The sequence below is a fragment of the Notolepis coatsorum genome (assembly GCF_963971535.1).
Source record: "Notolepis coatsorum genome assembly, chromosome: 11".
Classification (NCBI taxonomy): domain Eukaryota; kingdom Metazoa; phylum Chordata; class Actinopteri; order Aulopiformes; family Paralepididae; genus Notolepis; species Notolepis coatsorum.
The window spans coordinates 91,650,837-91,795,015 of record NC_140175.1 but is presented as its reverse complement, the minus strand read 5'-3'; the positions used below and the strand labels follow the sequence as shown (position 1 = coordinate 91,795,015).

The following is a 144,179-nucleotide window of genomic DNA, read 5'->3' as shown; positions in this document are numbered from 1 at the left end:
AACACAAAACTGGGCTCTGCGAGGCGGTGGGGGGGGGGGGGGGGGGGGGGGGAGAGATTAGTACAAAATAAAATAGAAAGGGGTTTTGTGGAGTTATCAAACGGAAAACCGAGAATAATGAGCTACCATTATCTGTGGGGTGGTTCAATCGTGGCTCCGATTCTTGCAATATTACACAGCAAAGACAAAAATCTCCCTCCTGTCAAGAATTTCCTGGTAACACTTGTTTTTTCACTTGTTTTAGGAAAAATACGATTTTAAGACACAAGCCAAGTTTAAATGACTTGTTAAGATGGATGATTATTTTCCCACAGTGTAGCAGGATACTCCACATTCCATTTCCTGTATCAACCAGGAAATGTTCCCCTTCCCATCCTTTTCAGAAACATAGCAAATACGCAGAGCGGAATATCAACCAAAGTCATTAAATGATGATTTAAAAAAAATACAAAAAGTTTGGCTTGAACAATGGAAAAAGACCTCCCCCACACTGGAGACATGAAAGGCATCCATCATCTCAACATTTCAACTCACCGTTGAGCCATGACGTGTAAGACTCCGTCCTCATCCGGGACTGAGGCGGAGAATATCTGGAGATAATAGGCTCGGACTGAGGCAGAGAATATCTGGAGATAATGGGCTCGCTGCCTAAGAAGTTATACGCAGTCCCTGAGTACAACTCTCCATCTGTTGAATGAACAGAAACCACAAGGAATATAAACAAAACCGCAATTTATTGTCCAGCCGTCTCATTTAAAGCCCAACTTGCAGGTTAAACCCTACTCTGCAATTATGGGTAGTTTACATCATTGGTATCTAATTTAATTATTTATTTATTTCCATTTGACGCCGGAAATTTCACTCAGAAATGGTTAAAAAGGTCCACGCACGAATAACATGCACGAGCAAATCTAAAAGCTTATCAGACGCTAGCACGGCCGTGACGTCACTTCAGGAAACGTATGCCTTATGCCCGTCCGGGTCATAGTACTACTGGATAATTGGCGCTGGCTAACGTTAGCATTATGTCTACTGTCGTGAACCATTTTAGATCGGGGCATGTAGAGGAGTTTGGGGAACGAGTAAAATCATGTGCAGGTCCTCTTCTCAGACCTGTGTGGCAAAGCACTGCACACGCATCATGCAAGCTACACGTCGCTGCATGTTGATCAATGGTGGCCCACTCGGTGCATCACAGTGGGCTACTATTGTGCTAACAACGTGCCGCGGCGTCCGGCTTGTCGGCCGGCATGAGTGCTCGATTTGGGGTGGTTCTCTCCTCTTTGTGTGCCCCCGTCCTCGGGAGCTTGTGGACGCGACAACAGCGGCGGCCGTAGGGTGTTTGAGCCTGTAGCGTTAGTAAGCTCATAGCTATCGTGTACCACTAGCTTTTACGGGCTCGAGCACCCAACGGCTGCCGCCGTTGTCGCGTCCATGGGCTCCCCGGCAGGGTACCCGTGGGGACGGGGGTGTACAGAGAGGAGAGAACCATTTTGGGGCGGGCGTTCATGCCGGCCAGCAAGCCGGACATCGGGATATGTTGTTAGCACAATAGCTACCAAGCTAAGCTATGTTAGCTTCTAACGGTGTATACACAATATGTACAACGACACAATGATTTACATTATTACAAATATGGTAACGTGGTTGTGGCTTTTACAAATAGTGGTTAGCTTTAGAGATGGATGGCTATGATCACGGAGCAATAGTGTTGTTAGGTGAAACGGATACATTTTCATTCGGCTAGTAGTAGCAAGGCTCTCTGCCTGCAGTGCCTGCCACTAGCTGTGTGTGACTCTCAGAGCCCCCTGGTGAGCCCCCTGGTGCCCTGCACCTCTTGTGACGACATTACACGCGCACGTTATGAACCATTGATTAAAATATCCACGTGCGTGGTGATTGTGTTGGGCAGACAAAATGTTTGATAAAAACGCTAAAACTGGGTCAATTTCAATAAAAACAATTTCCTTCTTCATGAAAGTCACTGTTGGCCTAGTCCACATTGTTTATTGAACAAAAATACAACATGCAAGTTGGCCTTTAATGGCTTTAACCGCCGCCCTGGAGTAAGAAAGAATGTGATTATCATAACTACCTACCTCAAACTATACCTATCCGTAACGCTGTACGATAGCATGTACAATAGTGCTGTATATACCGTACATATATTTATATTTACCACATATATATATATAAATGGTAAACGGTTTTATCCAAAGCGCTTTACAATTTTGTTCCTCACATTCACTCATACATTCACCCACCGATGGTGGAGGCAACCATGCAAGGTGCCAACGTGCTCATCGGGAGCAAATAGGGGTTAAGTGTCTTGCTCAAGGACATTTCGCCACGCTGCCTGGGAGGAGTGGGAATCTAACCGGGAACCTTCCGATTAACTGACATTTGCACTCTGGTTGGATGCCAAACTTCTTTTCGTTGTACTGTACTTGTGCTGTATGATGACAATACATTTTAATCTAATCTAATAATCATGCATTTATACTGCAGGGCTGCCGACCAAAAAGTCTCTTTGTGCAAATTGGTTGAAATGGGGGTGAACTCATTGACAAATACTAATAAAGAGGTCTTGGCTTTTGTTACTTTGTTAGCGAGACGGTTAATCCTACTTCAGTGGAAATCCTCCTCACCCCCTTCTCATGCCCTTTGGATTAAATCTATTCTTAACTGTATTAAACTAGAAAAAATCCGACACACACATCTACAGACAAGTTCTTTTCTATGTGGGCTCCCTTCTTTTCCTATGTTGAGATGATCCACCTTCCCATAGTCCCAGACTGATACTCACTCACACAATACCCTTGGTACACTACTCACCCATCCCTCCCCTTCAAACGTTCTCCTTTGATGCACCAAATCAACACCAGAGTTGGTTGACCTATGAATCGCTGTCAAAGGTATATTTTTTATTTTTTATTATTTAATTAATTTTTACTTTATTATTATTATTATTATTATTATTATTATTATTATTATTATTATTATTATTATTATTATTATTATCATATATTTTTTTTATATATTTCTTATTACCATTACTATAATCTCTCTCTGAAACTGTTTTTTGTTTGTCTGCCTGTCACTTTGTCTTGATGTCTGCTGTTCTTTGTATTCTGTTTTTGTGTTTCAAATAGAACATTTTCAAGTACATATAATTTGTAAATGTTGGTTGCACAGGGAAAAAAAACAATAAACAGACATATTATAAAAATAAAATTAAAAATAAATTAAAAAAAATGGGGGTCAACTCACCCATATATATATATAACTAGATGGTGCAAGGTGGAGTCTCCAGCGTAGTTCACCGGCGGCCATCTTGTCACAGGCAGCACACCCACTCATAACATGAATGTCTATGGTGCATGTACTATTGAAATAACCATAGCTTGCTAAATTTTTTACCGATTTACAAACCGCTTGGTTTAATACAAACATTATTAACGCGGCTATGATTCAGGATGCTTGGACATGTAACATGTTGAAATTATTTTCCTATGAAAGTCCATTATGAGTATGCAGTATAATAACTACATCTCCGACGTTTATAACAAACCAAACCTTTTGAAAATCGGTTGAGAATTTAGCAAGCTATGGTTATTTCAATAGTACATGCACCATAGACATTCATTATATGAGTGGGCGTGCTGCCTGTGGCAAGATGGCCACCATGTGACAACATCGGTCTCCATTGGCCAGCAGCGCGGGTGAGTCATCTCTAGCATTTATATATGTCTATGAACTCACCGACCATGACGGTGGTGAAGCTCTGGGAGGGGTCATAGGAGCACTTCCCTTTGCCGCTCTCGGCTCGGCCCGCCAGCGAGAAGTCTGACAGGGACTGGGAGGAGAGAGGAGAGATTAGGCTACAGAGAGCGAGAGGGAGAGTCAAAGGTGCACTAAGCTAAAACAATTCATTTAGAAACGCCGGAACCGGTTCGGTTTCAACAGGTTGTTCCCGTCAGAAATGCATCTCATACTCGATTACCGCTCTTGAGATTTTGAACCGTCTACTGGACCCGTCCCAGATGAGATTTGACACGTTCACTCACCAAGTAGTCACACTGAGGTTGAAAGGCATGCGTTCCGCAGACATACAGCCGCTCGTTGTCCAGTACTTGGAGAACCCGAATGTAGTTCAGACAGTCCTTCTGGAAACACACATTAACAGTATATGAGTGAATACAGTTACCCAGTAACTGTAACATTGGCAGCTTCAGGAGAAGCGTTGTTGGGTGGTGCCAGGAAACGGATGACTAAAACATAAATACCTCTTTTGATTTTCCTTTAAGAGCGCACATCGTCCTGTCAGCCTCCGCCACTGTCCATTCAACCTACAGGAATGGTGGGGGGGAAAAAATTATATTCCATTGATGAGGTGGAAATGAATCCCATCCTGTGCATGGGCTGTGTGAATATGATCAATACCCTCTATTAGCAGCGGTTCTCAAACTACAGGTCGCGACTCGTGACCCAAAGTGGGGTCGTGGGTAGGTGACAGTGGCAAGTAAAATTTTTAAAATAAAATCTATATCTTGTTTTTTTATGTAAAAAAAAATTCTGTTCTGGCAACATATTTTGTCTAAATATGCCTCATTTTATAAATGTGTATTGATAACATAGTGCTGTAATAAAATGTTCTAATAATATCCATTATCAAGTTCAACAACGTGTACTTTTACTTTGATATTCCTTAATTCCACGTTGAAATTACACGATACATTAAGTGTGGGGTCGCCAAAAAAGAATCCTAAATAAAATGGGGTCGTGATATAAAAAAGTTTGACACCCCCTGCTCTATAGATAAGACAACCCTTTCGCTCCCTTTTCGATAAAATCCTAAGCCGCGTCTTCATACCTTGTTGTTCCTGACCGTGACGTTGTTCTTGCTGAGTTCAAATATGGCGTCTCTGGCTCCGACGTACAGCGCGTCTCTCTCTTCGCTCAGGAGCAGTGTGGAGTAGTTGAAGATCCCTGGCTCGGAGAACTCCAGCAGGTCCAGATCTGTTTGAGGACGACGCCGTTAAGAGCACATCAGATACAAGCCCAACATGACCACCAGCTGAGCCCAGTCAAAACGCTCACTTATCATCAATTGAACCAAACCATTACTGATCAAAGCTTGTATTCATCAAGCTTCAGGGAACTAGATTGAGATCAGTTTCAGGGGGGTGCAAGGGGGCCTTTTCAGCTGCTATGAAGCTAGCTTGATAACTATCAGTTGTGTCCACATGGTCTGCTAGATGAGATAATATGTCCAGAGGACACAGCTTCGTGTGTGTGCAGATCAGCACTGTGGAGCAAGAACCAGGATCCAATGTCTTTCCTGATAAGAGATCATCTCATGTCTTTCTCTACCTCATTACTACTCCAGTCTACGGTTCTGGACCGTTACTAAATATCTCCAGTCATCACGATACCTGGCTGCCGACTCTCTCCGTCTGGCTGCACACCATTAAAAGCGCCTGGGCGAACGGCACGTGCCACTACTCTATACTTGTGCCCCGTTTGTCACTATGCGTTATGATTAATGGACGGACCTGGCGGGGGGAGTTTGCGTTAGGGAGGCCGGCCGGCTGGCTGGCTGGCATGGGAGAATAGGGGGAGGGGTGCCAGGTGCAAGTGGACTCGGGTTGCGGGCGCCCGGGCATAAACACCACAATGATGAAAGCGAATCCCCCCACTGACTGACTGCAGGACCCGGCCGAGAGACCAGAGAGCAGGGCTAACTCCGTTTTGTTCAGGGGGTGAAGTGCTCCTGGTGGTCCCCAGGTCCAGGCTTAAAACAAGGGGTGATCGAGCCTTCCAGGTGACGGCACCAAGGCTCTGGAATGCTCTCCCCCTGGACCTGCGAATTGCCCCCTCTGAGAACTCTTTTAAAAAAACAATTAAAAACACATTTGTTCAGACAGGCTTTTGGTCATGCATAGGCACTTTTTTCTTGTCCTCACTGTTCTATAGTTTTTGTTTTAATTAGTGACTCATGATTTTATCCAAATTCTTTTATTCTACTTTTTCTATCTGGTTTCACTGTTTTTAACTGCTGTTTGTTGTTGTTGTCATTTATTTCTGATTTTGTTTTTATTGTGTTTTTATTTTAAGCTGTAGTGTAAAGCACCCTGTGCATTCGTGCTGTGAAGGGTGCTATATAAATAAAGGTCATTCATTCATTCATCGTGCCGTTTCTCGAAGGTACTTGGTTACCGAAGGCCTATTTATGTCAACGGCAAGCGTACGAAACGGCACTTCCTCCCCGTATTTAAGGGGCATAACTTGAGAACCTGTGGTCGAGGCCCGAGCCGAGATGATGTCGAGGCCCGAGCCGAGATGATGTCGAGGCCCGAGCCGAGATGATGTCGAGGCCCGAGCCGAGAAATAGCGTTTCCGCCAGACTCAAAATGTGAAAAGAGTAATGCTTAGAAACCCCCAATTAACCCTTTCACTGCCGCACTACCAAAACGGTTAACCCTTTCACTGCGACAATACACAGAAGGTTAACCCTTTCACTGCCACACAACAGTCGGTTGTGTGATAGTGAAAGGGTTAAGGAGAGCTCAGCATGTTACTTTTCCATCAAGGGGACTAGCGCAGAATTTCAACATTGAAATGTTGTTATTCCCCATCCAGGGTTCAGTCTATTAGTTCGACCACGGTCTCCTATGATTAGAAAATAAAATTTGGAGTTTGTGCCAAGCCCTAATCTGTGATGTGATACGGCTGTACAAGTGGCTTTTGCATTTTCTTTTGTGCGTGTGTGTGTGGGGGGGGGGGGGGGGGTCAATATACTAAATATTCTGGTTCTCTCTTAGCCCTGCCATAATATAAAGCTCATACTGTATGCAATGCATGTGGAAGTTCAGACAGACATTGTGAAAGTACACAAAACAAGTCAGTGGAGCAGCTCCAGACTGCATTTCCCTTGGCCATGAGAAACACATCTATTAGTTAAAAAGGCCTAATGTGCGGTCCAAATGTGGACGAATAGGCAGCCCCACCACCAAGGGTTAATAACTAAATGAAACATGGCAATGGAGACACATTTCTCTCTTTGAATATGGCTCTTGATACAAGGAAGAACACTAGACAAAAAGGCAGATATTATCAGTTCTTAAAATGGTAATTTCTAGATGTATTGGTTGTAAAACCATTGGGTTATGTTTGTAAACACGCAGTAAAACAGACCTATATTTTGGATTTACGAACGTTTTAAAATACCCACCTTCCATCAAACTTGTCAATAATATATGTTATTGTTGTATTGCATATATATATATATATATATATATATATTCTCCGTCCATGCTCCGTTCTCTCTCTTCCCTACATGTACTCACTTGTCTAAATATTGATTTAATTCAGAAGGCTGACTGAGGGGTCCCTATAGAGTCTAAGGTCTTCACAGTGAAACCTCAAATGAGAAGAGTGACGCCTGATTGGCCGGGACATCTAGTTCCATTATCTTCCTAAAAAGGTCATAGTTGTTTGTTCTCGCTGAGCGGGTGACACGTCAACTCTCGTTCCTTCGGGACAAGGTCGACACAGAAACGCCATAGTGTCCCCGTTATAAAGGTTCTCTGAAACAGACCGTACTAGATTCTAATGTTCTGTTCTGCATTTTATCTTTCCTCTGAGCTTATAATACCTTTTTATAACCAAACTGGCAGACTACTGTATTTCTGATTATTTCAGGAATATTTCTTCAATATATCAAACGTAACCATCCATTTATCCAATCACAAAATGAGTGCTATTCCCCTTTAAAAGAAACTCATGTTGTCTACCAAGCTTTTTAAGGGGATGCTGATGGAAGACGAGATGGACGATAAAGTGAAAGCTTTTAACATCCTTGAGGGGGAAACTAGGTTGCTGTCAACAGCAATATACAGTAATGGCTGGAAGATAAGGTGCATAGGCATATAAGAACACAGGACAGCGTAATAAAAGAAAGATACAATAAAATAATTCTGAAATATTGTATCATAATTTGGGCTGGGAGGTATACCAAATAATATGAAGGTATACCTTCATGCAAAGGAATGGATTTTTACTATATTGTTGTGTGACATATATATAAAAACAATTATATAGGGCTTCCGGTATGAGAGCGGAAGGGTAACACGCATGCGGTGGAGCTCCTGGTCAAAAGAGTGAAAAAACGGATAAAAAAGGACCCGAAAAGTGATTAAAAATGAAAATGCAAACGAGAAGGAAGGAGGAAAAAACAATTGTGAAGGAGAGAGAAATGGAGGACTCACGGGAAGAGGAGAGTTCGATGGAACAGAGCCCCCGAAACGAGACAGAGAAGGGTCAGGCGGAGGAAGGAGGAGGATCGGCTGGGACAAACACGGGAATGCCAGGATGGGCCGTGGTCATGCAGGCCGGGATATTGGAGACCATAACAGCGACGATAAAAATGAACACGGACACGATAAGAAACGATATTGGGAAGTTACGGGAGGAATTGAGGAAGGAACAGGAGGACTTAAGAGGTGAAATGAATACAGAACTCAAAAGGGTGGATGAGAAGATGGCGGAACAGGACAGAAACGTAACCGAGTTACAGACAAGAACGGCGCAAGCGGAGGAATGGAACACAGAGATACACGAGGTATTAACGTGTGCGATTCAACAACAAGAACAGATGGAGACAAAGCTATCGGACATGGAGGGGAGGTCACGGAGAAATAACATCAGAATATGGGGATTGAAAGAAGGAGTCGAAGGGGAATCGGTGACCCAATATGTGGAAAAGCTTATCAAGGAACAACTGGAGGAGACGGGACTGGAAAAAATGGAGATACAGAGGGCCCACAGGGCGTTGGCTCCGAGACCGAACCCGGACAGACCTCCGAGGGCGGTGATTATTAACTTTCTGAGATTTGAGATTAAGGAATTGATACTCAGAACCGCGTGGACCAAGAAGATAGAAATCGAGGGGAAAAGACTGTCGTTTGATCACGATTACTCGACAGCGGTAGCAATAACACGCAGGTCCTACGCGGGACTGAAGAGAATTCTGAAAGAAAACGGAATGAAATTCCAATCACCCATGACCTCGCTAAGGATTCACTGGAAGGAAGGGACGGTGACGTACGCGACGGCACGGGAGGCGGCGGAGGAGATGAGGCGACGGGGGATGCAGATGGCGGAGGACGGAGAAGGAAGGGGAAAGGAGGGCCAGACGCTGAGCCTGCAGCAGAGATTGGAGAAAGCACGCAGATGGACCAGAGTAGGAGATCGAAACCCGGGAGAGGAGGGAGGAGAGAGGAGAAGGCCGAGCGAGGTGAGACATGACAGACCGAAGGCGGAGACAGACGAGGAGGCCAGAGACGGAGAAGGAGGAGGAGGAGAGAGGAGGCGGGAGGAGACGAACGGATGAGTACACGCACAAGAGATTGAAAAAACTATCCAAATAGAGACAAAATATAGAAACTGAAATAACATATACATAAACACACATTCCCAGGTAGAGGCAGGATATAGGAACGAACATAACGTATACATGGACACATAATACACATGCTGATGGAGGAAATAAATGGAAATATAATTAGGTAAAATAGACCGAACACAGAACATATTGAAACAAATACATAGACACACGCTGTGAGCAACACAGTTGGAAGGGATTAAGGGGATAAATGGACATCACATAGAAAATAGAGGGGAGGAAAAGAAAGTAAAAGGGGTACACAGAAGACACCACACACGTGTTTGGGAGGAAGGAGGGACATTGGAACATATGAGCCACACTGAGAGGGACCTAGGAAATGGGGGTCTTTGATCAGAATGAAGGACAGAGCGCTTTTGACCAGGAGCTCGACAGCAATAAAAACAGTAAGAAGGCTGGACAAATATGACGAGCGGTTGGGGGTAAGGGTTTTAAACCCCCAAGCCGTCAGGAGGGGGCCTCTCGCTAGGAGAGCAATTACCCCTCACCCACCAGCAGGGGACAGGGGGGGACACAGGGACCCCCCGAACGCCTTGGGAGCACTTTATGTAAAGTTTATGTTTTTTATTTATGTTAATCATTATATGTATTCGGTGAAGAGAGCGGAGGCTGCAACCGGAGGGGGGAATGACTGTGACATGGGGGGGACTGATAGACGAAAGAAGAAGAAAGATGACAGAGGTTAAAGGTATAAAAATGATGTCGTTAAACATTAATGGAATGAATAATACGATAAAGAGGGGCAAAGTGATGTTGAAGTGTAAAAAAAGTGAGATGGAAGTGATTTTTTTGCAGGAGACACATTTGGTAGCACAGGATCATGAGAAACTGAAGAGATTTGGATATGAAAATGCATACTATAGTTCCTTTAAACGGAACCTGAGGAGAGGAGTAATCACGTTAATCAAAAACAGTCAAATTTGAATTGATCAAGGAAGTAAGAGACAAGGAGGGAAGATTTGTTCTGGTGAAGGGGAAAATGGAGGGCCAAATGGTTACGTTAGTGAATGTTTATGCACCCCCAGAGGGTGAGAGGGATTTATATGAGACCATTTTTGATATGATAGTGATGGAACTAGAAGGGATATTGATATGCGCGGGAGATTTTAATGTAGTACTGAATCACGACCTAGACACCACGAGTACTGGAAAAGGACGGACACAAATCAGTTGATATATGAATATTCAGATGACGGAAATGGGAATTATAGATGTTTGGAGGGGGATGCACGCCATGGACAGGGAATACACACATTACTCACACCCGCACGTGACATATGCGAAAATAGACTACTTTTTGATGACGACGGGGGACAGTTACAGGGTACGGGAGAGCAGAATAGGAGTAGCGGACATATCGGATCACAGTGCCATATATCTGACAGTAGATCTAGAAGGGAGACGGAGGAACACGATCTGGAGACTAAATGTAGGAATATTAAATAACAAGGGGGTGGTGAGTCAGATCAAGGAGGAGATAGCCAGGTATAAGGAAGAAAATGACAACGGGGCGGTAGATCCGAACATTCTATGGGACACACTGAAGGTGGTGATAAGGGGGAAATTGATGGAGAAGACAGCAATGCTGAAGAAGGCCAGAATGGAGACATATCACAATCTGATAGGGAAGCTGAAGAAGCTAGAGGGGAGACACCAGATATCAAAAGAACAGGAAACGCTCAGAGAAATCAAAGAAGTAAAGGCCAGAATAAATAGGGAATTATTGACGGAAATAGAAAAGAAAGCGAGGTTCATGAAACAAACGTACTATGAAGGGGGACCAAAAGCAACCAGACTGTTGGCTAGGAGAATTAGGACGCAACAGAAGTTGAACACGATACACACAATAAGGGATACAAAGACTAATGAAATATTGAGAGACCCAGCTGAAATAGAGAGGACATTTAGAGAATACTATGAGAGACTATACACACAGCCAAAAGCAGCGGGAGAAGAGGAAATAGAAGCATATTTGGAGAAGCTAGAGTTACCATCGATAGGGAAAGAACAGAATGAAGAATTAAATAAAATAATTACGGAACGAGAACTGGAAGAGGCAATTAGTAGAGCTAAAAACAACAAATCTCCGGGGAGCGACGGATTCCCATCGGAATTCTACAAGACATTTAGACCGGAATTAGCACCCATGTTAGGGGCTGCGTTCAGACACACGATGGAAGAGGGCAAAATGCCCCCCTCGTGGAAGGAAGCCATAATCACCACGATACCGAAGGAAGGGAAGGATAGAGAATTATGTAGTAGTTTCAGACCTGTGTCCATACTCAACGTGGATTACAAGATGTATACATCGATAATATCAAAGAGATTTGAGACGTTTATGCCAGACATTATAGATGAAGATCAAACTGGATTTATTAAAGGGAGACAGACACAGGACAACGTGAGAAAGACATTACACATAGTAGAGGAGATACAAAAACAAGGTGGTAGCGCGGTACTGATTAGCCTAGATGCAGAAAAAGCATTCGACAGTGTGAGCTGGACATTTTTATATAAAACATTGATGAGGTTCGGACTGAACGGTAGGGCGATGAAGATGATCAAGGCGCTATATCAAGAACCGACAGCGAGGGTTAAGGTGAATGGCAGCCTGACGGATAGAATCAGATTAGAGAGGGCTACCAGACAGGGGTGTTGTCTCTCACCAACGCTCTTCGCCGTTTTCATAGAACCACTGGCGCAACTGATCAGACAGACCGAGGACATCAAGGGAGTAAGGATAAAGGGAACGGAATATAAACTAGGCCTATTTGCGGACGACGTGATAGTATACATGAGACAACCAGACAAGAGCTTCCCGGCACTGATGGATCTACTGAAGGAATATGGCCACTACTCAGGATACAAACTAAACGTGACAAAGACACAGACCTTAGCATGGAACTATACCCCAACAACGGAAATTAGGGAACAGTACGCTGAGTACGGGATAAGATGGGACATGGACAAGATTAAATACTTAGGGGTGAACATCACAAGAGGGGTGGGGAAACTGTTTGAGGCGAACTATACACAGATAAATCAGAACATCAAGAGAGACTTAGAGAGATGGACAGTAATGCCCTTGGACTTCAATTCAAGAATAGAGGTCATTAAAATGAACATACTATCAAGGTTACTGTACCTGTTCCAGTCACTACCGATACAAATACCACAGAATCAATTCAGGGAGTGGGACAGACTGATATCGAGGTTCATATGGGCGGGGAGAAGACCACGGGTCAGATATAAAACACTACAACTACCAAAGGAAGAGGGAGGGATGGCAGTACCCAGCCTACAAGATTATTATTATTATGCAGCGCAAACTGAGAGCAGTGACGTGCTGGTGTAACGACAAATATGAGGCAAGGTGGAAAGACATTGAAAAAGAAGGGGAGGGATACAAGGTACAAGCTCTGGTGGGAGATAGGGAACTGTTCAAAGAAAAAAAGGGACTGTTAGATCCTTTCACCAAATGCACCTTGACCATATGGAACAGAGTAGTAAAAACACACAAATTAGAGAAGCAGTCAGGGGTTCTGAGATGGATAGCACATGACAAGAGATTCAAACCAGGGAGGCTGGACCATGGATTCAGAAGGTGGGAGAGGGGGGGGGCAACAGCGATATGCAAAATGATAGAGAAGGGGGAAATGCAAACACTAAAAAAATTAAAGGAGAAATTTGGACTAGAAAACAAGGACCACTTCAGATATCTACAGATTAGAGATTACTATAATAAAGAAATAAGAGGGGACAATGAAGAAGAACAGAATGGAATAATTAGGATGATAGTAAGGGCATACGAAGGAGGGAAAGGAAGGGTAATATCAGCACTGTACCGGGCTATAATGACCAGCAAGGGACACACGACCGATTATATAAGGGAGAAATGGGAGAGAGAACTAGAGATAGGAATAACAGGGAAGGAATGGGGGAACATATGCGAGGTGCAACATTCAACAACAGGATCGAGGATATGGAAAGAGTTTGGATGGAAAAACATAATCAGATTCTTTATAACCCCAGAGCTGAAGGGAAAATATGCACCAACACAAAGAGCATGCTGGAGGATGTGTGGGAAGGAGGGGGAAAATCACACGCACATATTCTGGGGATGTCAGAAGCTGAAGGGGTATTGGGAGGAGATAGGGGAGGCAATGATCAGAATATTAGGATACGGGTTACCACAAACAGGACTGGTGCTTTACTTAGGAGACCTGACACACGAGGGAATACAAGGGGGGGACAAATATTTAATAAAGATAATGTTGATAGCGGCCAGAAAAGCAATAACAATACTGTGGTACAAAGAAGACCCACCGACAATAGCACAATGGGTAGGAATAGTGGAGGAGATACAGGATATGGAGAGGATAACACACATGCTGAGGTTACAGGAAGAGAAATTTGGAGAAAGATGGGGAAAGTGGGAGGATTACAAGGGGAACGAAAACGACATCACAGAGGAAGAACCAAATGCATCACAAGAGGGCGAAGGGTAAAGGAGGAAAGAGGTTCAAGGAGGGTCTCTGAACCCATGTCACACACTTTTGACTTAGTTAGTATTTTCTGATTTTATTTTTCATTTTTTGGGGCATTACAATTGTATTACATTTTTTGTACTTTATTATTTATGTCTGTTTAACAATGTTGTATTAATAATCAAGGAAGATGTGGTTTGTAAATGGGTGAATCAAAAGGCAAAGAGAAATTTAGTATAAGAGAAATAGAAAGGGCGAAGGATAAGAGAAGAAGGAAATTCAAGGAGGGTCACTGGACCCATACCATACATATTTGCCTTAGTCAGTATCTAATCCTTTTGAGTAGGTATTAAATTTGTCTATACCTGTTCAAAGGCGGTATACAATCAGTCTTTGTATTAAGTGCCTGGGAAAACAACTGTAGTCGAAACTTATAACCAATAATGCTATTCATGTAACCATTTATGTTCACTGCATTCTTTCATATTGTGTAATGGGATCCATTTTTGTGTACGTGTTGTTTGTCTATAAATGTTAATAAAAAAAAATTATATATATATATATATATATATATATATATATATATATATATATATATATAACATACACACATTTACATTTAGTAATTTAGCTGCATCTACAAGTTCTGTACAACAAGTCATCAGGAAGGGCACAACTCTCAGCTGAGTAACAATGTTCATCAAAGTGTTGAGTGCTACAGTGTAGGTTAGTATTAGGACAAGTGCACGACAGTAAGGTTAGTCAGGGTTCGATTTTCTTTTATATTTCAGATAATGGTTGAAGAAGTGCGTCTTTAGTCGACGGCAATAGATTTATATATAAAACATTAAAACTATACACACTGTATATTTTAAGCAACTCAAAAAGAAATTCCTTGCAGAAGTTTTTTTTTTTTAAATAGCTAAATAAAAAGTTAAAGGAAATAAACCATGTAGAATGATATGGCACCATGACAATTATATTCCAATTTGTGAAGACATCAAAAAAGATGACGGTATGATGTTTTGGCTATAAACATCCCTGGCCCTCCCTCCTTTGTCAAATTTCCCTCTGGATAATAAAAGTATTTCTATTCCATTCTATCCTAATCATATCATTCTCCATTCATATCGTTCGCTCCTCCGGTTACCTTGGTGCTTCCAGGTGGTGCGGGGCAGGATGTGGGGGCCGTGCGTGGAGACCTCCAAGAGGAGCCCCAGGAACACACCCAACACTCCGAACCCCATGTTGGACTCTGCAAGCCTCGAAACACTCAGGTTTCCTCTGTAAGAACAACACACACGCAGAGAAAAGGAACAGAACAGTTTTTACAAAACCTACACGCATTCATGAATCAACATACACACACACCCCGCCCCTGGATTCATGGAAGCTCTGAATCTATGAGTCTATGATGAGTAGACAGTTGCCTTCCTATCCAAGGTTTTGGAAAAGGTAGTTGCCTCCCAGCTCCAGGACCACCTTAAAAATAACACCCTGTTCGAGAAGTTCCAGTCAGGCTTTCGCTCATCCCACAGCACGGAAACAGCTCTGCTCAGGGTGACGAATGACCTGCTAATGACCGCCGACACAGGATCACCATCACTCCTCATCCTCCTCGATCTTGACAGCGGCGTTTGACACTGTGGACCACACCATCCTCCTGGAGCGCCTCCACAACACTGTTGGACTGTCGGACCAGTCCTACCTCTTAGGCAGGACTGAATATGTCTCACTGGGAGGACACAAGTCCAGGCTGCTCGATGTCACCTGTGGTGTTCCGCAGGGGTCGGTTCTTGGTCCCATCCTATTCATCACCTACATGCTCCCCCTCGGTCGTGTCATCGGCAGACATGGAATGTCCTTCCACTGTTATGCCGATGACACACAACTCTACATATGTTGACTGCAAACAAGTCATTGACAAGCGACGGTCGCATTAGACAGCCATAATTTAAGACATAGTTTATGCGTTCGCAAATGCAAGTGCTCCGTCATTGAATAGAGCGGTGGCATTCAACGGGGTAAATACATACGGAGGCGTGGCACATTCAGTATTCAAGTAGAACAGCTAGCTAGCCGTCGTGGACACTCACCTTTCCACAGCAAAACAATAGGCAAGGCACCTTGGTCTAGAAATGCAGGCTTCAATCTATGTTGTTTAGGGGCTGTCTACACGAGCGCTGGGTTTAATGTAACCGTGATTGTATGTGCGCAGTTGCACTGTTCGCCCACACACAACCGGGGTTTTGCTACACTGCAACCGCGGTCTTTGAAAACCGGAGTCCAGGGTGAAGTTTTGTGCACATCCCGGTTACAGTGGGTGCGTGTGGGCATAGCAACCGAGGTTATTCCCAGTGTTTACAGCAGACTGTCTGGGACTGTCACAAACAATAGCAAGTTAGCAACCGAGCGCGGGGTAGAGATTAGAGAGCAGCTACACCAGTGTTTACAGCAGAGCTGTCCCAAGTAGCATTATATTAAATGATTGTAACAAACTTTTGTTTGAAACGTATCGTCTGTGTTGAAGTGTCGTGATCGACTGATGTCTGTTGTCGCATTCCTGACCTGACGCTCAGAGTAAACCTGTAGCTGCAGCTAAACTAAACTCATGTGTTGTCAAGTTATTGTTATAAGGAACCCAGTCCAGACTGCATCCCCTTAACAATTGTTTGTATTGAGCCGTATTGTATTGTACCCATTCTGCAATGTGTTAAATAACGTTTGCATCCATTCATACTATCGTTAACATTAACACATTATTACGTTAGCATGTAAGCTAACAAAATCGCGATGCTAGCCTCAGCTAGCCTCGATGCTAACTATACATAGAGAATGCCATTCACATTAGCATGTAGCTAACAACACCGGAGATCTTTTTGTGAGACTAAACTATCCGCTTTTGGTGGTAAATTGTGTTGATGTTGGTTGTTTCATCAACAAATGAGAGGCAGAACACACAGTGAATGTATCAGTTTGTTTATTGCACTTTCTTTGCTGAAAAATAAATGCTACATTGGCTAAATGGCTAACGCGAGGTATTTAAAGATGGTGACTTTGTTGTTTTTAAGCAGGAAGTGTAGTGAGCGTTCAACCTTTTCTGATTGGTTGAAATGGCCTTCATGTCTGAACAACATCGCCGCCTACTGCTTTGGCATTGTACTACATGCATACGACTTCACTCGGTGCAGGGTTTAAAAAACCAGTCGTGTGGACAGAGTTATATATTTTTTGAATAATTTAAAAAAAACTGTGTCATTAATACCCGTGATCGTGTGGACAGGGCCTTAGTCTATCTGTTCAGTACTGTTTCAGATGCACAATGAGATCTTCTTCTTCTTTTGAATTTCCGGCAGATTAGACGCATCGTGGCCTCCGCACTTCTTTTGATGATCTCTTCTTCTTCTTCTTCTTCTTCTTCTTCTTTCTTAGCGTATTTCTTCCCTCCTCATTTCTTATACTACACTAGTGGTGTTCCATCTTTAGGCCTCTTCAACTCACACTTTCTCCTTCTTCTCTGCTCCTCTTGCCTGTCCAATACTAATACATACACTAACGCTATATCCTCTGGTACAACTCTGAAGCATGCAGAAATGTCAGCACTGCCTCTGTGATCAACTGGTGGTTCTCATTATCCATGCCAAAGAATGATTTAAGAGAGAAGGAAGATACTCCCAGCTCTACCAGACTTTTATAAAAGATTTCCCTCTCTTTCCTATACCTTTCACATTTTAGGAAGACATGCCCGACAGTTTCAGTCTCTCCACATTCACACACCCCATCTGGATGTTTGCCCACAATGAACAAGCTACTGTTCAACCCACAGTGCCCCAGCCTCAGTCTACACATCTTCACCCTATCACTCCTTGACCCATATCCCTCCACCTTGATCTTGACCCGAGGCTGCAGAGAGATGAGATCTTCTGAGAGAATTTTTGAATATATATAGAACACAAATGTTCTAGCATGTTCTTATGACCTCATACTGTGACATCACAAATGTTCTAGAATGTCTATTATTATTACACATGTTTGAGTGTCATTTGAATCATATAAATAATGTTTGGTAAGGCTGTCCCCCAAAGCCTGTTTTTGGGATTCAAACTTCGTCAGTGTTCTTCTAAGGTTATCCTCAAACTAAATCCTCAATTTGAATAAAGTGATTAATCTGATTAAATGAGTCTTTTTTCTTTTATTAAATCAACTTTCCAGCCCCCTGTCAACTGTCAAATGAAGTCAACTGTCAACCTGAATTAACATTCAGTATTCAATATTGTCTGATTCAATATTAACATTCAGTATTCAAGTAGAACAGCTAGCTAGCCATTGTGGACACTCACCTTTCCACAGCAAAACGGTAGGCAAGGCACCTTGGTCTAGAAATGCAGGCTTCAATCTATGTTGTTTAGTCTATCTGTTCAGTACTGTCTCAAGATGCACAATGAGATCTTCTGAGAGAATTGTTGAATATATATAGAACACAAATGTTCTAGCATGTTCTATTGTGACATCACAAATGTTCTAGCATGTTCTAATATGACATCATACTGTGCCATCACAAATGTTCTAGAATGTTCTATTATGACATCATACTGTGACATCACAAATGTTCTAGCATGTTCTATTATGACATCATACTGTGACATCACAAATGTTCTAGAATGTTCTATTATGACATCATACTGTGACATCACAAATGTTCTAGAATGTTCTATTATGACATCATACTGTGACATCACAAATGTTCTAGAATGTTCTATTATGACATCATACTGTGACATCACAAATGTTCTAGCATGTTCTATTATGACATCATACTGTGACATCACAAATGTTCTAGAATGTCTATTATGACATCATACTGTGACATCACAAATGTTCTAGAATGTTGTATTATGACATCATACTGTGACATCACAACGGAACATGTTTGAGGTCCATTTGATAATATAAATAATATTTGGTAAGGCTGTCCCCGAAGCCTGTTTTTGGGATTCAAACTTCGTCAGGGTTCTTCGAACGGACGTTGGAACCTTCGTTTTTAATTAAAAGAATAAATAAAAATTAAAGAAATTATTATATATATTTTTTTTTTATATCCTCAAACTAAATCCTCAATTTGAATAAAGTGATTCAAACTTCGTCAGGGTTTTTCGAACAGACGTTCGAACCTTCGTTTTTAATTAAAAAAATTGAATAAATGTTCTTTTTTTATAAGATCTTTTTTTTTTTTTTTTTATATCGTCAAATTAAATCCTCAATTTGAATAAATTGATTCAAACTTCATCAGGGTTTTTCGAACGGACGCTCGAACCTTCCTTTTTAATAAAACACTCTGATTAACCAAAACACTTAAAAGAAAACTGGATGAATTATTATAATAATATGTGGTTGGCACTTATTTATCGTTGTTATTGTATATAACTGTGGCAATTCTAGAGTTAATACAAGTAAACAAATTTATTCATTGATAACCCAAAAAAAACAGTATCTACTTGAGGAGAGAATGTGTATATCTGTGTTTTAACTTTGTGTACACACTTACCGCCCATAATGGGAGTAGGTATGCGTTACTCATAAATTGTTTCTGCTTGGGGAGAAGTCTTGGTTTTGGGGAGAGTAATACTTAGGGTTTCCAACCTACTCTACTTCTAGAAACAAAACAGTGAACAAAATGTGTATTTTAGCAGCTTTAGGGGCTACAGGTGTGTAGTTCACCAGTTTGATAAGAATCTATTATTTGGGAAACAGAAAATACTCTGTTACACTATAACCACTTGTAGGGCTGGGCGATATGGCCAAAAATGATATCGCGATAACGATAGATAATATATATAATATCATATCACACGATATCCATAATTATCGATATTGTTATAAGTATTATTTTAAACAACAGATGTATGTTTATTTTGCAGCAATTCTTTGTCGTTGGCGCCATCTTTAGTGTTACAGCCCCTCACACTCCAGTTCTCAGGCTGCAGCTGGTTTGAAAGCGAACGTAAACAGGCTTCTCTGCTGGCTGTGGCTCCAGGGGAGTTGAACAGTTCTGGCTCTGCTAGTTTCTTTTCTATCTTTTGGCGCTTTTTTGGTGGACAAACCACCGCACATGTGCACCGTCACTGGAGACTAGCTCTGCTAGCACACATAGCCTACTGTGTACAGACGGTTTCAAACTGTATTTTACATTAGAAAGCAAACAAAATAAAGAGAAAAATAAATCTCAATTTGGTCAGTATTGTCATTTGGACAAGCAAAGCCATTACTTTAAATTGCAGGCAAGAAAGACAAGTCTGTCGATATTCTTTTTTTTTTCAATATTCTTTTTTTTCGATATCGATTATTAAAATATATCGCGATAATTATCGTTATATCGCCCAGCCCTAACCACTTGAATGTGTAAGAGAGAGAGAGAGAGAGAGAGAGAGAAACAGACATGATATAGGCAGACAAATGATCAACCATATATCCTTTGCTATTTTAAGCTTGTTCTGGAAGAAATTACTTTGAGTGTCAACCTTTAGTAAAGTCCTGTCTTTAGTTATCCTAAATAAATCTTATACAATTGATATCTTAATTATAACTTATTAACCTTAGTTGTATAGTGCATAATGAAACGTTTGTCAATCTGTATTGTTCTAGAGAAAGAATGGGCATTCATTCAAGTCAAAGTTAATTTATCATGATGATTCTAAAATGTATATATTTCAGTTGTATATTGGTATAACGAATTTAGATGTTGAATCAACTAAACATATTAACCCAATTACATTATGTATCGTTGTCAATAAGCAAGTTATAGTGCTGTTATCGTTATTTATCGCGAAACCGGACGTGAGATCAAACTACAATTCAAAATGGTCGCTCCTTGTGGAGTCACTACGCCCTCTGTTGTTGTCCGATTCTCTGTAAACCCGGAAGTGTTTAACACTTTGAGTGCCAGCCACGAGAAATCTCGTTAGTTCATGCCATGCGTTGAGTGCCAAGGACGAGAAATCTCGTTATTTAATCGTTATTTCTTTTATTAGCGATTTCCATTAATTTGTCATCAATCTAGCCTCACGTTACCATTGGGACTGTCTCTGAGCTTGAACAGGGAAAATACCGCCCCCTATCATCTCCCGGATGGTAATGCACGCATTGGATTGGACTCAATGAAAATAGATGAGAAAAAAAAAATCCGGAATCCACATTTTACTTCTCAGGCATGTAGGGATGTGCCCGACTAAGGATTTGGATGGTCGACTATGATTGGCCAAAATTTGCCGTTAGTTGACTATTGGTCGACTAAAAAATTTTTAAAAGGTATAATATTTTTAAATATTTAATTTTAATTTTTTATCATTCCATTTGGGCTGTGGGGGGTGCTTAATGTCTGAAGGAGTCGACTGAAGGCTTCTTGTCCTCTGCAAAAGCATGCAATTGGTCCACTGATGGATACATCTTGATATTTGTCTAGTCTAGTGTGTTCATTAGATGGGTGAAATCTTCTTTCAGTGCCTCTGTGCCTGTTTTCGTAGGCAGTTAGCCTCTGGTATGCGTCTTGCCATTAGCCACGCTTCTAGGCCCCTTTTATTTTGGAAAGAATGATAAAAAAATTATATTTTTTTTTTATATATATCCGACTAAGAGGTTGGCCAGTCAACTACGGCTCCTTTCGACCGATTAGTCGACTAATCAACTTATAAGGGTCAGCCCTACAGGCATGTAACCCGAGCCGATCTGACTCATTGTGGTCCCTCAGAACAGCTTAGAATATGTGTTTCGAGTACCCAGCGTTGGATCAATAAACGCGATCGATATTTGGAATGGCAATCAGGAATTGGAATAATCTTTTCGGAGAACATCTGATGTGAGGTAAGGAATCTATTTGACCAGTCTTGGGGTAATCAGAGTTTTTTTCACATATATCTCAACGTGGGCCCTATATGTGTATGTGTATGTGTGTGTGTGTGTGTTGATCAGGAAATAGATAATCGATTTTTCAGCCCGCTTCTCTAGCGTGCATAAGTACACATATATTATCGATAATCTAGCGTTTATTTGAAAACGATTCATAAATAGGCCGAAAAATGACAACGTGTTTTGTGTATTCCACTAAAGGGCGATTCCTGCGGAATCTCTTTTTTTTCTGGAAATTTCCAAAAACAATCGTTTTTCAAAATCTTCGGGGAACCCGAGAGCCGGCAGTGAGGAGCCAGACGACGCAGAGAGAGAGAGAGAGAGAGAGAGAGAGAGAGAGAGAGAGAGAGAGAGAGAGAGGCTGATCGTCACTGACAAACCGGCGGCTGCTGAGGGTGAGCGATGCGGACTCGGTGGATGGATTTCATTACAGCGCTCAACACTGTAGCACTCAAGTCTGAACACTTTGATGAACATTGTTACCCTTCCTGCCAACTTGTCATACAAAACTTGTAAATCGCTTTTGATAAAAGAGTCAGCTAAATGACTAAATGTAAACGTCATGATTATGTAGTAGGTAATTTGACTGATTAGATTCTAGATTGCGATCAGCCTTCATGTTACAAGGCCGCGTGTGTGTATCCCTCCCTCCGCGGCTACTCACCGGGCTCTGCAGGATCATGGACACCCTCTTTCTCTGCTCCATCATGTTGAAGTCCTGCCACAGGTCGGGCGCCATGTTCCTCTCCCTCTGGTACTCTGGGCTGCTCTCGTCCACCCGGTCGAAGTAGCGCTCCTTGTGGGGGGCCGTGGTGGGAGGGGGTACCGTCACCACCCCGGCACCTGAGTCACTGTTCATCCTGCGCTCGTCTCCTGGAGAAAGGGGGGAGGGGTGGTCAAGTTTAGGTTTTTGTTTGTCTTTTGGAGGTAAAGGTTTTGTTTTGTTTTTCATTGGGGGAAGGGGGGGGGGGGTGTTGTGGTTGAAATAGTATCTGAATGATTACAATTTTCACAATACATTGTTTTACGCTAGGCTAGGCTCTGCCTTGCGGCTACCATCAGGGCACGAAATTAACTTTGACTCACCGGCCAGTGGCGGGTAGATGGGAAAATTCTACCCGCCAAGCATATTTCTTACCGGCCAAAAGAAATACAAATTTTTGTCTCACGTGTATACATTTTTTTCAGTACATTTAAAGTAGCTATTACGTTGAAGAATAGACACTTAAAGAGGCCAGAGTTAAATGTGTACTCTCTCTCTCTCTGAAGTGATTCTCGCTATCTGCAAACAGCTCCACTGTCTGTGTGTATACTTAGTAGCCTCCAGATGCAGCCAGGATTCTCCGGCGCTGCAGCTGGACCCTATTGGTATACTGTGCTTTGGTCAAATCACATTCAGCATGCCCTCAGCTCGAATATGCATCGAATCAATGTTATAAGACATTGATATCAGGAGCTATCTGTAGCTACTGCTAGCCGGCTAGATAACGTTAAGACAACGCCTCAGTGAACTATTTAGTTTACTGGGACATATAGAGCTAACGTGAGCTAACGTTGCCTACCGAGCGAACGGCGGTATCATGCACTCGACTATTGCTGGAGCATTTGTTGATATCAGCAGCTATCAGTAGCTAGCCAGCTAGATACCGTTAGACAATGCCTCATGTATTAAACTAAAAGTGAATAGTTGAGTGGGTCATTGTTTAAACAGTAACGTTAGCTCACGGAGGTCCGCACTAGACTAGAGCAGACTGCCCGAGGCAATAAGAGCCTCTGTGTTGATGCGAGCAGAAGCACGGACTGGGACGGATATGACTCGTTGCCACGGGTTTTTTCAAAATAAGAGTATCATATGAACCGAACGTTGCTAACTGCCGGAGGCATTGATATTATGATTGGAGCTGCGCTTGGGGCGGAAATGAGACCTGCACAGGATTTTCAAAATAAGAGTATCGATATGAACTACACGCCAGGTGGCGGGCAGACCTCTCAGTGTCACTCGCCAAACCGAAAATCTGTCCGCCAGTGGCAGGTGGTGGGCTCAAATTTCGTGCCCTGGCTACCATGCATATATTCCCTCCAATAGGCACAATCTATAATCCAAATATAAACAACAGGGTTGCCCCACCACCACCAGCAAATCCAAACACAGTATCGGAGAGACGTGTGATCATAATCTAACTGATTGACAGGTCTCTTAACACAATGGAGCAGACACTTCGATTTCCTGTTTCTGGGGGCGGGGCTGCGTCTATTCGAAACCCAAATGGTGCATGCTTCTGCGTTCCCGTTTTGCGCTCCGATTGGCCACTGCTGTTTCTGGTCGCACCAATCGTGTGACGGCAAGTTCTTTCGCCGGTTAAGCTTAGGCACTCTTTCGAAGTTGGTTAAGGACTTAAGGTTAGAGTTTGTCTTAGAGCAGGGTGATAGAACGCCAGCCCTGATTCCAAACTCTAACCTTAACCAACTTCAAAAGAGTCACCTAAGCTTAACTTAACCAGTAATAAACTAGGCGTTAGGTAGTTTGCTGCTGGTCGAGGGCGGAAATGGGCGCGTCACACGATTGGGCGCACATGTCACATGACCAGAAACGTCAGTGGCCAATCAGGGGGGGGGGGGGGGGGAGAGTTAATGATTTCCAATAGATCAACGTTGATCTCTGTGAAGGCTGTCTGGGTGGATGTGAGGAGGATAAAGTGCTCTCCATCAGTCCGTCAGACCATTAGCTGGCCTAGACCACACAAGAGTCAAGACCTGACTAAGGAGGACACAGACACACTAAAAGCATTAGGAGATTAGTTCACATTTGAACCAATACCGGTACTGGTAACTGGGAATCGATTACCAGTACCCAATGGTACCTTTTTCCGGTCCTTTACTCTCTCTGTAACAAAAATTTTATTTCAGTTGTAAAAACGTATTGTTATAACACACCGCAAGCTAAAACCCCTCCCTACCTCCCTCTCCTAAACCGTTCATACAAACTATTTTTAACATTGCATGATACATTTATTATCTATTATTATTGTGTTTAAATATCAACATTATCTGGCCATCCTCTGTAAATAATATCAAACTCCTCTGACCTCATCTGGTCTTTCCAAAGACCCAAGAGATGGGACAGTAATATGCATATTACACACACACAGAGAAAAGGAGAATGGCTTATAGCGGACTTAATGATTTTAGAATATTTCAACTAATGAAGTTAAATGTTTATTATCATCAACTATCCAGTTAGTTTCCATAGTTTGGCTACTTAAAATCATTGAACGTAGAGAGAGACGTGCTCAGCCCATCACTATTGGAGCTCCACGAAAGCTAAACTTATCTCGCCCAGAGTATTTCTCAGCATTTCCAAGTTTAGCTTAACTGTTTTGGGACCAGCTTAGTTAACGTCAGCAGCTAACGTTAGTTTAGGTTTTTACCGGGACTTGGGCATATAGGAATGGCGAGGATGCAAAGCATGTTAGACACATTGGACCCGTTGCTCGCAGAGTTTTCAATGCACATAGAAGGAGCACAACTCGCGACGCGAGAGGAGTTGTTGAACGCAGGGTTAATCGCTAGAAAATGTAAAAGGTCCGTGCTGGTCTGTGTCTATTATGAAATAAAAATGCGCATCATTTCGAATTCAGATTATTTTCTATCTGGGCGGGTCTTAATCTACCTGCTCTCAAGCAGAGCATGTGAGCAGCGCGCTCGGAGCGGCCGAGAAATCCGCTCTTCGCTCTGGATGGTAGGGCTGACCTTCGAAAACAATTTTGGAATTCAAAGCTTCGGGCGGAGATTCGATTTTATATAAAAAAAAAGATTTTTACATATTTGTTTCACATCTATGTGTAAGATTATAACTGTTTATTGGTTTCCTTAAACTTATACGTGAATGAACAAAAGAAAGTGTAAAAAAAAAAAAAAAAAAAATTATTTGTTTCCCCTTTACGAGTAATACACGATCACTCGAGTATAGCATGCGATCAATCTTTCTGGATTTTTCTTTAAAATGCCCATCCCTAGAGCTGCAGAGCATACCAGGCAGTGTACACATGCCTCTGGCCACTATAGACCACTGCACTTCCGCGTTACATTGAGCTCGTGGGAGAGACAGCGGGGGGAGAAAATGAATGTGGATGAGAGCCTCGACATTAAGTGGTTGTGGCTACGGCTGTGGGGACATGATCCAATAGACTTTTATACACATGAGTCTACTGCACACGGAGAGACCTATCCCAAGGCCGAGTAATAGTCACTTTTCCGCACCTACTCCCGAACTACGCATGCACAGATTGCCCACGGCACGGAGTCTCTGGATTTCTAGGTTTATCAATCTGCGCGTGCAGAGTTCGGGAGTAGATGTGGAAAAGTGACTATAGCTCGGCACTACTACTATAGCAACCTCACAGCCGTAGCTACAACCACTTAATGTCAAGGATCTCATCCACATTCATTCATTTTCTCCACCCGCTCTCTCTCCCATGATTTCAGAATGCCGGTGTTCTGCAAAATCCTACTCCCTGCAGAATTCTACTGCCGAGCGCTCCTGCACTTGCGCACGCATGCGCATGACCCACAAACAATCCCTTTCCACTCGTTTTCAGCTACAAAATTCTGCTGCCGAACGTCTTGTTTGACTTGTTGATGGTGAGCAATATCTTAAAACATATTTGTACATACATAACTTATTACTGTATAAGCATGTAAATATTTGCATGCAATTGGCTTTGCAGCAGAATGTATAAAGCATGTATAAAGTAGATGATAAAATGTCGTACACCAAAATGTGACGATGACGACATCCAGCTGACACGCAGCTGTACCCTGGTCTGTATAGCAATGGAGAACAGGTGGACCGCATATTTGTACATACATAACTTATTACTGTATAAACATCTAGACATTTATGACATACCAGATGTTCAAATTTGAGTACTGTTTGTGATACCAAAAGAGTCCAGAAAAGAGAGTATATATACATTTGACGTAGAAACTGTACATTGGAGGAGGTTGGGTGGGGTGGGGGGGGGGGATTGTACATTGGAGGTGGTTGGGTGGGTGGGGGGGGGGGGAACTGTACAATCAAAACTGTAAATAAATACTGTAAATAAGTTTGAATGTTGATAACTGATAACATGTTGTTCAATGTTTTTTTTGTTCAACATATGCATACAGTATACATGGAGTGTATATAAATAAATCCATGGTTAAAAGCAACAGTTTTGTTCCCTGAATTCTGAGTTTATTTGATAGCGATATATTGGTGTATTGAAATACCTTACCCCAGAAATCTTACATAAAAATGTTATGATAGAGTATAAAAATATGCTCACCATATGCATACAGTATACATGGAGTGAGTAGTGAGGTCATATAAAATGATTCTGTAGTGGGAGCATTCTTTGATAGCGATATATATGTATTAACAATTAGATTAAAAACAACTACTCTGCTGAATTCTGCTGACAGTGCTCCTGTGCTTGCGCACGCATGCGCATGACCCACAATCGTTCACTACAATATTCTGCCACCTTGCTGACGAACGTCTTGTTGAGTCTTGTTGATATATCTTAAACAATATCATCCGAATGTATTTGTAGATGATAAAATGTCGGTACACCTGTTGGAATTCGGAGTGAACTATAGGGTGACGTCACCCAGCTGTCCAAAGATATAGGCGATTCGCGCTACGGCAGCAGTTCTCAGCAGAGTAGTGGAATTTTGCAGACGCGTCTAGCGAGTCGCGCTACGGCAGCAGTTTTCGAGGAGGGAGTACCGTAGCTACAACCACTTAATGTCAAGGATCTCATCCACATTCATTCATTTTCTCCACCCGCTCTCTCTCCCATGATTTCAGAATGCCGGAAGTGTTGCAGTGGTCTATCATCCTTCTCCTCAGCCGCTACTCTTGCCTTAACGCTCTCATCCAGCTTTTCACCTTCACTGCCGGAGCATAAATCTTGTATTTTATGCCACAAGCTAGAAATATATTTATGAGAAATATTCTTCAAAGTCTGTCGTGCCAGCGGCCATCAGGCTCCAGACCATGGACCTGGAGAACTAACGGCTGCAGAACTCAACAACTATTAGGAATGTCTGGCCACTAAGTGTGTCTGATTCTTAACCTGCTACGGACTACAACGTACATCATGTCTGTTAGGGTACCTTGTGTTTACTGCACCTTGTGTTTACTGTTGACTTTTACTATATACTTTTACCTGTACCTACCCCCTCCCTCCCGCTATGATGCCTGAATGCCCCCAAAGGGATCAATAAAGAAATATCTTATCTCATCATCATTCTCCTCATCCGCTACTCTTGTCTAACGCTCTCATCCAGCTTTTCACACTTCTGGAGTGTAAATCTTCCTTTTTTTATGCCACAAGCTAGAAATATATTTGTGAGAAATGTTCTTTGAATGCCCCAGGGGCTGTTTCGAAGTTTGATTAGCATATTATTTAGGCATAATCTGACTATCTTACTGTAGTAACAATATGGTTTGGTCATTTTGTTGCAGCGAATAGGCAGCAGTCACATAACCTTGTGTGGTTCATTACAAGTGATGTATAGATGACTTGAGTTATTTCAAAAGATATGCTACCCCCCCCCCCCCCCCCCCCCCAAAGTTATTACAATCCATCATTAGGTTACCACTGTGTGCTGAAATGCACAAAACAAAAAAAATACATAGTTAGTTTCGTCGCTTACCCTCTTTTTGTAACAATATGGTAGCAAAGGCTGCTTCACGAAAGCGGACTTGAGATGTTCCCTTGTTATTTTCTATCCCCTGCCCTGCTGTTTTCAAAGGGTCTCTCTCTCTCTGCCTGTAGTGGCCGCGACGCTCCGCCCACTGGACTCCTCCGTCATCTCACGCGGCTCTCTTCTTCTTCTTCTTCTTCTTCGTGTGCTTTCCGGCAGACTGGACACCTTTCGGCGTATTGCTGCCTGACAGATTTATCTTCTCACAAATTCTCTTCTCCTTCTACTCTACCGCCATCTACTGGAATCCTTCATCCCCCACACCGTCCAATGGCGTGCAGCTAACACTGCTTCCTCCTGACTGATTCCCCCTCTACATACATGCTTCGCCCCCCCCCGTGGCCTGACTCTGACCTACTCTCTCACTCACACCCCCCTTCTCTAACGCCACTCGATCAGCCACCCTGTTTAACTCCCTCATAACATCCTCCACTGTCAACCCCTTCATCCCCAAGTGTCCCACTGCTGCTAGAACTATCAACCTAGTCCTCTCTGTCCTACTGCTAACCGTCGCTGTTGTATTCACCACTCCTGCCACAAAGGCCACCATATCCAACTTCTCCCTAAACACCCTCTCTTTCTCCGCCTGAACTTCCTCTACCAACCGATGCCCTATCCTAAAACCCTGCCCCCTATCTTGCTTTCCCTGAACCTCCCGCACTATCCTTACTGCCAACTGCCCTTCCCTAAACCCCTGTCCCTTGTCTTGCTGTCCCTGTCCTACCTTCCTAGCTGCCTCCGCATATGAAATTCTACCTTCCCTTCGCACCTGCTGGACCATTACCTCTAGTTTCATCGCCTCACAACCCCAATACGCTACACTATGCTTCCCACCGGCACCACAACTACAACACCTCGGCTCCACTCCCTGTTCACACTCCCCATACTTATGCTCCCCACTACATCTACCACATCTCTGTCCCTTCCTACACCACTTAGCTACATGTCCAAACTCCTGGCACCTGTAACACCTCAACGGATTCGGCACAAACTCCCTAACCCTACATGCCAAATACCCTAAAAATACCACTCTCGGACTAACCTCACCCTCAAACTGAACGACTATCGTCCCTGTCTCCTCCTTCTCTGCCCCTCTCTTCATCCTCTCTACACTCTTAACTTTCCCATTACGTTCGTCACTCCTCAAATCCCCTAACAGCTGATCCATACTAACCTTAATTGGAATTCCACCAATCACCCCCTTGCACCCACCATCCCTTTTCTCCCCTACTATCCCTACTCCACAGACCTTCACTTTTCCAATGCTCTTCATTTCCCTTGCCCTCTCTACCTGCACTACACTTACACACCCTATAAACAAGTTCCCATCCCCCAACACCTTCCCGTACCTTACCTCACCTAACTGCGCTTTAATGAGCTTTGACAGCTGTTTCGGCTCTATATCCCTAACTCCACCTTCTCCCTCAAATCGCACCACTACATTCAACCCTACAAAACCCTTTCCTCTACCCTCATCCTCTGACCCACTCAAGCTATCTCCCCTCTCTTTCTTCCTCTTACTCCCCTTCCCCTCACTTTCCCTACTCTTCTTCCCCACCTCTTTCCACTCCTCTCCCCCACTCTCTTCCCCACTACACTCCATACTGGCCCCACCCGTCCCCTTCCCGTCGTCATGGCCATTCTCATCCCTACCGCTATCTTCCTCGCCCTCCTCACACCATTTACTTCCATCACGATCCTCCCAATACCCTGGATAGCCGTTCACAGGCCGGGGCCACCAATCGATAGGTTTCTGCTGTGTCTGATCCCTCACAGCCACATCCTGCGCCTCCCACCACCGACTACTACCACTCCCACGCAAGTCTTCGCGGCACAGTTCCGACGGACGCAGACGCCGCCACTCGGCGCACCTCTCAAAATCCACCCTCCCACATGAACAAACCGTACTTCTGTCTTCCTCTCCAAACAACAGCCGCCCCCCACGAACCCGCGGCATGGCCTGCTACTCCCTCTCTCCAGTGTCAGTCGTTAGTCACAGCGGAAGACGCAGCTCTCTTCTTCTTCTTTTGATTTTTATTGGCGGTTGGCACAACCTTCTTGGTGCATTACCGCCACCTACTCTAGCTTGATGTATTCTTAACGTCGCAATACCGCCATCTTCCGGAACCCGAGGCTCCTACAATGTCCATTCTGCGTTCACCATCACGGAGTGCAGCTAATGCTGCTTCCTCCTGACTGAGTCTCCCTCTGTGAGACAGGCTTCGCCTCCTGTGGCCTGACTCTGGCCTTCTTGATCACTCACAAGAACCCCCTTCTCTAACTCTCTACTTGCACCCATGTCAACCGACCCCTTCATTCCCATGTGCTGCACTGCCACTTTAACTATTAACTTTATCCTTTCTGTTTTACTGCTAACCAACGCTGTCGCATTTACTACTCCTGCCACAAAGGCCACTACATTCAACTTCTCCCCCCACACCCTCTCTTTCTCCTCCTGTACTACCTCTACTCAAATGCCCTTTTCTAAAACCCTGTTCGCTATCTTGCTTTTTCTGATCCTCCTGCATTACCCTTACTGCCAAATGCCCTTCTCTAAACCCCTGTACCATATCTTGCTCTCCCTGTCCTACCTTCCTAGCTGCCTCTGCATACGATATCCTATCTTCCCTTCTCACCTGCTTCTTCTTCTTTTTGGAGTTTTACGGCGGACGGCCACCAAAATTGGGGCATTTACCGCCACCTACCGACCCGGAGATCGGGCCAGTCTTCCAGTCTCCCCTCTCTAACCCCTAGTCTAACTACCTAACCTACAAACACCTTCCTACAACCACACTGTTCACCATCCCTATCAACCTCCATCTACATTATACTACATATCCCACTCTCTGACTCACGTATATTTCAACTTTCTATCTAACTTCCAACTCTGACCCTTTCCCTCAAACCCTATCATACACCCCCACATTTCTCAAAAAACCCATCACCACCCTCGCCTTATCTCCCCCTCCCCCACTCAGTATTTCCGATATCCCCAACTCCCATCTCCCTCAATCTTCCCTCCATCTCTTTCCTCCGCACCGTATAAGCCCTACACTCCAACAGTACATGCCCCACTGATTCCTCCTCCTCCTCACACCCCTCACAAAGCCCACTCTGATGCTTCCCCACCAGCTTCAGATTTTTATTAAACCCACAGTGCCCCAGCCTCAACCTCATCCACACTATTTCCTCCCTCCTATCTCTCAAACTACCCCCCTCCCGACCCCTAACACTGCGTTGGACCTGAAAGAAGTGACGCCCTTTTACCCCCCCTCCCACCTCTCCTGCCACATCTGAACTGCCCTCTCCCAAATCATCCCCTTCGCCTCAGCCTTACTGACCTGCATTTCCACCGCCCCCTTCCTCAAGGCCCCCTTTGCCAAATCCGCCTCCTCATTTCCCCTCACTCCTACATGCGCCGGGACCCACAAAATTCTCACCTCTTTCCCTCGGCTCACACACCTAGTCACACTCATCAAAACCTCATACAGCAGATCCTGCCGGCTACTGGATCGAAAAGACCTCAGGCTAGCCAACACCGACGCTGAATCACTGCATATCACCACCCTCCCCACCCGAGCCTGCTCCACCCACCTCAGCGCCACCAGCACAGCCACCATCTCAACCGTGTCTCATCATGGCGCCGCAACGAACGGCTGCCTCTCTGATCGCTCCGTCGAGACTGTGCTTTCTTTTGTTAATTTTTATAGTATTAAGAGTTTTATTTGCACCTACTGTTGGTGCATTATACGTGTATGACCGTCAGTCAATCATTGACATTGGATTAAAGAAAACTTACCGATTGGATTGCTCTCTGGATCGGATTGCCGAACAACAACAATGGCCAGCGGAGATCCTTTGTTGTGGCCATGGCCAAAGCCAGGAGACGCCACGACGAAGAGGGAAGAGAGCCGGAGTCCGGAACAGACTGAGGTCCAAACGACACAGAACCACATTGCCCAGCATATTGTTGGCCAATGTGCAATCGATAGGGAATAAACTGGACGACATCAGAGCACGGATCCAATTCCAGAGGGACATTCGGGATTGTAACGTCCTCTGTTTCACAGAAACTTGGCTGAGTCCAGATGTCCCGAATCACGCAATAGAACCGGCAGACCACTTCTTCGTCCTCCGCAAGGACCGGACGGCAGAAGAGTCACTAAAGAAGAAAGGAGGCGGCATTGCCTTCATGATAAACAAGGAGTGGTGCGATGTAGGCAATGCAAAGGAACTGTCTAACCACTGCTCCCCAGACCTGGAGTTTATCACGATAAAATGTCGACCCTTCTTCCTCCCAAGAGAGTTAATGTCCATCATCCTCATCGGAGTGTACATTCCACCACACGCGAACACTGGGGTCGCACTTTCAAAACTTCACGACGAGGTAAACAAACTCCAGACAGCTAATGTTGACGCTGCCATTTTGGTTCTGGGTGATTTCAACAGCGCGCGTCTTAAAAAGGTGTTGCCGAATTTCTATCAGCATGTGACCTGTCCCACCAGAGGCGAGAACATATTAGACCATGTATACTCGCAATTTAAGAATGGGTACAAGTCACAGGCTCTTAGTCCATTCGGTAAGTCCGATCACGCCGCCATATTTCTTTTGCCAAAGTACAAACAAAGTCTCAAGCGAACGCCGGTGGTCTCGCGAGAGGTTAAGCGTTGGGCCGCCCGTGACGTCAGAGGAGTCACTCCAAGCTGCACTTGAATGCACAGACTGGAGTGTATTCCGTGATAACACAGCCAATATTAACGAATACACCGAAACGGTGCTTGACTATGTCTGTACTCTGGTAGAAGAAACAATCCCCTCCACCAAAATTAAAATCTACCCAAATCAAAAGCCCTGGGTAGACAAATCCGTCCGTGAGGCTCTGAAAGTGCGCACATCAGCATACAACACCGGGCTGGTGACAGGCAACATGGAAGAACACAAGATGGCAAGATACAACGTCAGGAGAGCAGTAATAGAGGCAAAACGGCGTTACAGGGATAAAGTTGAACTTCAGTTTGAACAGGCTGACTCTAGAGGCATGTGGCAGGGCCTCAGAACAATGACAGATTACAAAGGCACCCCCCTCAAACTGAACAGTGACATCTCCTTAGCAAATGATCTCAATTCCTTCTATGCGAGGTTTGAGGCTGTGAATAACAACACCAGCCTACAAACCACGGCAATGGGGGGGGGGTCTGCTGATGGAGACTCAGTGTCCAGGGTAACAGAGCATGAGGTGAGACGGATCTTTAAAAAAGTGAATATCAGGAAGGCAGCAGGACCGGACGGCATCCCCGGCCGCGTCCTAAAAGTCTGTGCCGACCAACTGGCCCCGGTATTCACTGACATCTTCAACCTGTCCTTGGAACAGGCTGTCATCCCCACCTGTCTGAAGAAGTCCACCATCATCCCTGTACCCAAAAAATCTACGCCCGCTTGCCTCAACGACTACCGCCCTGTAGCCCTCACCTCCATAGCCATGAAGTGCTTTGAGAAGCTAGTGAAGGGCTACATCTGTTCCTCCCTCCCCATCAACCTGGACCCTCTGCAATTTGCATATCGCCCCAACAGGTCCACGGAGGACGCCATAGCCCATGTGCTGCACACAGCAGCATCACACCTGGACAAGAGGCAGGGGAACTATGTGAGAATGCTGTTCATCGACTACAGCTCAGCATTCAATACCATAGTCCCCTCCAAACTCATAGCCAAGCTCAGGGACCTGGGCTTGAACTATGGCCTCTGCCAGTGGGTCTTGGACTTCCTGACGGGCAGACCCCAGGTGGTAAGAGCCGGCAACTGCACCTCCTCATCCATCACGCTCAACATAGGGGCCCCCCAGGGCTGTGTTCTGAGCCCCCTCCTCTACTCCCTGTACACACATGACTGCGTAGCACAGCGGAACAACAACACCATCATCAAATTTGCTGATGACACAGTAGTGGTGGGCCTGATCTCTGCCAACGACGAAAGGGCCTACCTGGAAGAGGTAGAGAACCTGTCACAGTGGTGTCAGGAGAACTGCCTCTCCCTGAACGTCAGCAAAACAAAAGAGATGATTGTGGACTTCAGGAGGTCGGGGGTCAAGGACTACAGCCCCCTCAGCATCGACGGGGCACCAGTTGAGAGAGTGAACAGTTTCAAGTACCTCGGAGCCCACATATCCGAGGACTTGACATGGACCACACACATTGACAGTGTTGTGAAGAAGGCACGACAACGCCTCTACTTCCTCAGGCGCCTAAGGAAGTTCCAAGTCAGTCAGAAGATCCTTAGGAACTTCTACTCATGTACAATAGAGAGCATCCTGACCGGCAACATCACCTCCTGGTTTGGGAATAGCACTGCACAAGACCGTAGCAGACTACAAAGAGTGACGCGTTCAGCCGAACGCACAATTGGAGGGGGGCTTCCCACCCTCCAGAACATTTACAACAAGCGGTGCAAGGGGAAGGCTAAGAGAATTATTAAGGACTTGAGCCACCCGAACAACTGCCTCTTTGAACTGCTGCGGTCAGGCAAGCGATACCGGAGTCTTAAGGCGAGCACAGAAAGACTCAGAAGAAGCTTCTATCCCCAGGCCATCAGGCTGCTAAACGAACAATAAACACTATGCAACAACCATCAAATGCACACAGCACACACACCCACACGCACACACTCACTCAAACAAACAACACACTGCAGCACCCACTCTCCACACTTTAGATCACACAAACACACTTTACACTTTATATTTATTGATAAAAGATTTGCACTACAACTCGTACACCTACTGTGAATTGTACCTAAATTGCACCTCGTCCCATTTCTGCCTTGCACTATATAGTATTGTATATTAGTACACTGCACAGTATTGTATATTGTATGGTAACTCAGTTACGTCTATTCTGCATCGAACATTGTACATATGTCTAAACTGAACACTGTGACCTCATTTTTTTACTTCTAATTTTACTATGTTATTTTATTTCATACTTATCTTGTCTTGCACAGTCTCTGGAGCGTAACAGTAAGAAGCATTTTGTATAAAAGTATTCTGTACTTCTGTATGACAACTATTAAAGAAACTTGAAACTTGAAACTTGAAACCCAGACCGTTCGTAGTCCTCCGGCTTACCGCCACTCCCCTCCCTGGGACCACCACTCCAAACCCTGTCACCCCAGTCTCCGGATCCTTCGAACCATCTGTATATACAGATCAAATCAAATCAAATTTATTTGTAAGGCCCGACAACACACGTTAATGTCCCCATTACGTCTTCTTTAAACAAGTCAAGAAGAAACATCACAATAAGTCAAGAACAAAACAAGAACACCATAAGGTCCAACAAATTTAAAATAAATGCAAATAAATGAATGAATGCAAGCACTCCCAGACGTACCCCACGCGAAGGTAAGGAAAAACTCACTAAAACCTAACGATAGGGGAAAATGCACCACAGGCAGTGTGGAGGAGAGAAACCTTAGAAGGGCCATTCAAGGGGGGGATCTCCCTTCTTAGATGTCGGTGATAGTAGTGTTGCAGACGGACAGTTGGTAAGCATGCACTCATGTGTGTAGTGAAACACAGATGAGTGCATGCAATAGGAAAAAGGAAACCAGCAGTAAAAACAAAGTACACCTCAATGTGTAACGTTTGGAGAATTGTCTTTTAACGTCTTTTACCACGGGACGACTAGGATTGGGACGGGAGAGTGTGAAGTGTGTGTGTCTGTGTTTGTTTGGGTGTGTGTCTGAGCGTGAGTGTGTTTGTTTGGGTGTGTGTGTGTGTGCCCTCTCCCCACCTGAACCAGCGCCTCCTTCATGTGTGTGTGCCCTCTCCCCACCTGCACCAGTGCCTCCTTCATGTGTGTGTGTGCCCTCTCCCCACCTGCACCAGCGCCTCCTTCATGTGTGTGCCCTCTCCCCACCTGCACCGTGTATACAGCTGTAAAGTCCCCATACAATTCACGCATCAATCCCTCACAAGCACTAACCACCTCCACCCTTTCCCCTGACCTCTTCACTTCCATCATCCTCCAATCCACCTCAAGCCACTCTAACAACCACGGAGCCACGGCTGGATATACCACCGAGGGGCTTATATTAAGACCCCCCACTCCAAACTCCACCGCCACTCCCTGCCCCACCCGGCCAAAATGTTCCTTCTTACCCTTCCCATTCTCCCAGCAATCCCTCAGAACCCCCTTAGTCGGGTGAGAGTCCCCATGTCCCTGCAGACTCACCCAATAATTCGCCATTAACTGCCTTCTCCTAATCTCCAAGGGCATCTCCCCATCGCCACCTGAAGAGCCTGAACTGAAGTGGACTTGAAAGCCCCACTACAGATCCTCAACGCCCGCGCCTGAAGCACATCCAACTTTCTCAAATGCGCCTGGGCCGCTGACCCATACGCCAAGCACCCATAATCTATCATAGACCTAACTAACGCTACATATACTGACCTCAATGCCTCACTACTACTTCCCCAGTCCCTACCAGCCAAACACTTCATTACATTCAACACCTTATTCCCCCTTTCCCCTATCCTCCTCACATGGCCCTGCCACGTGAGATGGGAGTCAAAAACAACCCCTAGGTATTTAAAAGTTGCTACCCTCTCCAGCTCCTGACCATACAACCTAAGCTTGATCCCTTCCTGCACCCTCTTCCTTGTAAAGACCATAGTCTTCGTCTTTTCCACTGAAAATCTACACCCCCAATCTAACCCTCACTGCTCTACACTATCTATTGCTTCCTGAACCTTGCGTACCCCATACTCTACACTCCTCCCCCTCTGCCATAAAGCGCCATCATCCGCAAACAAGGACCTTCCAATCCCCCCCACTACCCCTCCAAATACATCATTTATCATTATTACGTAAAGGAGTGGGCTAATCACACTCCCCTGCGGGGTTCCATTACTAACCTGGACCTGACTTGACAGCACCCCCCCCCCCCCCCCCCCCACACACACACACACACTTTAACCTGAATCTTCCTACCCGAAAGAAAACTCCTCACCCAGTTAAAAACCCTCCCTCCTATCCCCAAAGAATGCAGTTTTATTAATAATAATAATTCTCACCTGCTGGACCTCTACCTCTCGTTTCATCACCTCACAACCCCAATACGCTACACCAGGGATCAGCAACCTTTTTGACATGGAGTGCCTGTTTGAAATATAGTTGTAACTAGTGTGCCTCAACAATATTCCATGCATCGTACATTCTTTTTCTCATAATCAGGTCTTTTTAATGATAATTTTTACATTATTACATCATTATTGTTATTGTTATTATTAACAATATTATTATGATGGTTGTATCAACCCTAAATCTGAGTTGGGGGGGGAATGCAATGCAGACAAACAGCTGCATACAGTGCAACCATTTTACTCACATTTGACCATTCATTTTTGGACACATCACACACCATTGGTGTGTGTACTGTACGTGTGCTGTCATAGCTCCACCTACAGGCCTAATGGAGAACACCAGGATGTGAATGGAGGGTGAATGTGAGGTATATCGTGTAAATAAGTTTTGATTGATCGCAAGACTACACTGTAAAAAAAAATATAATAATAAGTTACCAGAACTTTAAAATAGTGAGTTCAGTTACTGTGCATTAAGGTTTTCAGTTTTCAATCCATAATAAGTTAACAGAAAAATAAGTACACAACCACATTATTTCAACCTAATAAAACTATGTTTATTGTCATTGTTTTAAGAACACAAGTTGACTTGGTAATACTCACATTTTGAGTAAAAAATGGCTTTTAACATGTGCAATGTTCAATGAAATAGAAAAATAAATAATACAATTTGTTGATTAATCCCACTGGTCACAATGGTGACCGTAATAATGTTTTTGTTATAAGGCTCTGCAAATGTTACTGAATGATGTAGCAATGTATTTCCAGCTAAATTGAAATAATAAACAAATAAAGGATCTCAATTAAATATGTGGTAGTAAAAAGAACCTGTGGGAGGATTTCAACAAGATAAATGCGACAACAGTGCAAAATATTTCACTATAATATTTCAAAGCAAAAAAAAAAAAAAGGGAAAAAAAATTATAATTTTCATTTTTTTTCTTTTTTTTTAATGCTGCCCCCTGTGCCTTAGCCCCTTTCGTGACTTTCGGTTTGCAAGCCTGTGGCTTTTGTGACCGGAGTCACTTGCCCACCCGCCCCGATCACCCAGTAGAGAAACGACCAAGCGTCGTCAAGGGGCTCGCGGTGTGTCAAGAATACATCAGATCTGAATTTCAAAGATACCCAGCGTACAATATGGGTCTAACACAGCTTCACGATGGGGTCTGGAAGCTCGGAGTTGCTAATAAACAGTTTAAAACATTGTTACTCGACGAGTGGTATTTACAGACCGAACGTCAATCTCCGCCGTTGGTGTCACAGCGCATGCGCACCATGCCGCGTTCACGTTACTGGGAAGAAGCGGAAGAACCAGTTTCCGACTGGGAAAAACCATTCACGTCAGCCTCCTAGTGGTAATTCCTACTAGGACATATGGGATTCTTTTATAGACCCCATATCTCCCACTTCGCGTCACGAATTGCGGAAGTATGGATGTGGGCGTTTCATCCATAGATATAGTCAAAGCGTGAAGGCTTCCTAGTTGTAGCAACGAGATGTCCTCTGGTTCTTCCGCTTCTTCCCAGTAACGTGAACGCGGCATGGTGCGCATGCGCTGTGACACCAACGGCGGAGATGGACGTTCGGTCTGTAAATACCACTCGTCGAGTAACAATGTTTTAAACTGTTTATTAGCAACTCCGAGCTTCCAGACCCCATCGTGAAGCTGTGTTAGACCCATATTGTACGCTGGGTATCTTTGAAATTCAGATCTGATGTATTCTTGACACACCGCGAGCCCCTTGACGACGCTTGGTCGCTTCGCTACTGGGTGATCGGGGCGGGTGGGCAAGTGACTCCGGTCACAAAAGCCACAGGCTTGCAAACCGAAAGTCACGAAAGGGGCTACCTGTGCCTATGCAAATCGCGTGTCTAGGGTTGCCTACCCCTGCGCTACACTATGCTTCCCACCACAACTACAACACCTCGGCTCCACTCCCTGGTCACATTTCCCATATTCATGCTCCCCACTGTTGCATCTCTGCTCCTTCCTACATGACTTGGCTATAATAATATGTCTGAACTTTTGGCACTTGTAACCATAGATATCTATATATCTATGCTTGTAACACCTCAACGGTTTCAGCACAAACTCCCTAACCATATATACCCTATAAATATCTCTTTTGGACTAACCTCACCTTCAAACTGAATTACTATCGTCTCTGTCTCCTTCTTCTCTGCTCCTCTTGTCATCCTTTCCGCACTCTTAACTTTCCCATTACGTTTGTCACTCATCAAATCTCCTACCAGCTGCTCTATACTAACCTTGATTGGAATTCCAGTAACTACCCCCTTGCAACCACCATCCATTTTCTCCCCTACTCTTACTACTCTATAGATATTAACTTTGCCAATGCTCCTCATTTCCCTTGACAATATATTTGAATATAATTGAATCGATATGTATTTTAAATGTAAGCAGACGCAAGACACACATGAAAGATGTCATGTACTAATGTTACCACTAGAGGACGCCACTTAGCCATAGGTTGCTTCCACAGACCATTTTGTAAGTCTCTCCATTATCTGTTGTTAGTACATACTGCACATTAATAAATATGATTGATCATGAGACTTGTACAACATGAGACATAAGTCTGTATGAGAGAATAATAAAACGGTTTGATTTAATTGTGTGTGTGTGTGTGTGTGTGTGTGTGTGTGTGTGTGTGTGTGTGTGTGTGTGTGTGTGTGTGTGTGTGTGTGTCTGTCTGTATCTAATGGGTATAGTGTTAGTGGACAGACCTTAGCTCCACAAGGCTGCTGCCTGTTGCTATTGGGCTTGTGCAGTGTCCATATCTGAGATAGCTAACATGGCTGTGGCAGAATGGTTCGGTCCCATAGGAACCATTTCCATCAGATGGGATCGCCTATAAGCTGGCTGTTCAACAACAGTGGATGTTAGGCTATTTGGAACAGCTTTGCCAAGTCTGTGTTAATCAGGGGGAGATGGTTTATTATTAAGATCCCCATTAGCTACTACACATGGCAGCGGCTACTCTTCCTGGGGTCCGCACCATGAATTGTAAATGGACTGCATAGTGATTTTATCCAAAGCGGTTTACAACCTATGCCTCACATTCACCCATTCACTCACACATTCACACACAGACACGGCAGAGGCGACCATGCAAGGTGCCAACCTGCTCATCTGGAGCAGTTAGAGGTTAAGTGTCTTGCTCAATTTTTACGAATGGTGAAAAGTTTTCCTTCTGTTGTTGTTGTTGTTGTTGTTGTTGTTGTTGTTGTTGTTGTTGTTGTTGTTGTTCTTTGCTTATGGAATTTTGTGTTTGCTATTGGCTTATCTAAGTTTCTGGTTTATATTTGTTTTCAACATTCTACATTATTAAGTCCTTACTCTGGAGGTCAAAGTTGACTAGCATTCCCAAGCTCACCTCTATGATGTCACTTCCTGCCCACATGGTATATAGCTCCCATTTTTACAAGCTATCACTGCTAGCCTATTAACACTGAAGATGGAACACCTGGGCCCCGTTCCATGTACGTGGTTCAACTAAGTCGATCAACATGTCCATTATCCAGCTTCAGTTAACCCGATGTTCAAAGCCGGGATTTTCCTGTTTCACAAAGGAGGATTCAGTCTCGTTAACTCAAGCCAGACTTGAGAGTCAGGCTCAAGTCAGGCTAGATGCGCGCTCCCGTTTTAGGTGGAAAGCCAGCACGTATCGATGGCAGAGACCCTGATTCTCAACGGCATTGATTGATTAATTGATTTAAGACTTTATTGACAGATTGCAATAGGCTCAATCGCCTCGCCGACAAGTTAAATGCGTTATCTATAGGCTAATTCTAAGTCCCTCATTACCTCAATCAATCAGATTATATTTCTTTAAACTTGCCTGCTGGATTGAATAATCAAATGAGATCTTGCTAGCGAAAATTATTAGTTAACTGTTATACAGAATTACGATACGGCTCTCTTACCCATTGATTGATGTATAGTCAATCTTTTACTTATCTTCTCTGTGGTGTAACGGGTTCTTCTTTTGACTTTCACACGGACGACCGGGGTTCAAGGCCCTAGTCTTTTCCTTCTTTTTGCAATATAGGAATAATTCAATTTGGTGCACGTTGAGAGCTATATAAAGAATGACATCCTCAATGCATGTAGATTTATAATATTTTAACTTAAAACCAGGCTACTTTGGCGTATAATCATTAATATTATATTCAAAAAAATCATATTGGAAACACGGGGATTTGAACCCCGGTCGCTGAATTGGCAGGCATGAGCACTACCGCTGGGCCACTGGGCCAGATGGGATAAATTCATTGTTTATACATTAATGAACGAGAGACCCGTGTTTAGAATATCCGTTGTTTTGAATGAAGTTTATCTCTTTATCCTCATTCATTAATGTGACGTCAACGGCTCATTCAATTTCTCAAATCCGTCAAACAGCGCATCTCATCAGACATCTTAATCCCAGTTACAATTAAAATAACCACATCATGTGTACATCGCACGAGCGAGCGCCACCGTCGCCACGGTATATATAACGTGCATTATTTAGGACAAAGTGAATTTAATATCAGCATTTTGGGTCTATTTTACATTTCAAAAGCCCCCTCTGGAAGAATGGAGCACAAAAACGTAATTCAGAATGGTATAATGCAGATCGTAGACTGTGGGAATAGTTTCAGGAAACGGGGCTGTCACTTCTTTGCGGGGGCGTGGCGATAGTTCAGGCTAACTTGAACTTGAACTCTGCTTTCGACCAGGCTCAAACTTTTGGATATGTTGTCATGGTGATTTGGAAAATCCAGGTACATGAAATCGGAAAGTCAGGCTAACCGAGTTAGCCGGATAACTTTATCCGGCTAACTCGGTTATCCCGGTACATGGAACGGGGCCCTGTTCCGAAACATGTCTGTATTATAGGCTGCCATTAAAAACAATATTTTTTTTTAATCTGAAGAGTGCTGGTCCGGCCTTGGGCTTTTTTCCTCATAATCCTTGGGATTTCAGCACCCAGTGTCAGATACTGAGAGCGCGGTCTACCTTGACTTTAACTAATAGAATGAAAAATTATTTAAAATTATTTTTCTTTTTATTAGTTTAAATCATGTTTGGATCTGTTGTGTTTCACATAGTGGGGTGTTTCTGTGATGTTGTTTCTATTACAAAAGCTATTTGCTGTATTTAATTGGATTATTGTACAGAAACTAATCTTGCCTTTCCACTGCCAGTATAGGAAGACCATTGTACAATCAACAATTATGTCTGTATTTGATTATGGTGACATTCTGTACGTGCGTGCCTCTCCCTCCACCTTGAAACCCAACCCTTGTGGCTCCCTAGAACTGGTAGCACTCATGAGGCTTAAGAGATGAAAGTATGGATCAAGTTGAAAGTCCTATAATTTTAACTGTTTACTATTTTAAAAAAAAATCCCACAATTAACATTAAAAGCCTACTCTCAAGATATCTGTAACAAATTAAAAATATTTCCGAATTTTAACAACTTATATTCGTGTTTGTTTGATACTAAGTCCGTTTTTATTGGAAAAAAAACTGAGAAACGGCCATATTCATCATATATCTATACATTTTAGACACCATATTACAGCGTGTGAAAACTGGACAAAATCCCTGTGAATAAGAATCTGCCATTATAAAAAAGAAAGGTTGACTATTTCGGTCAGAAATAGCGGTCAGAAATAGCCGAGAGGCTAACGTTAGTAAGCACCGGTTATTACTAATCTATTACTAAAAGGTATGTATTGTTTTATAGTGCATGCCTGGTATAATTATTCTGTTTATTTATCGATATATGATGAGAAAATTAGGGAGGAGATATATATATATTTTTTTTTAGACTATTGCGTTTTTATTGCGGTTTTATTGTGTTTTTATTAACATGGAAGTGGATGGGATGAAACTGGACGCCAGGGTATCTCGTGTACCCCTATATTACTAACTTTTAGAGCGTTTCAAATCATAATCTTTTGACATAATGAAAATATATGTAAAATGAAGATATGGTCCAAATTTCATGAAATAATAATAAACACAGACACCGCTGTGCTCACACACACACACACACACACAAAAAGTCAAGAAAGACAGAATCGGTACCAGGGAGCCACAAGGGCTGCGTTTTTATTGCTGGAGACACATTTCAATACCATTGTGTTTTATATGAAAAAGTAGGGTGGCCTTCTTTAACTAAGAGAAGAGATTGATTGATTGAAATTTGTATTAACAGATTACAGAATGGGTACAATACAGTACAGCTCAATACATTCAAATCGTTAAGGGATGCAGACCAGAGAAAGACTTTCATCTTGTTTACATCAGGGTCCCCCATTTTCAATTCATCATATGCATGCATCATAATGCATGATAAATACAGCACATATTGTACTAGGTCACTGGATTACTTAGCTTTTAGATAAACCACATGTAAAAACTGAGCTTGGCAAAACTGGTTTTAAATATTAATGTACAAATGGAATGAAATACAGAAAAGTTAGAACATTTCATTCCCTTAGAAGATTTTGAACTCTGATATTGTTGTAATCACAGCACGGGCTATATACTTCACTCCCCCTCCTTTTCCCCTCACGTTCACCACATGCTCTTCATCCCCCTCTCCATCCACTACAGTACTACACACTCCTCCTCATCCTCTCTTTCTCCAGTCACCCCTCCATTCACCCTTATACGACCAGCATCACTTCACTTCACGTCACCTAGCACAGCTGCACTTCATCCCCCTGATTTGCACGCTGCCAGGCACCTCACTCCTCACAGCTGCATCCTATCCCCCGTTGACGAGGTGCCTACTTCAACTCCAAGACGCTGACTAGAAGTCGTCGTGGTATTAAATACCACTACCCAGGTACGACGTCTCTACCTAAAGCTCTGCTGAAATCTACCCTTTGTATATTGCCTTGCTCTAACTTGTTTTTCCTGTGCCCCAGGACCACCGTTCCTGCCTGGACGTTCCCTGTCCCCGAGGAGGAACACTTGCTCGCTCGCTGCCACAGCTGCAGCCCCAGCAGCCCCAAGACAAGAACAAGGACAAGGACCACTTGCCCGCTCGCTGCCACAGCGGCAGCTGCAAGACAATAACTATAACCCTGTTCTATTCCCCTCCAATTCCTGTGCTACTGTTTTCATTAAAACCCTTGAAACGCTCCAATCTCCTCTCCTGTGTGTATTCTGCAATTGGGCTGTGTTCCAGACCACATTCTCACAGATATTTAGATGTAGCTTGTACTCATTTCCTTTGATATGCATGTTTCCATATCATTATCATGCTGGAGAATTAATGGCTGCAGAACTCGAGAACTATTAGGAATGTCTAACCACTAAGTGTGCCTGACTCTTAACCACCGAAACCTGCACGGATTACAACGTATAATGTATACGTATAGGGTACCTTATGTATACTGCACCTTGTGTATACTGTTTACTTTTACTCTTACTCATAGTATATATTTATTGAGAGTAACATGTAATATAACCGATAGGGCATGCATTTACATTTTGTCATTTAACTGACGCTTTTATCCAAAGCAACTCACAAGTTCTGTACGAGTCAGCAGGAAGGGGACTCTTTCAGCTGAGTAACAATGTTCATCAAAGTGTTGCAGTGTTGAGTGCATAGTAGTAGAGACATATTAGTATATTAGGAAGAGTGCATGATAGTAGCATACAGATCCTCATCTGCACCTTTGTTTACACTGTTTATTTTTCTCATATTTTTATATTCAGAGTTAATTATATTGTTTACACTGTTTATTTTGCTCATTTTATATTGAGATCTAATTTGATTGCCTATATTTATGTCTTTCTACTATTACCCTGCCCATACCTGTACCTCCCCCATGCTGCTATGATGCCCTGAAGGAATATATTATCTTATCTTTTGTTGATGTTTGACTGGATTTGTGTCTAAACTATTTGTTTGTCCAATGTGTTTTTATATGTTTATTGTACAAGTCTCTTGAAAAAGAGATCTCTATCTCAAGGTGCTTACCTGTTAAAATAAAGGACAAATAAAATGTCTATGTAGCGACAATAATAGTGAGAGCGAGACAGGGAGAATATGTCCTGGCTTGATCCGATGGTAAAACCAGGGTACAGAAGATAACAGGACACTAGCATACAGCGCCTGTGGTAATACTTAGGGCATCAAAGGTTTGTCTTGGGTGTGTCAGTAGGTATAGGAGAAAAAATCTTGAGGTAGAGCCCAGGAATTTTGGTGTGCAGGTACTGTATCTCTACCGCAAACCAGGGTACAGGGCATGAAAGTTCCACATAGGGCAATGCAGAGTTCAAAGGTCAAATAACGACTATCATTGTTGTGGTTTGGTGTCCACTCTCTTTTTCTCGTCCATTGGAACGACGGCAAAATGGCTGTCAGAGAACATCTCTAACCTTGAGCATTTTATTCCTCCTCATCCTGTGACCCACCACTGGGTCCCGACTCCCGACCCATAGTATTTGACAACCGCTGGCATAGCATACGGAATAGCATCCTCTGTGCCAGCTCTGTCTCCTGATTAGTACAAAATAGCGCCAGGCTGGTGAGGTGACAGGCCATCTGGCCAAAGGTCCCTTTTCCATTCAAAGCTTCTGAGATCCTATATATTTTGTGTGTTGTGTGGCCTATTTGGCCTGAGCGAATCCTTTAACCCAGTGCGTTAATCCCATACTTTACCAAATCCATCCAAATCTCACCAAATTGAGTTTGTACTACTACTACTACTACTACTACTACTACTACTACTACTACTACTACTACTACTACTACTACTACTACTACTACTACTACTACTACTGCCATTTCACCTTCCAGTGTTTTGAATGTATCTTGGTCTGCCCTGCTAGCATGGATACACCAATAGCTAGGAGCTCTAAATATAACTATTCCACTGGCAAATCTCTTCAGTGTGCTCAGGCGTTCAGATCATATACTCATAAGCTGCACCTCATACTGATACTCTCTCTCTCTCCTTCTCCCTCTTGCTCATTCATAGTTGTGTGTGTGTGTGTATGTGTGTGGGGGGGGGGGGGGGTCACAGACAGATCAGACAGACAGAGACAGAACATTTGGCTGGTACTCTGAACAACAAAGATCTACCTAATTAGCGACAGATCAGCTTGGCTTCAAAATTGCGTTAGGGGACTGGGCTCTGGACAGACATTCCGTGGTCACCTGTTTTCTCTTAGCAGCACATGTCACACAGAGTGAGAGAAGATAAACCCAGCTGCTTTCCATATTCCCTCCAGCCGGAGTACTTAAAGACCCCTTTCAGCCTCAGCCAGCCATTCACTGTTAGCCCTGAAATCACCACAGGTTGGTGGCACTATATGCTAGCTATTGAAGATGGCTTTGAGAAATGTCCTGTTAAATAATGTGATCTTGTAAACTCTTCCTTTGTGGCAAATATATAATATATGTGCATATAATCCGTCTTTATACTTACTTATACATGCATATAACCCATATAACTCTTTATGATAGCAAACAATACTGCTGTATATACCGTATATATATTTATTCTTACTGTCTATCCACATCTGTCTGTACCTACCTGCATACAATCTTTTTTAAATATCTGTAGATACTATATCTATATCTGTACATATCCCTTAATACCTACTCTTACTAGTTACGCTGCTGGCCAGTATCACTTACTACCATAGTGTCTTGTATCACTGTGCGTATACTACAACTCTGTACACACATCTGATTAACACTATTACTCATTTATATATTTTATACCCAGTTTAATCACCTGTACATTGTATATTACTATATTGCACTTTACTGTTACATTTGCACTCTGGTTGGATGCCAAACTTATTTTTGTTTTACTGTACTTGTGCTGTATGGTGAAAATAAATTGTTATGTAATCTAATCTAAAAAAATAAGTAGGAGGTGTTAAGCATGCTCCTACCTGCCCCAGTGCCCAATTAGGTACAGGCTAAACTGGGGTATTTAATGGACTCACCTGGCTCACCGCTGCCCCCAGAGACAAATTGCTCTACACTCAAAGCAGCATCTTTCACCAGCGGCTGCAAACAGTCTGTGACTGAAAGATGGTATTGTGTTCAACCTCCTTCCCAACGGGACTGCCTTGGAAAGCCCCCCCCCCTCCCTCCCTCTGTCCTGCACAGACAAGGGTCCGTCTGTCCAGCCTCCACTGTGTTTTTGATTCACTCCTCCATTAGGGAAATGTTGCACAACCTTTGCCCCGAACAATGACCTTTTAAACCCACTCACCCCACATCTACAAAGAATCCCCTCTGTCCATGTGAGACGTAGCTCATTTTTCCCTACGTGAACCCCAAAGCAAAGTGGCTGAGAGATAATGATGTTGCATTTTGACCGGTTTAAACCTCTACGTTGTTATATATGCTTTAATTAACTTCACTGTTCCATCTCTTGTGATTGGTATATATTTTATGAAATGTTATGAAATTACAATTCGTTGGAACTGGTAAACTGATAAATATTTATTTAAGTAAACTAGCCCATACTGTTTACTTTTACCCAAAAGTACTTTTACTTTCACTGCCACACAACAGCCGGTTAACCCTTTCACTGTGACAATACAGAAGGTTAGCCCTTTACTATCACACAACCAACGGTGATGCTCCATCATCCGCGGAGCTAATGATGCTAATGATGGAGCATCGCCGTCGGTTGTGTGATAGTAAAGGGCTAACCTTCTGTCGTGTGGCAGTGAAAGGATTAATTATATTGTTTACACTGTTTATTATATATTTTTCTCATATTTTTATATTCAGATCTAATTTGATTGCCTATAATATATATTATTTATACAAAATCTAAAAACAAACAAACAAACAAATAAAAATGATAATTGCATGGTAGACATCTTTAAAAACCCTTTCACTGCCACGCTACCAAACGGTTAACCCTTTCACTGCGACGACAATACACAGAAGGTTAACCCTTTCACTGCCACGACAGCCGGTTAACCCTTTCACTGCCACACGACAGAAGGTTACCCCCCTTTACTATCACACTACCTCGACGGGTAAAGGGGTTAACCTTCTGTAGTGTGGCCGTGAAAGGGTTGAATGAATGAATGAATGCAAACAGATTGCAGAATGGGTACAATACAGTACGGTTCAATACACACAATTGTTAAGGGGATGCAGAGCAGAGAAAGACGTTTGTCTTGTTTACATCAGGGTCCCCCATTTTCAATTCATAGTGACATTTATGACATACACAACATACATGACATTTATGGCATAGGGACATACATGACATACAGGTATTTAGTACGGTTATATTTGTGACATATACGATATGCAAATATACAGTACCCATAGATCCTGACAGAGTATATACATATGATGGGGAGGGGACTGTACATTAGGAGGGGGTGGGTGGGTGGGTGGGTGGGTGGGAGAGAAATTTACATACGGTGGGGAGAGAATATATACATATGGTGGGGAGGAGACTGTACATTAGGAGGGGGTGGGTGGGAGAGAAATATACATACGGTGGGGAGAGAATATATACATGCGGTGGGGAGGAGACTGTCTATTAGGAGGGGGTGGGGGTGGGGGGTTTGGACATTTACGGTGGCCAGTTTTGAATTGCAGCCTCCCGTAGGTGCTCTTTAAGAGCGGTTTTGAATGTGGGTAGGGATTCACATTCCTTTACAGCTTTGGGTAGGGCGAAACATGTTTAGTCCCTTGTAACCTTGTTTGAGCCGAATCTGGGTTTAACATGATTTGTTGAGCTTCCTCTGGTGTTGTGGTCGTGGTATTCACTGACCTCTGGGAAGTATTTTGACATGTACATGGGTACCTTAGTCGTATAGTGTATCTTGTAGACCAGGCCCATTGCAAGTTGCTGTACTCTGTCATCTACTCTAAGCCATCCTAGGTTGTCAAAGTGGGCAGGGGTGAGGTGGGTTCTAGGGGTAAGGTCAAGTAGAAGTATGACCAGTTTGTTTTGTGATGTTTGTAATCTTGTTTTTAGCGCCTTTGCTTTGATTGAATTGATTGATTGATTGGGCTAACATACCACTAATTAAAAACCAAAAAGGTGCATGATGACTATTGTGTACCGTTTGATTGAATTGATTGATTGATTGATTGATTGATTGATTGAAAACTTTACAGATTGCAGAATGGGTACAATACAGTAGGCCTACAGCTCAATACACACAATTGTTAAGGGGATGCAGACCAGAGAAAGACTTTCGTCTTGTTTACATCAGGGTCCCCCATTTTCAATTCATCATAAATTAAAGTGCTGAGACTGAGCCCCAGCAGGCGTCATTGCCCCCCCGGAGACTACTACCTAGGGCTGCCTGCGCTCCCACCGTGCACCCTCCCCCGCCCTGCCTATCTCTGTTGATATCACACCGCAGAAAGGTTTGAGTCCCAGCAGCGCTACCCCGCAGCCGCCATACTGAGTGGAGAGAGAGAGAGAGAGAGAGAGAGAGAGAGAGAGAGAGAGAGAGAGAGAGAGAGAGAGAGAGAGAGAGAGAGAGAGAGAGAGAGAGAGAGAGAGAGAGAGAGAGAGAGAGAGAGAGAGAGAGAGAGAGAGAGAGAGAGAGAGAGAGAGAGAGAGAGAGAGAGAGAGAGAGAGAGAGAGAGAGAGAGAGAGAGAGAGAGAGAGAGAGAGAGAGAGAGAGAGAGAGAGAGAGAGAGAGAGAGAGAGAGACTAACTTGTCACGCTCTGCCCTGCTGCTGCACCAAACCACGCTCGTCTCTTTTATTAATAACCGGGTACAACGACGAGGATATTATTTCTCAACGAGTGAGTATCAACCGTTTTTATTTCTCGCCAAGTTTAAGCTCAACGCACCGTTTTACTTCTTGACTTACTATAGAAGCTGGAACTGAGTTAGTTAGTAGTGAGTTGGAAGTTGTGTCGGCGTGCTGCTCCACTAGTCGGGGTCTGCAGACTTCGAGCTGCACTTGTTGTAGCCTCTCTATATAAACAAACACACGTACTACTAACATTATTTTTGACGAGATGTTATTGTATTAAGTTATTATTCTGCGGTTTCGCTGCTAAATAAACTTGCGTTGCTTTTCTACGCGTAATTGCCCGAAAGGTTTCGCGGAGTTAGCTGCAGCAGTATTCCACCGTGAAAGTGCGCCTTCACTCACTGTCACTTCGCAGTCGAGGTTTTTCTTCTTAAAAAACATTCACCGTATAGACCTTTTTAAAGATTAATAAACACCCCAGCTGCACTTTAATTTTTTATAACGCCCGTCTCGCACTCAGAGGTCATTCAGGGGTTTCTACCCTTGGCACGCATAAATCAAGGGCTCTCTTTCACTCCCAACAACAAAAGAGCTTCTTATTGAAATGAGTGAAGAAGATCCACCGTAACCACCGTTTATTTCTACGGGATCGGTTGAAGCACCCAGCAGCTCCATCAAACCGAATGACCGCAGACAACAGGCTCCTCTCACCTGTGTCGTTCTGTGTTTACAGAACAGTCTCTTTTTTAGACTCTTTTTGTATCACAAACTGTAGTGTATTTGCAAATCTGGTATGTCATAAATTTATAGATGTAGGCAGTACTGTCTATCTGCATGTCGTCGTGTATGTCGTGATTATGATGAATTGAAAATGGGGGACCCTGATGTAAACAAGACGAAAGTCTTTATCTGGTCTGCATCCCCTTAACAATTGTGTGTATTGAGCTGCACTGTATTGCACCCATTCTGCAATATGTTAATAAAGTTTTCAATAAATTCAATCAAACGGTACACAATAGCCATCATGCACCTTTTTGGTTTTTAATTAGTGGTATGTTAGCCCTGGTGGCAGTGAGTACAGGCCTGTTGCTGTTTACTGTCTGCATTTTCCAAGGATTTCCTTTTCTTTAGTTTAATGCTTAAACGTTTTAAGTTAGTTCTGGAGCTGTGGGGCAGTCCAGTAGCCTGCAGCTGGGGCTCATCAGTGCACGCCTGCACGGTCATAAAGCGTTCACCTGCGTGCATGTCTGGTCTGGTAGGCAGAATTTGGGGTGCATGCTGGCCGGAGAAGGTTATTGGAATTCTTTGCGTCTCTCCGTTTGCAATCTCTCTGCCTTTTGATTGAACTGTCTGCGTTGCAATAATAAACACATGGGGCCAATGCATTGAAATCAGCTCCACCCCCCCCCTGTTGGCTGTCTTTGCCGACCCTCTCAAGTTACACCGTGCTGTGAATGAATGAATGAATGAAAACTTTATTTAACAGATTGCAGAATGGGTACAATACAGTACGGCTCAATACATACAATTGTTAAGGGGATGCAGACCTGAGAAAGACGTTTGTCTTGTTTCCATCAGGGTCCCCCATTTTCAATTCATATAGACATATATGACATACATGACATACAGATAGTCAGTACTGCTACATCTATACATTTATGACATACCAGATTTGCAAATACAGTACTGTTTGTGATACAGAAGGAGTCAAGAAAAGGGAGTATATACATTTGACGTAGAAACTGTACATTGGAGGTTGGGTGGGGGGGGGTTGGGTACATTGGGATATTGACAACCATACTGGGTAATTTACATTGGAGGTGGTTGGGGGGGGGGGGGGGGGGGGGGCATACTGTATAAACAAGTAACACTGTACATTGAGGGGGGGGGGGAGGAGACACTGTACAAACAAACACAATTGTACATTGAACTATTGACAAAACCATACTAGGTAAATGACTGTACATTGGAGGGGGTTGGAATGATTGGGTTAGGATATTTACAGGGGCCAGTGTTGAATTGCAGTCTCCCGTAGGTGTCCCTTGAGAGAGGTTTTGAAAGTGGGTAGTGATCCACATTCCTTTACAGCTTTGGGTAGGGCGTTCCACATTGATGTGGCATAATTGCGAAACGTGTTTAGTCCCTTATTTGAGCCGAATCTGGGTTTGACATGATTTGTGGAGCTCCCTCTGGTGTTGTGATCGTGGTATTCACTGACCTTTGGGAAGTATTTTGACATGTACATGGGTACCTTGGTCGTGTAGTGTATCTTGTAGACCAGGCCCATTGCAAGTTGTTGTACTCTGTCGTCTACTCTAAGCCATCCTAGGTTGTCGAAGTGGGCAGGGGTGAGGTGGGTTCTAGGAGTAAGGTCAAGCAGTAGTCTGACCAGTTTGTTTTGAGATGTTTGTAATTTTGTTTTTAGCGCCTTTGAGGTGCTTTGGTACCATGAGGTGCAAGCATAGTCGTAGTACCCCTGAATGAGTGCTCCTGCCAGAGTCTTCAGGGTGTTCTTGTTTACCAGAGAGGAGATCCGGTACAAGAATCGAGTTCGTTGGTTGACTTTTTTTATTACATTGGATGCCATTTTGTCACAGGAGAGATTAGCCTCTAGGATGGACCCCAGGTAGGTAATTTCATCTTTCCTTGTGACAATATTGTCACCCACTGTAACTGAGAAGCCGTCGGTCTTGCTGAGTTTGTTATTTGAACCGAAGAGAATGGACTCTGTTTTGCCCATGTGTAATGATAGTTTGTTATCAGCGAGCCATATGCAGATTCTGCCTAGTTCCGAGCTGAGGGTTTTTTCAACCTGTAACTTGTTCTTGTCAGAGACCAGCAGGGCTGAGTCGTCCGCAAACAGGAACAAGTTGCAGTCACAAGCTGACGACATGTCATTTGCATAAATTAGGAACAGTAGCGGTCCTAGTATGCTTCCTTGTGGAACACCACAGCTCACTGTGAGGGGGGGGGATAGGGTACCGTTTACCTCCACCACCTGTTCCCTCCCCTCAAGGTAGGATTGCATCCAGCTCACTGATAGACTATCAAAACCAATTGCTTTTAGCTTGTCAATCAGAATGGAGTGATTGACCGTGTCAAAGGCCTTTTGTAGGTCCAGCATGACCATGCCGCAGTATTTGCCTGCGTCCACCTCTTGTTTGATGTGGTCATTCAAATAGAGAAGGCATGTGTCAGTGGAGTGGGATGTTCTGAAGCCAGATTGGAATTCGTAGATTAGATTTTTTTCCGCTAGGTACTTTTCGACCTGTTCGTAGACTATTTTTTCCATGACTTTCGAGATGGAGGTGAGAATAGAAACAGGGCGGTAGTTGCCTGGGTCTAATTTGCTGCCCTTTTTGTGCAGAGGGGTCACCCTCGCAATTTTGAAGTCCTTGGGGACGTGTCCCTGTTTTATGGAGAGGTTTATTATGTGTGTGATGATTGGTGTGATGGCGGCTGCTGAGTCTCTGAGGAATTTGGAGGGGATGTTGTCATGGCCAGTGGCCTTGTTAGGTTGGAGGGCGCTCAGTTTATTGAGTACCTCATCTGTTGTTACCGTTTCCAGCTTGAAGTCGTCCTTGCGGACCCCTAGGTTTTTGTAGAAAGCTACTATGTGTTCTACCCCATAAAGCCCTGAGTGGGAGGGTAGTTTGTTTACCAGTGTTGTGGCTATGTTTGTGAAGAAAATGTTTAAGTAATTGGCTACATCCAGCTTGTCTGTGATGAGCGTGTTGTCAGTTTTTATGTTTATGTTTGAGAATCTGGTTTTAAGTTTTTTACTGCATCCTAGTTGATTATTGAGTAATTTCCAAAGTGGGAAGCCAAGGGCTATAATGAATCATAAATTGAGATATTGGACTGCATTTGGTCTGAGATCTGATCAAGTTATTTTGCAACAGGGATGTACTGATGATGCCAAGTTTAAAACGGAGCCTATCTGCTATGTTGGATCATTTCTTCTGCTGAAATATCAATGTCAAGAGCTACGTACCATGTCAGAAATGGGCACATAGAAGCATATTAGATCGCTCTAATGAAGAGAAAAATGGATTATATCAATATTTGTTTGTCTTAATGACTTTTAAGCAAAATGAATGGATGCCATCATTACTCGGTGTGTAGGCTGATGCTTAGAGTTCAGACTCAGGATTGATACCAGCAGTGACAAAGTGGTACATAGGATACTTGTTTTGCAGTGTTGGTGTGAGAGGCTGGACACTAGATCACAATAATCTTTTTAGAAATGCTTCAGAGTTCAGACATAGTGAAATGCTTCAGACATGGTGAAATGCTTCAGACATGGTGAAATGCTTCAGACATGGTGAAATGCTTCAGACATGGTCAGACATGGTGAAATGCTTCAGACATGGTGAAATCGGCATGTCACGCATTCTTGAGATGTTTTCCGAGCTTGGGGGGAGCGCGTTTATGAATGTTGTTTTGATGTTTAGCATTCAAGACCATAAATGCATTGATGCAACAGGGTCCGTGCTTGTCTTTCCCTTGCATTAGCAGCGTGGAAGAATTTGGTATTGAGCCATGGGCCGTTAACTATTCAGTATTTTAATAATAACTAACTAACTCATCTAAAGCTATTCCGTCTAGTTTTAAATCTATTCTTCTCCCGCTTCATTAGTAAAACTAACCCCCTGCCCTATTTTGCACAACGTTTCACCGAATGCATAATAATAATATGACTGGCCCATTCTTACGTCCCTTTCCCCTGGGGCCTCGATAAGTAATTATTCTGCCTCATCAAGTTCGACTCCACAGGTCTTGTGCTGGGTCATATGAGAGGCATAGCATGGGTCAGCCACCCGGGCCATGTCAATATGATGGCCGTGCTGCTGACTGGGCCCGGGCCTGAACCACGTCAGCCGGGCCATGTCAATATGATGGCCGTGCTGCTGACTGGGCCCCGGGCCTGAACCACGTCAGCCGGCCCCCACAGGGGACCTGAATAGCTGGACAGAACAGGATATTGCTGTGTGATCATTCACCAGCAGCAGACAAATCATTAAACCACTGGCTGCACGCCACTGAGCTGTTTAGGTATTAGGGTCCGCCATGCCGACTTTCTCTGGAGTTTGTGTGTGTGTGTGTGTGTGTGTGTGTGTGTGTGTGTGTAATTGGTAAATGGACTGCATTTATAAAGTGCTTTTAAAACTTATGCCTCACATTCACCCATTCACACACCAATGGCGGCGGCAAACCATGCAAGGTGCCAACCCGCTCACCGGGAGCAGTTAGGGGGTTAAGTGTCTCGCTCAAGGACACTTCGACAGGCTGCCGGTATGAGCCAGAATTGAACTGGGAACCTTCTGATTACCAGACGACCTTTCTAACTCCCGAGGCACAGTTGCCCCCTATTATTATTATTTATTTTAAAAATTATTATTATTAGTAGTAGTATTAGTATTAGGGTACAGGGTCCCAAAAACAGATGGCACAAAAATTGCCTTGGGAGATACTACATGATGGATTGGATACACAATCATACAACTGGTTTCCCCATGAAGGCTTCTTCAGGTCTGATGTTGTTTGATTCTGTACATCCATACGGCATCTCCTAAGCCATGTTTCATGCCTTCTGTGTTGTCGGGACTGCCTGTAGAGTAGTAGAGCTAATAAATCTAGTGGTTTGTTTTGTTTTATCACTGCTGGCTCCTGTTCGTCCTACTAAATCATCCGGATGTCCTGGCGTTCTACTAATATCTTCCCCCAGGTGCGGTGTGAAGCCACGTTGACGGTGATGCCTTGTGAAGAGATGGGCGTTGTTGGTTGTTAAAAACTAATTTTAATAATCTCTCGAAAGAAAAACACCCTAGTTGGGACAGACGAATCCCGCTGGCGAAGAAAATGTTCCCACTCTGCTAGCAATCTGGTTCCAAAAACAGTAAAAGTTTTAAGACCGATTTAAGCCGCTCAAATGTTTATTACTAGTGTAAAAAAAAAACAGCATTGTATACATGCATACCTGTTAACGGACTATCCAGGGATAATGCACGCACCTAACGCCTACGAACAGAGAGCACAACCGTGTGATTTAAGGTTGAGGTCTGGCTTCTTTTTTCAAATAGATTTGTGTTATGTAAGCATATAGGCCCCCTGCCAACCACTCCTGAGAGGAGAATAGGGAGCAGATGAGAGAGGGAGAGGTACCAGATTATCCGGGTGTTGAGGGAAGCGCTCTGAATACAGTGCTGCCGGTGACCCCACGCAGCAGGACATAAAGCAGCTAAATGTTCCACTTTGACATTGAAGGAGACTGGAACGCCCACCAAGGGGGCGTCTTCAAAGCCATCCTGCACGTCGGGTTATTGCTCGAGAGATGGTGATAGTACCTGTGGGTCGGGTCATACACCGGTGGAAATGATACTCTGGTTGAGGTTTGCGCGACCTATAGTGTATGTAGGCCTACATTTACCCGTATCGTTTCTACACAGGTATGTGATCCCCAGCTGTAAGTACTGCGGTAATAGAAATACTATGGTTGTACAGACGGGGTGTTGTGGGATAAAGTGTGAGGTATGAATATTATAGTATATATACAGTATATGAATATTATTCTGTAATAATTGCACTGTTGATGGTTATGGTTAATGGTATCCCAAGAAAAACAAATAGAAAGTGATATAGGGTATATTCTATATTGTTACCGTTCAAACGGGGAACAAAATTTACTTTTTGGCTTACCAGCCAAGGTGGCTGGTAGATTAAAAAAACTACCAGCCAGGCAGACTTTTTACCAGCCAGAAATTAGAAATAGCTTTTTAGTATATCGCCATGTGTAATTATTATTACTATTATACAGGGCTCTACGCTAACCCTTTTCCCAGGGAGCACATGTGCTCCTAAATTAAAAAAAATATTAGGAGCACACAAAGAAATGTAGGAGCACAGTGAACATGTTTCAAGTAACAGAGTTTATAAACAAACTATTTATTACATGCATATTATACTGTGCGTGTGCATACTAAGGGACAAACATCTGTGCAAATAGCACATACCACCAAAATCACACATTGGCCCATGCCTACTAGACGCAAAGGATATTGGTTGTCAAGCTGCTTTGGAAAATTCTTTATACAATTATTTAATGCATTATAATTTAAACGCTATTGAATAATAGTTATACTATAGCTACTGTCCAGCAATATCTTCCTTTTGAATGAAATAGGTTCAGGAGATGTAGAGAGAGGGACACACGCACACACACACACACACACACACACACACACACACACACACACACACACACACACACACACACACACACAGAGAGAAAGAGATTCTCAGCCCCTCCTTCCCTCACTATGCCTTTGAGCATTCCCACTTCCCAGTGATTAGCGTTAGCAGTAGTTAGCGTTAGCAGGTTAGCTTAGTTGGAGTACTCAGTTAGCAGATAACATTACAGTAGTTAATGTTTTTAGCGCGGCGTGGGTATACAGGACTGGTGAGGATGCAAAGCATGTTAGACAATTGGAACCGCTGCTCACAGAGTTTTCGTTGCACATAGAAGCAGACTCGAGATGAGTTGTTACAGAGCTGGTCCACGCTGCTCCGTGACTATTATGAAATGACAATTGCGCGTTGACACGCCCACTACGCAAGACGATTACTCGCACACTGTGCTCCTAAATGATTTTTCCAGTTCACACAAATCAATTTTTTAGTGGCAAATGCGAGTGAAATGCTCGCACTGTATAGCCTTGATAGAATACTCTAAATATGCTCATATGCCTCCCAATTTCTTTACACGCCAGAGTGGCTTAGTAGCCTCTGTAATTTACCAGCCAAGGAGGAAATCTACACGCCATTGGCGTTTGGCGGGTGGTTATTTTGTTCCCTGCGTTCAAATGCTAAAGACTGTAGGTCTTTATATATCAATGTATGAAATTCAGTCTCCAACATCTGTGTGATCAGAAGTCGTCACAGTATATTGAGGAGGAATGATCTGAATTTGCTATATTAACATAATAGATTAGATGTAAATCCTATTTCGGCTGGTTAGGCATTGCTGGCTTTTAGAGGTTTTCTCCCATTGCTTTACCTTCTGTGGCAGTGTGCCTTTTCTTAAGTACAAAACAAAGAAAAACAAGTTGGAATGGAATTCCTGTTTTTATGGTACTTCCTGTTTTAAGGATGCTAAATGAGCTTTTCTTTTACACACGTGCGTTTTATATTTATTTGTCTTTTTAAGTTTGATGTGCATCTTTCCACATTCATTGGAAGCACATGATTCACATGCTAGATTGAATTACGTCGAAGGCTCTTTGCTTGTTAACGATGACCGTACTGGAGCACACAAACCTGCCTCTTTTTATTCTTAAATCAATAATCGATTCAAATTGGGTGGGGACACGAGAGAGGGAATTCAATCAGGAACTGCTGCGACTGAAAAGGAGCTTTGTGGTGAGCCTTTTGTCCAGAAATGGCGCTTGTTTTTGGAAAAGTCTGGGCTTGTTTCGTTGGACGTCTTGTTTAGGTTTTTCGACCAATGCCTCACCTGTTTTGTCACATTTCTCAGTCGAGGGTTGTGACATGGCGTGGGACGGGGCTGAGCGCTGGCTGGACCAGACGTAAAGCAAAGCACACAAGGTTGAGTGTCCCCCTCGTCAGGCCTTCTGTTCAAACTCACTTATTCCATTACATAAAAAAAGAGGCCGCCTCTTTAAGGACATCAAGGCCTTCTCTTGTCCGTGAGTATGGGTTAATTTGATAAAAGCCTAATGGGCTTGAGAGGACGACCACGTGTGTCCAGGTGCTTTCCCTCGCAGACGGCCACCCTCTCTCTTTACCAATTCAATAAGTAGTCAGCCCTACCTACGAAGAACGTGCTTGTTCAGTCGCCCTGCCCAGGGGAAGGGTGGAGGAGGGCTAATACCTGTAAATTGCCTGAAGGGGTCTGACTGGTAGTGATCTACCCTCTGCTGTGAGATGCCACTGTAACAGTGCTGGAATGTGCATACTTACTTACACATGTGTGTGCACTAGGGCTGGGCAATTCATCAAATTGTATTTTTAATCACCATTTTGGCTTTCCAACCATTATGAAAACAAGATGATCGACTTTTAGCCAGGTCATATTTTTAAGCCAGGATTTTTTTTTAAACCAGGTCATGTTTTAGATTTTCAGTTGAAATCCACTGTTAACCCTTTAATCGCCAATGACGTGTTTAGACTAGGGATGTCCCGATCGATCGGCCACCGATCGTTATCGGCCGATATTCAGTATAAATATGCGATCGGTGATCGGTGATAATGTTTTATTTTCACCGATCGTCAAACCCGATCGCTGTCGCTGAGTTCTGTCTCAGACACCGGTGGTGCGGCGTCTGCTCTCGAGTCCAGCCCCTCCCGCACGCATGTAAACACGGGTCTAGTCTAGTGAGACACGGGAGGACGGCGTGTCGTGTCGGCGTCTCCCTGAGCTAACGTTAGCTTAGCTACCGTTACAAAATGACCCAGTCAACTATTCACTTTTAGTTTAATACATGATGAGGCATTGTCTAACCGAACGGTATCTAGCCGGCCAGCTACCGATAGCTCCTGACATCAACAAACGCTCTAGCAAGTATAGTAGGTAGGTATGATACCTGTTAGCTGTTAGCTGTTAGCTCACGTTAGCGCAAGTTAGTTCACTGTTAAAAACGAAATGTCCCATTGACTAAATAATTCACGAGGCGTTGTATTAACGTTATATATCCGGCTAGCAGTAGCTACAGATATCAATGTCTTATAACACTGATTCGATGCGTATTCGAGCTGAGGGCTTGCTGAGCACAGTTAAGTAACGTTATACCAATAGGGTCCAGGTGCAGCGCCGGAGAATCCTGGCCGTAGCTCGAGGCTACTCGAGTATAGGTCCAGCTGCAGCTCCGGAGAATCCTGGCTGTAGCTGGAGGCTACTAGAGTACACACAGACAGTGGAGCTTGTTGCCTGGTGGCGATGTCTCGCAGATAATACAAGTACAAGTCTAATTATATAATATATATATTTTATAAAAGAAAAAAAAATTATATAAAAGAAAATTTAATTTCTTTTAATCAAAAACGATCGGTATCGGATCGGTATCGGCCGATATGGCTCACGACGATCGGTGATCGGTATCGGTGGCAAAAAACATGATCGGGGCATCCCTAGTTTAGACGTCATTCCTCGCCATGCGTAATCTGCCAAATGACGTTTTACAGCGTCTTTGAGATCAATATTTAAAAAATCTGTCATGGCAATCATATTTCACCCACGGAGACTTGACGGGTGCTGTAGATCTCCTCTCAACTCTCCAACGGTTCAAGACCGCCACCTGGTGGCCGATCGGCGAGTTGCCAAAACTGGAAGTGAGTGGCCGGAAGTGGTGCTCACCCATATTTCGTCCGGCCACTCGCTATCGCTCGCGGGACTCCATCTCGGCACACTGGATAATCGATCGGTTGCATTAACTCAATAAACAACGTTATTTGGACATATATAGTATTATACAACCTGGAAATGGATCGCATATATCAACATCCCATAATAGCAATCTTTTTGCTCCACGCTCATCACCCAACGCTACGAGGAGACTGGGGTGAGTTTCAGCGTGTTTGATTATTATTATCCATACAAACTGCTATGATTAATATATCACCCATTCTACATGATTCATTTAACGTCGGTCATTGCATTATAAACTACCCCCCCCCCCCCCCCCGGTCAACATCAGATGATGAGTCATGACGTTTAGGACCTTGTACAATTGAAATTTTTTATCTGACGTCAATCGGTATCAAACTACATTTGATGATCTAATATATGTATTTATGGCTATAACTCACGTTCTATGGAATGCTGCAGAAAACGATAAAAACATATTTATACTTTAGACCGTATTTTAGTATGAATGTGTCAATGAAAAAGTAGAACGTTGCTACATCCTAAACGATAGATACTTGATGTTGAATGGGCCATAGTAATGTCAATTTAGCAATACAATTTAAAAAGTTATAGCCCTGCAAAGAAGGGGAACATCTCCATAGATTTACAGTACTGGCAGAGAAGGGATTAAGATGAGAATAATCTCCAGCAGATAAAGGGTTAAAAGACAAATTTTTATTTAGTTGAAAAATGCATGATGTTTTCAAAGTCGATGAGTAATCATGTTAAATAATCGTGATCTCAATATCGAATAATTGTGATTATGATTTTTGCCATAATCAAGCAGCCCTATTGCTCACACACTCGCATGCACGTCGCACGACGCACGCACACACAAACTATTGTTCTTTCTCATTGGCATACTAAGTAAATACCTGGATTCCCCAGGGCATCAAGTCGGCAATCCAAAGTGACCTGAGATTCTCGCGTGGCATTTTCAAATGGGACCTTCATCTTTTAATCACTCTCCCCCGTGGTCCCGCAGACTGATGTAGGGAGATTGGCATCACTGGTGGACCTTCAGCGCTAGACCATTAGAAGGCAAGGTGTGCGAGGAAGCAAGGATAGAGAGCAGTAAGATGGATCACGTACCAATCTCATTGTATCACTTAGTTCTAACAGGAGTGGCTCGGGGGGGGGCCCAGGGGTAAAAGGCCAGGGGCCAATTTGGGGCTCGCCATTGTATCGGGTGCGTTTCGCTGACTCCTGTCATAACACCATTGCTTGTCATAATTCACCTCGTCTAGGACGACCCCCTCTGATAGACACACACTCCTCCTCTGCCCCCCCCCAGACACCCCAGGGTTGAGCACACAACCCTCCCCTGCCACACCCCTGCTCCCCCCCCCCATCCAAGACACCCCAGGGTTGAACACACAACCCTCCCCTGCCACACCCCTGCTCCCCCACACCCCCAGGCTTGAATAATTTCCTGTTGGTTGGCAATGAGGGGAGGGGGGGGACAGCATCTGCTTCCATAGTAGCAGCAGACAATGGCAGATGTACGTCGTAGGTACCTTCAGGCGTGTGTGTGTTGCTGGGCGTGTGTACATGCATCCCTGCATTCCCGAGACATGTCCCCCCCTCAATATCTTTCTTGTGATTTGAGAGGTTATTTCAATATGAAGGGAGATGTGTTTTGAACACTGAGCTCCTTTTCCTGTCACATGAGGCATTTGTTTCCTTCTCTTTGGTTGCAGTAAAAAAAAATATATTGAGGTTGGCCTTTTTCAATATGAAAAAGGCCATATTGGTTTCACGAGAAATCATACTTTTCAGTTGCTCCAGACTTGGGAGGGGGGGGGGGTGTGTGTGTATGAGTTTCTTCGGCTGAGTGAGCATCTTAACACTCCTCCTCGTTTCAAAATCAACTGTCGGAACGAATCACATGTCCCACCGAGAAATGAGAAGATAGGAAATTGTCTTTATCGGTCAACACAAGGTAACCCAAATTGCCACTGGATCCACGAAGCGTGTAAACATTTGGCCACTTCAGGAGAGGTATGTGATCGACGGTCCAGAAGAGAGAAGACTCGGGGGTGCAGCCATAACGTCGGGCCAAGATGAGACGAGACGGACCACTCTGGGGCAGTTTTCCCCTCACAAAGTCATTTGTACAATTGGCGTTTATTCTCGTATCGGAATTCACACTGTGAAAGCAAGCACTACTATAGTGGCTTCCAGGAAGAATATTTCTTAGTTGGCTCAAGTAACTCATGGGAATGCCAAATGAAAGCTGAACTGGAGAATTGTTGAAAAGAACCCCCCCCCCCACCCTCCTCACTTCCAAGATCCAATGGGTGTAGCCAAGAGCGATATCATTGAAGGAGTAGAAAGCCTACTAAAAGCGCTACTGCAGTGCTATTGACAGCTCGCTTGGTGTTTTGAAAAGGTTCCCAGAGTTACGTGGCTGTGGAGGGAGGAGGGGAGCTGGAGTGGAATTGAATGGGGGCGCTGCTTCGCCCCTACATACAGTACATTCTGTTACCGCGCCGGGGCTAGCGGACATCGTTGACTGGAGGGAATAATGTTCTGGAGGGGGTTTGAACTTTGATTGAATCCCCGCTTGGTGTCGGAGGAGTCCAGATGGCGCGTGCAATCATTTAATTTATACGAGCCGTCTCGCCGGAACGGGGAAAGTCAATGTTATGGGAGACTGCGATGTGCCACACAACACACGCTGGCATCGGGTATCGGGCCAGCGAAGGCTAAAATTGGGTTTTGGAATCGGGAGAGCGATTATTAAAATTTGATCTCGAGTGTCACGTCGGAGATCAAAGCAAAGTGACTTGGATTTTCCATGTTTTTCATCGATCAGACCGGTACTTAGTAACATTTGATACTTTAAAGGGATAGTTCAAACTTTTGGAACCCCTAAACTAGCTACCAATGAGGTTGACCGGCAGAGTCCTTTCTCAGCACAATCCATGCTGTTCCTCATGCTAGCTCCGGCTAATTAGCCACAAACCAAGGCTGTACAAGCTGACTGAAAACAACTGAAATCTACTTTGTGTGCACCGTGGAGTAGATTTCAGTTGTCTTCAGTCAACTTGTACAGACGGGAACTTGACCCCCATTGACTTTGCATTGGTTTGTGGCTAACTAGCTGGAGCTAGTATGAGGAACGGCACCCTTTACAACAACAACAAACAGGGCTAGGGTTCCAAAAATCTGAACATCCCTCTAGTCTTCACAGAAAAGCTTTTGCACATAATCTCACACAAACAACAATTTTAGCACCTATTAATTTAGTTTGACAGTTACTGAGAGTTAATGAGTTTGAATGTGTCCTCCAGTGGTGTCATCTCATCAGAGGACGGTGCTAGATTTATTTTCTTCATCTGCATGATTTCGTTTTGAGCTGCAATTAACAAACACACCACATTAAGCATTCATCACTGGAGGACGCATTCAAACATATTATTAACTCTCAATAACTGTCTAAGTGAATGTGTGCAAAAAAAGAGACTGTTTATGTTTACAGTTTCTGGGATATGTGTGAGATCATGTGCATGAAAAAAATATCAGTTTTGGTGAAGTGCCAAACCTTTCAAGTTTAGAACTGACAACAAGTTTAGTGAATTGGTTTCAGCAGTGACAAAAGTGTTATCTGTACATAGATCTTTATTTGACACTGTTGAAATTTTACCTGTAAGTCTCCCTCTTTCATCGGTCATGTATATTGATGATTTCCATTCGGTTGTTCACATTTACATTTAGTCATTTAGCTGACTCTTTTATCCAAAGCTACTTACAAGTTCAAGTTTGTTCAGCGTCGTCAGGATGAGCGTCCTCTTCTAAAACCCCAGCTTTGAGTAAACATTGCCCGGCGACGATACAAACGGTCCTCACTGCAACACGCACACGGAACTACAGCAATGTTAATGTTGACTAGCACCTAGGGCTACAACCGACATGCACACACACACACATGCACACACACACACACGTGTGCACACGGAACTACATCAACGTTACTATCGACTGGGATCCAGGGCTGTACAGCCGGCACTGAAAGAGGGCAGCAGCTGGACCTCCGATCTCCATTCACCTCTTAAAGGAGTGCAAGACATCCCTATAACAATAGACACACTCTATCACACAGATGCACACACACACACACACACAACCCCAACATCAACCCCAACATCAACCCCTCCCCCTCCTTTCTTCCCCCATACCCCAGGAATTGTGTGCATTGATGCTTTCCAGAGGCACGACCTCGGCGCTATCTCTCTCCCCTGGCGAGAGCCAGAGTTTGGCCACTGCGACAGGGAAAAGGCAGGTCTGCTCTTTAAAGACCCCATATTAGGGCTGGGCGATATGGCCTAAATATGATATCACGATATTTTCTGACCTTTCGGCGATACACGATACGCATCACGATGTTTTTCTTTTTTTCCCCAAAATTCATTATGAGGCTTACCAAGACAGTATTTGAGTTTGCAAGCTAACATTAAAGACAAAATAAAATACCCATGCATTTAGCATTTTTATATTATATATTAGATTTAGATTATTGGATTATTAGATTATATATTGCATATATTTAGCAATGAGATATTATATGATTTAGATATGAAATATGATGAATTGAAAATGGGGGACCCTGATGTAAACAAGACGAAAGTCTTTCTCTGGTCTGCATCCTCCAGTCCGCTGTTGACTGTTGTTGTATTGAGCTGTACTGTATTGTACCCATGCTGCAATCTTTTAATAACGTTCTCATTCATTCAGTCGGCAAACAGAATCATTTTGATTGACAGTCGCGTCTGCCAATTACGTCACATCGCTTGCACCCGCCCTGCTGTTCTTAGCACCAATCGGAAAGCGCGTATTTATTTTTTACTTCCGCCATTGGAGAGCTCAATGACAATAACAATGGCAGCTCGCCGCGGCCGACGTTTAGCTTTTAGCTCCGCAGAAGGACTAAACGACTGGAGGCATAATGATTTTACTGCAATGGATGTTATAATAAAAGCCTTTCCATACATCTGTCTGATTGAAAACTTTATTAACAGACCGCAGAATGGGCACAACTGAGTCAGCACGGGCTGAGATATGAACGAGCTTGCTATATCTAGGTCGACCTCGGTCGGCACTATGTAAATACGCTGATGTTATTGAAAGTGTAACTATATAGAGACCTCTGAACAGGTCCTGCATTATTATTATTATAACGTTAATGCCACAAAACGAATGCCTTTGTTATCATAAGTAGTCACTTTTGATGCAGTAGTGTGTGTGGGGCGGCGCTGTTCAAAAGTGTCAACGTGTGGACCAGATTGACGCGACACAAGCCTCTTGGGCAAAACATCACGATATCCACGATACGTTTAAAAAGTGTATTGTTAATGAACTGTACCCGATATTTATATAATATCGTCATATCGCCCAGCCCTACCCCATATATATATATATATATATATATACCCCCTATTGTCTGCAGCCAGCCAGCCACAGGGAGTGGGGAGAGGCGCGCTCTCTGGCAACACCGCTTGCTATGCGTTCAGAGGGAGGAGAACAGGGAGGGGGCAGGCGGGGCTGTGACTGGCATCCTCTTCTGACAATTTCTGTTTCCCTTTTTTTGGGGGGGGGATTGACATGGTTTAATTATTTATCGCCATAGAGACGGGATACGGAGGGAGTGTTTGAGAGCGAGGGAGGAGAGCATGAGTGCGGAGGAGGAGGGAGGGAGGGAGAGAGGAGGAGGTGACAGTCTAGTGGTGGAGGTGGAAGATCACTTGGGTTTTTTTTCCTTCCCCCTTCATCTCTTGTCATGAACGCCGGTGGCGACACTGGTCACGGTGACACTGGGACAGGGTTGGGCTGTGAAGAGTGGAGCTTCTTCTTGGATCGACCTTTTCGCTCCATCTTCCCGGAGGACCCCCAGAGTGGCTTCCAGAGTATGGTAAGGTAGCCTCTCCCACCTTGTTTGGGTGCTGCTGACTGCCGCTGTCTGTGGCATCCTGGACTGGAGTAATGTAAACAAACTATTCCTTCATGGTGTATATAGCGCACGTATAACCACATCTGACCCGTGTCGAGGGTTCGCCGCACAGTGGAGAGTGTGTTCTTCATGCCTGACATGTGCTATTTTTACCTGATTCGCTGTCTGGATGTTGAATATTTCAGTGTGGAGGGTGGATTGTACCAGAGTGGTGTTGTTGACTTCTCGCTGGTGAAAGTGCTTGTACCACACTAGTACCCATGTCTGCAGCAACCCTTTGTCTTTGCTACTTGCATGTTGCTTGTATTGTCCTCCTGGATGTCTCCTATGACAGACAGCCAGTTTATTTAAAAGATCTTACATTTTTTTTTTTTTTTTTTTTTAAGAGCAGCTACTTATGTTTCAAACCCAGCTCATTTGTCCTGGTCGTTTTTTATAGCGAGACGCAGTAAAAAGAAAAAGTTTCTCTTGCGCCACCGACCGGCTCTGTTGCCGCCGGTAGCTCATAAATCTACCTTTTTTTTAAAGAGGGGAAACGAGGTCTTTAAACCCAGGCGGTTCCCCTCGGCGAGGACCCTTGCGCTGCGGCTTCTCTCCCTGCCGAGTTGCCTGTTGTTTATGCTGTCATTAAGCAGCCGCTGGGGGAGTCCGAGGAGGGACGGTGTTTGTTGCGTTTGCTCGTGGGCTCGGAGCCTCCTCCACACACACACACACACACACACACGGGGCCGACGCTCACCTGCCAGGCTTGGATAGATCAAAGCCCGCTGACGTGTCTTTCAAGTGCTATCATTGCACTTCAAAGCCCTGTGTGTGCTCGTGCCTCCTAGCGCTGCGGCGGTAACAAAGACAGACGCCGGCCAGTCTTTTGTCATTCATGTGGCAGCTCTCTAACCCGCGGCTGCAGGGCCGTGGCGGTGCTGGACATGTGGCAGCTCTCTAACCCGCGGCTGCAGGGCCGTGGCGGTGCTGGACATGTGGCAGCTCTCTAACCCGCGGCTGCAGGGCCGTGGCGGTGCTGGACATGTGGCAGCTCTCTAACCCGCGGCTGCAGGTACTGGACATGTGGCAGCTCTCTAACCCGCGGCTGCAGGGCCGGGCGGTACTGGACATGTGGCAGCGCCGCCGCCGCCTTGTTTTTTAAATTTATTTATTTATTTTTACTTACTGGGCTGTAAGGATTTGGAGAAAATATCTTGATTGCGGTTATTTTGACAGATGTTGCAATATAATGATTCACATTTCTTTTCCCCTTAATATTAACCCTTTCACTACCACACTACAGATGGTTAACCCCTTTCACTGTGACAATACAGAAGGTTAACCCTTTCACTGCCACACGATAAAGGCTAACCGTCTGTAGTGTGGTAGTGAAAGGTTAACCTTCTGTAGTGTGGCAGTGAAAGGGTTAAAATGGTCATGGTTGATTTTCACGGGAATCTATAGCGGACAAAGATGCTTTCTTAAAGTCTGTAGAATGTGACTTGTAGGCCATGACATCTCTACAACACCACTGATGCCTAATTTTAGAATGTTATTTCGACACATTTCGCCTTTTTAACAAACATCGCACCTCCTGCGATATTTTAATATTGCACTAGACCAGGGGTTCTCAAACTTTTATATACCACGACCCCATTTTATTTAGGATTTGTTTTGGCGACCCCAAACAATAATTTCAATGTGGAATTAAGGAATATCAAGATAAAAGCATACATTGTTGAACTTGATCATGCATATTTATTAGAAAATGTTATTAATTACAGCACTGTTATCAATACACATTTATAAAACGAACCATATTTAGTAGGGGTGTAAAGGTACACGTATCCGTACCGAACAAGTTTCAGTGTGTACCGTACCGTACCGAACGGCTGTGTAGTGTACCGAACGAATAAAACGGTAAAACCGGGGGCCGTTTTTTCACAAAAAAAATAATCTTTTTCGTTTGACAGCCCTACAAGTACAATTAGTTACTGCACACTACATCACCCCTGCCTGGAACACTTTCCCCCACTGTACCAAAAACCGTACCGAACCTTGACTTCAAAACCGAGTTACGTACCGTACCGTGGTTTTTGTGTACCGTTACACCCCTAATATTTAGCCAAAATATGTTGCCAGAACATTAAAAAGAAATAATAATAATAATAGATACAAAAATAAAAATTTACTGTCACCTACCCATGACCCCACTTTGGGTCGTGACCCATAGTTTGAGAACCACTGCACTAGACCATATCGCGATTTTGATAACATTTTCGATTAGTTGTTGCCTGAGCCCTACTGGACTCGACACGCAATGTGGCTCAAGTGTCAAACCTGTGTATTTATTTCCCCCCAAGAGGCTTTCATTTGTCAAACCTGTGTATTTATTTCCCTCAAGAGGCTTTAGTTTCCACATAAGGTGATATCATTGTTTATGAGAGGGGAGGGAGGGGGGGCTATTTTCTTTCCCTCCAGTAAACACGGCCTCGTCTTGCGTTTGCCTTCTTTTCCTCAAGGAAAACACTCGATACATCACCACCGCCATGCGAACTAGAAAGCATATTTTTCCATAAGATTTGCACATATCGGCTCATTTCTGGCTCATTGGGTCAATGACCGCATTGTGCCGAACCCACGGAATCTCTCAAATTTTTTAGCCATTCCGCTCACAGCTGTTATTATAAGGAAATGCCGTTCGGAAATTGACGCATCGGTCGAGAGGGAGGCTCTGCACTTCATCGCTCCTCGCTCTCTGAAGTCGCCCACTGCCCAGAGCTCAGTCGTTAAACAGGAACTCTGGCAGAGACCTGTGTGGCACAGTATACTTTATTGTTGCTCAGTTGTGTATATACGCCCACTTACACGTTCGGGAATTGGGTATAAAGCCTCTATAAAGACGATGATTAGGATGGTGATGTTGTTGTTGTTGTTGTTAGTCTCAGTAAGTACTTTCCCACAGACGCATTACTATTGAGTAAGACCAGAGGGAATGGACCTAAATGGAGATGCGATGCCTGGCTGCATACGGATGCATGAGAGGGAGAGAGAGAGACTGATGCATGAGAAAAAGAGGGAGAGAGAGAGACAGACGGATGCATAAGAAAGAGAGGGAGAGAGAGACAGATGCAGGAGAGGGAGAGAGACAGACGGATGCATGAGAGGGAGAGAGAGATGGATGCATGAGAGAGAGACAGACTGATGCATGAGAGAGAGGGAGAGAGAGACTGATGCATGAGAGGGAGAGAGAGACTGATGCATGAGAGGGAGAGAGAGACTGATGCATGAGAGGGAGAGAGATAGACAGACAGATGCATGAGAGAGGGAGAGAGAGAGAGACTGATGCATGAAAGTGAGAGAGACAGATGGATGCATGAGAGGGAGAGAGAGACTGATGCAGGAGAGGGAGAGAGACAGACGGATGCATGAGAGAGACAGACGGATGCATGAGAGAGGGAGAGAGAGACTGATGCAGGAGAGGGAGAGAGAGACTGATGCAGGAGAGGGAGAGAGAGACTGATGCAGGAGAGGGAGAGAGAGACTGATGCAGGAGAGAGAGAGAGAGAGACTGATGCAGGAGAGAGACAGACGGATGCATGAGAAAGAGAGAGACGGATGCATGAGAGAGGGAGAGAGAGACTGATGGAGGAGAGGGAGAGAGACAGACGGATGCAGGAGAGAGGGAGAGAGAGACGGATGCAGGAGAGTGAGAGAGACAGACTGATGCAGGAGAGAGGGAGAGAGAGACGGATGCAGGAGAGAGGGAGAGAGAGACGGATGCAGGAGAGGGAGAGAGACGGACGGATGCAGGAGAGAGGGAGAGAGAGACGGATGCAGGAGAGAGGGAGAGAGAGACGGATGCAGGAGAGGGAGAGAGACAGACGGATGCATGAGAGAGGGATAGAGAGACTGATGCAGGAGAGGGAGAGAGACGGACGGATGCATGAGAAAGAGGGAGAGAGAGAGACGGATGCATCATGAGAGAGATAGACAGATAGATGCATGAGAGAGAGGGAGAGAGAGACGGGCAGACAAACAATGCACTGACTAGATGATAAATGGACGGGTAGACAGACAGACGGAGCGCTAGAAACGGGTGACAGAATAAGTTCAAGTTCTCAAGTTCAAGTTCTTTAATAGTTGTCATACAGAAGTACAGAATACTTTCATACAAAATGCTTCTTACTGTTACGCTCCAGAGACTGTGCTAGACAAGATAGTATCAAATAACATAATAACATAATATAGCATGAATTTAGAAGAAGAAAATGAGGTCACAGTGTTCGGTATAGACATATGTACAATGTTCTGAGTTACCATATAATATACAATACACAATACTATGCAGTGTACTAATGTACAGTACTATCTAGTGCAAAGCAGAAATGGGATGAGGTACAATTTTAGGTACAATTTACAGTAAGGTGTACGAGTTGTAGTGCAATCCTTCATCCATAAATATAAAGTGTGGGGAGTGGGTGCTACAGTGTGTTTGTTTAAAGTGGGTGTGTGCTATAAGTGTGTGGAGTGGGTGCTAAATAAAAGCAGGTTCTCTAAAAAAGACACAGGAATCTCCTATATAATGTGTAATAGGAAGCTCTTTCCTCTCGTTCCTTTAACTCCTCTCGTTCATCATTGATTTGAACACACCAGCTAGGTCAAATCCATAGTGATCGATCCTGCTCTAGGAATCTCATTTACCTGTGTGTGTGTGTGTGTGTCTGTGTGTGGAAGGGATGGAGGAGGGGGAGCCGCGCCTCCCCAGACAGACTACTGGTGGCTGGCTCCGAGGCAAGTAGCTGTCTGTCTGGGTGAGGGCTGCTTGGCTTTGGCTGTGGGGGTGGGGGGGGGGGGAGGTAGTCTACCACCACCACCTCTCTCCCTGGAGACCACACAGCCCACCGTAACCCTATCAGCCCACATCCATAAAGCCATTAAGGCCTCTTAACAAATTGTTTCTGGACAAGGCGCTGAAGTCGACACATTTCTGGATGACCGCAGAGGGGCAAGCGGGGTTTGTGGTGAAACAGGATTTTCCATCGCCACGCTTGACCTAGCATTAATACACTGGGGGGCTGGGGGGGGGGGGGGGGGGGGGTAAGTACATGAGCTAGCCTCTAGCTGATTATCTGAGCTAGATACCCCACTGGCAGGTCAACAGTCTGTGTTATCGGTCTGTGTTGACAAAAACCAGGATATAATCTATGAATCTAATGATACGTTGCTCCTCTAATCTTGCCATAGTGAGATGAGTTGATATAGGCTAATGCAGTGTTCTGCTGATGCACTGTTGGTAGAGGGGTCAGAGGATCTGCTGTGCTGCATACAGCCCAGGCGGCTCAGTGTATCGGCAACATGAATGTTTCACCGACTGTCGGAATGCTGGCAGTGCTTGCAGCGTCATGGAAATCTGCTGACCAATCTGCATCGCCAAACGCATCTGTAATCCAGATGTGTCCTAGACAAACTATATGGACAATTATTTAAAGGCGCCCCGGTTTTAATTTTTTTTTTAATTTTGTTTCATGTCTTTGGTACATGGGCCATATCACCCATATTATTTTCACAAGAGTTTCTTTGTTTGATGCCATTTTAACCGAACTATGGAGATCTTGTGTGAATAGATGGATCAGGATATTGTCGTGTGTTTATTGTGTTGAGATGGTAATAACCAAACCAGTCACGCTGATACAACCTTGTCACCATCGCTTCTTAACTCAATCAGCATAATGCAATCTGTGTCTTTTTGATTGAATTCGAAGGGAAACCATCGGAAGAATCTCTGTCTTCTTGTCTTCGCCGCTATAATTATTGCCTGCTCGCTAGCAGGTGGATTTCTTGGTGCGCTCCCATTTACTCTCACTAGCTGGCTGCTTTAGTAACTATGGCAACGGCATCCCCCCCACAAAGTTGAAGAGACCAGGGGCGCTCGCCGGGCTAATTGTGAGCAAATCAGGCATAGCTGCAAAGTTATCCCCCCGGCACTGGCGATGGCCCATTCCACTGGCTTTTGTGTTCAGTTCAGGTCTTTGGTTGTTCGTTCGTTGTTGTTGTGTGTTCTTGTTAAAATAAGTGTTCCAGGGAGCTCCGTGTCCATAATAACAGACATAGAGAAAGCACAAAACCTGGGGGGTCCTTTTTTTAACAACCTGAATTCTTCATGTCCTTTTATAGACCTTCAGTGGTGATGTTTTGTTCAGATTAGGCATGCACCAATAGCACTCTTACACAGCTGATCCAGTCCTGTGTTTAGGTACTGGCCTCTGCCGTGTTCCAATTCAAGATTCAAGAGAGATGTATTCGTCACACACATACACGAGACATGCAGTGAAATGAAGGTGGCCATGCCCGCCTTGATTTTGCAACAAATACAAATAATAATAGAATTAAATAGAATGGATAATAAAATAGAGTTAAGAGTTAAACAAAAGTACTAAGATACAATACAATGCTAAGCTTACGAATGAACGGTAAGGAGTCCTATACACCTATACACAATATACTGTTATGCTATACTATACTATACTAGCTATACTAACTATACTATACAAAAACATACAGTTATGTTTTTTAAAGTGACCTTTTCTTTTGTGTTTAAAGTGACCTGTAGTGTGTGTGTGTGTGTGTGTGTGTGTTCATGTGTGCTTGTGTGTGGAGAGATCAGTGTGGGAAGCTGGTGGGTGGGGATCGGACGTTGTGGACAGCGACTCCTACAGGTCGGTTGGTGTGCCTGCGCAGTAGAATCAGGAAGCGACAGGGGCGGCGTGTCCCTCCCACGCAGACCCTTGCCACTGAGAGAGCGCGCTGTGCAGGTGAAAAGATGCGACGGCTGCCTCCTCGTGTACCGGATGGGACACGTGATGCAAGGCTTTGTCCACATTGCAGCCGGCCAGTGGGCATGGCCTAACAACGTTCGAGACAGGGGAGGGTAGAATTGGACAATACGAAATTGGGATGGGAAAAAAATAGAAAATGGGAGAAAAGGTAGATTTAAAAAAAAAAAATTAAAAAAAAATTAAATAAGTCATTCTGCGATATCTGTGACTATTTTCCCTTCTTGGTGTGTTCAGCTATGCAAAGCTAGTGCTCCGGTCACGCATCCACTCAACTCATAGAAAATACAGCATCAGGCTATTCTAAAAGTATCGATACTAATAAAATGGAGTATTGAACCGTTTTTAACAGCTGGGTATCGAGATAGTTTTCTAGTATCGGTGTATCGTGCAACACTAGTAAAGACATTTATTTTGACATTCTGATTTAAGAACTTTCTAAATAAAAGAGTTAATTTATCTGACTGCTTGTATTAATTGATGAAAAAGTAGCCATGTGCAGTAATATAGATAATAAAATTGAGGATGTAATATATTAGTGAGCTGCATCGAGATGCATCATCGTGGACAGCTGAATCGTAATCGAATCGTGAGGCCAGTGACGATTCACAGCTCTAGTATATTGGCATGATATGCTATATTGGTATTTATCGATACATACATTTGGGACTGGGGTATCGAAAATAGTTCTTTTGGTATCGGAAAAATACTGTAGCAATATTCCGATGCGCAGGTAGTTAGTCTCTGTGTCAGCGAGCCAATAAGCATGTTTGTTCCAAGATATAACAATTCAACCACAATCCAAAAATCATTCAAAATGTAACACCGCCTCCGATTGGCTGACACACAGCAGCACACACGGCACACGCATAACTCGGCAAACTAAGGTACCGGAAAAATGTAGCGCTTTGCCATCTGTATCGAATCCCAGGCATCCGCATCGGTATTGGCACCGGTAGCGAACATTTTCAAACTGTACCACCCAGCCCTATCCCCGTTTCAGATTTGGGTTCTTAAATTCCCTTGTCTTATCGAGAGTGCTCTGAACCTCCCGGCAGGCGTGGCTGTGACGTAAACACAAGTTAATACAGATGTGTGTTTGTTCAGCTGATGTGGTTCTCTTCCTCTCCTCTCCAGAACCAGCCTCGGGCCCGTCCCACATCCACCCGTTTCCCGCCTCTGAGAAGCAAACTGAACGGGACTTTTAATGAATCAATACTCGCTTGCTGACGCCATGACGGACAAGTGAGTGTTTGTCTCTCTCTCCCCTGTGTGTGTGTCTCTCTCTCCCCTGTGTGTGTGTGTGTGTGTGTGTGTGTGTGTGTGTGTGTGTGTGTGTGTGTGTGTGTGTGTGTGTGTGTGTGTGTGTGTGTGTGTGTGTGTGTGTGTGTGTGTGTGTGTGTGTGTGTGTGTGTGTGTGTGTGTGTGTGTGTGTGTGTGTGTGTGTGTGTGTGTGTGTGTGTGTGTGTGTGTGTGATGTTGATGCACACACTAGAAAGTGTCCACTGTACTGCATGCCCCTCTTTCCATCATGAGGTAAGAAAATGATGACATCACAATGATCTTGTGTTTCCCTTGGTTACGTCCCGCTCGCTGTGTGGAAGAATGTCGCCTGGAAGTGTATGTGTTGTGTTTGTCTTTAGAGGGAAATGTGGAGGAGAATCTGGGTTTCTGACAGTGTAGAGAAAAGCGGCTGATGGTGGTGGGATTGGTGCTGATGGTGTTGGTGGTGGGGGAGGGGTTGGTGGTGGTGGTGGGGGAGGGTTGGTGGTGGTGGTGGGGAGGGGTTGGTGGTTGTTTTGGCCCCTGAGGACGTAGTCATTTGCATCAGGGCTGATTTGCATCCTGGTTTTCTGTGTTGGTATGTTGCTGCTGCTCTGTCTTTGTGTCTCCCACCCAGTTATTCTTTCTTTCTTTCTTTCTTTCTTTCTTTCTTTCTTTCTTTCTTTCTTTCTTTCTTTCTTTCTTTCTTTCTTTCTTTCTTTCTTTCTTTCTTTCTTTCTTTCTTTCTTTCTTTCTTTCTTTCTTTCTTTCTTTCTTTCTTTCTTTCTTTCTTTCTTTCTTTCCCTCTCTCTCTCTCTCTCTCTCTCTCTCTCTCTCTCTCTCTCTTTCTCTCTTTCTCTCTTTCTCTTTCTCTCTCTCTCTCTCTTGGATATATGACTAAGATTTGGGTCACAACAAACAAAACAAACGGGCAGTGGTGAAGTGAGTGTTGCAGGCCTGTCAGCTGATTGGGATAGTGAGTGTGGCGGGGCGGGAGGGGAGGGGGGGGGGGGCATGTGTCACTGTGCTGTGGAATGCAAGGGTTGTATTGCTGCTCAGCTCAAAGTGACGAGTGCCCGGCGGTGCCTGGAGGAGGAGCCTTTTAACAAGTTTGCGGCAAACGAGTAATAAAATGTAAAACCAAATGATTAGAAACATTTGAGACGTTTTCATGGTCGTGGGTGTGGTGTAATGGTTAGTGTGTGTGTGTGTGTGTGTGTGTGCCAGAAGGGCGTGTCTGTGTCAAGGGAGGTTTCCCAAGCCTGTGTGTTGGTTGACCACATTATTAGTCGGATATTCCACACTGGGAAGTTTTAGTCGGCAATGTGCAAAACTCTGTATGCGATGCCTTGCTCGATTGGCTTTTAATGATCAACCTTGTTGGCACTGCCTGTCTAATGTGTGTACACACACACACACACACACACACCAGTGCTGCACCTGTTCAGCCTCTTTTAACCCTTTCACTGCCGCACTACCAAAACGGTTAACCCTTTCACTGCGACAATTCACAGAAGGTTAACCCTTTCACTGCCACACGACAGGCGACCGTCGGTTGTGTGATAGTAAAGGCGTTAACCTTCTGCCGTGTGGCAGTGAAAGGGTTAAGACGGAGACGTTAACTCTTCGGAGGCGTGCCGTGTCTCTGCAGAGAGAGAGGCTCAGCGGAGGATATTGAATAACCACACCGGCTCAGCCAGGTCTTCATGACACAGGCCTCAGGGCACCCCCCCCCTTTAGCCAAACGGACCGAAACGTATTGAAACTGGTCTGATTGTAGAGCTTCTATTTGCACAGAGACGTATTTTGTCTTGTTGCACATTAGACTGTTTTACGACTTTGGCCTTTATTTTATTTTTTTTTACTCGCTGAGGCCTTCGATTTTCAGGGGGAGTCAAACTTTTCGGGTTTGACGTTTTTTTTGGACTAGACACAAAGGCGGAACAAGAGAAAGATGTTCTCGGAAACTTTCGGCCTTGGAGCTTTGCTTTTGGAGCCGGTCGGCGCTGCGGAGATATTTCTCTTGGAAGGCCTGCGTCCGTCCATGTGGGACCAATCAGAAAAAGGGCGATGTTGTGTGATGTTCGGGGAGTTTTCTTGAGTAAGTGATGATGTTGTTGACAAGCTGTCCCATTGGATCAAAGGTATCTAGGCAACTGGGGAGAGAGGATGGGGGAGGATGGGGGAGGAGGGGGGGAGAGCAGGGAGCCCCAGATTTAGTAGTTCATTGTTTGTCCCTGTGCTAGTCAGTGTTGTAGGCCGATTGTTGGTTGAGGGGGAGAAGAATGATGAATGTCGGGCCAAAGGAAGTGAGGGAGAAGTGTAAGATGTCGTCGTCCCCTCCCCCCGATGGTGACGGGGAACAAAGCCCCCCTCAACGTGAAGCTACTTAAGATTCATACAGAGAGGGGGGGGGGGGGGGAGGCTGCGGAGTTCACTTACTCTGTCTCCCTCTCTCATACACACAGATCTCATTTTTACTTGAGCTCGCTGACGAGCAAACATTTACACACAGAGGGATGTTATCAGCGGGCGGCCCAGTAGATGTGTGTGCTCCGAGCGGTGCTCCCAGATACAGAGGCCCAGAGGCCCGTGTCCAACCGAGGGAAATTCTCTTCATTTATTTTGTTCTTTTTTTAGTTTGGTCGATAATCTGTGGTTTGCCGATATCCTCTTACACGCCCAACGGGACTCCCAAATGTTTGCATCCGTGTACATCGACATAATGTGTAAATAATCGTCATCTCTGGCCGCGCTCCAAAGCGCAAGCCGCTGTTGAATTGCTTGTGAGATTATTATATTGCAGCAGCGGTTGTGCTCTTGAGCCCGGCGTGGCGGCTGTGTTGAATAACATGATGGTGTTTCTGCGTCGGGGTGGATTGTAAGTACAGCGGCCTATTGTTACCAGGACGCTCTCTTGTTATATAGAACGTTTCCAAAGCCAGATTTGCCTTCTAATACTGGTGGACAGGGATTCTTTCAGTTGAAATCCAAGCCTGCGTAATCCTCTTCAATGCTCTCTGTGTGTGTGTGTGTGTGTGTGCACGTGTACAGGGTCCATGCACCACTCGTTCGAGAACTGAATGAGGAAGGAATTTCGCCCAGTTCTCTCTCCAATAGGTTTGTGCCGTTGGTTTGGAGCTTTGCACCAATGGTGAAAGTAGAACAGAAAAGCTTAGGTGATTTATACTCCAAATGTACAGGGATAATGTGGCTGTGATGGCTGCCAGCACACTGATTTTTAAAAAGGAAAAAAAATAACCTTTCAGTGACTCACTGAACAGTAGGAGGAGATGATAAAACACACACACAGTAAACATCTGTTCGGTTGCGAAAGTTCCTAAGTGGGTTTGGAAAGATCTGACTCGATGGCTGTGAACTGTGCTCTCAGTCCCTCCCATGGTCAGTAGGGATGGGTACCGAATTCGGTACTTTTGAGGTACCGAACCTAAACACGTCGGTACTACCGAGTATCGAATCAAGTGAGAAACCGAAAAAAAAATATAATTTTTTTTTTTTTTTTTTTTTTTTACTTTTTTCTTTTCATGTCAACGTTCACACGCACAATATATGCTTACCTAGGATTTGACTTGATTCAACAACAAAGCAGTCGGAGCAATGACAAGCCGAAAACTGTCGAAATTGTAGTTATTTGAAGTTTTGATTTTTTTTTACGACTGAGGTAGGTAAATTAAATTTCGACAGTTTTCGGCTTGTCATTGCTCCGACTGCTTTGTTGTTGAATCAAGTCAAATCCTAGGTAAGCATATATTGTGCGTGTGAACGTTGACATGAAAAGAAAAAAGGGAAAAAAAGGGAAAAAAAAGGGGAAAAAAAGAAATTAATAAAAAATATTTTTTTTATTTTTTTTTATTTTTTTTTAAAGTACCGAAAAAAGGTACCGTTGGGTACCGGTATCGATTCACAGGTACCGGTATCGGTTCAAATGTGAAAGGTACCCATCCCTAATGGTCAGATCAGCCCCAACATGGTCATCTCAGTGAAGTTGCACTCGATTCATCATGGCGACACCCAGTAAACAGACAGTTAGGTTGCAAAAGTCTGAAAAGGAGTTCCTAAGTTGGTTTGGAAAGCTCTGTCTCAATGGCTGTGGTCATCTCGGTCCCTCCCTGGTCATCTCAGTCCCTCCCTGGTCATCTCACAATATAATAGGGCTGACCCCGATTAGTCGAATAGTCGACTAATAATTGATCGAAAGGAGCCGCAGTCGACTGCCAACCTCTTAGGCCATGGTTACACTGGGGTTTTTGTTTTTGTTTTTGTTGCTGAATGGTTACGTTTGCATGTCCAAGTTAAAAAGAAATGCCGTTTTGGCAGGAAAACGCGTTCCCCTAGCGGGAACGCTCAAAAGGTGTTTTCGTTTTGGAAACTCGCCGACAATGGTGCCATGTAATCTGCGCGAGCCGCGGACGGAGCCGTTGTTGCTCAACGCCGATGCGCAGTAGAGACCCGCACGGTTATTTCCAGTGTTTACAGCAGAGCTGTCCCAAGGAGCTGCGGCTACCATGTGTTGTCAAGTTATTGTTATAAGGAGCCCAGTCCAAGCTACAACAGTCTGCATTCCCTTAACAATTGTTTGTATTGAGCCGTATTGTATTGTATCCATTCTGCACTGCAATAAAGTTTACATCCATTCATTCTGCTAGCATTAATGTTACCAAGCTGCTAACCACAATGCTATACTGTTATAATGGCATATCCCAATCACGTTAGCACGTAAGCTAACAAACTTCGCTGCTAGCCACAATGCTATACTGTTATACTGGCATATCCCAATCACGTTAGCACGTAAGCTAACAAAATCGGCAACGATCTTTTTGTGAGACTAAACTGCGCTCTTGGTGGTCAATTGTGTTGGTTAGTTTTGTTTCATCAACAAATGAGAGGCAGAACACACAGTGAATGTATCCGTTTTGTTTATTGCACTTTCTTTGCTGAAAAATAAATGCTTCGTTGGCTAAATGGCTCACGCGAGGCATTTAAAGATGGTGGATTGTTGATTTTTAGCAGGAAGTGTATTGGCACATTCAACTTTTCTGATTGGTTGAAAATGGCCTTCATGTTTGAACTACATCGCCACCTACTGCCACCTACTGCTTTGGCATTGTACTACATGTATATACATCACTGTGCTCAGGAGGCAAAAACGATGTCTAACTTGCCTGCCATTACGTAGCATTCTGAAAAGCTAAACTGAAACGAAAACAGGGCCTAGTGTAACCGCAGCCATAGTCGAATGCAAAAAAAAGCAGAGAGGTCTAGACACGTGGCTAACGCTAATGGCGTGCATACCAGCAAGGCTAACTGCCTAAGAAAACGGGCACAGAGGCACTGAAAGAGGATTTCACCCATCTAGTGAACACACTAGACTAGACAAATATCAAGATGTATCCATCAGTCAGTGGACCAATTGCATGCTTTTGCAGAGGACAAGAAGCCTTCAGTTGACTCCTTCAGACATTAAGCACCCCCCACAGTCCAAATGGAATGATGCATTAAATAATAATATAAAACTATCTGCAAATTTCGGCCAATCAAAGTCGACTATCCAAATATATACACATGTTTGCACCTTGCTGGTTCACGGGCCGGAAACCTTGGGAGGAAGTTGGGTCATCAGTAGGACGTCCAGCATCAGAGACTTGACCCTTCTAAACTAAAAGTAAGAGTTTAAAAATGATTATCACAGCAAATACAATGTGATGGTTCAGCCATATGGTGTAGAGATCTATTCTTCACTGTACAGTATATTTGGCTGCATTCACACACTGCAGGCTTTAGTCCTCAATTCTGATTCATTGCTCGGATCCAATTTCTTTGTTTGGCTGTTCACCTTATTATTATTATTATTTTTCTTTTTTATATAAGATTCCAGTGTGAACTGGTCACGCTCCTGAACTGACCTGCGCATACGCAAATGAACAATAACGATGATGGACACAGTTTATGGTTTAATTGATAAGTTGATGTGCAGTGGAGGCCAGCTAATTACAATTATGAAAGTGGCCTGATTCAGAAAGGAAAAGATAAAAATGGTTATGAAAACAAAAAACTTCAGATTTGGGCCACTTTTGCCTGCAGTGTGAACGTAGCCTTTGTCCTCTCCTCCCTGCTCTCTTTCTTAAAGGACCAGACCAGTCTGTTTGACATGTGGATTCCAAGTCGTTCTTCTTAAAGGACCAGACCAGTCTGTTTGACATTTGGATTCCAAGTAGTTTTAAAAATGATCAATTATTTTCAATTAAACAAAACGCAACATAATACAGTAACAACAATAATACACAAGACAGCACAGTACTTCAACAATAATAATCATAACAACGACCAGACAATTAGAAATAATAAATACAGAATATGAAAATCTAATTATATTATCACAAACACCACAAAAGACATCTTACATTTGACATTTCCTCCCCCACTCCCACCACTCCCAACACCCAAACCCCGCTCTGCTGCTAGATGGTGGTCTTAACTTTCTCTGCCGCTGCGACCCACAGCTCACACAGTCTCACTCCAATTACACGTGCAGTAGAGATTTCCATATAAATGACATCCAGTAGTGTCGGAGACCAATTAACCAGTTCAGATATACTTGAAGCCAACGGCAGTGGTAAGTAACTACCAAATATTTTAGTAACAGTAAAAATTATTACATTATGGAGAAAGAAAGCGGCACAGTGATTTTTGTCAAAAAGACGTCTGGTCCTTTAAGGATTTCTAGCATGCTTTCTACTTTCCCTCTGTCTCCCTTTCTCCTCTCTCCCCTCTCAACCCACACTCTCGGATACCCCCCTCTCTCTCGCTCTCTCTTTCTCTCTCTATCTGTGTTCCCCCACTCTTGGCGGTGAATGCTGACAGATGAGTGAATGCTGTCAGAGAGTTGGGAACTTGGGATGTTTATAGATGGATGGTAAGCGTGACTGTGCACATCAGAATGCACTCTGTGTGTGTGTTTATTGGAGGGGGGGGGGCTTGGGGTAGATGGTACCGGAAAGCGGAAAGGCCACACAGCCAAGAGAGATGAGTGGCATTTCCCATTCTGTATGCGCGTGTATCTATGTCAGCTGCAGTGGTCCGTCTGTGTGTGTGTGTGTGTGTGTATGTATGTGTGAGAGTGTATGTGTGAGAGTGTATGTGTATGTATCCATGTCTGTCTCAGGGGTGTGCGTGTGTGTGTGTGTGTATCCATGTCGGTCTTGGGGAGCAGGGAACCACAGCCACATATAGACGATGAGGCCAAGGCCCCTTCAACCTGTCGCTGAGAGAGAGGAGCTGGAGCCCTTTAGTCCAGTTAGTTAAGGTTTTGATTGAGCCTGGGTTGACTTGAGCCTAGGTTTCATGTTACACCCTAGAATGTCAAGGGTTATGTTTGAAGGGTGAAGGTTCAGTGGACTGTTGGCACAGACTGTTAGTTTTAAGCGGAGCAGCATAAATCCCCCACTAAAGACTTCTCAATAAGAGATCTGGTAGTTTGAGGACATCAACTCGAACTCATGCCGTGGACCTTTTTCCAACACACTGAGGAAATGAGGTGTCACGGTCGAGTGACCTCTATAGCCGGCCCTGTCGCTGTGTTTACCATACGCCAGCGTTCTGAAGTAGGGCCTATTTGTTCTGGCTTGAAAGAGCCTTTTTTTTGTTTAAAAAGGCACAGCTTTGGCCTTTTCCTCCTTCAAGACCACTCATCAATTAACAGACCCGAAGCCCCGTGACATCTCCACTTCCTTTCGGTCCCCTCTCCAGACCGCCGGGTCACCAAGGGCGTGGCACAGGGGCGTGGGGTTCCGCAGGGCTCCAACCCTGGGCCGGGGGCCCCCCCTCTACGCCCCCCCCCCCCCCCCGGACGTCCTGAATTGAGACGTCTTGCCGACGCCCCTGTCAGCGCAGCACAGTTGTGTTTCGTGGGTCGCATGAGTGGCGAGCCTGTTGTGGGAGCGGAGAGAGACGACCAGTCAAAGTGCTTCCTTTAGGATGTCAAGGGGGATGCGACCTACGACCCGCGCCTCATCAATCTCCCGCCACTGTCATCTTCTCGCGACACGCCATTGATGGCATCAGCAGAGGGAGGAGGCAGGGACACTGGCGCGCCGTCATGCCCGTCATGTATTTGTCTGTGGATATGTACGTGTGTAGGGTGGGATTTTTTACCTGTGCTTTTCACCTCCCTACCTCTGGTCGCTGGTGATTTATCCCCCCTTCCGGGTAGTCTACAATAATATTATCATTCGTTCTCGCATTTAATTAAATGCATGAATGTCTCAAAATGTTCAGCAGGGCTGTGTTGTGGTCGGACGCAGTTTGAGTAACTACAGCAGCCCGTCACTCAGTTCCACTGGCCTCCTCCGCGCCACAGCTGGAGATATACGTTCTGACCAGTGTGTGAACTTACCAGAGAAGTTGATGCAACGTGGATCTTTTGAAGAGCGACATTCATGTCGAAGCAAATTCCTCTGCCATGCCAAGAGCATTATGAAGACCCTCTTTCTGCCATGCCAAGACCATTATGAAGACCCTCTTTCTGCCATGCCAAGAGCATTATGAAGACCCTCTTTCTGACATGCCAAGAGCATTATGAAGACCCTCTTTCTGACATGCCAAGAGCATTATGAAGACCCTCTTTCTGCCATGCCAAGAGCATTATGAAGACCCTCTTTCTGCCATGCCAAGAGCATTATGAAGACCCTCTTTCTGCCATGCCAAGAGCATTATGAAGACCGTCTTTCAGAAGGCTCTAAGCAGCACGGTCCGGCAAGAAATATCAATTCCTCAAAAGGCCAATACGGTTAACAGCACTCTCCATGGTGCTGAAAACAGTGTCTCGGATTTACCAAGTTTGTGTTTTGGGAGCACTAATCACCCAGTAACAACTATGAATAATAATGATCCACCTACAATTTCTGTTCTGCAGTCTTTCTGCTGCTTAGACATTTGGCTGATTTGACATACTTTAATAAATTAGTTAATTAATCTAACTAAATAATTTATTTACATCAAATGCTTTATACATTATGTAAACCTTTTATTTTTACATATTGAATTCAGTATTACTTTACTGTCCCGCTAAATCGGCATGCTGTCCTGCATTTGGACACAACCCTACCAGATGAAAATGGAGCAGCAAACCATTGCATTGTATTTCATAAAGCATCCGTTTGAAAGTAAAACATTAGCCTGTTGAGAATTCATTTAATCTCTTTGCAAGTGCTTGAGGGCAAATCCCTCGATTTAGAGAAATGGAAACAAACAACAACTTAAATGGAAAATTAATTTCTGTTGCATCGTTTTATGAGATGTGTGCGTTTTATGTGGATATAACTATCATTTTTTATGGCATGCAAAAAAAACATCCCCACCTTGCACTCTTTGTATGGGGATATTTAAATATATGGTATGAGTGTGAGCGAGAGAGAGAGAGCGGGAGAGAGAGATTGAAGTGTGGGGGCGTGTGTCTGTGTGGTGGATGACAGTGTGGGAGAGTGAGCCAGGGTAAATGTAGGGTGTGTGTTGTAGGAGACGGGGCGTCCATCTTTGTGAAGGCCCGTATAGCGGCTTTGTTTTGACTGTCTGGAAGTGGCCGCAGTCTCCCGCCGGCAGGCCAGCTCCTTGACCTTCATCTAAACACACAGAGCCGCCGCGAGGATCCATGAGAAAGGCCGGCGATGCCAACTTAGCGGTAAACTTAAATCCATACCCGTGACAGAAACGCCATATATGTACTGTACGTAATTAATGTTTCCCCCAGGGCTGCTACATTTCTCTACATACATTCTCTACATACATTCTTTACATGCATTCCTTTATACATTTCGAGGGCTCGACAGGAGAGAACCTCGGGGCGTGTACACGCGAGCTCGTCCCGATTCGAACCTTGCTCTTTTTTTATTTAATTTTTTTCCAAATTGGATTGGATGAAATTGAATTCTCCGTTTTCTTAGTGGCCCCTCAGTGGGTATCATCCTCTCTGCATGACTTAATCTGATTTGCTCTTTTGTTACAGTAGAGGCGGGGGGGGGGGGGGGGGGGGGGGCGTGGGCGGGGTGGTGGTGCTGCATTACGGTAGGCTTCCACATCAAGCGGAATGCTAATGAACCTCCATATTTGGGTTGATTTGGGTGACCTGAATTCAATTGTCTGGAAGATTGTCTCCGTGCTCTGCGATAATGATCTGTGTTGCATCGCCTGGGGGGGTTGGCGGGGGGGGTCCATTCAGACAACAGCCCTATTATGTTGCCTTGCATTTTATTTATCGTTAAATTGTAGTTGGTGTCATTGTTTGGTGTGGGCCCCCACCGCCACCATTGGTTAAAAATGAAAATCAGGATTTGTTTACGGTTCACGGTTCACTGGTCTAAGCGGCGGTTGGGCAATGCTTTTCGCTTGCATCCTGGTTAATTTGTAAGCCATTTTGAATGGCCGCACTAGACCCTATTTGAAGTAGGTGGGAGTGAGTAGGCGAACAAGCCCATAGGTTTTTTTTCTTGACACAGGGTTGTGTGTGTGTGTGTGTGTGTGTGTGGTGCATGTTCAGTCCTTTTTGAAGTGTTTTGAATTTTGCTCAGGCAAGCAGTGAAAGGAACAAGATAAAGTATTGTGATTGGTGGGCTAGCCTTCTGTCACTATAGCGATAAGACTGTTGTGTTCCTTACGTTTCCCCCAATCTCTCCTCCTCATAGAGAATCTAGTCTTTATTCCTGTGAGGGGGGGGGGGGGTGATTCAATTCAATCACTTTATTTTTCTACTGGTCATTTTTGTCTCCCAAAATCAAATCCTCTTTGTCGACGAGGCTCATTGTAAATGTTATTGTGGAAAACTGAATTGGGATGCACATCTGCGATGTTCGCATTGTTCCAAGTTGTGATTGATGTGCCACAGTGAAATGACATCTTATTTAAAGGGGCACTTCAACAAAAGAAACCAAGGCTGATTTTTATTTTTCACAAAAACTTTAAATGACGCATTGATTTAGTTTTGACAGTTATTTAGAGTAATTGAGTTTGAATATGGCCACCAGTGATGTCATTGTGGGACATTGAACTCTTGTCTTGTGTTAATTACAGCTCAATTAAATTATACGGTAGCAGTCCCGTTACTTTTTCATGTTTTTTGGTGGAAATGTCCTTTTCTTAATACCGGTAATTGTGACTGGAATTGAGTCCACAAGATAATAATGCATAGCCAGAAAGAACAACAATATACTATAATTGTCAGATATTAATGTGTATATATTAATGTCAGTTATTAATGTACACGTATATTCCGAGTTGATGAATGCACATAATAATAAGCACCTATGAGCTAGCCAATGGCCACAAGGCTCTAACCACAATCTTTTAGATTGTGCAACCTGTTCTTGGAACCGAACCAATTATGTAGATGTGGAGCTGAACCACCGCAGAGCTCCCGTGGGACCGGCCCGCATGGAGCTGAGCTCAGATTCAACCAGTGTGAATGGAGAGCGCTTCCCTTGTCAAGGCTGACAATGCTGCGTACAGCTGGTGATCCACAGGCGGAGGTGCGGCACAGACTGACATTCTCACTCTCAACCTGGGGCGGGCTGGAACATAGTGTTGGTTCAAGGTTCTCACTCTCAACCCGGGGCGGGCTGGAACATAGTGTTGGTTCAAGGCAGAGGAGCTGGTCCACTCTGCTTTTTGTGTTCTTTTTTTATTGGAGACGTGAATTGGGTGATGGTGGTGCTGGTTGATGGGGTGATGGTGCTGGTTGATGGGGTGGTGGTGCTCAGGAAACGTGGATATGCGGTGATTGATTGAATGAAAATGTTATTAACAGATTGCAGAATGGGTACAATATAGGGCTGCACGATTAATCGATTTTTAATCGAAATCGCGATTTGGAATGATGCAATTATCAAATCACAAAAAAAATTAAAATCGCAATTATTTTTTTTTACTTTATTTTTATTATTTTTTTAACCAGGAAGTCCCATTGAGATACAAGTTTGGGAGAGGGAGGTAAGGGGTTTTAGATTGTGTGTTGTGAAGTTTAGACTTCAGAGAGGGAGAGTAAAGTACAGAAAAAAAGGTACCATTGGGTACCGGTATCGATTCCCAGGTAAAAATAAACATTTTCAGACTCGGTGTCCTGAAAAGACCCACCGCGTACGCCAGATGCAAGCCACATTTTACAATAAACCTTTGTGGGACTGCTTTTTTTTTTTTTATTATAATCGCAAATGTAATCGCAATCGCAATATCTGTCAGAAAAATCGCAATTACATTATTTCCCAATCGTGCAGCCCTAGTACAATACAGTACGGCTCAATACACACAATTGGGGGATGCAGACCAGAGAGACTTTCGTCTTTGTTTACATCAGGGTCCCCCATTCTTTTTTTGTGTCTACTTTTTCTCCCCATTTTCTATTTTTCTCCCTTCCCCAATTTCGTGTTGTCCAATTCTACCCTCCCCTGTCTCGAACGTTGTTAGGCCATGCCTCCCACAAGCCGGCTGCAATGTGGATGAAGCCTTGCATCACTTGTCCCCTCCGGTACACGAGGAGGCAGCCGTCGCATCTTTTCACCTGAACAGCGTGATCTCTCAGCGGCGAGGGTCTGCGTGGGAGGGACACGCCGCCCCTGTCGCTTCCTGATTCTACTGCGCAGGCGCACCAACCGACCTGTGGGAGTCGCTGTCCACAATGTCCGATCCCCACCCACCAGCTTCCCACCCCCTAATACTGCCAATTGTATTAGTATGAACGACCAGCCAAGCTGGTGGCAACGCCGAGAGCTGGGCTCGAACCCAGCATCTCCTGCGTTGGTGGCGAGCGCCTTGCCCACTGCGCCACCTAGCCGCCCAGGGTCCCCCATTTTCAATTCATAATGAATTGTAAGTAAGGGTGCAATTAGCACCGTGCAATCCATTCTTTGTGAATCTAGCCCCCAGTCTTGATGGTTATGAGTAGGGGCTGGTATTTAACCAGAAGGGGTTGAGTGGTCCTACGATGTTTTAGTTATTTTTGGATAGGGCTAGGTATTAACAAATATGCTCTATTATGCCGTATTATCCATTTGAACAATATAGATTTTAGGTATCAAAATGTATATTAACCCTTTGGGTGCCGTTAACGTAGAACTACGTTTCTGTCGCCCGACGGTTGAGTGCCGGAAACGTAGATCTACGTTTTTCTCACAGTATTTCTTTTATTCGCTATTGCCATTCATAATTCAGCGGGGCACCTTGTGCATGCTGAGTGTGGCTGAGCCCTCTAACGCCTTCGGCCGCTATTGCACTCTAGGGCTGCAACGATTAGTCGACATAATCGACGATGTCGATTATAAAAAATCGGCGACGAGAAATTGTTGCGTCGATTAGTCATTAAAAAATTTTTTTTTTTTTTTTTTTTTTTTGTGCACTACCTATCTTTGTGAGAGTGGCTTCTCAGGGTTCCAGACAACATCATAACATGATGATCCCATAGCAAATCTTGGACATTGAAAACATTGTTCCCCTGCAGGAGATGATGATCAGACTAGACACACAATACATTACACACGCACTCCTCTCACTCACACACAGCGATCAGAGTAAGGCTATGGTTAGACTAGTGTATTCCTGGCGTTTTTTTATACGTTTTTGATGACGTTTGATGTCCTATCTACACAGAAATGCGTTTTTTGGCGTTTTTTTGTGGATACGGCTGAAACGCAAAATTGTGTTTGCGTTTGGAGATACGCAAAAAAAACGCTTCGACAACAGCGTGTAGTCAGCACGGAGCAGTTGTTGCGAAAACGCCCATGCGCAGTAGATACCATCTGCGTGCCCTTCCGGTGACAACAGTGTGTGTGTTTGGGACAGAGCTCCGTGTCCCAAATAGCTTCAGCTACCATGTGTTGTCAAGTTATTGTTATAAGGACCCCAGTCCAAGCTACAACAGTCTGCATTCCCTTAACAATTGTTTGTATTGAGCCGTATTGTATTGTACCCATATGCAATATGTTAAATAAAGTTTACATCCATTCATTCTCAAGTTCAAGTTCAAGTTCTTTAATAGTTGTCATACAGAAGTACAGAATACTTTCATACAAAATGCTTCTTACTGTTACGCTCCAGAGACTGTGCTAGACAAGATAGTATCAAATAACATAATATAGCATGAATTTAGAAGAAGAAAATGAGGTCACAGTGTTCGGTATAGACATATGTACAATGTTCTGAGTTACCATATAATATACAATACACAATACTATGCAGTGTACTAATGTACAGTACTATCTAGTGCAAAGCAGAAATGGTATGAGGTACAGTTTTAGGTACAATTTACAGTAAGGTGTACGAGTTGTAGTGCAATCCTTCATCCATAAATATAAAGTGTGGGGAGTGGGTGCTACAGTGTGTTTGTTTAAAGTGGGTGTGTGCTATAAAGTGTGTGGAGTGGGTGCTACAGTGTGTTCTGCTAGCATTACCGATTGCATGAGCAGCTGGCTAACGTGAGCTACCAGGATTCAGACCCTGTTAGCTCAGAGTTCCTCTTTCAACTTAACAAGCATTAAACAAAATGGCCCAGTCATCTATTCACCTTTGTTTAATACACACAGCGTTGTCTCTAATGTTATCTAACTACTGATAGCTCGCGATATCATCAGTTTCGTGCTGGCTAAGTAGCGTGAGCTAACGTTAGCTTCTAGCCACAATGCTATATTGTTATAATGGCATACTCCATTGACGTTAGCATGCAGCTAACAATGCTACCGATCGTTTTTTAGACTAAACTATCCGCTCTTGGTGGTCACTTGTGTTGATGTTAGTTTTGTTTCATCAACAAATGACAGGCAGAACACACAGTGAATGTATCCGTTTTGTTTATTGCACTTTTATTAGGCTTTGCTGAAAAATTATTGCTGCATTGCCATTGAGTGCATCTTGCATTGCAAGATGGTGACGCGGCATAGGCGCCTGCCTTATTGACATTTTCTTTGCTGGAGCTTCCACCAGGAAGTGTATTGGCACATTCGTTCTGATTGGTTGAAATTGCCTTCATGTTTGCCACCTACTGCCACCTACTGCTTTGGCAGTGTACTACATCAGTGTGCTCGGCTGACAAAAACGGAAAAAAACGAAAGTGTGACTCGAGGCGCATGACGTCGCGGCGATACGCGGCGATACGTATAAGAAAACAATACGAAATGATACGAAAGGTGTAACCTCAGCCTAAGACACACACACATACATTCACACTCCTCTCTCTCACACACAGCGATCAGAGTAAGACACACACACATTCACACTCCTCACTCACACACAGCGATCAGAGTAAGACACACACACATACACAAATTACACAGTACACACCTCTCACTCACACAGCGATCAGAGTAAGACACACACACATACACACACACACGGACTCCTCTCACACACAGCAAACAAAAGTTATTTAAAGTACACTTCCACTTTAATTTGTATTATTTAATTTATTTATCTTGTTATGAGTGATTGCTGTATTGTTCTTCAAATACATTTTCATTTAAAGTGGCTTAAAGATCCAAATTCAAATGTTTCATGAGTCATTATTTTAATTTGCTATGGGATCATCATGTTATGATGTTGTTGTTTGGTCCTGACAAGAGTCTCAAAGTCTGGGGTGATGGTAGACAAGCAACTCTGAGGTCATGCTCAATGTCCAATCTGTTCCTCTGCTCTGTCTTCAGCTGGACCAGAGCTGAGAAGCCACTTTCACAAAGATGGGTAATAAAAAAAAAAAAAAATCCTTTTTTGTTGTTGTTGTTGTTGTTGTTTACATTGGTTTTCGATTAGTCGACTAATCGAAAAAATGGGCGCCACCACGCTCCAGGGCCCATTTCATGTATGCACGATGAGACATAATAATGATAATTTAACATTGATTTCAGGAAGATTCGATAATCAGGCGAAAAATTACAACGTGATTTAGTGATTCCACTAAAACGCTATTTTCGTGTCTTTTTCCTGGAATTACTCAGAAGTACCCAAACTATATTCAAATTCAAAATGGTATAAAACGGAAATGTACGGATGAGAAAATTATCTGTTTTTTGCACATTGACCAGAAGCAACTCACTGACAATCGACGGCGTTATTAGACCCATAGCTATAATATAAAATATAGGTTCGTTTAGCTCTACAAACAAGGTGCGCGTTTACATGGGGTTAATGGACGGCAAGGCCAGATGCACTTCCCGGAAGGGGCGTGGCACTCGATGTGTTTTTAAAAAAAAAGCTTTAAAATCCTGTCTTATTACAATGGGCATTTTTTGTGAGGAAATCAATTAAGCATGGTCTGGTTCTACTCCGAAAAACAGATGGCGTGTGGCGAATGCTAGACGGAAAGTAAATACTATAAATAATACTCGGGATGTCCGATCTAGTATTTGTATTTTCCTAGATAATATAGCAGCACAGTGCACACTGCAAGTACATTAGTTAGAAAAAGCAATCCAATGTAGAGAACATATGCTTGGTAATTGAATAGCTCTGATTAAATGAATTACCTTAATCACAGCTTTTTAAATTTTTTAACAAAAAAGGATCAGAATTTGATCAGGCTTAATATAGCTGATACCGATCAGTTAATTTGGTTCCGAATCCCATTGGACATCCATAAATAATATAGGAATGCACCAATATGAAATAATTTTCTGATGCCAAAAAACGATAATAAATGTTCTATCATGGCCGATAACCAATATTAACTATTGATATGAGATCTGTATACATTTTCTTTTTATACATACTGAAAGTGATAACGCATGAAAACGCAGTAAAATGGAAAATAATGTGTCTTTATTTTTGTTTCTGCTGCATATTTCTATGCTGTTGTGCAAGTACATGAACAACCCCCCCCCAAACAACCTGTGCAGCTAAATAGAGAAATGATAATTCGTCGTCCACATGTGCCCAATTCTGCTCACTGGACTGATGCCAATAATAATTATTAGAAATGATGACTATAAACATTGTATTCCTCATCTTCTTATATTCAGAGTTAATTATATTGCCTATATTTATGTCTTTTCTTCTATTACCCTGCCCATACCTGTACCCCCCCCCCCCCCCTATGCTGCTATGATGCCCGAAGTTCCTCCATCAATAAAGGATTATCTTATCTCAATCAGCCAATATAGGTTTGCAGATATATATATATCTGCCTAGTTTTGCTCATCGGACCAATGCAGATAAAATAAAATAAAACGTCACTGATATCTGCCAATACGGATGGGGCCAATATACCGTCCATCCCTCCTACTTAGCATAATGAAATAGCTTTCATTCTGCAAAGGGAGGCAATTCATTTAAATTCTAATGATCTGAACCAGTCTCTTAAAAAGCTCTAATGGCAGCCAGGCCTAACCTTTGTGAACAAAATGTAATGTTGATGGTGTGTGAGGGGAATTACCCCGATCAATGACTGTAGGTAGTCTCAGGTAGACTTGGTAAACACAGGTTTATTCAGAGTATTATAGCTGGATGACCCAACCGGGAGACCGGCCTCATGTCCCCAGGTGAGCTCCAGAGTCCACTCAGGCGTGGCTCTTTATAGGGGAGAGAGAGCGGAATTCTGGGTAGGCTTGGCCCAGGTCGGGATGCCTGTACGTTAATGCCAAGCAAGCAGTGCAAAAATGCTTCCGCATTCGTCACCGCACGCTAGTGCGGTAAAGCGCCCTTCTTTTCAGACAAATGCTACCGTGCGTGCACCGGCGGCGGCGTGCTCGCTCAGGTGCGTGCGTGCGCCGGCGTGCTCGCGCGAGGTGCCCGCGCATGCGCATGAGATCCCGCCTTGAGCGGAGCTCAATATATATAAGTCACCGCCCCTTATTCAGTATCTACCAATAGCTCAATTGGCAAGGACACATGGCTGTGGATCCTATGGCTTGTTTGCTGGCGAGTTCGAATCCCATCGAAAATATTTTTTAACGTGATTTTTTTTTAACGTGTATTATTTCGCCGGTTAAGGTTATTTCGCCGGTTAAGGTTAGGCATGGTTAAGGTTAAGGTTAAGGTTAGGCATTGTTTCGGAGTTGGTTAAGGTTAGAACGGTTAAGTTTAGGCGCTGTTAAGGAGCTGGTTAAGGTTAGAGTTTGTCAAAGAGAATGGCAATATAATTTCTATGGTTAAGGTTAGGCATGGTTTCGGAGTTGGTTAAGGTTAGAACGGTTAAGTTTAGGCGTTGTTAAGGAGCTGGTTAAGGTTAGAGTTTGTCAAAGAGAATGGCAATAGACAGCCTATTTCCGCGCGACCTGGGCGCTGGGCGGCGGAAAATGAAAGGCGCATTACTGCATGCCACTACGATAAATTTTTGCACTGCTTGCTTGGCATAAAGCTACACGCGGTCGGGATTGGAGGGTGGTTCTATGAGGGGGGAGGGGTTGTATCAGGCGTATCAAGGAGGGGGGTTCTAGTTAGGAGAAGGAGGAGGGGTGGGGGGGGTGGGTTGGGGGCTGGATAGGGCAGAAGGTGTGATATGTCTGTCTCCGGGAGGGGAGAGGGTCCATGTTGGGGGGCCGGGAGGGGGAAGGGATGGTGTCGGTGAGACATGAGGTGAATGGGGGAGGGTTGGACTGGGGATCGTTAGGTGAGACACAGGGTGAATGGGGGTGTGTTATTTATTCTCCCACAATTACCGTCGTTGACCTCCGGTGCCTCTAGCTGTATGCTCACAATATTTAATTGGCTGGCTAGTTCTGTCCTTGCTTGTAAAAGGTCATAGTGCACATGAAGACCTACAGTGTTGGGCAGTAGCGGCGCAACAAGTAGCAGCGTTACTAGTTTAACCCCTTCACTACCACACTACAGAAGGTTAACGGTCTGTAGTGTGGTAGTGAAAGGGTTAACCTTATTTAGTGTGGTTGTGAAGGGGTTAACCCTTTTGTCGTGTGGCAGTGAAAGGGTTAACCTTCTGTATTGGCGCAGGGGAAGGGTTAACCATTTGGTAGTGTGGTAGTGAAAGGGTTAACTGTCTCGGTAGCCTGGTGGTGGTAGGGATGGGCACGAGTAATGTCTTCCCAGATCGAGTACTCATGAATTGAGTAGTGCTCAAGCAATTGTTTAGGGGAAATGTATTATAACGCATCTTAAAGAACGCATGGCAGCAGCAATAACAAGATATTGCACAAAAACACACAGGCTTGCTACCGATGTCTCGCTCCGTGGACAGAATAATGCACAGCAATATACCCGATGCTTAATGCGTATTGTCAGTCAAAATAGTCTGTTACCATTTTGTAATAATTACCTCCACTCTCTGCAGCAGGTCTCTCCACTCATGGAGCGGCATGTCCATATCAATAGTATATGATGGCTACGCAAGGTGGGCGACATGTTGTTGGCAAAATGTTTGGAAAATGCACAAACGCGAACCGCTGTTTTTATCTTTTGGATAACGCTAAGCTAGCAAAGCTTTCGTGTTAACCCTTTCACTGCCACTCTACCAAATGGTTAACACTTTCACTGCGGCAATACAGAAGGTTAACCCTTTCACTGTCACACGACAAAGGGTTAACCCTTTCACAACCACACTATAACCGCCTGTAGTGTGGTAGTGACGGGGTTAACCGTCTGTAGTGTGGTAGTGAAAGGTTAACCTTCTGTAGTGTGGTAGTGAAAGGGTTAATGCGTGTAGTGTACTATCCATGCTCCACAGCTCCACAGCTTCCTGAAACGACTCGCTCCTTGTGGATTTCAGAACGAGATTCCAAAGCAAGTTTTCTGTTTCATTGGCACAAACAGGCACTTTTTGGTGGACGTGTATTTAGTGGTAATAAAAACTCAAAAACCACTCCGAGTTCAGTTGAAACGGCGAGTAATTGATTACTCATGCCCATCCCTAGGTGGCAGCGTAGGTGGTTATCGAAGCTCTTTTCTTGATCAAGCTTGTCCACACAAGCTACGGACATCTGAGACTGAAGCGCCGCTTCCTGCTGCGGTCTGAGAGGAAACGGCTAGGATCGGTACGTGACGCTACCGCCATACACATGGACCTGTGTGTGTAGCCTAGCCGACTGAAGCACTTCCCGTATGGCACTGACATCACGTACCAATCCCAGGACGGATGGCTAGTAGGACTTGTTTGCTGCAGGGGAATACAAAACATATGGACACTGGAAACCATCCAGCAAAGGGAAATCTTTCCAATGCAAGTCAAAATTTGTTATTTAGAGGGCATGTGTTTTTTGCCATGCTGTTGCTGTTTTAGAGCAGGTCTTATAGGTCTTATAACAACACTATATTATCGGCGACATCCAAGTTGGGGGATCCCCCTTTTGAACGGCCCTTCTAAGGTTTCTCTCCTCATCACCTGTGGTGCTTTTTTCCTATTGCTAGATTTTTTTGTGAGTTTTTCCTTACCTTCACTGGGGAATGTCTGAATGAGTGTTGCATATTTGGATTTCATGGTGGATTTTGTTCTTGATTTATTGTGATGTTTCTTCTTGACTTGTTTAATAAAGAAGACTTGTCCAGCCCATGGGGACATTACCTTGTGATTTCGGGTTTTACAAATAAATTTGGTTAGGTCTTTTATACTTTTGCTACTAGATATACATATTAAAAAAAAGAAAAAAAAAGAAAAAGTAACTTACAGTGTGTCCTTGCAAGTGTGCCCAAGTCTAAATTGAGCACACCCATGCAAGTACAGGTACACACACACACACACACACACACACACACACACACACACACACACACACACACACACACTCACTGGTAGCAACTGGTAGCTTAGCTCACTACACTTTTCAAGTAGCTTGCCCAACATTGGCGACATACAGACATCATGATCTCACTGTCTAAGTGGTTAGGCGGGATGTTCTCAAAGCTCTTTTACTTCCTGCTCTGTTCAGAACGGTTAATCATTTCACTAGCCTCCAGCGTGTGTGTGTGTGTGTGTGGTTTTGCATGTTGGTACACCATGTTATTTTATTGGGGTTTATTGCTGTTCATTACTTCATGTGCTTAGGTGACAGCTGATGAGCTATGTTGCTTTTATTATCGGTCTGTTACCCATGGTATCCGGACACACACACACACACACACACACACACACACACAGACACAGACACAGACACAGACTCAATCTCTCTCTCCCTGACAGGAACACTCTCTGACACGAACACTATCTTAACATCATACATCATGTCTAACCTCTATATCTCTCTCCCCCCCTCCCCTAGCTTGAGGATTTTATAATTCTCTCCAAGAGGAAGAGCATCGCGTCTCGTTGAGGAACCACAGGTCAGAAACTCTACTCCTCCTCCCCCCCTCTGTCGCCACACAGACTGATCCTGAGCTGCCCATGGGTGTGCATGCCTCAACACGAACGCTGCATGCTTCCCCCCCCCCCCTCTCGTAACCACCTCAAAGCTTGTCCTCTCCCCGGTTGCCCCCCCCCCCCCCCCCCCCTCTCTGCATGACCACGCCTGGGTGATCCAAACAGTGATTCCCCCTTTTCTTACTTTGGTGCTGCTGCTCACACGCAAATCAAGAAGTTTTTTTCCTCTTTTTTTAAATTTTTATCTTGATTTCTTTTTGACGCTTCCCTTGTTTTGTCCAATGAGTTTGATCCTTGATTAATTTCCCTCTTAAGAGCTGCGGTTCTTTCCTTGCTTTGTGAGTGCTGCACAACTTTGTGTTTTTTCTTTTTTTGGGGGTGAGACCGTACACTCACTCCCCGACTCCCTGACTCACACGCACACAGCTTCCACCCATCCTTGTGTGGTTGCTGCTGCCTGCTTCCAGTGGCCTTGTGGTGCACCAGCCCCCCCCCCCCCCCCCCCCCCCGCTCTGTGATTGGATTGATGCCTAACACCTGTTGGCCTCCCCAGTGGTTTGTGCTCCACTCTTTTATTTCTAATCATAAGACGTTTAATTGTTCCATTTCCTCTTGTATTTCCCCCCCATGAGAAAATACTGGCAAGAGTCTACAAAGCGATGTCACGTTTTCACAGCAGGCTGCACTGTGAGATCTACTTATACTTAGCTTAAATGGCCAAACGGCACCAAATGTAATTTAATGTATAGATGGGATGCTATAGAGTTGCAGCATGTGGTGTTTTCCCCCCACCTGACCATGTGGAATCTCTGTGTGTTTGCGATTGGCAGCGCAAATGGTAGGAATGTCTATTTTTTGTGTGTGTCATTTGTCCCCCTTTCTGTCCCACGGTGGAAAACGGGTGAAGATTGGCGTCCTCCTCCCCGTGCGTGCCAAGTTGAGCACAAACACACTGGAAGTGTTTTGTGAGCCGGTGGGTGACGGGTTGAACCCCAAAAGGGAAGGTTTTCGTGTCCCGCCAGCCAACATCACCACCACCATGAAATCTGTGGGCTGCTAAAGATAGCAGCGAGAGAAACGGGGAGAGCGAGAGAGAGAGAGAGAGAGAGTGAGAGAGAGAGAGAGAGAAAAAAAAGTCCTTGTGCTGTGAGAATATATAGCAGGTTTTTTTTTCTCCCCACTATGGTGTTTTACATTCTCTTCATTGGTTCGTTTGACTGGTGGGAGGGACAATAACGGGATCTGAAAGGCCACATGACGGCAAGCAGACCTTATATACTACTACTGTAGAAGAAACGAATCCACTTATTTGGATTTGAAAGTGTTGTGGTGTTTAGATTAGATTACAAACCCAACAGCATCATATGTACAGTAGCCATTTTAAAGTTTTGCCTAGGTTGGGTAACTCCCTGATGCAAACCTCTGCCGTCACCTTGCCTGACCTTACCTGGGCACAAACCTTTTGGAATTTCAAGCGTGGCTTGACCCAGTGATATACCTCGCTATGGGAGCGCGAGACACCTGCCCATGGCCATCACCATCCGGGAGGAACACTACCAATGTGACCGCTCACCACCAGGGACCCGCAAGGTCTTCATACCCAAGCCGCTGGGCTTTTCACAGCTTCCCAAAATAGTCCCCCCACCATCGTATACATACACCCCAAGCCCCGGCTAGCACATTAGCCTCCAGGAACCAGGCACAAAAGTGAAAGGTTTACGGCTCCTCTGGGTTTGAACTGTGTCAAGTGGTGATTGCCACAGACCCTGGGCTATGGATTATCAGCATTCACCCCTAAGCTAAGCCAATACTGTTTTCTGTTTTAAAGCCTGAAGGATTTCCCCATTCGAATGGTTAGCGTGCCTCCGCACAATGGAACTGTACTGCTTGCGCTGTTCCTAGAGAGACTCACCTTTTGTATTGTATGCTCTAACTTTGTTCCCTGTGGACATGTCATTGTTTTGTTTATACCTTTGGGTGGTAATATACACACAGTCCTGGACAAGAAACGTGTCGTTTTGGGAAGAAAAGTTTACATAGAATAATTACTTAGTTGTAAATGCTTAGAAACCTCAACATTCAAAATCCAAGAAGTGACCTAGGCCAACGTTAACCTTAGAAGATGTTTCTTTGTGTCATGAATGTGGTGAGAGGGTAGGAACACCACAGACAAACAGATTTTCTAGTATAGCCCGACCAATACTGGATGAGGCTGATATTTTCGAGTAAAACCTTTTTTGATATTGAATTGATATAGCGGCTGATATTCACACACATGTTCAGCAAGGATCCCTCAATTTTAGTCATCAAAGAGTTGTGACAAAGATATGTACTGGAGGTGCCATCTTGTCTGGTTCCATTGAGCCCATTTTCATTCAGATATCTTGAGGTGAGGGGTCAATGGACCCATTTTGAAAATGGCCATGCCCATGGCATTTTCCTCCCATCAAATTTAAGCTAGCTTAAAATAGCTGAACCTTGCCAGTAAGCTAGCATGACATGGCATGGCTGGTACCTTTCAGATTCCTCGAGATCTCTAGTTTCATATGATATCAGATTATCAGTATCAAGGCCCCATGAAATCAAAATAGATGTTTTATGTTTTATCACATACAGTATGTCTTGCACTGATCATGGGAGAGAGCGGGGGGAGAAAATTAATGAATGTGGATGAGAGCCTTGACATTAACCCATTCTCTGCCACCACTTTGATCATCCTAAACCATCCTCTGCCAGCGCTATTTGTCTATGGAGATGTTCACCTTCTTTGCAGGGCTATAACTTTTTCAATTGTATTGCTAAGTAAGTAAGTAAGTAAGTAAGTAAGTAAGTAAGTATTGCCCACAGAGTCTCTCTGGATTGTCCAGAGATCTAGGTGTATCAATCTGCGCATGCTGAGTTGGGGAGTAGGTGCGAAAAAGTTACTATAGTTCGGCTGAGAAAGTGCAGATCGACTTGGGATAGGTCTCTCCGTGTTCAGGAGACTCGGGTGTATAAAAGTCTATTGGATCATGTCTCCAGCACCCCCAGCGTCTCCAGCGCCCCCACAGCGCCCCCTCTCTCCCATGAGTTCAATTTAACGCGGAAGTGCAGTGGTCTATAGATGCTGTCTGGTCAGTACTAGTCAACTTCACTAGCTGATAGATGGATGCGGTCTGGTCAGTACTAGTCAACTTCACAATGTTACGGCTCTGGGTGACTTCAAAATAAATTTTCCATGATCAAATTAATTATACAATTTATTAAAAAAAAAGTTTGAATAATTAGCTAATTAAAGTAATTAGTTAGTAGTGAGAAAGTTATTAGAGGACATATTCCATGTCGAAGGTATCTTGCTATTTCTTGCTATTCTTTTCTATGGGCTGTCTGCATTTTAGAGTTTGGCCAGCAGGAGGCCACTGAATGGGGGCTGGCGAAAATGTTGTCACATCCGGTTTGCCTTGCCATGGAAGTGCTTTCAAAATAAAAGTCGGGTTGATTTTCAAAATAGTTGTATCTCACAACGCTGTCGTCACAGTCCACGGTTCGCATCGGCCCTTTTTTAGTATCTCTACGTATCGTGTCGCGATATATCGCTACCTCCCTAATAGAAGACGCCATCTGTCTTTATTATCCCCAACGGCCCACACACACAGGGAGGCCAAGGCACTATTCCAATAGTGATAGGTCATCTAAGTTGGTCAGTCGCTTCCCATGTGTGAAGGACAGAGTTCATTAGTGTGTTAGAGGACAAATACGCAGGGCTATTAGCGGGGGTGCGTTGAGCAGCCGTGGAGAGGGAGCAGGGGGAAGTGCCCGTTTTGCTAACTATAACCTCATCGGAGGTGTGAACGACACTGTTTATAACGTTTGCGGATGTTTGCAGATTCCGTAAACACGAAGAGTGGTAGCGGGTGTTACTCTCTCTAGGTTCCTCGGCTGACCGCCAAAGCTGCCCGTAGTACGACGTTCTCATTTTTGCCCTCACAGATGTTTTTTTTTCTTTTTTTCTTTTTCTTTCTTTTTTTCCCCCCCTTTTAATTAACAGAGAGTACATGGTGATTATGTTTTACTGTTTGGTTCTTTCGGGAGATGGAGGAGGGGGGGGAATCACCACCACGCTTTAAAAAGTCCCAATTTTTTAGCTAGCTCACTTCACTTGACCGTGTGTGTGTGTTTTTATATAGGGCCCGCTTTTCACATCTTCTCCTCTGGGACCACGTGACCCGGTGGATCATGGGTGTGTTGTTTTGAAAAAGGTTCTCCACCGGCGGACTAAATATACCCTTTACTGTAGCTGACCCCTCATTTGCCTTTGCCGTGGTCACTTTAGGTCGACGTGCTAGCTCAGCAGGGGCCCCCGCGACTGGTAATTATATAGCAGGGCTTCCATAACCCTGTGTAGTGTTGCCTTCACACAAGCCCTCGCTCTCCTTCTCAAATGTTGATGTTTTTGAGTTGTCATTTAGGTACTTTTTCAATTTGTATGTACTACTTGATGAAAGCAAGAGGCACAGTCCCCTTTTCAGCCCTGCTTTGCATCAGGAAATGTCGACCGGCGCCAAGCACACATTTCAATATTCAAATCCCCTGAGGACACGGGTTCAGCGTGAGGATAAATTTTTTTTTAATGACCAGATAACGCTTTTTGTCCTTTTTTGGGCTATTTAAAGACATCGCTTCCCATCTCCGTTGTCATGTCCTGTGCGCTTTTCGCTGAAGGACACCACCTGTGGCGTTATCGCTTCCATCGCTTCCATCGGTGTAATCCGCACGGCCGACGGTGTGTAGCAGCTATACAGCTGTTCGCTAGCCTTCCGATACATGTGTTCATGTTAGCACCATGTGGGCCGTGACACGGTGGCTTTACGCCGACAAGCGAGAAGATTGATGTTCCGACTCCAGATGGTTTGGACCTGGACCAGAACGGAAGTTGTTACTCTTTTTTTCTTTTTTTTTTCCCTTTTGTTTTTACACTCTTCATTCAGACATTTTGTGACTATGTGGAGAAACAAGATCGTGGAAGGTGACAATGGAGGAAGCTGAGAATGTTATGGCTCATCTTTTTTTTTTACAGTCATCTATAGGGGTGTAAATATTTGACCCCACTTCGATTACGATTCTTCAGGCAACGATTCAATGCATCATGAAATCTCTTCATTTTACCACGATTCCATTCGATACATTTTTGCTCAGTTAATTCCCCCAAATTCTTTTTTTTTTAATCCACTTTTTCTCCCATTCCAATTCCACTGTGCCAATTCTCCCCTCCCCTGTCTTGAACGTTGCTTGCATATGCCCCCCACTGGCCGGTTGTAGGGAGGATAGAAGCCTTGCATCACGTGTCCGGTACACGAGGAGGCAGCCTGTCGCATCTTTTCACCTGCCAGCGCGGACTCTCATTGGCGAGGAGTAACGTGTGGGAGGCTCACGCTACCCCCGCCATTTCCTGTCTCTGCTGTGCAGCCATCCCCCGGCCGACCTGTAGGAGTCGCTGTCCACACTGTCCAGATCGAGCCATCGACTTCCACCCGCTAACTCTGCCAATTGAGTTAGTATGACGGCCGTCCCAAGCCGGAGGCAACGCCGACAGCCGGAGTCGAACCCGGTCTCTCTTGCGTTGGTGACGAGCGCAATGTCCTCCTGCGCGACCCAGCCGCCCAAGGAAATCTCTTCATTTGACCACGATTCCATTCGATACATTTTCGCTCAGTTAATTCCCCCCAAAAATGTTGAATACACAAAAAGGGAATGGACTCGGACGAGAGTTTAGAAGAGCTACACAAACCAAAGTTCTGGTCACAAGTCGTCTGGACTGGCAGTATTTTGGGATGAGGCTGATTGGGTCACTGTCTGGTCTCACCAGGGGGACTCCACGCCCACGGGCGGCACGGCCATGATGTCATGTCAGTAGTGTGTATTTGCGTGGCTGCACGTGTGTCTCTGTCTTTCTTTCTCTCTCTCTCTCTCTCTCTCTCTCTCTCTCTCTCTCTCTCTCCTCTCTCTCGCTCTCTCCCCACCATCACATCTGTAGCCAAACCCCAGAAAATGGAGTCTTCATCTGTAACTGAAACTGGAATGGACATCTGTCCTCAAGCCGCGGCGGTCTGCGTATTGTGTTTCAAACGAGGGCTCTCTCCCTCAGGGCTCTCTCTCTCTCTCTCTCTCTCTCTCTCTCTCTCTCTCTCGGTTTCTCTCTCTCGCTTTCTCTCTCTCCCTCTCAAACTCGGTTTCTCTCTCGTCCTCTCTCTCCCTCTCAAACTCGGTTTCTCTCTCTCTCTCTCTCTCTCTCTCTCTCTGTCTCTGTCTCTGTCTCTGTCTCTGTCTCTGTCTCTCTCTCTCTGTCTCTCTCTCTCTCTCTCTGTCTCTCTCTCTGTCTCTCTCTCTCCCTCTCAGACTCTGGTTCTCTCACACACGCACACAGGAGGCTCTACTTGAGGTCTCCCTGCACCACGGTACCAAAACGCCACACATGTCTACGCCAAAGAAATACAGCGCCCTGTTGCCCTATGGTTCTAAAGTCCCCACATTGGCCTGCAGACGCTCCCAGCAGCCGTGTTGAAACTGTCCCATCTGTTTGGAAAACAACTTCGCTCCTCCTTTTTGGCCTCGCGCGGTGTAATCTCATCCACACAACATCGTCCTCGTTTCAGGCTGGCCTGGTGATGGATACATTAGGACTACTTTGACGCAAAGTGATGGGGGGAAAAAGCACTAAGAACAGCCAGGAAAACATTTGACTGTTGTTGTTGTTGTTGTTGTTGTCCCCCTCCCACTGCTTATTGATTTGCCAAAGCAATTTTTTATTCTTCTGCAAGGTGCCGATGCCAGGGTCATCATCACTCCCACACTCTGGTCGTGGACTGTTGCTGTCAGTGCAGACGGGGGCCCCGGTATTGATCGCGGTGTGCTTTAGACCGTTACACAACAGACAGGAAATGGCCTCTCTCTCCCACTTTGCATTAGAGGGAGGAGGAGGAGGAGGAGGAGGAGGAGGAGGAGGAGGAGGAGGAGACGACCAGGAGGAGGAGGAGGAGGAGGAGACGACCAGTGTTGGAGAAGCTCCCAGCGAGGTGACGACAGGAAGTGGACGAGCGAATCCTCGTGAATCCGCCGGAAGGAGACGGAAGCTGCGTCGGCTCACGCTCGCCGTGCGAGAATGTGTTTGTGTTCGGCCCGTCTGCCACAGCCGAGAGAGAGAGAGAGCTCTTGGCAGGCGAGGGGTGGGTAAGGGGGGGCGGGGGGGCATCTCTCCGTGTAGATGTTGACGGTCAATGAACTGCACGGCCTAGAGAGGGGGAAAGAGAAGGGAGAGAGAGGTAGGAGGAGGCGGCATTGGCAGGCGCTAAATGTCCCAACTCTCCCTTCACCACCTCTCTCTCTTGCTCACTGTAGCTTTCAATGTGTCTCTCTCTCAAACACTCTCCACATGGTTCCAACACTCCTCCTCCCTCCCTCCCTCCCTCCCTCCCTCCCTCCAGTTGGCCGCCTGCCAGTATCTGTGTGCCCCGTGTTAGCGGTGCAGTAGTGCTGCTGGGAGCCCCGAGGCCCTGAGCAGGTGTCAACCTCCCTGCCCGGCCGAAGGAGCCGAGAGAGGGGAACACAAAGGGCTCAAAGAGACGGGGCCGGCATGGTTACCGTCTTAAATATCCCACAGCCAGTAGGGGACACTCCTCTAAATCACCCAGGACCACACGCTCGCTGCCAGCGCTGCCTCTTAACGCTACTGTAACCGTCGACTCTCAATAGACCTTTTGAAGCTTCTAAAATGGGGTCTCCGTGGGGGTGTAGTGTGGTTAGATTGATTTTGGGGGGGGTGTGTGGCAGGCAGCCGTGCACAGATAGCAGGAACTGATCTGGTTTAAGAGCTTTGATTTGTTCACCGCAGGGGTTCTTAACAGTTATTTCTTTTTAAGCCAGGGACCTAAATCAACTCAATTGGTCCAAACATGGGACCAAGGCTCCTTGAAAATATACAAGCGGTCGTGTCTTCTGGGGGCCCACCGGAATCCGAATAGGGTCCAGGATCCCCCACGCCACGGTTTTGAGAAACCCTGGTTTTAGTATGTTGTGGTAGGACTGGGAGAGAGAGAGAGAGAGAGAGAGGCAGTTTCAGTTTTGCATCTGGGATGTTGATTCTATTGAGCTCACGTCGGTGGGATTCAGCGAGCGCTGTAATGAAATCCATCCACCGAGTCCGCATCGCTCACCCTCAGCAGTCAGTGACGATCAGCCTCTCTCTCTCTCTCCGCGTTGTCCGGCTCCTCACTGCCGGCTCTCGGGTTCCCCGTCTCTCGGGGTCGGCGACGTGCTCTCTTTGAAACGCCGGGCCGGCTCGGCTCTGGGCTAAGCCGGCCTGGCATTTAGATTGGTAAGGCCCGAGAAGGGAACTGGGTGAGAGGGAAAAAGTGATGCATCTTTGTGCTCTCCTGTCTCTTGTGTGTCTCTCTCTCTCTCTCTCTCTCTCTCTCTCTCTCTCTCTCTCTCTCTCTCTCTCTCTCTCTCTGTCTATTGTGCTGTGCGGTGGTGATGATGATGTGGATGGGATGAAGAGGGGAGGAGGGGAGAGGAGAGAGTGGAGGTTTGCCCTCATCCTATAAACAATAGGTCTTTGTGTATTTGACCCCATTCTCTGAAGAAGTTGAGTCCTTGGCCGCGGACTGGAACTGGATGATGGAATTCCGTGGGCGCTGGATTTGGACGGAGGCAGTCCTGACTAAAAATACCATGGCAGTCTTTAAGGGTATGCCTCGTAGGCATGGGGGGGGTCAGGGTTGTAGTAGCGGGGAGGACCAGTCCGGGATTCACCCTTGGGACTCTTCATGTTCATTCCCCAACCCAATCGATAATCAATTAAGTTTTTTCTAGCTATTGCTATTGATTGTCTATACGTGTTGTGCTACATGACACCCGCTGGGCTGTGTAAATAATTACTAACCTATATTCTAAGGGAGCCAGTCAGAACGATGCCACTAAGTCATTAGGCTGTAGTTGACGATGATTTATACCTTCTATGCGCTTTTAGTGCTGTACAAGCTGAGGAAATATAACAATGATACATTGCCTTGTAAAACTGTGTGTAAAGTAAACACACAGGGGTAATTTATGCCTGTGCTGGAGCCTCGTAATGTTGGTTTGTTGCGATGTTGACTTGTACAGGATTTAGTTTCCTTCACGATGAGCTGGTGAGTTTTAGTCCGTTAACTGTTAGTGAACACGATGATTCTTGGTTTGGTTTCAGCAGTTTGAATGTTGATCTTGTAGCCACACTGTGTCACACTGATAGTTTTTCCCCTGCGAGTGAAAAGTGTGCTTATCTCAATCCCCGTCTTACAAGACATCTGATAACCCCACCCCCCCCCACCTTGCCATATGAGCCCGGCCCACCCTTTCTGGCGGCAAGGTGTTCTACAGGTAGCCTCTCATGAGCGGACTTGGGAAAACCAGAATAACCGGCTTTCGTGCTGGATTACTTTCCCTTTTCTCAGAGAGAGGAGAAGGGAGGAGAGGAGAGGAGGGAACCGCATGCAACCAACCACCACCAAGCAGTCCCATCTGCCCCCTGCTTATTACCACACCACAATAACGCTCACATCTGTAGTATGTACACACATTGTGCACAGACATGGTCGGTCTCTCGTATGGAGATTGGAAGACCTTTTCAAGTTTGAGGTGCCCTGTATAATGGACTTGTTCTGTGCCATTGCCCCTCTCTCTCTCCCTTATTTCTTTGTTTCTCTCTCTCTCTCCCATCTTATTTTCTCATTTTCTCCCCTTTCTCTCCCCCTCTCACTTTCTCTCTCTCTCCCTCCTTTTATTCTCTCTCTCCCTCTTTTCTTACTCTCTCTCCCCCTCCCACCTCTCTTCTACCTCTCTCCCACTTCTCTCACCTTTCTCTATCGCCGTCCATCTACCACCATCTCTGTGTCCCTGATGACCCTCCCCCATCCTCCTCTCTTGTTCCCAGGTAATGAAGGGTCACGGCATCTCTGCCACTGTTAAAGGAGACTCGAGACAAATGTAATATAAAGTGACGAGGGAGAGAGAGAGAGAGAGAGCGGGAGAGAGACCATGGCACAGAACAAGTCTTTGTACAGAGCTCCTCCCCTGCTCCCCAACACTACCTCTTCTTCCACATGAGCTGTCCCGCAGAAAGCACTTCAGCTTTCAAATTAAATCACGGCAGTTAATCACTTTTCTGACTTTAACCCTTTCACTACCACACTACAGAAGGTTAACCCTTTCACTACCACACTACAGACGGTTGTAGTGAAAGGGTTAACCTTCTGTGTTGTCGCAGTGAAAGGGTTAACCCTTTGGTAGTGGTAGTGAAAGGGTTAATAATGCATTATTATAATTGGTCTTCCATCCATGTCGGAATGGATTTTGGTCAATGATCATCCAATTGATCCAGAGATGAGGCGTTTATTTTTCAATTTTTTTTTTTTTATAGTTTTGGCCAAGATACAGCCTTGTTTTACGACCCACATAAGCAGATTTAGAGATCTGCTCTCTTATTTCACTTAAAGGGCCACTCACCAAACGATGCTGATTTATTTTGTGCATAATCAAAAAAGAATCCATGTTTTTTTTTTTTTTATCTTTTTCCCCCCTCCTTCCGATTTTTTTTTCTCCCATCCCACTGTTAGTCGTTATGCCAATTCCCAACCCCCTTCCTGGTTGTTGCGCATCCCCCCCCCCTACTGTTGGTCCGGGAGGCCGGAGACTGTCGCATGCTTTCCTCCGACACATGTGCAGCCAGCCGGCAGCCAGCCTGGCAGCGCAGATTCTCACCGGGAGAGTGTAACGTGTGGAAGGTCACACTACCTTTCTCCTGATCCTACCCTCGCTGTGCAGGCGCCCCGACCGAACTGTAGGGGTCGCTGTCCACAACGCCCAGGACCCACCCACGGCTTCCCTCCCCCTAACTCAGCCAAACGAGTTAGTATAGCGATCAGCCCAAGCCAAGGCAATGCTGACTCTCCGGGAGTCGAGACCGCAGCCTCTTGCATTGGTGACGAGCACAATCTCCGCTACGCCACCTGACCGCCCTAAGAATCCATGTGTTAATTACAGCATCATGATATAGATATATAAAAAAACAGCAATACCTGCTACAGTGCTACCTTATCATTTCATTGAGCTGTAATTAACACAACAATGTCCTTGATGACATCACTGGTGATTACACCAGATTATGTGCAAATAAATCAGCATTGTTTTTATGTTAAAGTAGCCCTTTAAGATAAGAGTTGTTACTTTTCCCCCCTCGTTTATTCTTTCTGGTTTAACATATTTTGTCAGTTTGTGTATATAATCATGTTTGACCCCAAAATATTTAGCTTGTTTGGAACTATTTGTAAATGTAATTCCCTCCAAAAAACACAAGATAGGCTATTCTTGTTGAGCTTGTTGTGAACGGATAAGTCCACATTTATCCTAGCCTGTTTTCATAGTTTTGTCTTTGCAGATCAATGTTCAATTCCTTTTTTATGTTACTAAAAAGTAGATACTAAATAGATCTGGTGTCTGATACAAGGCTAAAATGGGGTATCAGAGAATTTCCCCAATACTAAAATCGGATGCCAAGATGTAACGTGTCGGAAATCAAAGCAAGGCTGCATTGCTGACATGCAGACTAGAGGCACGTTAGATCTCTCTAAGATAAGATAAGATATTCCTTTATTGATCCCCTTGGGGAAATTCGGTATCATAGCATTAGCAGCATGGGGGAGGGGAGGTACAGGTAGTAGAAGACATACAGGTACAGGTCACAGAATTATAGTACTAATGGAGAGAAATGTATTACATCTCAGTCGTTTATGTCCAATGACCTCAGACTGGTGGTTTATTAACTCTATACCCTTCAATAAAAGCAACTGATTTGTTGCTTTTATACATACTCTTTCATCGACCGATGGATACTGAAGGTTTCGGCAGTGAAAAAGTGGTAGGAAAAAACATTTCCAACGCAACTTTAGAAGTTTCTAAACACTTCCCCCTGGCTAACATCCCGTCTTGTCTTGTTGGTGTCATTGGTCATATTATTACCCAGGTATACTCTTATCCTGCCGCCTCAAGGGTGGCTCTGGCCATGCTCTCTTCCATATGCGCACAGTGCACACACACACACACGCACAGTATACACACACGCACACAAACGCACACACACGCACACACACACACACACACGCACATACACACACGCATATAGAGACGAGGAGAGCATCCTAATGGCTTTCTTATCGCGGCCATCGCGGAGTGAATTTGCCGGGGGAGAGCGTCTGTTAAAAGGTCCGGGGAACGCAACGCCGTGTAAATTGGTGGATGGAAAACAACGCCCTTCGTCAGGCGAACAACAAAACACTGGCGGGAATGGGCCGTCATCATCGTCATCTGAAAGCCCATCAGGATCCACTTCTCGCTCCGTGACCTGACGAGGAGGAGGTATAATTAAAAGGGCCTCTCTCTTCTCTCCCTTCTCTCCCTTTGTTCAAGACGGAGGTGTCGGGTCGTTATTATGTAACAAACGCCCATTAAAGTGAAAAGTATATCGCCCTTACACACACCCTACACTACACACACACACTCTACACGACACGCCTAGTTAATGTAAACGTATACATGTACATGTTGATCCGCACGTCAAGAGGGTTATTATCACAGCTGACTGTAGAGAGGGCAAGATAGTGTGTGTGTGTGTGTGTGTGTGTGTGTGTGTGTGTGTGTGTGTGTTTGTTTGTACACATGGTTTCTGTCCCTGTCTCAGTTCAGGGCCCCCTGTCATCACGTGGTCCCCAACCACATCTCTCTCTCTCTCTCTTATCACTACCCCCGCCCCTCCCCTCCGCCCTCTCTCTTACCTAACCTGAACCCCATGCCCGCCTGTTATTTTCTGCCCTGTTATTTGAACCACATGTTACTCACGAAAAAAAAGAAACACTTTGTTTTGAAGCTGCACGTTTGAAAAGCAGCTAATCACGAAGATAACAGCTTTAAGTCTGTACGGACGAACTTGGCCTCAAGCGAAGCACTGGTTCAAACGTCCTGTGATTTGTAAGTGGCGAGTGAGTGAGCGTGCGGCATCTTGCATGAAAAGCTTAAGGTTTATGGACAGACTTATTCTGTTGTGTTGGCTACGTTCTCATTATCTACCCTACTTGTGTTCTTTGCACAGTTGGCACCCCTTGTGGCTGCTGAAAGTATCTCATCCACCTGCTCTCTGTATGTGTACAGTAGGCTTTTGTACAGTATGAGTGATGAGTCATACATGCAAATGAGATGAGTGGCAGTAGTCAGTGATATTCAATGTTGTCTTTATACAGAGCTCAGCAATGACTTCCCCTGAACCCTTTCACTGCCACACGACAGAAGGTTAACCCTTTTAGTGTGATAGTAAAGGGTTAACCTTCTGCCGTGTGGCAGTGAAAGGGTTAACCGGCTGTCGTGTGCCAGTGAAAGGGTTAACCTGCTGTGTATTGTCGCAGTGAAAGGGTTAACCGTTTGGTAGTGCGGCAGTGAAAGGGTTAATGAGTGAGAAACCACCCCTCGCGGTGGTGATTCAAAGGATTTGATATTTTTTATCGTTTGTGTGTCTGGCCGCCCCCCAAAGCTCATTTTACCCTTCTCGGTTTCAGCACGCATGAGGCGTTCAACGCTTTTCATACAAGAGGAAGGATGATGCAGGTCTGCCAGCTCTCACCATTACAAGGGGGGGGGGGGGGGGGAGTGGGTTTGACTTGTTGTCTGCAGAGCGCCGGTCTGTCTGTGTGCAGATAAGATCAACTATAAAGAGGAAACGGTCTACTCATCATAGACTCATAGATTCAGAGCTTCCGTGAATCCAGGGGCGGGGGGTGTGTGTATGTTGATTCATGAATGCGCGTAGGTTTTGTAAAAACTGTTGTTCTGTTCCTTTTCTCTGCGTGTGTGTTGTTCTTACAGAGGAAACCTGAGTGTTTCGAGGCTTGCAGAGTCCAACATGGGGTTCGGAGTGTTGGGTGTTTTCCTGGGGCTCCTCTTGGAGGTCTCCACGCACGGCCCCCACAGCCTGCCCCGCACCACCTGGAAGCACCAAGGTAACCGGAGGAGAGAACGTTATGAATGGAGAATGATATGATTAGGATAGAATAGAATAGAAATACTTTTATTATCCAGAGGGAAATTTGACAAAGGAGGGAGGGCCAGGGAGGGGGCGTTTATAGCCAAAACATCATACCGTCATCTTTTTTGATGTCTTCACAACTTGGAATATAAGTGTCATGGTGCCATATCATTCTACATGGTCTATTTCCTTTAACTTTTAATTTTTTTTATTTTAATTTTTTTTTAATAAATACTTCTGCAAGGAATTTCTTTTTGAGTTGCTTAAAAATATACAGTGTATAGTTTTAATGTTTTATATATATATATAAATCTATTGCCGTCAACTAAAGACGCACTTCTTCAACCATTATCTGAAATATAAAAGAAAATCTAACCCTAACTAACCTTACTGTCATGCACTTGTCCTAATACTAACCTACACTGTAGCACTCAACACTTTGATGAACATTGTTACTCAGCTGATAGAGTTGTGCCCTTCCTGATGACTTGTTGTACAAAACTTGTAAGTGCAGCTAAATGACTAAATGTAAATGTGTGTATATATATATAATTGTTTTTATATATGTCACACAACAATATAGTAAAAATCTATTCCTTTGAATGAAGGTATACCTTCATATTATTTGGTATACCTCCCAGCCCAAATTATGATACAATATTTCAGAATTATTTAATTGTATATTTCTTTTATTACGCTGTCCTGTGTTCTTATATGCCTATACACGTTATCTTCCAGCCATTACTGTATATTGCTGTTGACAGCAACCCAGTTTCCCCCTCAGGGATGTTAAAAGCTTTCACTTTATCTTCCATCTCGTCTCCATCAGCATCCCCTTAAAAAGCTTGGTAGACAACATGAGTTTCTTTTAAAGGGGAATAGCACTCATTTTGTGATTGGATAAATGGATGGTTACGTTTGATGTATTGAAGAAATATTCCTGAAATAATCAGAAATACAGTAGTCTGCCAGTTTGGTTATAAAAAGGTATTATAAGCTCAGAGGAAAGATAAAATGCAGAACAGAACATTAGAATCTAGTACGGTCTGTTTCAGAGAACCTTTATAACGGGGACACTATGGCGTTTCTGCGTCGACCTTGTCCCGAAGGAACGAGAGTTGACGTGTCACCCGCTCAGCGAGAACAAACAACTATGACCGTATTAGGAAGATAATGGAACTAGATGTCCCGGCCAATCAGGCGTCACTCTTCTCATTTGAGGTTTTACTGTGAAGACCTTAATAAGACTCTAGATAGGGACCCCTCAGTCAGCCTTCTGAATTAAATCAATATTTAGACAAGCGAGTACATGGAGCATGGATGGAGAATATATATATATATATATATATATATATATATATATATATATATATATATGCAATACAACAATATTAACATATTATTGACAAGTTTGATGGAAGGTGGGTATTTTAAAACGTTCGTAAATCCAAAATATAGGTCTGTTTTACTGCGTGTTTACAAACATTACCAACATAACCAAATGGTTTTACAACCAATACATCTAGAAATTACCATTTTAAGAACTGAGAACTTTGTCCACTTTTTAACTATAGATGTGTGTTTCTCATGGCCAAGGGAAATGCAGTCTGGAGCTGCTCCACTGACTTGTTTTGTGTACTTTCACAATGTCTGTCTGAACTTCCACATGCATTGCATACAGTATGAGCTTTATATTATGGCAGGGCTAAGAGAGCAGCAGAATATTTAGTATATTATTGACCCCCTCACACACACAAAAGAAAATGCAAAAGCCACTTTTTCCTATTTCTTTCCTCTGTACAGCCGTATGACATCACAGAGGGTGGAACAAACTCTCCAAATATTATAATTTTTTAATGCTCTTTCTTTTTTTCAGTTTTTTCTCTGTTTTCTCCCCGTCCCAATTTTAGTCGTTGTGCCAATTACCCCCCTCCCCTACCTGTTTGTTGTGCGCATGTTCTCCTACTGGTCGGTACAAGGGCATCCTGAAGTCATCCGCACGCTTCCTCCGACACATGCGGCGACAGCCAGTGGCTTCTCACCTGGCAGCGAGGGCTCTCATTGGTGAAGTGTAACGCGCGGCGGTCACGCTGCCTTCATCAAGTCCTGCCTCCGCTGAGCAAACGCCCAGACCTGACCTGTAGGCGTCGCTGTCCACAACGCCAGATCCCCACCCACGGCTTCCCTCCCCCTAACCCAGCCAAACGAGTTAGTATGACGATCAGCCCAAGCCAAGGCAATGCTGACTCCGGGAGTCGAGACCGCAGCCCCTTGCATTGGTGACGAGCGCAATCTCCGCTACGCCACCTGACCGCCACGCCACCTGACCGCCCAAATATTATTTTCTAATCATAGGAGACCGTGGTCGATTAATAGACTGAACCCTGGACGGGGAATAACAACATTTCGATGCTGAAATTCAGCGCTAGTCCCCTTGATGGAGAAGCAACATGCTGACCTCTCCTTAATTGGGGGGTTTACAGTCGGTTTCTAAGCATTACTCTTTTCACATTTTGAGTCTGGCGGAAACGCTATTTCCCCTCCCGTCTATTTCTAGACATGCAATTGAGTCGACATCATCTCGGCTCGGGCCTCGACCACAGGTTCTCAAGTTATGCCCCTTAAATACGGGGAGGAAGTGCCGTTTCGTACGCTTGCCGTTGACATAAATAGGCCTTCGGTAACCAAGTACCTTGGAGAAACGGCACGATGCACTTCACCCCCTGAACAAAACGGAGTTAGCCCTGCTCTCGGGTCTCTCGGCCGGGTCCTGCAGTCAGTCAGCAGGGGGATTCGCTTTCATCATTGTGGTGTTTATGCCCGGGCGCCCGCAACCCGAGTCCACTTGCACCTGGCACCCCTCCCCCTATTCTCCCATGCCAGCCAGCCAGCCGGCCGGCTTCCCAAACGCAAACTCCCCCCGCCAGGTCCGTCCATTAATCATATCGCATAGTGACAAACGGGGCATAAGTATAGAGTAGTGGCACGTGCCGTTCGCCCAGGCGCTTTTAATGGTGTGCAGCCAGACGGAGAGAGTCGGCAGCCAGGTATCGTGATGACGGGAGATATTTAGTAACGGTCCAGAACCGTAGACTGGCGTAGTAATGAGGTAGAGAAAGACATGAGATGATCTCTTATCAGGAAAGACATTGGATCCTGGTTCTTGCTCCACAGTGCTGATGTGCACACACGAAGCTGTGTCCTCTGGACATATTATCTCATCTAGCAGACCATGTGGACACAACTGATAGTTATCAAGCTAGCTTCATAGCAGCTGGAAAGGCCCCCTTTCACCCCCCTGAAACTGATCTCAATCTAGTTCCCTGAAGCTTGATGAATACAAGCTTTGATCAGTAATGGTTTGGTTCAATTGATGATAAGTGAGCGTTTTGACTGGGCTCAGCTGGTGGTCATGTTGGGCTTGTATCTGATGTGCTCTTAACGGCGGCGTCCTCAAACAGATCTGGACCTGCTGGAGTTCTCCGAGCCAGGGATCTTCAACTACTCCACACTGCTCCTGAGCGAAGAGAGAGACGCGCTGTACGTCGGAGCCAGAGAGGCCATATTTGAACTCAGCAAGAACGACATCACGGTCAGGAACAACAAGGTATGAAGACGCGGCTTAGGATTTTATCGAAAAGGGAGCGAAAGGGTTGTCTTATCTATAGAGCAGGGGTTGTCAAACTTTTTTATATCACTACCCCATTTTATTTAGGATTTTCTTTGGCGACCCCACACTTAATGTATCGTGTAATTTCAACGTGGAATTAAGGAATATCAAAGTAAAAGTACACGTTGTTGAACTTTATCATGCATATTTATTAGAACATTTTATTACAGCACTATGTTATCAATACACATTTATAAAATGAGGCATATTTAGACAAAATATGTTGCCAGAACATAAAATGTTTTTAAATAAAAAAACAAGATTATTTTATTAAAAAGAATTTACTTGCCACGACCCCACTTTGGGTCGCGAGTCGCGACCCGTAGTTTGAGAACCGCTGCTAATAGAGGGTATTGATCATATTCACACAGCCCATGCACAGGATGGGATTCATTTCCACCTCGTCAATGGAATATAATTTGTTCCCCCCCACCATTCCTGTAGGTTGAATGGACAGTGGCGGAGACTCCCATGACGATGTGCGCTCTTAAAGGAAAATCAAAAGAGGTATTTATGTTTTAGTCATCCGTTTACTGGCACCACCCAACAACGCTTCTCCTGAATCTGCCAATGTTACAGTTACTGGGTAACTGTATTCACTCAAATACTGTTAATGTGTGTTTCCAGAAGGACTGTCTGAACTACATTCGGGTTCTCCAAGTACTGGACGACGAGCGGCTGTATGTCTGCGGAACGCATGCCTTTCAACCTCAGTGTGACTATTTGGTGAGTGTAGTGTTGTCAAAAATATCAAAGTATCGATACATATCGATACTGAATATTTAAAACGGCTTCAATACTCATTTCCCGAAGTACCGATACTTTCTGCAGTATCGGTACCAGCTGGCTTGCTCCCGCAAGTTGTTGACAGACAGACGCGCTGCCAGAGCCTTGCCCTTCCGCCTCCTCCTCCTCCTCCTCGCTCAGAGCAACAGACACAAGCTGCTGCAGCCTCCTCGTTGGAAACGGGGTAGTTGTGTCGAGTTCATGCGTGTACTGGTGTAGTGGGCTCGGCTTGACGTTACTCCGTTTCCATGAAGTAATAGGTGGCCAGCTAGCTAGCATTAAGCTAACGGAGGAACGACAGCTAACGTTAGCTAATAATAGCGTTGTTTACAAACTGAAGACAGGGCTGCGCTGCCCGGCTGTGAGGGGGAGGAGGAAGAGAGAGAGATAGAGAGAGATTTCTCCGGAGCTATGCTATGCTATGTAACGTTAATAAATGCTCCGAGCATAGCTCCGGAGAAATCTCTCTCTCTCTCTCTCTCTCTCTCTCTCTCTCTTCCTCCTCCCCCTCACAGCCGGGCAGGCAGCCCTGTCTTCAGTTTGTAAACAACGCTATTATTAGCTAACGTTAGCTGTCGTTCCTCCGTTAGCTTAATGCTAGCTAGCTGGCCACCTATTACTTCATGGAAACGGAGTAACGTCAAGCCGAGCCCACTACACCAGTACACGCATGAACTCGACACAACTACCCCGTTGCCAACGTTCGGTCGAACGGAGCCGGAGCCCATCCTACACCAGTACACGCGTAACGTTAATAAATGCTCCGAGCATAGCTCCGGAGAAAGAAAGAAAGAAATCTCTCTCTCTCTCTCGCTCTCGCTCTCGCTCTCGCGCTCTCTCTCGCTCTCTCTCGTCATAACTAGGAAGGTGCGCTCAGTAGACCTAAAATCTCCAGCAGCCTCTTTCTCTCTCTCTGATCTAAAGATAAACAAAGGGTTTTAAAAGTGTATTTATCTTCTCGTATAGTACCAGAGAGAAGCTGAGGAGAATCAACCAGCAACAAAAGCAAAATGTGTTAAAAAAATTATTATAATTTTTTTTTCTTTTGGTATTGAAAGTATCGAAAGTATCGATACTTTTCAAGGTATCGTATCGAAGTCGAAATTCCAGTATCGTGACAACACTAGGTGAGTGAACGTGTCAAACCTCATCTGGGACGGGTCCAGTAGACGGTTCAAAATCTCAAGAGCGGTAATCGAGTATGAGATGCATTTCTGACGGGAACAACCTGTTGAAACCGAACCGGTTCCGGCGTTTCTAAATGAATTGTTTTAGCTTAGTGCACCTTTGACTCTCCCTCTCGCTCTCTGTAGCCTAATCTCTCCTCTCTCCTCCCAGTCCCTGTCAGACTTCTCGCTGGCGGGCCGAGCCGAGGACGGCAGGGGGAAGTGCTCCTTTGACCCCTCCCAGAGCTTCACCACCGTCATGGTCGGTGAGTTCATAGACATATATAAAGGCTAGAGATGACTCACCCGCTGCTGGCCAATGGAGACCGATGTTGTCACATGGTGGCCATCTTGCCACAGGCAGCACGCCCACTCATATAATGAATGTCTATGGTGTACTATTGAAATAACCATAGCTTGCTAAATTCTCAACCGATTTTCAAAAGGTTTGGTTTGTTATAAACGTTGGAGATGTAGTTATTATACTGCATACTCATAATGGACTTTCATAGGAAAATTATTTCAACATGTCCAAGCATCCTGAATCATAGCCACGTTAATAACGTTTGTAATAAACCAAACCGTTTGTAAATCGGTTAAAATGTTTGCAAGCTATGGTTATTTCAATAGTACATGCACCATAGACATTCATGTTATGAGTGGGCGTGTTGCCTGTGACAAGATGGCCGCCGGTGAACTACGCTGGAGACTCCACCTTGCACCATCTAGTTATATATATCTATGGGTGAGTTGACCCCCATTTCAACCAATTGCACAAAGATACTTTTTGGTCTGCAGCCCTGCAGTATAAATGCATGATTATTAGATTAGATTAAAATGTATTGTCATCATACAGCACAAGTACAGTACAACGAAAATAAGTTTGGCATCCAACCAGAGTGCAAATGTCTGGTAATCGGAAGGTTCCCGGTTAGATTCCCACTCCTCCCAGGCAGCGTCGTGAAATGTCCTTGAGCAAGACACTTAACCCCCATTTGCTCCCGATAAGCAGGTTGGCACCTTGCATGGTTGCCTCCACCATCGGTGGGTGAATGTATGAGTGAATGTGAGGAACAAAATTGTAAAGCGCTTTGGATAAAACCATTTACCATTTATATATATATGTGGTAAATATATGTACGGTATATACAGCACTATTGTACATGCTATCGTACAGCGTTACGGGTAGGTATAGTTTGAGGTAGGTAGTTATGATAATCACATTCTTTCTTACTCCAGGGCGGCGGTTAAAGCCATTAAATGAGACGGCTGGACAATAAATTGCGGTTTTGTTTATATTCCTTGTGGTTTCTGTTCATTCAACAGACGGAGAGTTGTACTCTGGGACTGCGTATAACTTCTTAGGCAGCGAGCCCATTATCTCCAGATATTCTCCGTCTCAGTCCCTGCTGAGGACTGAGTATTCCACGTCATGGCTCAACGGTGAGTTGAAATGTTGAGATGATGGATGCCTTTCATGTCTCCAGTGTGGGGGAGGTCTTTTTCCATTGTTCAAGCCAAAAAAAATTGTATTTTTTTTAAATCATCATTTAATGACTTTGGTTGATATTCCGCTCTGCGTATTTGCTATGTTTCTGAAAAGGATGGGAAGAGGAACATTTCCCGGTTGATACAGGAAATGGAATGTGGAGTATCATGCTACACTGTGGGAAAAGAATCATCCATCTTAACAAGTCATTTAAACTTGGCTTTTGTCTTAAAATCGTATTTTTCCTAAAACAAGTGAAAAAACAAGTGTTACCAGGAAATTCTTGACAGGAGGGAGATTTTTGTCTTTGCTGGGTAATATTGCTAGAATCGGAGCCACGATTGAACCACCCCACAGATAATGGTAGCTCATTATTCTCAGTTTTCAGTTAGATAACCCCACAAAACCCCTTTCTATTTTATTTTGTAATAAATAATCTCTTTCTCCCCCCCCCCCCCCCCCCCCCACCGCCTCGCAGAGCCCAGTTTTGTGTTTGCTGACGTCATCAGGGAGGGGAGGGGCCGGGCAGATGGCGAGGACGACAAAATCTACTACTTCTTCACGGAGGTGTCGGTGGAGTACGAGTTCTTTGGCAAGCTGCTCATCCCCAGGGTGGCACGCGTCTGTAAGGTCAGTCCATGTCATGCGCCATCTGCCATACCTGCAGTGTCCTCCTGGACCCACCTCTCTCTCTGTCTCTCACCGTACGCGTCTTTCTGTGTACCTGCATCTCTCCCTCCTCTCCTCTCTGTCTCTCTCTCTCTGTCTCTCTCCCCCACTATTCCTCTCACCCCCCCTCTTCCTCTCACCTCTCCCCTTCCTTCGTTCCATAAGATTTGTACTTTTGCCTGACTTATCTCTTTTCGGCTGTCTCTCTCCTCCGCCTCCTCTCTCTCTCCCCTTCCTTCATTCCTTCCATTAGATTTGGACTTTTGCCTGATTATCTCATTTCTGCTGCCTCTCCTCCTCCTCCTCCTCCCCCATGTCTACGTCCTCAGCAGATTTTTTGCCTCCTTGTTTGTTTCTTTCCTGTCGTCTTTCTCGTCTCCACGGTGTCATCAAATCAGCCTCAGCTCTGCAGTCCCTTTCATTACCGGCCCACAGTGCTTCCGTCATTTTACGATCAAACCACACACACACACACACACACACACACACACACACACATACACACACACACACACACACACACACACACACACACACACACACACACACACACACACACACACACACACACACACACACACACACACACACACACACATACATGCCAGCCAGCCACTGTCTCTTCGTGTCCTCTTCTCCCGCTCCCTAGAAACTGTATCAGGGTACTTGCGGGGTATTACAAATGTATTACATTTAAGGGTTTAAAAGGTATTAAAAAGTCTTACATTTCATTTGCACAGGTATTACATTTGGGGCGGGGGGGGCAGCTCTGCTGAGATTAAATTATATTAAATATATCAAATGTGCGTCTGGCCAGAGCTTGTATTGAACACGTGAGAATTAAAATTGTGTGCTAAAGTGCAGCCGCCAGTTCAGTGTCAGTGTTTTTTTTTTTTTTTTTTGCAAGTATGGTCCTGAAATTGGTAGTAAATTTTGCTCTGTCTATTAACAAATCTTAAATTGAACTTGTAGAAAGTTTACTATAACTTTAAGTATAATAACCTGTCCCATCTCCGTCCACAGGGCGACCTGGGGGGCCAGAGGACGCTGCAGAAGAAGTGGACGTCCTTCCTGAAAGCCAAGCTGGTGTGCTCCATGCCCGAGCTCAGCTTCGTCTTCAATGTGGTGCACGACGTCTTCATCCTGAAGGCAGACGACTGGCGGGAGACCGTCATCTATGGGGTCTTCACCTCCCAGTGGTCAGTGGTTGAGTCTCAAGTGTGTGTGTGTGTCGGGGGGGGGGGGGGGTATAAGCTGTCGGACAATGCTGGGAACTAGAAGAAGAACAACAAGATTACTTTATTGTCGTACACAATGCAATTTAAATTTTGTCTTTTTGCATATCCCTCCTAGTTACACAGTACTCATATCCCTCCTAGTCACACATGCACACAGTCCTCATATCCCTCCTAGTTACACATACACACAGTCCTCATATCCCTCCTAGTTACACATACACACAGTCCTCATATCCCTCCTAGTTACTGTAATGGGAAATATTAAAAGACAAAACGATGAGCCGTTTATAAATCATTCTGAGTCATTATTAATAATAATAGAAACGTTTATTTCACCGTGGCCACAATGAAAGGACAGTTCACAGACCGATACATCATGTTCACACATAATCGTCTGGCCGTAAAGTGACCAAGAGCTCTGGTCAGACGTATATTAAATACACAGTTGTCAGACGTAACACCATACATCAGATATGATGACGAAAGTAAATAAAAATGGTTCCCAGTCACGGGAAGCAACAACAACCTTGCTATGGCTGGGGGGATGTTGGTATCTTGGAGTATCTTAAAGAGACACACACACATTACATAGCTGGTCAGAGTGAACCAGTCAAGCTGTCTATAATGACATGATAATATATTCCACGACAACTCCCCTTTTTGATAATTAATCACAAATCATTATCACTTCATAATGACAACTAAAAATATTATTATCCTTAAACCAAAAATAACACAAATTATAATAACTCAGCAAAAACAATTTTTTTATTATCTAAAAACAAAAGGTCCTCTGGATTGACCCTGTGTCTCGTGCAGAAGAGAAGCTGCCATAACAGCCAACCATCCATTCGTGTCTCTTTGCAAATGTCCAGATGGTGGTCGAAATACTCAAGAGTACAGTGTCCAGTCTCTGGTTTTGTCAAGGCCGGAGCAGCTGCACCATATTTCTCTAACCACCAAACTGGAAAATAGAATCACAAAAAAAAACAGGAGAGTATCTCGCAAAAAGAGCATTTCCCGGGCGCCCCAGTGGCGAACCACCCGCGACACGGCCGACTCGGGTTCGACTCCCGAACCCGTCGTTATTTGCCGAATGTCTTCCCCCCACTCTGTCTCCCATTCCTCCTCTGTCTCTCTCTACTGGACTGCCCAGTAGCAATAAAGCGATAAAACGCCAAAAAAAGAGCATTTCCCATACAAACTTATTCAAAACAAACACCCCGAAAAACCCTTTCAGTAGCGAAGAACAGATGACAGCAAGAAACATATGACCGCTCCTCGCAAGGCTGCTATACTCTCACAGAACAGAGATAGCAAAACAAAACAACTTACAGACACTGAGCAAACATTACTGCAGCGTCTGTTCCCACACAAACGTCAGGGCGAAAAAAATATAGAAAATATTAATACATTTTCTCTTATGAGACAACTGCAGGAAAAACACTCTACAAAAAATTAAACAAGATCTCACACATAGACCAACACAAAACAAAAACATTCCATAACCTAAATACAATTAGCAAAATCTTCATTCTGAACAAAGTTCAGTACATTATTACCTAATGTTTTTTAGATGATACTGTAACATCTGTATGTGTGTGGTTCAAACTTGCCTAATCCATTTTGTAGGATCTCGGAGTGGCATAGGGGTCTCTCCTCCTCCTCCCGTCCAATCCAAACACCCCTGTCTGCTGGCTCCCTCACTCAGGTCCTCGGTTCGTTCCACTGATGAAACAGGCCTGCTGGAAACTGTCTCATAGATCTTTGTCTTTGGCTGATGTTCAAGGAGTGTCGGTCAAAAGCCTGCTGGAAAACTGTCTCTTAGATCTTCATCTCTGGACCAGTGATACTATCAGGCTGGGGTCAGCTGTTGGCTGATGGTCTTAGCGTCCCATAGCTGGGTGTTGGCGTTCTGTATCTGCAGTGTGGAGCATTAGCTGATAGGCCCTCTGCCTCCTAGTTCTGGAGCAGATAGGGTCAGCTTCCTCTCTCAGTAGTCAGCTGTTGGCAGTGTCCTAGCTGCGTCCCATAGCTGGGTCGGTGGTGGAGCAGCCGTAGTGGAGCAGCAGATCAGCCATCACCTGCAGTTTCAGCTTCCCCTCTTCTCGGGCAGCGGCGGCCATTTGGACCGGCACAGGAGAAGGAAGAGAGACACACGTCCCCCGAGAACCCACAAAAGAAAAAGGGAGAGAGAGAGAGAGAAAAATCAAAAGCTGTCCGGTATCTTTTTTCTTCAGCCACGCTTTAATTTTTTTTTGCCAGTTATCACGTCTTTCATTCAAATCATAGTGTTTACAGTGCAATAAAGTTGTTCTGAATTATTGTTAACATGACAGTCTTCTCGATACACACACACATCATAGACAGTTACACACTAAAATGGTAGAAAGGGTCCACTCCTGGCCTGAAGTTAGGACATTCTATACCCTCAACTCAGCTCCAACGAGCAGAGTAGTTTCCTAAGTCATGACAACAAAAAACAACTGTCTCTTAGAGTCTCGTCGGCAACCAGGTCATAATGATGTCTGCAGGTCACATGAAATTAGATGATCGCCGTTGCTAGCAGCTACTAAACATGTAAGTACTGAACAGGTCAAAATAGAGACTGAATGGCAAATGACGGTAGGTCTGAAAAACACTCACTCACAGTCCTGCATTCCTCCTTGTGAGAAAAAAAAAAACCTTATAGTACAGACAAACAAATGGAATTAACCCCTAAGAGCAGTGCCTTCCTTGTCCATGAACCCCATGAGATGTACCCTTATACCCTAGTTTTCCTTAGAAAACACTGCAGATTGACCAGGTAAAATAATTAAAGATAATCAACCCCTGTGGAACATAGTGTCTCTTTTTCCTTTTATGGCAGGATCACCTATTCACAGCGTTCCAAAGGACTTTTTAAAACCCCCAAAAGAATCCTCTCTCAGGACCACCCTTAACACCGCTATCTCCCTCTACTAACAGCCCTAATTTACAATCCCACAGCACAGTCCCAATTCCTGTTCTTTGTGAAAAGCCAAATACAGAGCCTGCAGAGCGAAACTAGCACTATATATATATATATATATAATTTTGAAGCCCAAAAAAACCCCACCCCCCTTCTTCGGGATGCAGACTTGAACTCAACATCTTTTATTATACTCGTGGTAGGCCCCGCACCCCGTCTATAGGGCACGAGCCTAATCCCTGCCTAATACATTCGGGATGTACCAAAACTGAAAAACTATAGAAAAAACCATCGCCAGTCTACCAAGCACACAGTAATATACACAAAACAAATAGCCCTGACTGGCACCATGTTCTAGTTCAGACCTCTAATTTTAAATTTAAAAACAAAAATGTTTTAAACAGAAATCAGAATGTCAACAGCTCACCGAGTGTTCCTTATCATGCGTCCAAGGTCCATGCCGGAGGTGACAGCCAAGCGGACGGCGCAGCCGGTTCTCTCCCCTCCGCGTCCTACACGGAGGAGCCTTGAAACAGGGCAACGCTCCCCTGGAATCCCAGGATTCACCCTCTCTGCAGAGTCCGTTTGGCGGCCGACCTCGACACCCATCGGTTTAAAAAAATATATATAAAAAATCTCTCGTTGCCATCTGCTATGGGAACGCCACCTTATCTCCCTCACCCCGTCCCGACTCGGCATCCGCGAAACCGCCACAGTCCAGGGGAGAGAAGGGGGAGACGAACTAACCAACAGAATGGCCCGCTAGTTAAAAAATCCCATAAACAGCTCTCGTCGCCATCTGTAATGGGAAATATTAAAAGACAAAACGATGAGCCGTTTATAAATCATTCTGAGTCATTAATAATGGAAACGTTTATTTCACCGTGGCCACAATGAAAGGACAGTTTACAGACAGATACATCATGATCACACATAATCGTCTGGCCGTAAAGTGACCAAGAGCTCTGGTCAGACGTATATTAAATACACCGTTGTCAGACGTAACACCATACATCAGATATGATGACTAAAGTAAATAAAAATGGTTCCCAGTCACGGGAAGCAACAACAACCTTGCTATGGCTGGGGGGATGTTGGTATCTTGGAGTCTCTTAAAGAGACACACACACATTACATAGCTGGTCAGAGTGAACCAGTCAAGCTGTCTATAATGACATGATAATATATTCCACGACATTACACATACACACAGTTCTCATATCCCTCCTAGTTACACATACACACAGTCCCTCCATATATGCACTTAAGCAGGATGGTGGGCACCAGCCTCATTACCTTCATACTATTTTATATAAAAAAAAATTAGAACATGACTTTATTATACTAGGAACTTGAGACACACACAGGCGTTGTACTGTATGTTGGCCCACATAGATTCTGCTGTGGGAAAAATAGAGATTGAGATCTTCTTTTCTCATCCTCTTATGTAAATCACTTGATGCTGTCTGGAGTGGTTTGACACACTGAGCGGTCCTTTTATCAAATGCAGTATAAAAAGGTCTGCAGCTCTGAATCCACTGTTCTACTTTGAAAGAGAACAGGTAACGTTTCCGACCAAGCAGACAGCAAGTCTGTTCCAATCTAAATCAGTTGTTCAAGACATCAGACTACATTTTCCTGTGTGTGTGTCGGTCCAGGCTGAGAATGGGAGAAGTCATTTTGAAACGGGCTATTAGTTGAAGCTAATAATCCATTTGTCTCAAACTGTGTTAGCCGTCTGTAGTGTGGTAGTGAAAGGGTTAACCTTCTGTAGTGTGGTAGTGAAAGGGTTAACCCTTTGTTGTGTGGTAGTGCAAGTTCTGTATTGTCACAGTGAAAGGGTTAACCATTTGGTAGTGAAAGGGTTAATCACACAATGTTAGCATTTGTTAGCAATGCTAGTGGAAGTTAATTGGGACGGATAATAAATGCTAATATTTTCCATGTCCAATATATCAAAAAACAAAACATTGGTGCAGGTGAGTCTTTGGCTCCTCTATAAGATAATGATGCTCAACTCAAGGAGGGTCAGTTTGACTTATTGCTGCTTTTCTCCCCTGATCTCTCTTTCTCTCTCCTCCACCGTCCCTCCTCCCTCCTTCCACCAGGGGTAACGTGGGTCTGTCGGCAGTCTGTGCCTACAACATGACCTCACTGGAGGAGGTCTTCTCCAAGGGCAAGTACATGCAGAAGGCCACAGTGGAACAGTCCCACACCAAGTGGGTCCGGTACAACGGCATCACCCCCTCGCCGCGCCCTGGAGCGGTAAGGACCTCTTCATCACCATCCATGAAAGCACAATGTTTTTAGCTGCGACTGTGAGGGAATTGAACCCTGATCAACGAGTCAGGTACTCGGAAGGTAGACTTGATAAACACAGGTTTATTCGTCAGAGTATTATAGCTGGATGACTCAACCGGGACACCGGTCTCATGTCCCCAGGTGAGCTCCAGAGTCCACTCAGGCGTGGCTCTTTATAGGGGAGAGAGAGGGGAATTCTGGGTAGGCTTGGCCCAGGTCGGGATTGGAGGGTGGTTCTATGAGGGGGGAGGGGTTGTATCAGGCGTATCAAGGAGGGGGGTTCTAGTTAGGAGAAGGAGGAGGGGGGGTGTGTGGGTTGGGGGCTGGATAGCGTCTCTACATTTCGTAGCCGCATTTCTGCAGACCCCTCTCTGATTGGTTGAACTCCATTTCTGCAGACCCCTCTCTGATTGGTTGAGCGAAGCCCCTCTCTGATTGGTTGAGCGAAGCCCCTCTCTAAGGTACTAACCTCGTTCCCAGCTTTATACTAAGGTACGCGTAAGGTTATCGCGGTGCTCGCGCCAAGAAAAGAAAAAAGATGCCGCACATTAATATGGCAGCAAATCTTACAAGACGCGTCAGCAATGATGAGCGTTTTCCCTGTACTCCGCCATGTGAATCTAATCTGGATGCGTACCCTGAACTTGTGGTAGGCCTAGACATTTTCAATTCATCGTCTTGTTTACATCAGGGTCCCCCATTTTCTATTATATGTTATTACTATTGTATTATGCACATCGTTGCGGGCAAGACCACCCGCATTTCATTGTAAACTTGTATGCAAATAAACAACTTGTGACAAATAAAACTCTTGACTTGACTTGACGACCAGCCTCTCTCTCTTAAGGCATTAACTGGGTTAATTAATCTAAATGTTATATTGTAACTGTCTAGTTAGGCATTAACTGTGTTAATCTAAATGTTATATTGTAACTGTCTAGTTAGGCATTAACTGTGTTAATCTAAATGTTACATTGTAACTGTCTAAAGCATTAACTGGGTTAATCAGAAACTGTACATTGTAACGTTATAGGTTTATTCACATAACGTTATTTCACGCGACGCGTTCAACTTGTTTACACTCCCCACTTACGCTAACTGTACCATGACGCTCAACCGATCAGAGAGGGGCTTCGCTCAACCAATCAGAGAGGGGTCTGCAGAAATGGAGTTCAACCAATCAGAGAGGGGTCTGCAGAAATGCGGCTACGAAATGTAGAGACGCGGCTGGATAGGGCAGAAGGTGTGATATGTCTGTCTCCGGGAGGCGAGAGGGTCCATGTTGGGGGGCCGGGAGGGGGAAGGGATAGTGTCAGGTGAGACACAGGGTGAATGGGGGAGCGTTGGACTGGGGATCGTTAGGTGAGACACAGGGTGAATGGGGGAGGGTTGTTATTCTCCCACATGACCAGCAGCTCTGTAGGTCGGTTAGTTGGTTGGTCTGTTGGTCCACAAAAGATTCCCCACCCACTAGCGGCTACAGGTTTGGTTCTAGGAGGCTGAAATTGGGCATGGACGTCAAGTGTGTGTGAAGGTGTGCGTGTGTTCATGCTAATTGGCTAAAGGGGGGCTTGGCAATGGGAGTGGCCTATTGCAAAAAGGTAGCAGCTATTGTATGCTAAATGTATGCTTTTTTTGTGTATGACTGTTCACACTATAGTCATGGACTTATTCATTAGTTGACTAGTCGAGCCTAATGATGAATCCCTCTACTGCCCCCCCCCCCCCCCCCCTTACTATGAAAGGATATCCATGATCAAATCAAACCTAACCATCTACGGGGTGAAGTTGTTGACGTAATTTGACGATGGTTGAGGTCACCTCATGAGGCTCATGTGCTCCCCTACAGCTGCATCCCATTTAATATCCAGGGGAAACTGAATATGGACTAGGGCTGTACCGAATAGCTCGAAGCTTCATTCATTATTATTTTTTTAATCCTCTCTTTCTCCGATTTTTTTCTCTGTTTTTCTCCCCGTCCCAATTTAGTCGTTGTGCCAATTCCCCCCCCCTCCCCTACCTGGTTGTTGTGCGCATGTTCTCCTACTGGTCGGTACAAGGGAACCCTGAAGTCATCCGCACGCTTCCTCCGGCACACGTGGTGACAGCCAGTGACTCTTTTTTCACCTGGCAGCGAGGACTCTCATTGGTGAAGTGTAACGCGCGGGAGGTCACGCTGCCTTCATCAATTCCTGCCTTTCGCTGAGAAAGCGCCCAGACCTGACCTGTAGGCGTCGCTGTCCACAACGCCAGATTCCCACCCATGACTTGCCCTCCCCCTAACCCAGCGAAACGGGTTAGTATAGCGATCAGCCCAAGCCGCAAGCAATGCTGACTCCGGGAGTCGAGACCGCAGCCTCTTGCATTGGTGACGAGCGCAATCTCCGCTATGCCACTTGACCGTTTCGAAGCTTCATTCATAACGTTGTGTTATAAACACACGTTATATTTATTGGCAAAGAATTTGCACTACAACCCATACCTCATTACACCTTACTGTAAATTGTACCTAAATTGTACCTCATCCCATTTCTGCATTGTACTGTATAGTATATAGTATATTGTATTGTAACTCGGTTACTTCTACTCTGCATTGTACATTGTATATATGTATATATTGAACACTTTTTGTCTACGTACTTGACTTCTATTTTATGCTTACTATACTTTTATACTTTTTATATAAAGTATGACAACTAATAAAGAAACTTGAACTTGAAACGTTCAAATTCTAAATCAACATTTGAATCGTTTTTATAATTTTTTTAATTTTTTTTAATTTTTTCATCAGTCTATTCATTCTGTTTAAACCAATGTGGTTTTTCTTCACAGTTGCAGATAAAGATTAGGCTACACTAATATTATAGTATTATACTATTATAGACTCGTCATAAAAATCTAAATAAAACATTTATCATAAATGATGCAGCCTATCTGCATCCGCTTGGTGCTCGGCGCTCCATCAAGACGTCACCATCACTTTCATACCAACCGTGCCCTTATTGGATTATTTATGTTGACGAAACTGACAAGTTATATTCATTATAGAAAGTTGATAAAAAATTTTTTAATTGTCATTTAATCAGATTAATCACTTTATTCAAATTGAGGATTTTGTTTGAGGATTTAAAAAAATAAATGTATATTACATCATAAAATATGACGACAGACATTCGAAGCTTCATTCGAAAACGTCAATAGAAGCTTCGAATGTAAAAGAAAAAAAGACATTCGATACAGCCCTAATATGGACAATGGTACATTCAATCTGTGGGGCCAACTGTACCACTCATCCCCTCCATCGCCCTCTCCCACCCATCCATCCATCTCCAGTGCATCAACAACCTGAACCGCCAGCACAACATCAGCAGCTCCCTCCAGCTGCCGGACAAGACCCTCCAGTTTGTGAAGGACCACCCCCTGCTGGAGGACCCCGTGCTGCCCATCGGCGGCGGGCCCCGCCTCATCACCAAGGATGTCAACTACACCCAGATCGTGGTGGAGAGGGTCCGCGCGCTGGACGGCCACGTCTACGACGTCATCTTCACTGGGACAGGTCGGTGCGCTTCTTACCCCAAGGGTCTTGTATCGGGTGCTGTTATGTTTTAGGTTTTCTTGGTGGTGGTTTTATTTTATAATAATGTTTTCACATAAAACATGACGAAACACAATACAGTAATAATAAGCAGGACTTCTATCCCCAGGCCATCAGGATGCTCAACGAACAATAACACTATGTAACAACCATCAAATGCACTCACAGCACACACATCCACACGCACACACTCACTTTAAACAAACGACTCACTGCAGCACCCACTTTACACACTTTAGAACACCTAAACACACTTTATATTTATTGGTAAAGAATTTGCACTACAACCCATACCTCATTACACCTTACTGTAAATTTTACCTAAATTGTACCTCATCCCATTTCTGCTTTGCACTATATAGTATATTGTATATTAGTATATTGTATAGTATATTGTATGGTAACTCAGTTACTTCTACTCTGCATTGAACATTGTACATATGTACATACTGTTAGATTCTGATCAATCAGCCAGTATCACGTCTTCGTCTGTTTGGCTTGTGTTATCATTTCTCCATCCACTGACCCTGCGTTGTATTTTTTATCTCTCCGACGTCTTCACCTACTGGCTGATACAATCTTCGTCATCCCCCTTTAATGCAATCCGCAACCATGATAATTCACCACCTTCGTAAGAATTCGACACTTGACAGTGGAATACCTTTTCTCGGAAAAACTTTGTTTATTTCATAAACAAAACCTCATAATCAGATGGGAACCAATTCGAATTGTCCTTAAAGTCTATTCTAATGATCTCTCCTTTAACCCCGCTCAGGGATCCTCGCGGCCTGGTGGTTATTCCAGAAGCCTGTCGTCGTGGCACTTCTCTAGTGCTGCCCCCCCCCCCTCTCAGTGAGGGGAGGAGGGAGCCGTCTCAAAGTCTCTGGTGGTCCCTTTTCTGTGTGGTTCGTTTCTCAGTCGTTCTTAGTCTCAGTCACACCCGGAAGGAACTTACTTTCTATATTCTCGCCATAGCAACGACAGGCCCGCCCCTCTTCTGGTTGTCATGCGACGCGCTGTCATAACTGCTAATAACCTCTAACACACATTAAAACGTCTTTCATTAATGTCAAACCTCTCTCCCTCGCTCCTGTGCCTGCTGCCGTTCTTATCAGTTGTTGATGTTCTGATGCAATGCAAACATTCTGCTCGCTGCTAACAACACTGACTACTGCCTCCTGCCTCTAAACCGCTTCCTCCACCGTTCAAACCGTCACCATGCACAGCCACCTCTCTGACCTGGCACCGTTAGATGCTATCATCTCCCCCCAATCTATACATCACATACATTGAAAAACACCGATTTCTCTCATTCCCCCCCTTTGATTCTAATCAACCTTCAGAATCAACAGACTACTTGGTTTTTCAATTAATTATCCCCAAAAATAGACTGTTGTTTTAGCTTTGTGGTCCCGAGCTAAACTCACATTTCCCCCCCCCCTTATCTACCTTCTATATATATATATCCCATATATAAATCCTCCATAAGGTTTATTTTTTGTATTCCCCCCCTCCCCCACTGTACCGAAAATAATACCGAACCGTGACTTCAAAACCGAGGTACATACCGAACCGTGGATTTTGTGTACCGTTACACCCCTAATATATATATATATATATATATATATATTCACCACCATATATATATATATATATATATATATATATATATATATATATTCTTTTCTTTATTCTTTTTTAATATATAAATTAAATACTGCTTATATAATGTTTTATAATATAAGCTGCTTTAGTCTTTATTGTAATCTATCTAACCTCTATTTTGTTGAAGAGAGACTTTAGGTGCTGTCTACTTGGGACTCCCAGGGGGGCGTTCCTCTCGAGTTGGTCAATTTATATTTGTCTTTTTTCCGTCTATAGACAAGGGTGTCCTGCACAAGTCGGTGGTGTATGAGGGGGGGGTCCACACCGTGGAGGAGCTCCAGCTACTGAAGAACTCTGAGTCCATAAAGAACCTACTGCTGTCCTCGCAGGTGAGCGAGTCAAACACAGAGAACATGATCGAAGAGCTTTGGAGCATTACAGTTTGATTAGATTGGAATCAAAATTTGAATTTCAAATGTATTGTCATCATCATACAGCACAAGTACAGCACAATGAGTTTGGCATCCAACCAGAGTGCAATTGTAACAGTAAAGTGCAATAGTAATATATAATGGCCAGCAGTGTAACTAGGGAAAAGACGCAAAAACTGTTTTTGTGTAATTCTATAAATTTTTCGCCTGATTATCGGATCTTCCTGAAATCAACGCTAGCGGCTAGATCATAATTATTATCCTTCCTCGTGCACGCATGCAATGTTGTTTAGACCGGCGCGCCACGTTTAAAAGTATTAACAGTTTGTGGTGCTCTCAGGTGGTTGGGGAGAGCATTCCATAGTCTGGGCGCGGCCGAGCAGAAGGCTTGATCGCCCATGGTGTGCATGGTGTGCAGCTTATATATAAAATATATATATATTTTTTTTTAAGATTTTTTTTTTTAGTGTTTATCGCTTTTTCTACTGGGCAGTCCAGTAGAGAGAGAGAGGAGGAACGGGAGACAGAGTGGGGGGAAGACATTAGGCAAATAACGACGGGTCCGGGAATCGAACCCGGGTCGGCCGTGGTTCGCTACTGGGGCGCCCAGCTTAGAATATTCTTAATAGAATCGTGCGTTAACGCGTTAATACTGTGTTAACTTTGACAGCCTTAATATATATATATTAGGGCTGCCAGTTTATCGCGTTAATTAGATTAATTAATTACACAGCAAATTATCGCGTTATGAAAATTAACTAAAAATTTATTTAATTTTTTTTTATTTTTTTTTTATTTTTTTTTTGTTATCTCATTCATTCCATAAGAACGTAGAATACACATTTACTTTTTTTTATATGGTCCATTTGCATGTTCTTGGTATCTGATTCTAGGGACATCTATGGATCTCAGGGAATGTATTCCCAGTGTCAGAAATACTGTGTCTGTTACTAGGCTTGAGTAAATTGTAATGAACCAAATGAGAATATCAATTATTTATTTTTTTAATCTTTGACTGTGAATAACACTATGCTCAAATTGACCAGACCTGAAAAATCTAAGCAAATTAATAGATGGAAGATGATTAAACAGAAGGTTTTGTAGATACAGTACTGAATTCTGCCATCCGGACACATGCAATTTGAAATATGATTATAGAATATAGAATATCAGGCATAAAATGGTTATGCGATTAAAATGCGATTAATTAGATTAATTAATTACAAATCCTGTGATTAATTAGATTATTTTTTTTAATCGCCTGACAGCACTAATATATATATATTACGGTAATAATAAGGTGTATATAATATATGTACTGAGTTGTAGTATTACTTGCATGTAGAATTCAGTTGACTTGAATGTAGATTTTCTAGGTCAGTAGCCACCTACTAGGAACTTGAGACACACAGGCGTTATGCTGTATGACATTTGTTGGCCCACATAGATTCTGCCGGCCCCAAAGAAAGGAGATTGAGATTTTAATCAAAAAGGAGTTTTGTTAGCGTATTTTTTCATCCTCTTATGTAAAGCACTTGACGCTGCCTGGAGTGGCTTGACACGCAATGCTAAGTGTCGTGAAATGCTGAACGGTCCTTTTTTCCTGTGTGTGTGTGTGTGCTAAGTAGGGATGGGTATCGTTAGGATTTTATCGATACTACTACTCTTATCGATACTGCTTAACGGTTCGGTACTTTATCGATAATCTTATCGGTTCTTTTAGATTATTATTTAAATATATTTAAATTTAAAAAAAAAAATTATAAATTATTATCTGAACGGCTTAAGGCTATATCTGTACTTGATATTTGTTTGTTGTGTTGCATATTTGAAATAAACTTCAATCAAATCAAACCCCCCCCCTCTTAAAAAACAAAAACCTGTGTTTAACCTGGCCATCTATAAAACATCATGCTAAAACTGTGAAACAAATGTCCTACTCCCCTAAAGAAAGAAATACATAGCAAACATGACTCAGTTATGCAATAGTGCTGCTGCTTTTTATTTTGTTAAAATCTTTTAGTTAAGACTACAAAATGACTACAACGATTTCACGACGTTTTCCTGTCCACGCCGGAAGTGCATCGGATACCTACCTTAACGTTAAATTTTCAACAACGGAACAGATTGTTGCTAATTAAACACTTCATGGAAACGGAGTAACGTTAACGCTATGTCGAGTTCATACGTGTAGTGTAGTATGAACTCGGCGAGTCGGCATAACGTTAACGTTAGTCAGTTTCAGTGTTGCTGGATGGTACACTCTATTAGCTCCGTAGCTAACGTAGCTAGCCACGTTAACGTTAAATGTTCAACAACAGAACAGAGTGCTGCTAATTAAACACTTCATGGAAACGGATTAACGTTATCGCTATGTCGAGTTCATAAGTGTAGTGTAGTATAAACTCGGCGAGTCGGCATAACGTTAACGTTGTTGCTGGATGGTACACTCTATTAGCTCCGTAGCTAACGTAGCTAGCCACGTTAACGTTAAATTTTCAACAACAGATTGCTGCTAATTAAACACTTCATGGAAACGGAGTAACGTTAACGCTATGTCGAGTTCATACGTGTAGTGTAGTATGAACTCGGCATAACGTTAACGTAAGAGTGTACCATCCAGCAACACTGAAACTGACTATTAGCTCCGTAGCTAACGTAGCTAGCCACGGACAGGCACCTCCAGTCCCTACCCGTGTGAGTGTGAGCGGCTCGCGACAAGTGTGTGTAATGGCTTGCTGCGGCTCGCTTCTCGTGCAGAGACAGAGAGAGGAGAGATAGTTTGCAACGTTTAAATTCCTGGAAAAAAAACCTCATAATAATAATACTTTCTCGAGTATCGATAGCAGTACCGATAACGTCGGAGCTTATTAATACTCAGTTTTTTTCTAATTCAGTACCGGTTCCCGTTTAGAACTGGGGTCCGGGGGGCATCCCTAGTGCTAAGTGTCGTGAAATGCTGAACGGTCCTTTTTACCTGTGTGTGTGTGCGCGTGTGCGAGCGTGCGTGCGAGCGAGCGAGCGAATCTACTTTGAAAGAAAATGGGTGACGTTTCCGACCAGGCAGACAGCAATTCTGTTCGAATCTGAAATGGGTTGTGGGAGACATCAGACTCTACGTCTACGTTGTTTCCCTGAGTGGGAGACATCAGACTCCACGTTGTTTCCCTGAGTGGGAGACATCAGACTGTGTGGGGGAGTCAGAAGTATGACATTTTAAGTACTTCAGCAGACGGAATTTTATGCTGATTTCTAAGGCGATATGTTACTTCATAATTTCAGGTTGTGGGTGCGGGTGCCTGTGTGACATTCACAGCACTTTTTCCACACAGCCATTTGGCCTCACTTCGAAAGTGATGATAATATTGGGAATATAATGCTAGATTTTCAAAGTGTGTGTCTGTGTGTGTGTATGAACCTCTGTGTTTGTGTGTAGCTACTCACACATATGCATGCAAGTGTGCTTTCCTAGGTGTGCGTGCGCGCGCGCCTCCTTTCTTCAGTGTTGTTATGCGTGTGTTCTGTCTGTCCACAGACCCGGTCCTTGTATGCCGGCTCAGACTCTGGCGTGGTCCAGTCTCCCACAGCCTTCTGTGGCAGGTACCCGTCCTGTGACGACTGCATCCTGGCCCGGGACCCCTACTGTGCCTGGGACCCCCAGGCTGCCACCTGTGTCAATATCCTCGATGCCCCCAGCAGCACACATGGGTAACTCATAAGGATTCCGATCTTAACTGTCTCTATCTCTCTCTCTCTCTCTCTTCTTCCAACGCATGATAGAATTGATGTGTGTGTCTCTCTCTCTCTTGCTCTCGCTCTCACTCTATCTCTCTCGCTCTCTCTATCTCTTCTTCCAACGCACAATAGAATTGATGTGTGTGTGTCTCTGTGTCTGTCTCTCTCTCTCTCTCTCTCTCTCTCTGTGTCTCTCTGTCTTATCTCTCTTCTGCCTTGCTTGTCTCTGTCTCACTCCAACCCACGTTAGACTTGATAACAGAAAGCAGAACCAGCATCGACAGCCTGCGACTAAACAAACACTGTTTTCCATGATACTGCTCTCCTTCCTGCTCAGCAAGTTTTTTTCTGCGGACAAAGACCACATATTTCTGTCCTCTGACACATCTCTTTGTGTGTCTTAAAGGAGCATACCAGTGCAAATGTGACTTCTCGCCATTACCGTAACACATTTTCAGCTTAAGTTTACTAAATGCCGCTCACACTGCCGTCAGTGTTGAAAAGGGGTAGAGAAACGCAGAGACCTGCGTGACTAACTCACCCCTGTGAAAACCACATATTTTTATTTCCCCTGTGAAAACAACAACCTCTTTTTTTATTTCCATTAGTGTTACTGTGTTACTTTACGTTACTACACCCCATTCAAATCCACGTTAAAACTTTGTTTACACCGTTTCTTTTTTCTCATATTTTTATATTCAGATCTAATTGCCTATATTTATGTATTTCTGCTAGTATCCTGCCCATACCTGTACCCCCCCCTCCCCAAAATGACACTGCGCCTGTCAACACCGCCAGACCTCCACTAACCTCAGTCAAAATGATACTGGCACAATCCTTAAGTCAAAGTCTGTGAGAAGCATCTTAAAACAACATGTTTACATGATGCTTATTTGCTTTTTGCCTTTTCTCAGGAGCTTAATCCAGAGCTTGAATGGTGATGCAGGCAAGTGTCCTTCAGGTAAGTTGAACCATGTGAGCGACCAAGTGCGCCATCTTGCAGACATGCTGACTAGCAGACATGCTGACTAGCTCATTAGCGCCGACACAGATGGGAGTGAAGATGGGCAAGTTAAGCTTCAGCTTTGACACAAGTTTATCTATGGGAGATTTAAACGTAAGGTTCTCGTCCACTGTAATGTACAGTAAGGTTCTCGTCCACTGTAATGCCTAGATATTTGTAGGAAGCAACTAGGGATGTCCCGATCACGTGATCGGGATCGGGGCCGATCATGTGATTTTCCGAAAATCGGGATAGACAAAAAATAAATAATAATATTAACACTTTGGGTGCCGGGAAACGCTTAAACACTTCATTCCCGGCCATGCTCAAGTTGCCGAAGACGCTTTACAGCGTCTTTGATATCAATATTTCAAAAATCTGGGATCGGATTCATATGTCCCCTCCGCTGGCCTGAGATCCACCAGGAGGACCCACTGAGCTCTCTGGCGGTTCAGGAGCGCCATCTGGTGGCCGATCGGCGCAATCGCTTAACAGGAAGTGCCGTAGAGGTTGTGCTGGACGGCCGTATTACTTCCGGGCACTCGGTACATGTCCCGGGACTCTGGCTCGTCACGCTACATAGCGATCGATTGCCAATAACTCGATAAACAACATGATTTGGACGTATATACCATTATACAAGCTGGAGATGGACCGGGTAAATCTACATCCCATAATGATAAAATGTCTACTCTACGATGATCGCCCAACGGCGCGCGGAGACTGGGGTGAGTTTTAGCGTGTAAAGTTACCGTCTTCGATACTAACTGCTATTATCAACATTTGACCCACATTAGATGATTGGTATAACGCTGCCCACGGAATTATAAACGCCCCCTAGCCCATCCGGTCAACATCAGATGACGTGTAGTAACTTCTAGAAGTACGTCTAGTTGGAATTTTTTATATCGCGCCGATTGCCATAAAACTGTATTGCATCATCAATATAATGTATTTGGGGCTATAGATCACGTTCTGGAGAAAGCGGCAGAAAGAGATGAAAACATACTTATACATTAGACCATACTTTACTATGAATATGTGAATGAAAAAGTTTAACGTTGCTACACAATGAACAATACATATAGGACTTTGAATGGGCCCTAATAATGGCAATGTAGCAATAGAATTTAAAAAGTTATAGCCCTGCAAAGAAGGGGACTTTCTCTATAGACAAATAGAGCCGGCAACCTACGGTTGATAATGAATTTAACCCATGGCAGCCAAAGTGTTAATCTGATTTTTTTTTTTTTTTTTTTTTTTTTACTTTTTTTTATTCAACAAACATGACCATGTTCACGTCTTAAACTCATACTGAGGCTGTAGTTTTGGTTTTAAATAGCATATCATCATTAATTTATTTATTGTCACACAGAGCAGAAGAATTTTGCCAAAACAAACCAATAGTATCCAGCTGCAGAACGGCAGACCAGCCACACTCTCAGACCCAAATGCATTTCCTTTGATTTAATTATACATCAAATGATTTATGTCAAGGATTGCAATGCTTCGCTTGAATGAAGTTAACTTTTCACCTGGATAACGTCAACATTCAGGGTGAATGTAATGTGAGAAATTAGGATTACATTTTTTTTTTTATTATTTGGGTCAGAGTGTGGCTGGTCTGCCGTTCTGCAGCTGGATACTATTGGTTTGTTTTGGCAAAATCCTTCTGCTCTGTGACAATAAATGAATGATTATATGCAATTTAAAACCAAAACTAAGGCCTCAGTATGAGTTTAAGACGTGAACATGGTCATGTTTGTTGAATAATTATTTTTATTTTTTTAAGTAAAGAAAATAAAATTATCGGATCGGGAAATATCGGTATCGGTAGATACTCAAAATCACATGATCGGGATCGGATCAGGAGCAAAAAAAAACGTGATCGGGACATCCCTAGAAGCAACCCTTTCGATGTCAGTCCCTCCAGCAGTAACAAGTGTGGGAAGATCAGCTGGGAGTCTCTTCCCATTTGAGAAGAGCATAAACTTTGATTTGCCAGCATTTAACACAAGCTTAAGCTGGGTAAGATGTGACTGAACAATGTCAAAGGCAGATTGCAAGAACTCCATCGTTTGCACAACACTGGGAGATGAGCAATAAATTACTGTCATCAGCATAGAAATGGTAAGCAGCATTAGACAGGTTGATACAAAGATCATTAACATATATGGAGAACAGTAGAGGTCCCAGTACGGAACCTTGTGGTACACCCTTAAAAGTACAGGGAGGAAAGAGGATGATAAACCAGCAGACTGTACACACTGCGATCTACCTGTCAGGTAATTTGAAAACCACTCTACAGCCTGTCTAGATAAACCAGTTTTATGTAGACACTTCGATAAAATGGCATGGTCAACCGTATCAAAGGCTTTGGATAAGTCTAGGAACAGAGCTGCACAGTATTGATTGGAATCCAGTGATTCAATGACATCATTGACTACTTTAAGAGTAGCAGTGATCGTGCTGTGCTTCTTTCTGAAACCTGACTGGTTCTTGGAAAGCAGGCCATGTGAGTCTAAATAATCTTTTAGCTGCTCACTTATTAGTTTCTCAAGGACTTTGGCTAAAACACACAACTTTGAGATTGGTCTGTAATTGTTAAGGGATGAGGGATCATCCCCTTTCAACAGGGGGAGGACGTGGGCAGATTTCCAGACTAATGGAATCTCATTGCTTTCGATGGTGAGATTAAAAATGTAAGTTAAAGGTTCTGCAATAAAATGAGCAGCTGCCTTGAGAAAATGAGGCTCCAACTTATGCGGACCTGCAGATTTGTCGGAGTTGAGCTTCTTTAGGGCCCTATGGACCTCAACCACCTCAAAAGGAGATCAATTGAAGGGTTCATTTTCTGAGTTTGAGGGGGGTGACATCCCTGATGTTCAGAGTCTGATGGCTGTAGTTACTCAAACAAGGATCCTGATGAAATAAAATGTTTGTTAAAAGAATTAAGAAGTTAATTTATCAAGGCGGTCAGGTGGCGTAACGGAGATTGCGTTCGTCACCAACCCCGGAGTGGCTGGATTTGCCTGTTCGAATCCAGCTCACAGCTCCGGGGTTGTCAACAGCTTGGCTGGCCGTTCACACTAATACAATTGGCAGTATTAGAGGGTGGGAGAAGCTGGCGGGGTGGGTCCGGGTCGTTGTAAACAGCGACTCCTACAGTTCGGTCGGGGCGCCTGCTAAGCGCGGATAGGATCTAAGTGGGATAGTGTGATCCTTCCACACGCTACGCCCTCTCAGTGAGAATCCGCGCTGCCAGGTGAAAAGAAGCGGTTGATTGGCTGGACGTGTGTCGGAGGAAGCACGTGGTAGCCTCCACTCTCCCAGACCGACTGTGGGGGGTAAGTGCGCAGCGACCAGGAAGGGGATTGGGAATTGGCATAACGACTAACATTGGGATGGGAGAAAATTGGAGGAAAAAGGAGGGGGGAAAAGATCAATAAAAAAAAATTTAATTTATCAGTCTCAGTACAGGACTCAGTTTCTATGCTGAGTGGCAATTCATTTGTGATGTCACTCTCATAAGTGGTCTTGATAACCTTCCAAAATGTTTTGGGGTCCTTTAGGTTACAGGTAGTTTTAGCCAAGTAGTACTCAGATTTTAGTCTTCTGAATACGGGAAGTAAACTGGTTTCTGAGCTGTCTAAATATCAACCAGTCAGTCTCCGACTTGGAGCTCCTGGCCTTAGACCAGGCTACATCCATTTATCTCAACAGATTGCACAGCTCAGGGGAAAACCAGGGATTGTCACGTCCTTTCACTCTAAATTTGCGGACTGGCACATGTTTGTCTATGATGTTAAGAAAAGTATCATAGAATGATTTCCAGGCTAACTCCACATCATTAATTAGGGAGATTCTGGACCAGTCAAACTGCCATAAATCGTGATGAAAGGCTTGTTCACAAAAGTGCTTAAGATCCCGTTTCTGTACAATCCTTGGTCTTGTTTTCGGGAGCTTACCATGCCTGACTGGCGATGACACAATGGTCACTCGGGTCATTAGCAAAAACACCAATTTCAGAACATTTGTTAAAAATAAATCAAGAAGGGAAGATTTATCTGGGCATTTAGGATTTGGTCTGGTTGGGCTATCAATTAGTTGAGTCAAGTTAAAAGAATCACAGATGGTTTTAAAACTATCTGAGGCAGAAGAGCATCACTACTTGCTGAGGGAGGTCTGTAACAGCCAACCAGCGTGATGAACTGACTCTTAAGAAGTTCCAACTTCAGAGCGAACAATTCAAATTGTTTACTGAGGGATACAGAAGAGAGGAGGGTGACATAGTATACAGAGGGTGTACAGAGTTGTAGTATTACTTGAATGTAGAATTCAGTTGACTTGAATGTAGAATTTCTAGGTCAGTATTTTTAAGATTTTACATTAAACTCAACTTATCTTGACATAATATCTCTTCTCCCTTGGTGTTCCCCAGTGGCAGCTGTCTCCGTGCAGGACTACCACCGCGTGACTGTGAAGCCGGGCAGTTCCGCGGAGCTGCCGTGTCTGCTGCGCTCCAACCTGGCCCAGGTGCTGTGGAAGTCCAACGGCTCTGCGCTCACCGAGGCCTCCCGCTTCCACCTCATCGCCGAGACCGGCCTCCTCATCTACAGCGTGGCGCCGGAGGACCAGGGCCGCTACGAGTGCTGGTCCCTGGAGTGGGCCCCCGCCGCCGGGAAGAACTTCAGCCGCCTCCTGGCCGGGTACGTCCTGGCTCTGGAGCTGCCCCCGCGACCACCACCGGTCCAGGAAGGCCACGCGGACGCCGCCCGTGGCTCCGGCCTGGGCCGCAAGGAGACGGCCAGCGCCCGGGCCTCTGAAGGTAACGGTAAACGAACGCCACTAACCTCGGCCCCCGCCCCTCCCAGCTCGACGACCGCCGACGTCTTCACCTCCCCGCCCCGCACTGACCCGTCACTAACCCCGCCCCCCAGCAGCACCGTCGGGTTCCAGGCCAAGCGCCTTCCCCCGAGCTCCAATGCCCTGCAGCCGGAGACCCACGACCCTGCGGCCGAGTACCTGCAGCACGACAACAGCACGGCGCTCCTCTTCCTCTTCCTCCTCTTCTTCCTCCTCTTCCTGGCCGCGCTGGCCTACAACTGCTACATGCAGTACCTTCCCGCGCCTTGCCTGCGGCTGCGGGCCGCCCTGCTGGGCAGCCACAAGAAGCCCCTCCAACCCGAGTACCGGGCGTGCGAGGCGGGCCTCATGGAAGCAGCCGTGACGGAGAAACTGGACATGACTGAGCAGCCCACCCAGAACGGCGGTCAGACCAACCAGACACAGCTCCGGGCTCTACGGGACACCGGCTACGAGACGGAACCGGAGTGCGGCAACGGCAGGATCCCCTCTCACGGTTTCGGGGACGACAGCCCGGTCGGCAAGGAGAAGCCCTTTGACGTGGACTGTGAATCTCAGCCCATCGAGTTTGCGGACGCGGATGAACCTTACTGCTAGCTGAACCACCGGGCTGCTGGGAAAGCGTAGGACCCTACAGAAATAACAAGGAGAAGAGTCTCCTTGTTATTTCTATAGGGTCCTACGCTTTCCCAGCATCCTCTCTCTCTCTCTCTCGATGTATAGGCCTGCCAGTTACACGAGGGTCTGTTCCTATGTGCGCAGGCGGATAAGGTTCAATTATTACAAGGCAGTAATAATACCAGTAGTTATCGGTAGTTGATGCCACTTGCCTTCAGAGACTGAACCCCTCGTCTGTGGAAGGAAACCTGGGGGCCTTCGAAGTATCTAAGATCACGCCCGTCGTGTATTTCCTGGAAGCTGTGACCCTGTCTGCACATAGTCCGGCAAGAAAAGCTATTTCTTAAATTCCAAATTGGAAACATTATTTATTTACCAAATTGGTAAGTTACCTTGATGTTTTCCAAATTGGAGCCTCGTTCTTTTGTGTGTAATTGCACAGTACGAGGGGGGAAACACTTTTTTCTTTATAATCTTTTTAGCTTTTTATTTTCAGATGTTTAATTTTTTTTTTTTGAGCAATTCGAGCTACTGGGTTTTTTCGGTTACCTGCTTCAGCCTTCTAGTATGTTCTGTGAATTCTCAGGGAAGGTTCGGTTCTGTACGCTGTCTTCTACTAGCTAGCTTTTGTGGTACGATGTCCCCACCTCCAGCACACGCAGGCCCTTCTCTGACAAAGTGCGGTGGAAATGGATGATATGGATGGATGGAAAAAGACAGTGCGGTCGCCGGCCCAGTGACTGTTCTGATCCTGTGTACTCCTTGTGGACGAGGTCCATTGATGGGATTTTGACTCATTCCTTGCATGACTTGGCAAGGACAGTATGAACCCGGGAGGAGGAGGAGGAGGAGAGGATGTTATTCACAACCGAGGTTTTGGCAATCAGAACTTTCCATTTTATTGCTGATCTGGAAAATAGCAACCCGATGCCGTGGGTTGTTTAGATCTTGACTCGCGAGACGGAAAATGCTGAAAAGATTTCGAACCACTGTCCAAAGCGCACAGACATGTCCGGAGCCATGCACTGTTGTGCTTCTGCGTTTGTTTTCTTGTTTTGTTTTTGTATTTATTTTTTGCCCTGTGAAGTCTGCATTCCTTGACTGTACGGAACGAACTCTGCCCGGGGTCACGGTGCCGCGACACATTAACCCCTACCGCTCATCTCCATACGGTCCGATAACAACCACACATGTGTACAGTAATACATGATGCTCCTCTAACTCATAACCGCTCCCCACAGAGGTTTTTATGAAAATATGATGGAAAATTTTTTTTTTTATAAATATGAGCCTTGAAAACAATCGAAGTAATTTTTTTTATATTTAATGAAGCTTTAAGTGTTAGAATATTTTCAGAGGATTATTATTTAAGTATGGATCGGTCACGTCTGTGGTTAGTATGTTCTCATTGTACTCTTAGGATACGTAGTTTCATGTTCTTAGAATGTTGGGTTTATATGGACTTATGTCTTCATTTTCTTTATTTCATTTTCTTTAGACCCTAGACCCCGTTTTCCTCCTTTTCTTGTCGTTTTGCACGTCGCCCCTCGCCTGGCTGTCGTCCTCATCTTTCTCCATTACCTCCCCCCACCCCCCCCCCCTCCTTTCTCCCTCTCCCCCACCTCCCGTCTCTCCCTCACAGCCTCCGTCGTCGTTTCCTCTTCTTCTTCTGTCGACACCTCATCATCCTCCTCCCTGTCCTCCTTTGGAAGTAGCCCTTCTTCTGTCCTCCCTTCCTCCTCTTCCTCTTCCTCTTCCTCCTCCTCGGCCTCTGCCGGGCCACGTGGCGCGGCGGGCCAGGGGGCGGAGGTGAGGCTCCTGCCTCCCCTGCTGAAGGACCAGGCTTGGGGCGTTCACGCCCAGGAGGCCTTCCTACTCTTCTGCCTGGCGCTGGGTGAGTGGTGCCTGGGACACTGACCCCGCGTTCACCCCTCTGCCTGAACCCAACCCAGACATCTCTGGAACTCTGCTTCTCTCTCTCTTCCCGTTGATGTCTCTCTCTCTCTCTCTCTCTCTCTCTCTCTCTCTCTCTGATGTCTCTCTCACACGCACTTCCCTCTCTTTGTCACACACTACCTAATCTACCCTGATCCCTCATACCCCCATCTCTCTTTCCTGTCTCTCTTACTCATTCTCTCTCTCTCTCTCTCTCTCTCTCTCACACACATGTACATACACACTGCCCTCTCTCATACTACCTAATCTACTGTTATCTCTCTCCTTCTCTCTTTTGTACATACACACTGCCCTCTCTCTTACTACCTAATCTACTGCTATCTATCTCTCTCTCTCGCTCTCGCTCTCTCACTACCTATTGACCAGCTTACCTCCCTACTCTAACCCGCATTGTGTGTGTGTGTGTGTGTGTGTGTGTGCATGGAACTTTGTGAGATGTGCTGTACAGTACAGTATATATGTATATATATTGTTATATATGTATATATATTGTTCACCATGTCCCTGCCAGACCCAATAAGATGAGGTTGAAATCCAACAAACTTTTGTGTCTATGACGTCATTGGAGAGAAAACCGAGATTCCTCCTCTTTTCTTTTTTTTCTCCCTCTTTTCTTTTACGAAACTGTAGTTCCAGAAGTGACTCAGTAATCTGACCGGTTGTCTCTCAAAGGTCTCACTTCTATTTTTGTGTTTTTTGTTTTTATAACTTGAAAAGTCTGACCTGAAATGTGTGATGTTTCCAAACGGATACTTCTCGACTAGAGTGCGCAGAATGATGTCTGTTCTTGGAACTAATGATTTTTTTTGTACGACTATAGTAGGCTCAATGTATTATATCTACTTTCAATACTTCCAACTGGAACTTTTCTGTGCCTGTAAACAAGTGTAAATATATTTGTATATATGGAAACAAAATACTTTTGAAGATGTACATATATTCTCAAGACATTTTGGGGCTGTTACTGTTGGTAGGAAGGTTAAATAAATCTCCATTTCAAATGTTTTCAAGATGCTGGCTTGTTTATTTAGATGTTGATCATATTCTATTAAATGCATTTACATCGTTATGGTATTGTAGCTGTGATAAGGTTTTATAGCACAGGAGGAACCAGCAACATTACTAATTGTTGTTCAGGTAATTTCGGACTTGACAGCCTTATTCAAATTGGGAAGTTGAGCTTCCTTTTCCCAGTGTTTGGAAAACATACAAAGCATTCAGATTCATTGCTAGCATACCATTCAGTCAGGAAATTAAGTTCCGTTACTAACTCAGTTGGCTATTAAAGTCAATGATAACTTTAGAACTTACATGGTCAGCTAGTGTGGAGTGGACAATAGCAGGTTGGTTTAGTCGAAGAATTGTTCACTTCCAAATCTGGCAGAGATGGATTTCCATGATGGAAAAAGATTCAGATATGTAGGTGTTTCAAAATGGCCACCCAATAGCATTGAGTCCAATGGAGACGTTTTTATTTAGTTATTTGTATTTGTTCTTTGTTTCAACAGGTAAGCAACTAAGCATGTATAAAGAGACCAAGATAACTTTTTTTCACGTGCAACCTACAATAGAAAATAAAACATTGCAGTACCGACCAAAGAGTCATTCAGTCAACAAACATGTATATCAAATTAAACAAGTACAAGCAACTTCTAAAATATCAGAGTTCAAATCTTTTAATGGAATGAATGTTCTAACTTCAAGGTTTTCCTGTAGTTCATTCCAACGAACGCATTCCATTAACTAGTAGGTAAGAGATATGTACAGATATAGTATCTATC

General features: G+C 44.4%; 2 protein-coding genes across 4 annotated transcripts in view; one reads left to right on the top strand and one right to left on the bottom strand.

Annotated features, from left to right (window-relative positions):
- The window catches only part of LOC311237508 (semaphorin-4D-like), a 39,623-nt gene extending 24,393 nt beyond the window's left edge, over positions 1-15,230 (bottom strand). The window contains exons 1-7 of the mRNA XM_084325432.1: positions 15,104-15,230; positions 4,874-5,019; positions 4,287-4,349; positions 4,068-4,166; positions 3,763-3,856; positions 535-687; positions 1-16 (exon numbers count right to left, since the gene is read on the bottom strand). The exon at positions 1-16 is cut by the window's left edge and continues 136 nt beyond it. Of these exons, the coding sequence (XP_084181558.1) occupies positions 1-16; positions 535-687; positions 3,763-3,856; positions 4,068-4,166; positions 4,287-4,349; positions 4,874-5,019; positions 15,104-15,200 (668 nt within the window). The 5' untranslated portion in view covers positions 15,201-15,230. The remainder of the gene's footprint in view (positions 17-534; positions 688-3,762; positions 3,857-4,067; positions 4,167-4,286; positions 4,350-4,873; positions 5,020-15,103) is intronic.
- A 35,194-nt stretch (positions 15,231-50,424) lies between these two features.
- On the top strand, positions 50,425-143,386 carry LOC311236923 (semaphorin-4D-like). Of its 3 annotated transcripts, none has more exons than XM_084324721.1 (17): positions 50,425-50,540; positions 74,823-74,930; positions 110,161-110,294; positions 113,782-113,927; positions 114,435-114,497; positions 114,618-114,716; positions 116,115-116,208; positions 117,269-117,385; positions 117,910-118,061; positions 119,124-119,299; positions 124,397-124,553; positions 127,923-128,145; positions 130,066-130,178; positions 133,756-133,928; positions 134,870-134,916; positions 139,400-139,786; positions 142,085-143,386. In XM_084324721.1, the coding sequence occupies exons 2-17, from the start codon at positions 74,893-74,895 to the stop codon at positions 142,357-142,359; spliced, it is 2,394 nt and encodes a 797-aa protein (XP_084180847.1). In that variant the 5' UTR covers positions 50,425-50,540; positions 74,823-74,892; the 3' UTR covers positions 142,360-143,386. The 3 variants fall into 3 exon arrangements, with proteins under 3 accessions (XP_084180847.1, XP_084180845.1, XP_084180846.1); XM_084324720.1 differs by lacking the exon at positions 142,085-143,386 and adding an exon at positions 96,140-96,200 and having other exon boundaries at positions 50,531-50,540; positions 139,400-140,443; XM_084324719.1 differs by lacking the exon at positions 142,085-143,386 and having other exon boundaries at positions 139,400-140,443.
- Positions 143,387-144,179: the final 793 nt, after the last annotated feature.

Excerpts from the sequence above, each read along its gene's own strand:
- LOC311236923 (XM_084324719.1), top strand. The coding sequence starts at position 74,893 with ATGAATCAATACTCGCTTGCTGACGCCATGACGGACAA. Across the intron at positions 118,062-119,123 it reads GGGTGGCACGCGTCTGTAAG|GGCGACCTGGGGGGCCAGAG; the intron begins GTCAGTCCATGT and ends CTCCGTCCACAG. Across the intron at positions 119,300-124,396 it reads GGGGTCTTCACCTCCCAGTG|GGGTAACGTGGGTCTGTCGG; the intron begins GTCAGTGGTTGA and ends TCCTTCCACCAG.